The sequence below is a fragment of the Excalfactoria chinensis genome, chromosome 6, assembly GCF_039878825.1.
Source record: "Excalfactoria chinensis isolate bCotChi1 chromosome 6, bCotChi1.hap2, whole genome shotgun sequence".
NCBI classification, from domain to species: Eukaryota; Metazoa; Chordata; class Aves; order Galliformes; family Phasianidae; genus Excalfactoria; species Excalfactoria chinensis.
The window spans coordinates 22902715-23046893 of record NC_092830.1 but is presented as its reverse complement, the minus strand read 5'-3'; the positions used below and the strand labels follow the sequence as shown (position 1 = coordinate 23046893).

The 144179-nt window shown below is 39.8% G+C and overlaps 2 protein-coding genes and 2 long non-coding RNA genes across 5 annotated transcripts; all 4 read right to left on the bottom strand.

The window, feature by feature from the left end:
• Window positions 1-6840: 6840 nt before the first annotated feature.
• HECTD2 (HECT domain E3 ubiquitin protein ligase 2) lies at window positions 6841-41410 on the bottom strand. Its single transcript, XM_072340672.1, has 21 exons — window positions 40941-41410; window positions 35956-36085; window positions 30608-30746; window positions 28458-28560; window positions 27663-27752; window positions 27015-27079; window positions 25825-25870; window positions 24642-24751; window positions 23099-23247; window positions 21586-21709; window positions 19091-19187; window positions 18125-18232; window positions 17488-17620; window positions 15607-15695; window positions 14053-14211; window positions 13687-13761; window positions 12590-12677; window positions 12225-12331; window positions 10935-11050; window positions 10107-10250; window positions 6841-9303 (listed from the first exon to the last, which is right to left on the bottom strand). The coding sequence occupies exons 1-21, from the start codon at window positions 41139-41141 to the stop codon at window positions 9183-9185; spliced, it is 2394 nt and encodes a 797-aa protein (XP_072196773.1). The 5' UTR covers window positions 41142-41410; the 3' UTR covers window positions 6841-9182.
• A 441-nt stretch (window positions 41411-41851) lies between these two features.
• LOC140254290 (uncharacterized) lies at window positions 41852-46882 on the bottom strand. Its single transcript, XR_011904133.1, has 3 exons — window positions 46702-46882; window positions 45852-45925; window positions 41852-42888 (listed from the first exon to the last, which is right to left on the bottom strand). It is a non-coding gene; the product is annotated as an uncharacterized lncRNA (long non-coding RNA).
• A 5045-nt stretch (window positions 46883-51927) lies between these two features.
• Window positions 51928-55458, bottom strand: LOC140254291 (uncharacterized). The gene is made up of 3 exons (XR_011904134.1): window positions 55162-55458; window positions 52639-52764; window positions 51928-52126 (listed from the first exon to the last, which is right to left on the bottom strand). It is a non-coding gene; the product is annotated as an uncharacterized lncRNA (long non-coding RNA).
• A 26877-nt stretch (window positions 55459-82335) lies between these two features.
• On the bottom strand, window positions 82336-107180 carry PCGF5 (polycomb group ring finger 5). Of its 2 annotated transcripts, XM_072339997.1 has the most exons (10): window positions 107045-107180; window positions 106280-106589; window positions 97950-98046; window positions 93162-93217; window positions 92980-93039; window positions 91698-91846; window positions 90995-91093; window positions 89577-89666; window positions 87722-87781; window positions 84619-85471 (listed from the first exon to the last, which is right to left on the bottom strand). In XM_072339997.1, exons 2-10 carry the CDS (start codon window positions 106389-106391, stop codon window positions 85424-85426), a joined length of 771 nt encoding a protein of 256 aa, XP_072196098.1. In that variant the 5' UTR covers window positions 106392-106589; window positions 107045-107180; the 3' UTR covers window positions 84619-85423. The 2 variants fall into 2 exon arrangements, with proteins under 2 accessions (XP_072196099.1, XP_072196098.1); XM_072339998.1 differs by lacking the exon at window positions 87722-87781 and having other exon boundaries at window positions 82336-85471.
• Between the last annotated feature and the right edge of the window lie 36999 nt (window positions 107181-144179).

The following is a 144179-nucleotide window of genomic DNA, read 5'->3' as shown; positions in this document are numbered from 1 at the left end:
AAATTACATTTATAAATCTCTCCGTATGTTATAGAAGCAGAAATTTTCAAGTGCCTTAAATTACACTTCTTCACACAAAATTGCTACGGATGGGACGCTGATTGAAATACTGAAAAGAGGTAGTAAATTATTGGCAATAAAGTCTCTTGTTCTCACACAAGAAATTGTTTGCAAATCAACTGGGCATCAAGAAATAAATTCCACACCTGATGGGAAAGGCAATGGTGTCTGGGATATTGAAAGTTCCCATCTTGTTCTGTCCAGATTGTGGGTCAGCCCCTGACCTTCCCAGAGAAAAGGTAGTTTGCCTGGAGAAAATCATTACTTTAATGGTTCAGAGGCCAGACAAGGCCTTGTCTGGGGTTTAGGTTGCTATATAAGCAGCTAAACACAGCTGGAAGAATATTAGATTGACATTACAAAGAACACATGTCATTTTCTGAGTCCAGTAATAAGAAAGAAATTGATGCTAGGTAATATCTGGAACAATTTACCATGATGACTTTTACAGCATTCCCTGTATTTTCAGCCAGCAATATCTTCCTAGCTCATTGTTTTTCTTATTTTTGCACATTGCTCAGCAGGATTTCACACCGAGACATGAAGAATGACGGTACTTATTAGAGTTATCACAATTTGCATAATGATTTCCCATTTCCAACCTCCTCCTGCCCTCTGCTTAGGTTACACCTCTTCCAAGCAAAGGAGAAGGCTTCAGGCAGGACCCCTGAGCACAGTAAGTATTTTGGTTTAGCCAATTAGACAATTTTTATAAAACAAAGATAGAGATAAAATCCAGCTAAAAGCGCAGCATACGTAGCTTTATTTCCCTGAGATGAGGGAAGAGAAGGCTCTGATTTACTCTAAAGCAGAAAGAAAGCTTGTGTTCCATTTGAACACATTTAACCCACAGCAAGACCTCAAACACCATTCACAACAGTGAGAGATCAGAGCTGGCTTTGACTTCTTCATTTCTCTTACCTTCAATGTGAGAGGCCCAGGATTCCTCTGTCCAATGAAGACCCTGGATTTAGGAGCTCATGGTCTACAGGCAATCCAAGTTCAAGTTCTGCCCTCAGGAAACTTGAATGCCAGTTTCCCCATCACCAGCACATGCCACAGCCACTTGAGTGTTGAATGGACAGGCATGGCACCACTCTCTCTTCTCTTCACAAATCATGCTGTGGAAGGATATTAGTTGATATTAAAAATTCAGTTCTACCAGTAACTTTGTAACACAACCTGACAATCTCTGGTAGATTCTGAAAGTATCAGGAAGAACTGACATAGTTTTGAATAGCTTTAAGTATATTAAACACTACAGATAGAATGTATGGATAATCTCTTTATCAAATATATTTTCTGATGTACATTCATATATTTTGCAGAAAAAAATAGACATTTGCTAAGATGAAGTAGCTGCTGCTGGCTGCACCTAATACTAAAGGTAAGGACTGGTAACAAACTACAACACTGTCCTTTAGTTCTTGTCTTCTAGTTTGCTTCAACCGAAGCCATTCTGTGCTTGCGAACATGACCAACAAACATACCAACCAACACAAATAAATCCAACACACACTCACAAACTCCACCAAAAAACAAAAACAGTAACAAAGAAACAAACAAAACAACCAACACCAAAATGAAATAAAGTTTTGTTTTGTTTTGTTTTTCATTGTATTCAAGTTGCCAACATATATTTCTGTTTTCTGTGGCTCTTTCTTCACAAGTCACCTATCTGAAAAAGCAGCAGATAGAGGAAAGAATTCAGACCACTGCAGCTGGAATATTTGGTATTGTCTGATGTAAGTAGCAGTAATTCCAGAGCAAAAAGCTAAAAAGCACTTGAAAAGCACAAGTAAAGAGCTGCAGCCTCTTTGGACTGGCAGCCAGCTCAATTAATCCCTGGCATGGTGTTGCTGAGCACACCACCAGATCCCATGGCAGCCTAGGTAGTGTCTGGTATGGCAGTAGGCTGTGCCATGGCTGAACAAGCACCAAGCTGCACTGAAATCAGCCTCAGATAAAAAAAAGCAATCAAACGATCATTTTAGACAGACTTGAGGCATACTGTTAACACTTCAGCTTTCTAAATCTTGTCAAATGTTACTGGGGTGGGATTCCTTGTGGTTCAAACAAGCCAAGCTTTTTTTCTCATAATGGAATTCAACTCTTCCATTTCAATCTGGATACTGAAAATCCAAAAGCACGTGAAACCCATCACCAGAAGATGATATGTAAGCAAGGGATATGAAAAGATGAATAGGAACACAAGCAAACATCTGCAAGTAATTTAAGTTAATCACAAGAAAGAGGAATGACGGGTTAAATAATGACTTAATGACTGGTCTGGAACTCAAAGAGTTACCCCACAAGAATTCTTCTCAAAGTCTCAGAAACAAGAGGTGAAGAACAGTGCCCCTACTCATTCCTTTGACACTTCTCTGAACTTTTCTTCTTTGACAAAAAATAAAAAATAATAAAAAAAACCAACCTCCCAAAAACAGGCAAAGACATTTACAAGACTGAGTATTCCTCATTAATATGAGAATCACTCTGAATTATGAAAATATACTGCAAATAGAGAATTGACATTATAGGTAGTGAGGATAAGGACTGAGAAGAGAACAGCCACATAACTCACGTACAGAAGTGACAACTCTGTTCTTAAAAGTCTGTTAAATTACCCCATGTGATAAAAAAGAACCAAGTGAAACCTGAGTTCCAGACAAAAAAAAAAAAAAACGGAACTGAAATACGTCACAAATAGCCCAAAGGGACTGATACTGTAACTAGGGAAGTTCAAAGTGAAAGCTTCAATTCCTTTTTCATTGTACGATTGCATCTCTGCTGTATTATGAAAGACAGTAGATCTTGAAGACAGCAATGGCAGCAGCAGTGTGAAAAGAACATGGGTTGTTGCTGTAAGTGATGACAGAAGGAATTAGCCAGGAATTGGTTCTGCTGTATGGAAGTAGTAATTTCTTCTTCACAGTACACCTACAAGTAGGGAAAATTCTGCTGAACGCATGATTAAGTATAGCATCTGTGCTTATGGCATATAATTAATAACCTCTGCAAATAAAGTCAGCAACAAATAAATTGAGAGAAGAGAAAGGATAAATTAAGTATACGTTAGCACTGTAAGAAATAGATCTGATGCAAGAGTTGGTGCCTCGGATGGGGAAGGGAAAACCATTAATTTAATTTCTTCTTTAGAAAGAAGTATGATATGAAAAATGACACAAGCAATTGCAATGTCAGATTCACAAACACAGTGTATATGAAGTGCAAGCCTTGCAAACTTCTACAAATGAAATGAACCCCCAAATAAAGTTTGTGCATGATGGAGGAAAAAAATCAAGCAAAGCTCAGAAAAATCCAGTAATATCAGCTTAGTTTAAAACATTACTCTTATTGCATCCTTCATATTTGGTTACTGGCAATGCCAATGCCAAATCCATTGAACGAGGATGAGGATACACTGCTTTAAGCATAGCTGAGCTGATGCTGTCCAACAGCTTTGATCATAGGATGATAATTAACTTTTAAAAGGAGCACAGGAAAATAAATCCTTGTCTTCTAAACTCATTTTATTCCAGTTTTGGTCCTGTGCCTGAGATGTTGACCAAGAGTAAAGATGACAAAAAAGAATTCACTGTTTGAACTGAAGAATTTATGGATATTGAATATTTCAGTGTAAGAAATACATTTTAAAACTCTGTAGGCATATGAAGGCCATTGCCAATGGAAATCAGGTGAGCATGGGTTATGAGATGATCAATAGAACAAATGCAAACAGCCTCTCAGAAATTCAAACACAGCTTTATCATAATACCCTGGGAGATTGCACTCCCCACCTGGCAACTACTGGAGCAAAGTAATGATTAACGTGAAATCCTTTCCATAGATTTAGAGTAATCTCCAGTAGCACATGCTACTCTAAGCAGAATTTTCACCTTCTAGAATGCTCAACTTGAGATAGAAGCTTAATGCATTCAAATCAATACACAGAGATACGCTACTGAATAGATTCTGAGCCCTGAAACAAAACCACCCAAACCAAAATGCAATTAGGTTGTTCATAAGCAACACGCCCAAACTGAAATTATTACCTTAAAAGCTTCAGTTTGCATGAATATCAAATGCTTCCAGTGCTTGGGAAAGCTTTTCTTTCACTGCAAAACAATTACCACACAAGTTAGAGTTCTGAGGGAACAGTGAGGCAGAACACTGTATTGATGTCAGTGTAAGCAGACAGTTCTGTAAAGCGTGATGCATTTGTGCACGTGGAAAAGTCCTCCCTCCCTCTTTTGGCTTTTACTTTATTATTTATTTCAAAATTACCTTTGTTTTGTTTTTCCTCCCAGCCAACTTCCTCTCTATTCTTAATAGAGCAGCCATAGAAATTCTCTGAAGTTCTCTCAAAGCCAGTAAAGGGCTACAAAGAAATGTGCCTCAAAATGTGTGAAATGACTTTCTAGGAAAAAATCCTATCAGCATTAAGAAATAAACTAACCTGTCTGAAATTTAACATGCTAATCAGCTTGTTGGAAAAGCAAAAAATATACTCTTATCTTTATGAAATGTACTCTTATTTTTATGATGGCTTGATAGAAATACAGATTCATTTAAGAAAGAAGGTCACTGATCATTTAAAATTGGAAGATAACTGGCTTCTCCCAACTATTTCTATTTCCTCTTGTGAAAATCATAGAGAAGTTTGAGGCTGTGCTTGCTTTCTTATGTAATATACTCTAATTTTCAGAGGTAGTGTTTACCTCCTGTAATCAGTTCTGGCTTGCGTGAACTTATCCCACCCTTCCAGATTTATTGAACAACTACTCCACCTTCTCTTCAGAGACACAGTCTCCCCATCTTCATTGATCTCAGAGTTCTGTCCTAAGCAGGCTGTTCCAAAAGCAATGCCTCATATTTTTTTTCCATAGAAGCTACAGTTGATAGATACAAAGACCACAGTTACACCATTTGATAGAGCAAATTCTCAGCGACAAAAGGCTCTTTTTCAACATAGTCACCACCACTAGTTCTGCATTTTTGCCAGTGATGAACCAGAGTTGCATGCCATGCTCATGAACATCTGCACCAACAGAGGTGACCCACTGTCTCTGTCACCACCTCTGAAACATACCACCCACTGCCTCACTGTGCTCACATCCATTGTTTGGGCTCCGTATTCAGTAAGCACCAATGAGTGCCATTTTTTCCTGCATGGAAGAATTCAGCGACACATCTTTGTCTCACACGTGCTTCTATGTCATTTGCCATTGTGTCAAACTGCCCCTCTGCTCCCACCCATCACATGCCAACATGTAATGGAACAGATTCAGGAAGGTTCATCTCTACTGCCATACCACCAACATCCACCTCTGACATCACGGGCCAACATAATAAGCTAGGAGGCACTATTTTCAGAGCAGTCCTCAAATGTAGTTTGTAGAACAAACTACTTTTGAACCAAGTATCTACTGTATGGTTATGAATGCAACCACTCCAGGAAAAAAAAAATAAAAATCAAATCACACTATAATAGCCCTTTGCTGTTCCTGTTCCCTTGTGATGTTTTAAGTAATGCCGTTGGGGTTTAAAGATCCTAATAAGAATTTAATTAAAAATTTGAAACATGAACATCTCCAAGGGCCTATTTTCCCCTCATTAATTTAACAACAAAGTGTACCTGAATATGAATTCAAACATTTTTAACACACACAAGTAAGGCATCTGCAGCAGTCCAAGCAATTGTTATTGCTCTGAATGCTATGAAACTTTAGAAGTAGAAAGAATTTCAGCATATACACTAACAATGATTCTGAGGGAAAAAAATCAAACTAGAATAGAAAACTAATTTCTTTTTCCTCTCAATCAAATATCTTGGAAGGGATATGGGTGCTGCAGCAGGAAAAACAAATACTCTTACATTATTGCTCCTTATGACATGAAAGTGACCTCTAAGGGAGCTGTGAGATCTTTCAGTGTTTTTAGGGGAGGATTCTGAAATAATATTAAATACCTCTGTGAGAAACAACAATACAGGATTTGTTTTTGAAGCAAGTCAGCCAGTATCATCACCAATTACAATTAATGAGAAAGAACCTCATTATTTTTGGCAAAAAAAAAAAAAAAAAAAAAAAAAAAAAAGCAGGAAAAAACAAACACCACCAAAAAAAGGAAATATACCATTATGGTTCTAAGCCGCAACACCATCCAACACCTATTTGGAATAAGACAAAGCAAGCTAAGCCTTATAACCTCTTTCTAAACATCAGCCCTGAGGCTATCTGTTCCCAGTGTAAAGTCTCTTATCTATCCCAATATGCATTAGAGAGTTTTCATGGAAGGAGAAGGTACTTTCAAGAGCCAGCCTGGGATATTAGCAGCTTATTTCTCTCATCCATTTTCATTTACTAATTTGTATCTGCCGATTTTGTTTATCTGGAAAGACTAGTGACAAATGTATATGAAGAAAAGTTACATTTTCAAAAATGATTTTCTGAAGAATATTTATATTTCTTATCTAAAATGTCTAATCTTAGTTAAGGGGAAAGTCTGACATCTCATTAAGTGATTTTGATCCTCCTCTTTACTGCCATCTGTAGGTAACTCAAAGGAGATGAGCAGCAAGTTTAAATCTGGTCATATGTCAGTCCCATGATGGGGACCTGCAGAGATGGGCAAGCACGCTGTCCTTGCTCCCTGTCCTTCCTGATTTAAACATTCCTGAAGAAAGACAAAAAGAGAAAAGCAGAGCTGTAGATCATGCTTTCAATCCCATTATGATACATTCTAAAATCTGAAATCAAACTAATAAGACCAGGAATTGAAATATTTGATTTAATGACTGCACAATTTTAATACATAAAAATAGATACTTAAGAATGAACAAGTTTGTACAAACCAGATTTCTTTTGTATGTTACAAAACAATGATGGAGAATTAAAAAATAAAAGTTACTGGATTACAGGCAAGGCAAAAGAATGAAAAAAACAGGGAGGAAAAGTTCTAAAATGATCAGAGGTTTGTTTCATAAATACAGTGCAATGCTTTCATTTAACAAATACAAAAGGGTACTATTTATCAACATCAGGAAATATATAAAATGTTATTGAATGACCATCTTATCTAAAAACCAATGCAAATACAATAGCTTTTTTAGAATTCTGAGGTAATATTACACAGTAAAATCAAAAAAGCATTAATAAATATAACTAAACCCAAGGCAAAGTGCAATTCAGTGAAAATAAAATAAAGCTTTTATTTTAACAGTAATAGATAAATAGTTATTAAAAGTGGGCTCCAGCCATAAAAAAATACTTTGGCTAATTCGCCGTGTTTTCAGATAAACTGTATAGATATTTATTCACAAGCCGACATTCCATAAGCCCAGTTCTGTAAAGAAGGGAAAGGGAGGGGGGTGTTTGCAGCAGTGAGTGTTTCATCTGTTTCTTCATGTGAAATATTGTAAATTCAAATATATTTTAACTCTCCATTCAAGAGCTACAATGTAAAATGCATGAGTTTGAAGAGCTGCTTTTAAATTGCTCTGCGCTAACACAGCTTTGTCCCAAGCTGAAGTCAATAGAAATTTTAATATCAATTTTGAGTAAAGCACAACCAACAGTGCCAAATATCGTAAGAGCCTCTACTATTTATCTCTCCTTCAATAAAACTGTAAAATCATCAGTAACTTCTCTAGGAAAGAGAATAAAGTTCACACTTAGCTGCTGAGGAAACCACGCTACAGCTCTGAAACTACAAATTAGGAAGATTAATTTGTAGATCATGTGAAACTCTGTTGGTTGTAGAAGAAAAAAAGCACTCTTACTACAAATAAATAATTGAGCACAGACATAACAAGCTATTTAAGCATCCAGCTCCCAGCAAAAGTCAAATGGGAAGACTGACAAATTGGATGCCTAAATATTTTGAAAGATCTGGGCCTCGTTCAAATGAAAGAAAGATCCATAGAACACACAGTAGCTATTGATATTATAAAGATTTCTATACTGCATGCTGATAAATTCTTTCAATGTAATGAATAAAACTTAGACTTTACAATTACACCTGCATTTTAGAACCAGTATCTTCTCCAGCTCCTAATTTACTAGTTCAGAACACTCGCACCAAGAATTGTTTTCATGTAGCTGTGAAGTGAAAACCACAGAACACTGCATTTAAACATTTAAAGACTAACATTTAAAGATCAAATGCTGGCCTTCAGGCTAAGGAGATCTTCAACATTCTTCCGTTATTGCATTCACTTAGCTTACTTGATATTTTCATAACATTTCCTGACAAATCAGTTTTCCATGTGTTGCAGATTTCATTATTTTCCTGAAATATTTGAACTTATGTGGAATTTACATTAAATATCTGGCTTTGCTTACCATGACATTAGAGTAGATATGATTAGTTGCCATCAGTTTCATAGAACAAAATGGAGAAGTCGCTTAGTACCTTTAGCTAGCCTTGACTCCCTCATGGTGAATACAGTACCTTTTAACATTCTCTGTACAGTCGATGTGGCTGATTTGAAAAAGCCAAATATAGAACATTTAATACCTCTTATTAATAAAAAATATTTTTAGCAGTAAATGGCACTATCAAAACTTATTTGTTCACAGGCAGTTATTTACATGCTTCTTACACAGCCTGTTTAACTGAGAAGGAAACCAGAATATTAAAACTGCATACATTTTATAAAGACTAAAATTCCTATTTGCTGTTGGAAAAAATATGGCTACATGCTGTAAGTTATATATTTTCTACTATTTATATTAATGGAAAACATACCATCACTGGGACTAGCTAATGAAGAAATATTCTGTATACTGTTTCCCAGATGGATACACACGATGTAAAGTAATTACAATTGAAGATAAAGTGCTATTGAGAGATAAAAAGGGAAACAACATATAGCTTACAAAATTTTCTTCATCAGGTTTCTTTTACCAAATAGGTTAGTTTCCAGTATGAAGAAAATTACTTTCTGTGACAAAGCAAGCAGTGAATGTATTGCCGTTAAGAACCACACACTTAATACTGAATTTAAAAATATGTATGTTGGATAAGACTTGCACAGTACAGAGACAACAAAAAGCTTAAAGGCACAATTAGAGAAGAGTGAGTGCTACATAACAATGCTGTTTTTGAAGTATTTTGCTTTATTCTAGGCCAAACCCTTCTGCATTTGAAATTCCAATGATCAACTTTTGCTTCAACTCTTTCTTGTTCTTATAAGGAGGGAGACAGAGCTGGTTGAAACAGGTATGGGCCACGGGCAACCTAAAAGAGAAATAAAACCAATCTCTTGTTTAATAATACAACAGAAGCAGGGCACTGTGATCTGCCAATGTATTTTTATTTAAACAATATTTAAGTAAGAAACCGTGTAAAAGAAACATCACAAATAGCACTACTCATATGCACCTCAGGTACTTGGATGAAATTTGCCTGCCTCTTCCTCCCCAGCTTTCTTTCTCTGCCTCTTTTAAGTTGTAAACATATGGACCTGGGGTTTTCAAAGTCCAAGTAACCACGAGACTTCAAAATTAGTCTTTTTCTATATAAAATCTGAGTATAATCAGAATTCTCCACATAAGGGAGGAAGCTCAGACACAGAGCGCATACAAACAAATCTAGATGAACCACAGTTACTCTAAGGACAGAAATCAGAAAGTTTTTTCTGGTATAATACATCCTTGTGGACATATGTCTCTGGCAAGAACGCTGAGGAGCTGAGTGAAGCCCTGGAAAAAGACCAGTTCACAAGCTCTGGTATGGGACAGCAGCATTCTAAGTTTTAAGTGTCTTCTGAAAGTTGAGATCTGAATGTTGTCACTTAGGAATAATTAAACGGTTTCTTTGAATTTCAGGTCTCAAAACGCAAACACTGACTAAAAACTTGAATCTAACATAATAGATTTATGCAATCAATACATTTAATAACATTTTGAAGATAAATTAATGAACCTTGTGCATTAGTTTGCTCTTCTTTAAGAAGGCATTCAAAAACAACAATCAACTCATAGAATATAATCAAAAAACAAAAAATGGAAAAAATCCACCAACAGCAGAAGACTACTTACCAATTAGTGGATGTTTCACTCTTTGAAATCTTGAAATTCAAATCAGCCATACCTCCCACAGGTACTCTATCACTTCCTGTAGCAAAGTGCAGTAACTTTTTTTGAAGGTCAAGAGAAAATCCAAGTACAACATCCCAGAAGTATCTGTGTTCAGGGGCAGGAGAAGAAAATGGTTTATGGTGCAATATCCTGACAAAGATGTGTTAGGATATAATATAACAGAAAGTATATGATGAATTGACACTAATTAGAAATTATTTAATGTATTACATAGCATGTTAGTAGTACCCTAATATTCAAGGTTAAAAAAATCCTCAAGGACTTGAAAAGCACCACGTTTCATGAATATTATAATAGCATATTGGCAAATGATGCCCAAATCTATTCTATTAAAGAAATAAATAAAACTGCTTCATATGAAGTAGAATTGATGAAAAATGAAATTGAATGAGAACATTTTTGTAAGACTGGATAACAAAACTAAAGACTCAGATTTCACTTTTGGGGATTTTAAGCTTCTTTAAAACAAACGAAAACAAAAAAAACAAACAACAACACGAAGAAACCTCATGTCTTCATTTCCAACTAATTACATAATCTTAAAAGTTCATTCTAGCAACACAGTACATCTTTAAGGCTTTCTTCCTATTTATACAGACTCTGTTTTGTTGTGTCTAAAAAAGTAATTTAACAGCATTTGCATTATTTGGAAATAAGCTTTTTCAAACATCAATAATTTATGATCCACTTTCAGATAACAGATTATTCCAACAACCTACCATGCTATGCTGATTTTAAAGTTTAGAAAGAACAAACCATTAAGCTTACCGTATAGTAACATCAGTTTTCTGGTAGCCCTCATATTGGGTACTTCGCTGTAAGGCAGACATATCCAGCTCAGGACTACCACAAACAAGAATTTCTACTTCTTCAGGACGAAGCAGCTGCCAGAAGTTTAATACAGAAATTTATTTCCATTAAAGATAAGAAATAATGCTATTAGAATCAGATTCTTTGCATGATTGAAAATTTGAAAGAATATACAATATACAAGAATATACAATACAATTTGTAAGTTAAATGCATACATATTTTGATAGAAAAAAAAAAATGCTTCAATTGAAATTGGAGGAATCTTTTGTTACGTTATATAATACAAAACAAAATTAAGGGATAACAAATTTTCCTTTTGTTCTTCACTTCCTTTTCATTCCTAAGTTTATTACAGTAACTTGTCTTCCAATTAGATTACAATGAGATCATGAAGAAAATAAAGTTTTACACCTGGCATTCAGAAGGAGTATCTTGACTTTATTTTAAACAATCTCCATTACACTTGCATTGAAAATCCAGATGTAATCAGCAGCAGCTGACAGAGCTTACTTCGTTGTACTTACTGCTGTGCAAAGCACATAATAATGAATCATGTTTTGCAATCACTAAGCATACTACAGTAAAACCTACTTCTTATTCATTTACTACATCATCTTTTAAATGCCTGAAAATAATTCATTACACTTCAATGGATTATCATTCTTGCTGAAACTTCCCTGCAGTAAATCACATTCCACTTCACTGAAAGTCTGCCATACTTGTTTAACTTCATAGGAATGTGAAAATTCTCATGAAAATTGTAAGTGCTGCTTCTTTCTCTTCTTACTGCAGAAGGAACAACGTAAAACACAAAATAAAAAAATAAAATCCAAAAGCCAAATACGACTGAATATACAACAACATTTAACCTCAGCCTCATTGAAAAGTTCTTTCTGCAAAAAGTAATGTGATTCTCAGAGAATTCACCCAATACACTCTGACATATTTTTCTCTGATGCTCACAACTGTAGTAAGTGCAGAAAAGTTCTGTAAACCACACATGAGAGCTTTTGAATTGCCCTTAAATACGTACTGATCAACATAATGTGGAGCTTTATTTACTTGTAGTATTCCATTAAAAGCAGGTATCAGCTGATTGCCTACTTAATTCTCCTTTTCAGCTATACCCATTGACTGAGTCTTTATCAATCCTAGAGCGTGAGGTACCAGTTGAGGTACTAAGTTATATAATTTAGGATATGATCACACATTTGAAACAGAAGTGATATTTTCTCTCATTCTTACCAGTAATGCATATGAAGCACAGACACTGTGAAATCCATAATAGAAAGCTGCAAATTGTTTGTAGATTGATTTATTAAGAAGAAAATCAACATAAAGTTGTACATATTCTAAAAAAGAGAAAAAACAATTTTGTTAGATCGTAATAATTTAAGCAGCCATTTGTAGTGCTCTTCAAAATTGCACTGAACTAAAAAAAAAAAAAGAATGCCCTTTGTTTTATATACTATTAAATTGTTAGGCATACTAGAAAGGACTACAGGAATTTAGTTTTCATACTTTCTTATGCAAAACTAACGTTCATAATAAGTGAAAAATTGGTAAGCTTTATACTGCCAAATGTGAGTAGCTAACATGTATTGAAGTACCTTTCCTATTTTGATTGGTGACAGGAATTTTATCCCCATTTGGCTTTAGGTTGTAAGATTTTATAACACCAAATTCTTCCTGAAAAACCTGGAGAAAGAAAGAACTGAAGTTCAGTACTTTAAGCATTCAAATGTTTGTAAATTACAAAGCTTGTATGTCTTTCTTCTCTCTCTTAAACACGTTTTAATCCTGTGGTGGTTTGTTGTTGTTTTTTTTTGTTTTGTTTTGTTTTTAGTTAAGTACTAAAGTTTTCAACAAAGTGCTTAAGAAAATCTGTATTCAAAGTAGAAAAATTGTCCCCATTAATCAGCGACCTACCAAACTGCAGGCTGTGGATTCAAAATCCAAATTTAAAAGAATACATTTCTAAGAACAACTTAGGAGTATAAAATATAATTAAGGTGTTTCTTCCATTGTAGCTCTCTAGGAACTCAAAAACAGCTACTTTACAAAAGTTCTCACATAGTTGCATAATAACGAAATAAAAAGCCAAGGCAAAAAAAAAAAGTCAATACAAGTCCAACACGAGTTCCTAAACTGGCATGAAATTTTACTAAATAACATGCACCCTAAAACAATGAATAACTGAAAAAGCCCTTCTCAGCTGAATAGAAATACAGTCATTTCATACATATACAGGTCTGGCAAAACTATTGAGCAAGCAAGTATAGGCTATGAGAGATTGCCTGGAAAAAGCATAGAAATTGGCAGGAGTAAGCTCTGTCTAGAACTTGAGTTAGACAGAAAAGGCATTATTTTGCAGCCAGATTAATTCCACAAAAGCAGATCACTGACTGCAAAGTCAACATTAGAACAAACAAAGAACTGTAATGGTACCAGTAGTTGGGTATGGGTGCCTGGCAGTCAATGCTCACATCCACTTACACCGTCAAGGAACAACAGCTTAAAGTCCCATAATGAAGCCAGTCTCTACCCACCCCAAGCACTAGACTGATTCTTGAAGCAAGCTTTAATGCTCGCGAAGGTATCTTACAAACAAAAACCAATCATATGGTAATAGACCACTCCACTGCAGAAACATTGGTAAAATTACTGAACTAGTTTGAGAATCACTTATAGTTGAGTACTTAATGACCTGAAAGGTGGAGTAAAAGTCCTCTTCAACATTGCCTTCATAGGACAGAAGTTCACTCAGTCCGTGGGCTAATTCCTACAATACAAATACAACCTCTTAGGAAACAAAGCAAACTGATGTACTTTGCAAGCATGTGCCAAAATTACTCTTTATAAAATAACCTGGAAAAAGCTGCACATTCAAAGTGAGTATGTAGAAAAACGCACAAAAACAAAATACATGGAGAGGTTACATTTTCAACAGAAAAAGACAGACTATATCAATTGGTGATAAAGAGTCATTCTGAAACAGTCTATAATTCAAGTATTTATTACAAACAGAACAGGTTCTAAACAGGCAATTTAGCCTCTAAAGCTTAATACTTACAGGCATTATCTGAAATAGGTCATCTAATGTGACGTCACAGATGCCCACAAGTGTGTTATGATCACAGGGAACAATAGGAGGACTCAAAAGTTTCTTGTAACAACAAGGTGGGAAACGAATATCCAAGGTGATGCTATTATAGACAGCAAGGCCCATAAGCTATACGTATCAAATATTAAGGACAAAATCCGCATATATTTATCACAGTTCACATTTTAAGTAACTTCTTTAAAACGTGGTAAAGAAACTGAAGAAATGGAAGTTATTTAAATTTTCTTGGACAGATGTTACTTTAAACCACAATTTTGTAATAGTGTTAAGTAGTAGCTAAAATGGTCAAATGAGGCATGTTGCCAAAACACTTGAAAATCTTTATCACTTTCTCTACAAGCGTTTCCTGAAGAAACTGTTCCAACATACTGTTATGAAAAAACTTTCTGTTCTGCTTCTTAAAAGAGAAATACAGATGTGTACATCTTTAATAATAAAAAACAAATAATCTAGAGAGTTATCAATATAGAAATTTTTCTTTGAAATGCATTTAAAAGCGTAGTGACAAACCTGCACTGGCACTACAGCTAATCAGCTAGCGCACTGAAGTGTACCTGGTGACACACTGTAATTCCAGAATTTGGGTCAAGTGGGGACAGGAAGAGAGTAGGCTACCGCTCTTGTTTAAAAAAGTCTGCATATACTACAAACAGATCCCTCCTCTTAGACTTGTGTTTGTTAGTACCAGGTTTGCTATTACAGCCTTCTGTACTCATGTTAATTAGTACTGAATAGCTTAAGTTTTATGCACTGCACTTCATTTTTTTTATTTCATAGCAGGTACTCTATCCTCAGCAAGTCATTGCATACAGCCATCAAGGACTGGCCATGATAAATGAGAAAATGTCACCCATGCCCCTGTGATATTTAAAGAAGGCATAAAAACAAAAAATGACAATTATCTGAATGAACAGGTCATAGTAAAAACGTGAAATTATTATAAAAGAAATAGAAGAATCTGGTTCACGATTCAGCTTCCTATTAGTAAAATGGAGGCATCACCCACCACCTCATCTTAGTGAAGTTACAGGACTATATCAGCATTAACTGTTTGTCTGAGGACTCTAAATTAGCACAACAGAAGACCTAGGAACAATTTCATGCTCATGTGGAAAACACCTGGTTTAAAACAAAACAAAACCAGCAGAAGGTCACATATGTCCCAGTAGGAACTTAAAAGATTAACGAACCCAGGGACAATTATAGCTACTGAATGAAAGCCTGAAGTGAAGAACATAAAAATAATTACAACTTATACACAATAAAGTTGCGCATGTAATCTTATTTCCACTATTTTCTGACTGTAAAATGTACCATGTACCCATAACAACCTTTTTCTTCCTACTTTTTCTTTAGTCTACTTGCTTAAACGTCATTTTTTATACATTTAAAATGGAACACATTTGTATGTATGTCAGAATGAGTTCTGATCAGACCTTCATGTCTTTATCCCTGTAATCAAATCACTGCTTCTTTAGCACTGTCATGAGGACAAAAGGATACAGCTCCAACTAGTCGGAATTCCGAATAGTTATCGCACTTAAAGCTGCTGAACCAATGGCAGTGAGAGTCCTTGTGGTATGTGAACATGCCTGCAGAAGAGAAAAGCTGCACTTCAAAAAGACTTATCCACGTGCCTCATAATCTGTGCGATCAGAAATGTAACTGACCAACTAATTACCCTGCTGCAGTCAATCTCTTGTAATAGCAGATGACAATCATAAAAAGTGTTGGCATGAATCCCACGACATAGACGCCACAAACTTTAACATCTTAGAATTGAAACCTGTGAAATTTTATCTTGCAAATACACGAGCATCAAAGGGTATGCTTCATAGTTACCTATCCAAAAAGTATACTAAAGTAATTTCAAAAAGCCACACCACAAATACCCTAAAAGCACCACCCACTGGTCTAAATTACAAGCTATATCCCATCAAAATCAAAACTATAAACTAGCTTGACTGATATTTGCTTTAGATACAGGTTGTTCTGTTTTAAAGAGTAAAAGAAAGCAAAAACCCACACAAAAGCTTTAAGATACCCAGGCAAGAAGCAGCTCTCAGACAAAAAAAGACAGTGCAGTCGAGGTTAAGAGTGCACTAACAGCTTCTGACAAGCATCATTGATAACTTAAAATAACAACAGCAGACTATACAGTCCCCCCCCAGGGGATGCGAACACTTCTGAATTAAAGAATTTACATTTCAAAAAGAGGAAGCCTGCCAAAGCTGGTGAAAACTCTCAAATGTTTTCAAACTCATCAGTTACCAAGTTCTACTGACAACATATTTTTATTAACAGAATTGTCAAACTTACAGAATTATTCTCTCTCCACAAAAAGCCCTTTTCACTAGAGTAAGAACTTTAGGCAAATAATGATTTCAGCACATTTGAGCAGCTACTTCTGAGCCTTTAGAAGGAGGCCAATAAACAATCAAGCACCACGCATTTGAGGGACACAAACACTTCCAAAGACACACAAGCTCCTGGATTCTATCAACGACTATCAGAGGTGTTATGCTGAAGCCCCTGGAAATCAATGTTTCTAAATTTAAGTCAGCTTGGGAACACTTTAACACATTATAACATTAGTAATGTACCCATACGGAGCTGAGGAAAGCTGACTCATTTGTAAAAAATTAGTGTGGGGAAAAAAAAATCACCCAGTTCCACCTACAACAACATACAAGTACATTAAACTGCTGCTTTAAGAACATTCATTCATGTCTTTTGACTTCCTATTTACACAAAAACTCTCTCCCCCCTCTCCCTTGGGCCTGCAAATACTTATCTTACTCTATAAAAGAGTTGATGTTCTTCTCGCATTTGTCCAGATGTAAATCAAGACCCTGTCTCTGGATACAGCTGGAAACACTAACATAGCAGATATACCAGAGGAAAAAACTTCAAGAAAATATGAACTGCTACTCTTGAATCCACTCTCCCTTAGTACCCAGTATGCCCACTGGCATACTAACAAACCAAAAATGAGTCTCTGATAACTGAAATAATACTTAGTATGATTAAAGTCCTAAAAAGTTGAATCTCAGTTCCACAACTTTGAGTTGATTAGAGCTTTGTTCACCCTCTAATTTTGTTTTACAAGCAAAATGGAATTTCATTTTTTCAGCCATACTTGAACCTCCTTGTCCAAAGCCAAGATCTTGCCAGCTTTTCAGTACTTTTCACATTCTTCTCTTATTCCAAAAGCTCTTCTCATACTCATGACATAAAATTTTAACCTGCCTGCTTTCACTTTTTTTATCAGTTAGTAAATGACCAGCCTAGTATTGGAATAATGAATAATTCTTACCCATCAGTGTTTTAGTAATTTAAAATCAACACATTTTCAAGTTGTACTTAACATTCATACAGACTCACCGTAGTCTGGGTGAAAAATCTGGCGAATGAGAAGAAGAAACCATTCTTTTGTCAGGCCACCCATATCAAGACCAGCTTCTCCTACAAATGTGACTTTTAACTTCTTTTTCAAATCTGCTCTCTTCCTTGTGAGCTATCATAAAATATGAAGGGGGGAAAAAACAGAGGAGATTTAACATACTACCAGTATTTCTATCCATAGAGAACATGCTACTCTTGCTTTGTTTAAACTAGTAACTTGCATCACAAACTCTAGATGGCCAGTCTCTATTTGTGCTCCTATCATGGATCTGTATCCTTCAGTTTGATACTCATGCACTGTACTCATAGTACAAAAATTGCAAACAATCTCCCCCACTCCCCAACCCCCCCCACACACCCCATATAGTATCCAAACACATTTTCATTATGGGCTTAGTTATGGAACAGTTTAAGGACAGAAAATAAAGTTCTGGTTTTTTTTTAAATCTATTTTAGCAGCACTCCTACTGTGATGTGGTAATTCAGTTTCTTTTGTTTTGAATTACATAGCTATATTTCCTGTCTTAGCACAGGAAGATTTAAACATGACTGAAACTGATTTTTAAGTGCAATGACAATTTTGCAGCAACACACAATTTAATTTCATTTTTGATACCTCATCAAGTGAATCACTAACAAGGTGTGTCCTCCTCACTTTCACATTTAGGAACAACATATTCATGTCAGGTTTCTGTCTGCGAGAGACTTTATCCACAAGGCTTTGCTATTTGAATGAAAAAGAAACATGCTTGTAACAATTTCATTAAAAAAAACAAAGTGCCACACTTGTTAAACACAAGAAGTGCTTATCATCTTGCATTATAGACATTATCTTAATAAGACAGGTGTATGAATACATTCTAAGAGGTAAAAAGCAATGCAATCTCTTTTCTAGTGCAAACAACATTCACATAATGTAAAACTATCATGATACTTAAGTATGGCAAACATTTAAACTCCCTAAGTAGTTGAAAAGATTACTTAGCTATTTACAAGATACATCTCACAAGCCAGGGAGGGAGATGTGGTGCTGCCACTACTGATTAAACCAGTAATTGTTAACACCTGATGAAAGTTACCACCTAGACAGGCAGACAAAGCCTCTTTCAACATGTAAGAGGTTTCAATACCTCACCTGCACCTTGTGAACATACAGCTGTGTCTTGGTCTTCCATAACCCATATTCACAGAATAAAATAGGAAACAGACCAAAGTTCTTGGGGAATTTTTCTTCAAATTAAATCACTAACTTAGCATCATGGTTTCTTATCAAACCCAGTATATTAGGTTAGTCCCTCCAAAAGAAAAATGAACCAAAAGAAAGCCAACAACACATTTACAGCAACCCCTTTCCCCAACAATGACATTTAAAAGCATCTTAAAACTGAGCATATTAAAATGAAAATGCCTGAGAAGATCTAGCAAGGACCTTTGTGGACTACTACTAGTAAAACGGCTCACTTTCCCCCCCCCCCCCCCCAGATTAAAACTTGTGATGAAAGGCTGTATGGAATATTTAGCTAAGAAAAATTTTTAAAATGTCAATTGATTAGACAAACCCATTTATCACTAAATGACTTACCCGTGCAATACTTATCATTTGTTGTTCTGAATCCCTTTGAATAATAACTTTTTTCGCTGCTATAGAGATAATAAATGGGTATTGACAGAAAGAAAACCTGAATGATGAGAAAAAAAAAGACAAAACATTCCACTTTTAGAGACTGGCATAGTATTTGCTTTTTAAGAAAATATGAATCAATTTTTACCTTATCATTCAGTATTGTGGATTCATATATACATACTATGTCCTGGGCTGAAAAGGACCACAATGATCACCCAGTTCCAACCCCTTGCTATGTGCAGAGTCGCCAACCATCAGACCAAGCTGCCCAGAGCCACATCCAGCCTGGCCTTGAATGCCTCCAGGGATGGGGCACCCACAACCTCCTTGGGCAACCTGTTCCAGTGAGTCACCACCCTCTGTGTAAAAAACTTAGTCCTAATATCTAACCTAAACCTCCCCTGTCTGAGTTTAAGACCATTCCCCCTCACCCCCTCAGCCACAATGAGGTCTCCCCAAAGCCTTCTCTTCTCCAAGCTAAACAAACCTAATTCTCTCAAGCTTTCTCCATAGGCTAGATGCTCCAGCCCTCTGATCATCTCAGTGGTCCTCCTCTGGACTCATTCCAAGAGCTCTGCATCCTTCCTGTACTGTGGGCCCCAGTTCTGGGTACAGTACTGCTGATGGGGCCTCACAAGAGCTTAGCAGAGGAGACAATCACTTCTAATTTAAAATAATATAGAAGTAGCTGCTGGGTTGGTTTTTTGTTTTGTTTTTTCATGCATAAATAATGAATTAGAACTCAAACCATTTCATTAGAAATGCTACTAGGAATTCTACTTAGTAGTGATAAACATTCGGAATAAAATTCTTGAATTGTTAATCAGTAGGTCTAATAAAAAGCAGCCTCCACTTACAAATGTTAAGAAGTAACTTCTGCTTTAAATATTAAATCCTAATGGCTACAATGAATTAAGTAAAGTGAGAATATTCTATTAAAAACAAGCTGGGTAGTTATTTCAGCGTAGCACTCTTAGGTATACAGCAGATGTAAGCTTGGCTTATTTGTGTCTCCAGTTTCCAAAGGCACTGATTTTCTTCAGGTCCTTCTGATTTAACTGAGGGCTACAAGTGCTCAGGACTTCCAGATCACGTGACAGCTGTATTCTACCAAAGTCAAATAGTACTAAGAATTCTTAAAGTTTTCTGAAATCATCAGGATAAAAGACTTTTTTTTGCCACTTGTTGCTCTATTGAGTCTTTTGCTGAGTAGCTCACACATTGCCTAACAAGTTCACACTGAGATATTTGGAGCTTGAGACTCTGTGGTGCACCTTGACTTCAGACTGTGTGTGCACAGAACACTGTCTGTGAGGAGTTCTGTATTCCAATGTCTTGAGGAAACAAAAGAAAATGGAAAAAGAGATTCTCAGTTGTTCTGCTGAAAATCCAAATACAGAATGTTTTAACAAGAAGTTGGAAGAACTACGTATTCAGAAATATTTCATATGAAAGGTAAACCAGAACATCTTCATACTCATCCTTCTTAATTCTAAGCATACAGTCTTGACTACGATTCTTTTTTTTTTTTTTTTTTTTTTTTAATAGAACAACATAGATTTAGAAGATGTAAAATTGGAAAAAAAGAAAAGTAGTCGTAACACAGTACAAGAGCTTCCTTTAAACATAATACAGCTCTTCTGCACTACTTCCAAAACTATTCATCATACAAAATTTGTTTTGATATATACTGAATTTCCAGCATCCCAGCCAACTGAAAAGAAGCAGGTGGAAATCTCACAGCTCTCTTACAAGCTTGGATGTGGGTACCAAAGCAACTAGATGGTGTCCATGTAATAAATACATAAATAACTCTGAAGCTCAGCAGTACAGAGCAGTATACAGATTCCAGCACTTTGACTGACACTACACAAAGCCTGATGTGCATTTACTGCTGTCAAAGCTATTTTTTCCTCTCCTTTACAAGTAGATCTTAAAACTTAACAAAGATTTAAGGCCTATTTCTTCACATTTCTAGATGATACTTCTGGCTGCCCTGAACCTGTTAAGACTTAAAGACTAAAGTTTCATGTAACATAAATAAGCACAGCTGATATCACTGGAACAAATAGTCAGGCCCACATACACACAGCACATTTATCGACCATACTTAAGTGTTAAGTATGCATACAACACTTCCTATGAATGTGTCAGAAGTTAAAATATGTTTGTAATAACATACAATTAATAAACAGACACTGCAGAATCTATCCTAGTAAACAATCAACCCATGTTATTATGAATATTCTACATCTTTTCTCCAGCTTGCAAAGGTAGAATTAGATTTATTACAGTCAACCTCATATCCATGCAGTTTCATCTTTCAAATGCAGTTTTTAATACCGCTATATTTACATGGATAAGGCACATAATACCATACACACAAGTATGTATGTATATGTGGTGCTTTCACATACTACATATGTGGAAAGAAACAACCAAGCTTTGCTTACCTGTGAGAATTTCCATAACATTGCCAGTTATGATATTCTTCCATAAGATCAATATGATCAAGAGTAGAATTATAGAAATCCGTGTATGAAATAATAGGAGGGCTAATCAGACTATTTGCAGCATCTACAAAGGAAAAAAAAGAAAGTCTTTCAAGGTGCTCCTTGGATGGGGTACACGCATGCTTTCGAAGCATTGGGAGCAACACTGAAAGAAAAGAAACTAAGACAAATGGGCTACTAGTAACTTGGCTTCAGTCTTAAACACAGCACTGCAAGTATGACACTACGCTTAATGAGAACATATTGATAGCTGTAAAAGCAGACATTTCCAAGATCAGTCTGATTATCATAAGAGAAATGTGATACACTGTATGTTATTTCTAACCTCATGATCAGCTTCTCTATGGCATCTGAATCTAGCCCACCTACTGACACACACAAAGACAAAGAATGCTGCATTCTGCTGAAATCATATCTGCTGATATAATATATGCATGCTTTCCACATAATATCTGATTGAATTTGATGTCTATTTGCAAAAAGGATGGAAGTGGAGAAGCACAACAAATGACATTTTTCCTCATCTGACTATTACATCACAAGTACAAAAATTTACTACTCAACAAATGAAGAAAGCTAATTCACACTTAAAATAGCCTCGCTATGCAAAATTCAAGTAACACATAACTAAGTTTCCTATAAATAATTTAATTTTGATCATTCAGGCAGGAAACGGTGTATTTTGAATCACTATTGTTGTTGTTATTACAGGAAAATGATGCCACAGCAATTATCATTTACAAAAAAGTGAGTATGAGGGCTTGTTAATAGATGCCTTTGCCTTTTAAACTTTGGCACTCTTTTCTATTGTAGTTCACACTGTGTCAACACCAACATCCAACTTTCCACCTTGAAAAGGAGAGGTATAAAACCCAGACAGTAACCAGAGAACGGTCATCAATGGCTCAATGTCCAGATGGAGATCAGTGCGCCTCAGGGGTCAGTACTGGGACCAGTGCTCTTTAACATCTTCATCAATAACATCAGCAGTGGGATTGGATGCACCCTCAGCAGGTTTGCATTTGCAGATGATCAAGCTGCATGGTGCAGTTGACACATGCAAGAGATAGGATGCCATCCAGAAAGACCTGGACAGGCTGAGCAATGGGCACAGGTGAACCTCACAGGGCTCAACAAACTTGCACCTGGGTTGTGATAACCTCCAGTAAGAGTACAAGCAGAGGAATGTAAGGACAGAGCACAGCCCTGACGAAAAGGACCTACAGGTAGTGGTGGATGGTAAGTTGGACGTGAATCAGCAATGTGCTCTCACAGCCAAACGTATCCCAGGCTGCATTAAATAAAAAGTGTAGCCAGCAGGGTGAGGAGGATGATCAAGCCTCTCTGCTGAGACTTCACCTGGAATACTACACCAAAAGACATACACAGATAGACATACACATACGTATTCGTATACATGCACATGAATACACAATTTAAAGAAGAAACCTACTGAATAATGCCAGGACTTTGGTTGCTGATGGAATCCACCAGGCACATTTCACCATTGGTGGAAACTCTTCAGGTTTTGCAGGAAACAGGCGTAAAGAAATAAATTGCAGCAACCTGTCCACTACCTGATTGAATCTCCTCTGTGAGATCCTAAAACAAACGTTGCAATTACTCTCATGTGATGATCACTGCCCACAACAAAGCCTATATTATTAGATTTCAATGTTATGTTCTGAAGAACATGCTTTATCGAAATAAAATTCCAAACAGAAAGTTTGCAGAGGCATACTTTGAAATACTGGCATGCAGTAATACTCTTCAGTGCATCATTTAAACATTGTTTTTTTGTTCATTTCTGTAATTTCAAAAAACTTTACAAAAGAATTAACACTTATTCTACACAAAAGTAAATAAATCATTCCTTCACAATGCATTCTGGGTAAGAAAAGACTCTTAATTCTTGGCTTTGAGAAGCTTAGTCCTCTTAGTTTCAACACTGAAAAATATTTCATAAACTTGTGACAAATGCACATGTAATGTTACATGCTGCGCTACTTCCAGAACACAGCAAAAACCTTACAGATATGCACAGATATAAGCAGGTGTATCAAAAAATCATTTTGTAAACAAAGGCTGTTCTCTTCAATTGTTTCAGATTTCTAATAGATGTTCTAAGAATATCAATGTGCTTTTTGCATTCTTAACCAAGACGGTTCATCTGGTTTGTGAACATTGATCAAATGAAATATGAAATCACCAAAACTTTAAGCAAATCTGGACATATTTCAGGGGGAATGAGTAAAAATACATGCATACCACTTTCAGCCTTGCAGAGAATAAAATCCGTAATTAGCAGATTCCCCAGAAGGTAAGGGAAATGTAAATACAGACAATTATATTTATTTATTTTTCAACTCTAGACTGAACCTTTTGCACAGTCATTACAGGGAAGGTAACATACATAATAAATTTAAAAGCCACTCTTTGGGCAGTTACCTCCAAATGGCCAATGGCTGGGTGCTATCATTTAAATTTAATGACTTCACCATACTTTGTAACCACCTGTATTACACTATGAGCAAGGACTTGATTTAATTTGTGGTTTTCACATAGCACAGGAAAGCTATTGTATCTTTTGGAAAAAATACAAGAGAAAACTTCATAGAAAGGAAGATCATAAAGATGTTTGTATTAATAATACAATCTAAGCATGTATCTAAAACATGTACATTCATAATTATTTTTTCCTTAAGTTACATAAAAATAACTTACACAAGTCATTTTGCAATCAAAGCTTTTTGCATAAAGACAATAACTTTTATACATTTTATATATAATTTGCATCTATAAATCAGTATCACTTAGTGGACTATGTCCAAATGTACTTTGAAAACAACAAAAACAATCTCTGCAGTTGATACAGTTAACTTCCATATAATTTATATATCATATAAAACAGACAACATCAATGGAATTACAGTAACAATTGTAATCCTAAAAATTGAATTTTTACTTTTTTTAAACTTTTTTATTTTATGTTTTACTTTTTAGACCAGTGCACTAGGAAATGATGGTCAGCTTCTGTTAAGGCTGCTATCTGTCTTAGCAAGTGAGCATAGATGACATAAGTAGAAGTGTTACTAAATTGAGGATTCTGAAAAAGATTAAAAAAATGCGTTAGGTTAATAAACTGTATAAAGGGAAAGAAGTCATTAGGACTGTTTCTAATGTTTGTTTTTGCCAACACAGTTATGTAGGACAATTACGCTGTGACAGTGGTAAAACTATAAAAAAATTATTTGCAACTTCTATTTAAGTGAAAAATACATCATATAAATTCTATATTGTAAAACTATGTGGGTTTGGTTTTTGTGTGCATGTGTTTTGAAAGAAAGTCCAAAGGTAACAAAGGCAGCATTCAACATATTACTTCTGGATTATCTTTTACCGTACAGCACAAATTACACTCCTCTGCACAATGAGCTAAAGATTTCAGTAATAAAGATTCTCTTTTCTTTCCACACAATCCAAAAGTATTTTCCCTCTTACACATGAGTTCAAATTCCCACTTTTCAGAAGTATTTACTTCACATAACTCACAGCTAATACACCCACCCCAAAGAAGACTACCATCTCCAGAAATTATATAACTACCTGATCTTTTCAAGTAGCAACAGACTGATCTCTCATGTGAAGTGGTGTTATCTACACACGCACAACTCGAAGGGAAAATTTGCTATGAATGCAAATCAATTTTAGTAGGAAATTTCACTGGTTAACACAGACAAATCAGACAATGCAGTCAATAGCCTGATGTAGAATAGTAATAGACTGCTGGATAAACTGCAACACTAGAAAAAATTACAGTAACACATACTGAAACTTTCTGGAAAGATCAGCGTTGCAGCACCTCAATAAAGGAAATCTGGCAAGAATTTGGAAATATGAACTCACGGAGACATTAGCTCTTTCAGCATAGTGCTAGGAAACAATTGCATGTCTAATGCTTCTTAGTTCATACTTTTAACTTACACAACCTTTACCCATTAGCTATCTGTCATTAAGTCATGCATGCCCTATGATTCTTCCAAATGTTAATATATTCTTATAACAGGAAATTAAATGTGAATGTTTTCAGTTATACTATCTTATTTGTATAGTTATACTGGTTTATAGATTAGGAATTGTGCAGACATATACTTAATTAAAATACTGCATTTTTCTTACCTGTAGAAGTATACAGTATGCTCTAAGATCATCTTTTGTCCGTGGTCTATGAATGAATGAAATAGTAAGTGGAAACATCATATAATTATATATTATAATTATATATTATATATCATATAATTATATATTATAATTATATAATTATATTATATATATATATATATTATATATATGTACACACACACATATATACATACATACACCTATATGATCATATATATATATCTCACACACTAGGATTTAGCTTTGTTTTGTCAATATGGGTTGAATACCATATTCAGGAGCTTCACTGTTCCCAAGAATTGAAAAGGACACTTGAAGACCCAGTCTTTTGAATACTGACTCCTCTTTAAAGGCAGCTACTTGTTTTAGCATCTGCCTTTCACGGTACAACAGAAGAAAGAAAGATAAAAAATAAATTGAAGTTGAAGAGCAGATGTTCCAAAGGGGTACTCCATGCTATTATCACTGGTAACACTCCAGAAGAGTTTGTTTGCCCCACCTACAGTATTTCTTCCTACAATTCCCCACACATTTCTATCACTTCAGCCTCTGTGTTTCCTCCTGTTTTTAAAGTCCTCAAGGACTTAACATACCCACAAAAATGCATGTAGCAACAGCACAAAAAAGGCAGGCAGCGTGGAGAAAGGAATAGCTAAAGGCTGGGTCACTGATGAGTCATTACAAAGACCTGTCTCCTCCTATATACTTTTTGAATCAAACCAAGCATTCCCACTTCTATTCTTGCTAAAACCTTGTCCCTCCCCATGCTTCCCAGCTAACCCTTTCTCCATTCTGTACTGCCCTTCTAGTGCTGCTGCCACACACTAACGATATAGCAAAATGAACTTCAGGTCAAGGTATTATCTAGGCTAAAGCATGTCAGCTGGGGCAGGGTGAACACTTTTTACTCTAACTTAATTAGTTCACCTTACAGCAGAGATGCCTAAAAGACAGCCCTGGGGTTTATATGGCAAAGTCTGCCTCTCAGAGGTTCAGTGTCATCTTACAGAGCTCGGGTATATTTTGGCAGATTTGCCTGCCAAAAGGAGACAAGCTCTTATGAGTGAAGTAAGATAGGTCAAAACAGTGTCCTTGTTTTCTAAAACAATAAAATAAAAAACAAGAAGTATATCAGTTGGAAGTAAGTGTTGAAACAGCACTAATGCTATAATACTAGTTATATTTACCCTTTCCATTCTTGTAGCAGACCATTAATTATTCCCTTTAGGACTGACTTTTGAACATCTTGAGGCTATGGAAAAAGAAAATCACACATTTGATCAAATTGTACATACTCTATAAAAGATACTGTACAAAAAAAGCAAGTTTGTTTTTCTTGTAATTCAAGCCAGTTATAAAGTCTTTGACTACAGTGCTGAGCTCCTCTGTACCTTCTTCCCAAGTCTATTAGGTGAGGCTTAGAGCTGAATTTTTTGTGCCTTTCAAAACTTTAAAAATCAATTCAATATAATTCCTGTTCTGAATTTATTACGCACAGTATTTACTTTTTGCAACCCTAGTCCTCACATTTTCTTTATTTCCCATTATTCAGTGTCCCATCAATTATGTCTTATCTTTCAAACAGCCCTTGAGATCTACCACAGTATGAACTGCATAACTACTAACAAAAATTTCCTCATCTTTTACTAGAGTGGTTTTCATGACTCTATGGCAATTCTCAAGGGATCATTTTAAGCGTGTTTTGAGAAATTCTTCAGAAATTGTACCCATATCAAAATTTTTTCTTAGATAAATTGCTTCTTTGAAAATTTCTTTGCTGAAGTTTGTTACAATGTTACCAAACTTGAACTCTACTTCTACTGTCTTCTACTTACAGTATTTAATAAGGCATCATAGACAACATTCACAAATTTTGCATTGATTCCAGAGTCCTCAGTTGTATTAAATGGAGAATTGACATCTACCTGCAAGTTAGATAATCACAGATGAAACATTTTGGTTTTCAAATATTTTGAATGTCTTTAAAAATTAAATATCTAACAGTAGATTAAAATGAAACACATGCACATAACTATTTGTTTTCCTTATCAGAACATAAGAATCTAAGTCACTTGCATTAGTATGTGAAAGATGAAACTAAAGCATACTAATATTGTACATTGGCAGCTATTCTATTTTAAAATCTAAGGGGGTATCAAATAATGAACGACACAAAGCACTGAATGTTCATCCCATCTTTGCCACAGACCCCTCATGAGAAAAGAACAAAGTTGTATGTGTTCAATATTCATTAAGTAACCAAAAGTTTATGGGTTATTTTTATCTAAGTTACCTAAGGGCCAGAGAAGAACTTTATTTCTTGAGTTACCTGGGCCTCTTTATTAGCTGCATATGCTTGAATCTTTTTAAACTGAAGTTTCCATAGAAAGTACTTCATGCACTCATAGTGTCAGAAAGCAAACGAAACACAGGACTTTTAAAGCTTCACATTTGCTTGAAATATACTTACATAAACTGGAATGAATAGATCAATGCCATAACAGATCACCTACTAAAGATGGTTAAGATGATCTTAGTGGGTTTGAGTAGCCAGCCTTTAACTGAAGGTTCTTTAAATGCTTTGAAAATTCAAATCACTCTAACTACTGAATAATATTAGAGTTTTTCACCTTAAACACAGCATTTATCTCCAGGAAAGAATCAAATGTTGTAGAATAAAAATCATGTACAGCCTTCCAATCTCCTGATGATTTTGCCTTTTCTATATCATCCCTAGAAACGTATTAAAAGACAGATAAGTATAATATCAGTACCTTCCTAACATCTTCCTTGTCATTGTACAATCGTGGTATTACAAGAGAACAAAAGCAAAGTTTGTGTTTGATACATCTGAGCAATGCCTCTTATTCAAAATGTTAATTCACAGTGTCACAGTTCAGTACATTAAGGCAAATCATTAGCAAAACAGAATCATGCTGAAGAAACACTAACATGATAAAACTTCTAAGTTTTACTTAATTTAATAAGTACATACACTGCTCTTAAAGTAGTCAATTTCATTACCACTGTACTAAATTATCTCCTTTTTCTTTTTTAATTAATCTCTGTACACATCTGACTGTACACATTTTTTAACAAAATCTGTATTTACCCTTGAAGTCCTTTTAAAGAACAAATTCAAAGTAATAATATGAAGAAATCAATGGGACACTAAAAATACTTCTTGAAAGAATGAAACTCTTAATAACTTCATCACAAGACGGCACTCAATAGATATAAAATATGAATGTGGAAAAATGACAGCTCTTCAGAACACCTGAATGCCAGCAAAGGATTTTCCACCAAGTAAACACACTGACCAATAAACCAGCATTCCTACTCTTCACTGAATGCACAAAATTTCAGACATTAAAAAGAGCAATGAAAAGTCTATGATCACATGCCTCCTAGAGCAACTGTGATTCTTTTTTTTTTCTCCATCTGTTTGAAAAACAGAAGAATCAGGCTTCTCCTTAGGAACACATTTCCCCATTTCCTAGCTAAGATTATCCTACCAGTACAACACCAAAGAATATTACAGTATCACAAAGCTGCTTTGTAGGTGCTAATGTCAAACAACAAACAAACAAAAAGAAACACTCTGCCCATCAGTGTAGGCATGTTCTCAAAAGCAGGCAGAAGCCCCTAGTGCAGATACTTTGTGCCACTGTTTTATTCATTAAGTTACACCATCTCTGCAAGTGAAAGCATTGATTCCATAATTTTGGTGCACACTGCTATGTTAGCTAGAAAATAGATGTACTCTCTCTTCCCTTACATCCAAAACAAACCAAGCAAAACCAGCTAAATTAGTGGTGCAGTCCTGACATCAGGAAGTGAGGTTATATTAGTTAAAAACAGTTCTGTTGGTTTCCCTGGGGACTTCTGTAAGCCTAACTAAGCCAACCAAGCAGCTTCTGCTGCACTGCATGACATTGCTGGAAGAAAGCAAACAGAGATACAGTTTTGACTAAGGGTCTGTACTGAAATGGAAAGTGCAACAATGTTATTTCTGCTCATTCTAATCTCCTTTTAGCTAAATCACAGTTACAGAATAATAGCATCAGTACTGTCTGCACAGACTCTTAAAACTCTTCTTATTTAGACAAAAAAATATTACTTCCCATAGAGAGGTGCTTAAATAGCTTACACATACACTGCTTAAAATACTGGGCACAAAAACAATGATACATGAATAAAAAGTTTTTGCCATAAAGTTAATACTGAAAATAAACACTTTTCTAAACATAATGCATAAATCACGGTCATCTAATTTTTATTTATTTATTTATTTTTAAATCAAGTTAGAACATGTTGTCCACACAGTTATCCCTCCAGGCCCTTCAATACAATGTTACAAATTTAGATGCCTGATGTGTATTGTTTTGAAGAAGACTAAAAAATGCTCAGTACCTACAAGGACAGGATACACCATAGCCAGCAGTTCCAAAAAAATATTTAGCATTGAAAGGTATTTTAACCAACGTACAGTAAGCCACACGTATTTGTTCTAAAGCCTAACATCTACCCAATGTTAGAAACAGGATTTTCAATTATTTCTTGACCAGAACAGCAAGCATACGCTAGAGAAATTCTTTTGATAATTCTCACAGCAACAAAGTTATTCACTGCACCACTTCAGCCAAGCTAATGACTTCTGCTACTAGACAGTCTTCTGGACTTACTCCCTCAAGATGAACAAAAAAAAAATCAAGTGCACCAATCAGAATCAAAGTCCAAAGAAATAAAGTACACTTTTAGGAACAGCAACAAAACTTACTGAAAGTCTTCCACAGTTTTGGTTCGGATGGGGAGGGAAGGCTCAGGAGGGACCGGTGCCTTGAGTTCTTGGGGCAGCGTATCTATAGAGATGCGCTGTTTTTGTCTAACATCGAGGCAAATAGGTGGTAGGTCTCTCACTTATTAAAAAAATAAAAATAAAATAGCAAAGAATAATAAATACAAGACAATTATATACATAACAGTTAGCAAGCAAAACCCAAATGTTGAGGAACTGGAGAAGAAAAATAAAAACTCACATTGGTTGATTATATTTCATTAAAGCCCAGCTCATCCAAGTACTTTTCCTACCATATGCTCAGCCCAGACAGGAAGGAAATTTTCATTAATTGAAGTGAAATAAAATCATATACAAACCCCCTCTATCTTGAGTCTGTAATGATATCTTTGTCAACAAAGTGCTCCCGCTGCCAAGGGGCTTCTCCCAACCAGCCCCTCTGCCTCCTGCCTGAGGCTTTCAAAAAGAAGGAAGTCTTTAATACCATATAAATGAACTGCTGGACCACATGGCAAAAAAATTATTTGTCCATTACCAAAACAAAGAAAATCACACCAGATTTTTCACAACTGAGTTGTTAGCAGATTGATAAAAACAAACAAACAAACAAACAAACAAACCTGAAGCAACTGATCGGTGGTATTCCAACTGACTATTAGAGAAAACAGCAAAATATTGTACTCAGAGGAGACAGACTAGCATTACCTCTAGTGCTACAGCAACAGCACATCTGTAAGATGGAATGATACAAAGATGGTAACAGATATTCAAAAGGTTATTTATGAAGAAAAACTCACCAATATGGATGCCTTTGCTAGGAAATGCTGAGGCAATCTCCACTGGGGAGCAATCTCAAAGAGAGATGCTGCCTTAGTGGTGGTCAGCCCTTAAATAAGGTCTAGAGGAGGTGGAGTCAAGCTCCATCCCTTCCGGGAGCACAGCTAAATTACTCTCACCTGTGCTCCCACAGTTGACCTGACACTTGCCTCAGCTGATAAATCAGAGGTTCAGGCTGCGATTACCAATTTCCCATACAACATGATACAAGGAAACTCAAGTTGATACGTAGTTTCATTTTCAGTTGAGTGGTGCAGAATTTTCATTTGTAGATACAGATGCTTGACATTCTGAAGCCAAGCACCTTCTGAAGTCAGACAATGAATGTGCCTGTTCCAAACATTACATCCACCTGAGTCTATGAGGAACTCCAGGCACACAAGTCAAAACACAAAACCGAAAATCAAAAGGAACATTTTCTGTGTGAAAGCCAAACTGAGCAGCCCACGACTGACAACTACTAACCAAGAACAGCAGCACTGCCATCCCATTTGACTCAACAGTAACACACAAAATGCAACAGTAGCGTTTCCAACATCTATGAAAAGCCTGAAACTTAACACTGAAGCCCAATCATTTCCTTTCAAAAAAGGACAAGTTTTCTATAGTCATACATTATTTTAGCTAGAGCTGACTGTGAATCACCTACAACTTCCTGAAATAATTTTTGCAATAAATTAAATGAGCTGTGCAAGTCTTCCGCCTTTTACAGAATCACTGCTGAAACAGTAGTACATTTAAACATTTCTACTCGACAAACGTAGTTGCCTAATACCAAATTAACAATACTAAAGTTAATATAGAAACACTTTAATGAGGTCCTTCTCTTCTATTCCTTATTTAATTTTATCTGAAAACTCTGTACACGGTTTACATGGCAATGTTTTGAAAGGAATGGGAGAGGCAGAGGCAGACTCTGTGAGAAGAGCCCTGTACTTCCCTTACGTCCATGTTCAGGCAGATCCAGGACAGACCCACTGTTGGCCAAAGTTGTGCTCCAACAGCAAAGCTGGCTGTACTCCAGATGCACAGCAGTTCCCAGCAGCCCAGAAGAGGCTCATGGGCACCACACAGAGTAGATCCCCACAAGCAGCCTGGACGAGGCCACAGCGCACAGAGAGCCCTGACCGGAGCAGGGCCCAGGCTAGAACTGCAGCCTGTGATACAGAGCAGCACTTGGAGAGTGGCAGCCTGTGGGAAATGCCCACAGTGCTGCAGCTTATGAATGGTTCTATCCTACTGGAGCAGAGAAATAGCATAAAGAAAGAGTAGAAACAAAGTGTAATGAATCGATCACAGCTTCTATCCCCCATCCCTCTGCACTGCTGTGTGGGAGGAGGCAGAGACTTGAGTTTGAAATTGAGGCTGGGAAGAAGGGGAGGTGGAAAAAAAAAAGGTGTTTTGGGTTATGTTTCTCACGATCCTTCTCCATTTTTAATTGGTAAAAAAATTTAATCCTTCCCAAGTCAATCTTGTTTTGCCTATGACAACAGTTTTAAATGAGCTCCCTGTCCTTACACTGACCCACAAGCTTTTTCACTTTATTTTCTCCTCATTTGCTTGAGCAGGCAGAGTAAATGCTTGATGGGCACCCAGCAGTCAGCCAAGGCCAAACCACAATAAACACAAAAAACAGATTGGGATATCGCATACACAAACACCCATTTTAATTCCAGTGTCTTCTCAAATATCCTTACTTGTGCTTTTCTATGCTTTTTTTTCCCCCCAGTGTGACTTACACTGCATATTTTAAAAGCATTTATATGAGTTAAGTCAAACATATTGAACCAAAATTCCCTTAGAATTGTCTAAGAATCCTCTAAGTCTTTTCTCTATAATTCCAAGAGTTTCTGTTAGGTTGAGTTTTGTTTGCTTGCTTTTCTCCTTCTAGATTGATCAGGTCTTTTGGGTTTGTTTTTTTTCTTGAATGAACTAACTAAACTAAAAGTAATATCACTACTCTACCACCTGTTCCATTTATCACAGCAGGGAAATATATACTAGTAACATCCCCAAAGCCCCAAAGCACAAAGGAGATTCTTTTCCCTCATGCTAATAGCAGGGAAACCACCAATGTCATTCAGCTCAGCTCACATTCATCACACCAGAGCTGTTCTCAGTCCCGAGCATGGCTTTAATTACAGCTGCTGGACTCTGTCACTCTCACAGATGAAATTTAAGACTATTTAAAGAAAAGTAGTAACACAACAACAGCAGTGGACACATACTAAGCCAATTCAAGCCAAGGTGCCTAGCAATCCCACTGTGTAAGTGCTGTGCTATTACAGATGGGCTGACTTACAAGAAATTAAGACTATGCTTTTTTCTCCAAGAAAGATAAGTCATTTTAATTTAACTCTCATTGTGTTTGCTTAGTTTTTGAATGGATTAAACATTGAATTGCAAACAGCTGAATACACCAAGAAGAGGAAAATATTCCCTGCATCTGCAGAAGAGACAGCTGCTGACAGAAGCCATTTCTTATTCCAGTAACTGTGGCTGCAGGTGCTAAGCCTTGTAAACTGCACTCTGACAGCGATGCAATTAGCTTTGAAAGATGTTGCTTAAGTTAGAAATACTAAAACCGTGTTTTAATAAGACATTTAATAATTACTGTCGATGTTAGAATGTTTTACCATAATTCCAGTTTATTTGTAAATAGATTTAGTTGCCTGACATTCAAAAACATTTATTAAGATCCATCAATTTAATTCCATTGAGGACAAACTTTAAACTTTAATGTGCTGAATTGACAAACAGTAGCAATCCACTATTACAAGACAAGAACTGGTAATCATTTCTGGCTGCTTGCCTAGTTATGTTACATAAAAGACTCAGCACTGTATGGCTGCTTAGGAAACTATCAAAAATCAATGAAGAATATCTTGTTGATACAAAGGAAAATTGACTACTACACAAATCTAGGGTGAATTAATCTAAAATAGAAGGTATTTTCAGTGACCAACACAGCAACCAGCAGATTTTTCTAGTAGTTAAGAATTTTCTGAGTAGTTCATGCAAACAAGTCTTATTCACAATTGTAACATCAAAACACTAGAAAAATCTAGTTCACATACAGATTCCTCAGAACTTGTAACAAGTCTTGCAATGCAACAATCATCTGGTGTAAAAAAACCCTATCTCTGTGGCAGCTATCTAACAAACATCAGCCCAGCTTTCATAACTTCACTTCATAAACACTTATTTTTCGCTGTAAGAAATGAATATTATTCTAACTCAGGCTTAAAGTACTATAACATGTGCATACATCCAGATGTAGAGAGCAGATGCATAGAGATGTACAAAAAAGACAAAAAAAATCCCTAACCAAACATCACTCATGAATCCTAGATTACCAATAGAAGCATTCCAAACTGTAAGGGTTATTTCAGTGTTCATTTTTTTCCCCACCATGGAATACAAACATATGTCCTTAAATAATCTTGAGTGGACCTTGGACTGTTAGACAAAATAATCTATTTTCAAACGGGCAGGTTATCCTGATCCTGAAATTAGCAGAATGCCTGCTCAATTTTACATATTGAGCTCTCAATTTCAAGAACATATCTGTAAGTGTAATAAATATTGCCATACATTAGGATAGTGAAACAGAATAATTCAGTACTACTGTAACAGTAATTATAACCAAGATTACAGCATGTGCAGAAAGATCTCAGGGCACTTCAAGACAGACCAGTTGAGTTCAGTATTCTTGTCACTTACAAGACAGCTACACAGAACGCAAACATGACAAATGCTTGTACAGCCTTTTATCAAAAGTCTGAAATTACTGGAACTGAATAACTTATTTCCCTCAAAAAACACTTCAACAGTGAAATACCTTTGCTTTTAAAAATATCAGGTCCCACTACAATGTCACCTCATCAGGCTCTGTGATCCTAATTCACCAGACTGAACACACAGCTCCATGTGATATCTTTGCATTGATCATCTTTACCTCATCACAGCACAACAATATACCTTGTCACCTATGAAGTTCTTCAGAACATACCATTCTTTGCCTATAAGTTTTATATCATGTTATCACCAGCCTTCATCTTCACTGAAGAACAGCAACTCTTCCAACACAGAAGCGTTGTGCATGTCTCATTACTGCCATACTGCAGATTCAGTTAGAAAAATCTCTATGAAGTTTAACAATTTCTAGAGAAATGTGCTACTTGACTGCAGTTAGACAAACAGTATCTGGAAATGCTGTTCTGAACCTGTAACTTTCACATTGCAGATGATTATTTCATTCCCCAGGTCTGTTAGTCGTTCTTTTCCCACTCATCTCTATGACACAACCTCTACTGAGGATGGACAACCATACTGATTTACTGATTTACTGACTAAACAATGTAAAGCACACCATAACCTAATGAAACCTAGATTTCTGAGTTTCTTGGCACTAGTGCAACAGAAATGTTGGTGGAACACTCAGCACCTTCTTAAACTGATGACTAAGTAACATAAGGCTTTTATTCTCTTACCATTTTTGATGCTTGGTATAACAAGTTGTGTGGGTGAATTTCTGTTTCCGGTGCCTTCTTTCTTTTGGTTGATAGTTGTGATGAAACTGCTGAAAGTAGAAAACTGATTTTTTGCTCCTCTTTCCAATCCCTGTAATTAAGATGACAGCATGCTATAAAAGGATAGTACATTTCTAAGTAATTCTATCTTTCTCACTGCAGCCAGCTCAGTTTAAACAGATGTAAGTGTCACACATTCCTTTTTCAAAGGAAATCTCATACAGTGAAGAAGTTTAGACAAACTTCCCCAGACTTGAGATACAGAGACAAAAGTTCTATGCAGACACCCAATTAATCAAATTTAACTATTGACTACCTGATAAAAACACCTGATTCAAAGTTCTAAGCACCAGCTGTCACTGAAGAAATGCTATCCAACAAACAACATCCATTTAACACAGTGCTAAAAAATCTGCTTAGTATCTGCAACTCCTGCCACAAGACAGTCTGCTTGAGCTTTTGCTAAGACATGCTGGGTGCTGCTGTGTTTTAAGAGTGAACAGAAGTGAAGTAACACAAGAGACTTTTAAGTGATTGCGACAATCAACCTGTTTAACACCAAGTGCCAGTAGTCATTACGTGAATAGACAGGATTCTTTACGTTTAGATCTAGTCATTTACTTCAAAGAATTTGCAACACACATGGAAGGTAGAGGGCTTGTCCAAAACAAGGCACATGGTAGAACCTTTCTTATGTATCTCAGCTCCAAGTCATCAGCTGACATCCAGTAAAGTAGAGCTACTCAAAAAAAACCAAACACAATCTTCTTGCACATCATTATTTTCAGCCTCATTTAAAGAGCCTAAACACGCATTGATAAACATAAAGATTCATTTGATCATTATGTGGTATATGTACTCTAAGTGACAAAAATATATTCATGCAGATCAAAACTGCAATTCTACAAAGTAGAACAGAAATGGCAGAACAGTTCACATGTATTTTAAAAAGCCATACATTTCCCTTTCCTCTTTAAAGAAATGAATTTTGACTAAGACATGCAGCCAGAGCTCTGAGGAAAGTACTTCACTTCCACCACAACATCCTGAAACACCACCAGGAGGGTAATAACGCAGCCCATAAACCTGCCATGCTGTGGTGTGTGCACATTGGTACACTGCCAGGAATTTTACATAGCTGCAAAACGAGCTATTTTTCCATGGCATATAACTCAGCAAATTACAAATCTGAGCAATCAGCAGGATCTCAGGCATAAAAAAAATAATAAAATAAAGTAAAATAGAAACTTTCAGTTTCTAGCTCCAAATTCCTCATATGCAACAAACATACAAACATAAAATGTAATTACCACCATTTTCACATTACCTGTTTTTAAACTATTATTCTATAAACTTTAAAATATCATTAAGATAGTTCTTAAAACTTACCTGGCATGTGACTGGAAAAGCCTCGACCCTGAATAAGCAAGCAAGATGTGACTGCATGAGAAAGGACTTTTTAAACAAATCCAGATCTGAGGTTAATCTGCTGGGTCACAAAACGTATGCTCTAGGTAGAAAACCTTCTGGATTTTGGATTAGTCCAAATATGATTAGTAGGGAATAAGTAGATAATAATAACAGAGCTCTTATGAAGCAGGCTATTGTGACAGCCGTTTTGACTGACATAACCTTCCCTCAGCTCTCTAGGTTTTACTCCAGCCCCACCATTGCAATAACACAGTTCAGAAAGTTACGTTAAAAGGATTTTCTTAATGCCAGCATCCCAAGAAGCAATCAGAAAATAACAGACCTCACATGCACTATTCAGCTCCATCATCCTACTCCAAGAGCAGTTCCAACAGCATTAAACAAACAATTTGGATAAAAGCTTTACTGGAAAGCCCTGGAGGAATACTGGGGAGCTACATGCTCATTAAAGACTATCGCTGACATCTCCTGGGAGAGTAATGTAGGACAAGCATGCAGCACTGTGCCATATTTATAAAACTCTGTAGGAGGTCAGCGAGTCTCTAGAGCCTAAGACACTGCACACACACTGCCATCAGACAACTGAACCCCTACGTAAGGAACGAGAATGCTCAGAGGAAGTAAGTGGATCAAAGTGATCTTTATTCCTCCTTTTTAGGAGCACAGTAATAACTCACAACACCACTAGGTTCTTAGTGGAATTTTTCAAAAGCTTCAAGTCTGTCATGAGGCCAGAGAGATACTAGTCTTTTACCTTATAAATTCACGTTTTTCATCACTGAAATTAAAACAGATGGTGAAAACAAGTCAAGGTGCCTGTGAAGAGTGGGTACAGAGTGCCTTAGGATAGCAAAGACCATCTAGAAAAGTTTCTTGAACTCCTTGTTCTTCAGCTCTAACTTAGCTCACTCACCCTACACACGTGGAGGGTAAAGGCCAATGAAGAGCATAAGGTTTTCTTCCCTGCACAAGAAAACACAGAGGGCACTTATATTACTGGCAGCTGCCAGTGCAACAGCCTGCTCAAGAAGTGAAATTTTCCCTTCCTCTTATATCTTGAAAGGTGTAACATAGGAATGGTTTTGCCTTCAGAAACCTCCACTTGCTCCTGCTTACAAGAGAGCAAGCTTTTAAAATTTCCACAGGTTTCTTTTCAGAAACTGACATCCAAGCCTTATGCACTGTTCAACCTAGAAGAAAAACCGTGGTGTGCTGCAGGAGTACATTAGTTTATTCATGGAGTACTTTAATCTCCACAAAAAGCAAAAGGAAAACACCCCCAAAGGTTATCCTCTTTCAATAACTCTACATGGTCCTCAGCTGGAAATGAAAGACACTACCAGCAGTCACACAAACACTTGATTACAGCTTGACAGCTTGCTCCAGATGTGGCATCTTTCACACATGCTCATTTAAGAGAAAGGATACTACTGTTTTCTATTGACTTCCTCAAATCCTGACCTTTTCCACAACTACTGTGGAGAACGGAAACTGTTTAAAAGACATGTCACGCCTTCATGCTGCTTTCTAGGAAGCTTTAGTCATGGCATATCAGTTGCACAGTCAATGGTGTGTCTTGAACACATCGAAGAAAATGTCAGTTACACAAATAACTTGGGGAGGTGTTCTGAGCAAGGACATCTGAGGCTCGCTCATCACACAGAGTCTAGGTAAGTCATCATACAATGGCTGTCAACTGAGAAATATTAGGCAGAGAAAATGAGACAATTTATGTCATCTGAAATATCTTCATGTTTACGACAGGCATTTGTTTCCAAAGGAAATAAATTTCAATGAAAAAGATAACAAGGGAATTAAGTATTTTTTAAGACAATAATTTCCCCCTTCCATCACCATATCAAATTACAAACTTTTCTACAGCTAAATGAGAAAGAAGGAAGGAGAAAATGTCTATCTTAAAAAGTGCTTGAGAGGATTTGATTGAGTGGTGCTCATTTTTTATGTTCAAGCTGAACATTTACAACAAAAACTTTTACTGAAATCACGCTATTTCAAATATCTTCACAACATACTCCTCAGATCCTGAAATAGGACGTTTAGGTTGATCAGCACAAGGGCTAAGCACACCAAACATCCACTATCTTCTTTTCTGCAGCTCAGAAAGATTTTGTAAAAGCATATCTCCTATTTGGTACATCTGGATCAAAGACTGCATTCTATGGCACACAGAGAAATCCAAGGCTACAGAAAGACCTATTACATCTCCCCCCCAAACTCTCCCTCTGTATCACGCTATTATGACCCATATGCATCTCTGTAAACTCAGAATCCCACGTGCATCTGACAGCGCGTGCCAGACCTGAGCTCTGCAGCAGCCAGCTCAGCCCACAGGCAGCAGCTCAGAGATGCACACAGGACATCCAGCTGCAAACAAGATTTCTTCCCTCATTCATTAGGGCAGAGTAAATTCTACATGGCAGACTAGCTGCACACATTTCTCATTCCCTAAGCTAAGCCTGACACATTTTAGAGCATCACTGGCATCTTTATTCTAAGGACTGCTGCTTGCCAGTCATTTCAGTGTCAGAAATTGATGTTTTCAGAGGTGTAGATCACTCCTGGGTACTTGTTCATCACAGACTTCTCCCAAATCCCTATTTGAATCACAACAACAAACACATTCTCCCAAATTCTGACAGATTTGCAAAGCTGAGAGCCTTTCAGAAGATTGGAACATCGTAGGCAAAACACAAATTGGCAGAATTGCTCAAAGGAGTTTGCAGTTTGCCTACAATCACTTGGTTTAACATTACAATTATTTCATGACAGTCATAACCACTAGACACTCAATCACTTAGACTCAAATTATATATAAGGGTAATTTCTAGCTAATCAGATACTTCTCAGAACCATTCAATTAAGTCTCACAACCGTGTTACGATGGGATGGGTGACGTTCTGGGGTGGGACTGAAGTCACAGCTTTCACGTGGAGCTACAGACAATGAGCTACTCACGCCAGGAAAAAACGTATGTTTCATAACACTGGGCAGCCAGCAGAAAGTAACTCATAGCTCGAAGAAGACTGAATATCTCGAATGAGGTTTCCAAAATGGAATTATCCCGGCAAAGAAGCTCACAGCTTTTTTTCCTACCTGTGTTAAATAATTAATTCAACACAAGGTAGAAAACGGAAAAGACCACGTAACGAAAAGTTAAAAACACTGAGGCGTTTTCCAGGAGGTTCTCTCGCCGTAAGTGCATGAAAAGCGGACACTCCCACCCCACAACCTTCCCGAGCAGCGCTGCGGAGCCCGAGCCATGACTAACCCGGGAGAAGAGCGCTGTAAAACGCTATAGAACTATACGCAGACGGAGCGTTTCTAGCTTCGTTATGTCACTGCTGACAGACACCGGCGTTATTTTTAAGAAACTTGACTGAAAGCCGCCCAGCGGCGCAGAGCACGGAAGGAGCCGCTCACGGCGCCCCGCAGAGCCGAGCGGAACGACCCCGACCCGCCCTGCCCCGCCGGGCCACGACCTACCCCCGACCTACCCCGGCCGCCGCACCGCACGCCGCCGGGATGGGCGGCAGCTTGTCTCGCTCCTTCTCTCCTTCCTCCTCATCTTCCTCATCCTCGCCGTCCTCCTCGGCCTCCGGCGGAGCCGCGCTGCCCTGCTCCTGTTCCTGCTCCAGCTCGGCGCCGGGAGGCAGGCCAGCGGGAGCCGTGGCCGCGGGTGGGCTCTGCAGCGACATGGTCCCGCTGCCCTCGCGGCAGCCCTCTCGCCCCTGCCGGCTCCCGGACCCCGTGCCCCTCCCGCCCGCTGCCGCCGCTGCCGAGGAGCCCCGCTGGCACCTCCGGCGCCGCCGCGCCGCTGTAATGCAGCAGAGGAGCTGCTCCCGGGCGCCCGGACACCCCCGCACGGCGGGGCGGAGCGCTGCCCTGCCGTCCTCACCGCGGCCCGGCGAGGAGGGGCAGTGCGGGACGGAGCGGCGCGGAGGCGGCGGGACCCGCTGCCCCGGCGCCGTAAAATTACACCGCCGCGCCACCTACAGCCCGCGGGCAGGCGGAGGGGCCGCCGGCGCTGCCGCCATGTTGTTTATAGGCGCCTCGTAGAAACGCGCTTGGCGACCGGGGGAGCCGCGCGAGGGCAGAGGAGGACACGGCTACGGAAACGCCGTAGTGCAGGAAAAGGCGCGGGGCCGGGCACGCGGCGCCGGCCGTACGGGAATCGGGTCTGATACGGCGGACTGCGCAGCCGCCCTGCAAGGGGTTCTGCTGGCAGGGGCAGGAGGTGCTGCCTGGCAAATAGATGAGCAGCAAACGAAACTATGGATAAGGGACTTCGGGGTGGGCACCAGTGTGGCACTCCCACTCCTCCTCAACACTTGAGTGGTGGTGCAGGTTGTATTTTTGCAATCAGTGTTTCCACAAGGTAACACTGTCGCAGTTTCAAATTGCGCTCTTTAATGAGTAAAACACATAAATTAAGTATGAAAGGGTTCTCTCTGTATTTCATTGGCAAAGCCAGAGTAAGACAGGGCTCTCCTGGTGATGGTGGGTCTGCCCTTTGCTTGGTTTGAGCCCTGGAGTGTTGTGAACTGCTCAGTGCCTCTGTAATGAAGCCAGGAACTGCTGAAGCTATGCTGTACAGAAATAATAATAATAAATAATAATAAAAAATCATCCTCACGATACATGAACTGGTTGTAATGCAACATCCAGACCAGACGTAATGCAATGTTTGTCTGAGCACTGGAGGCAGTTGGTTTGGTAGAAGGAGGCCTTGAAGCTTCCCTGATGTGAGAGGGTTCTCAGAGCTGTGCACACTGAGCAACAAAACACTGAAGTCCTTCACACCCCTCTAGCTGCCAACTGAAGCTTCCAGCCCGCTCTTAATTTTATCTAAAGACTTCCCTTCGCAGCACTGTGATCCCAGGTGCGTGAATAGTTGTGTACTGTTTGAAGCAAGCCATCAAGATGGTTTCTCAATTGGAGGTAAACCACGCGATAGTTTTCCTCAGCGCTGGAATTACACAAGTAGCTCCTGCAGGTTGAAGCAGTGGTAAAGATCTCTGTAAGCTGCACAAAAGCAAGTGCATAATAGGTACTGCGGCAGTAATCTAACACATTGAAAAATGCTTTCCCTTTCTGAAGGAACTGGCAGACCTAACGTATATTAGGTTTCATTAAGGAGCCCCTTTGTCTCCTTACCGTGTTAAATTTGAAATTTCCAAGAAGTTCACTTCTCACTGTGCTTGCTTCCTAGTAGCTCTCGGTGGTTGGCATGAGTAAGTGGCCCACCACAGTTAAACAAAGCACCCCAGACACTCACTTATCTTTCTCCTTTCCTTGCCAAGAAATAACATAATGATAGTAATTGCAACAACTTCAGTACAAGCAGCTATACACCCAGTGGTAGTCCTCAACTGGAAGTAATTGGCACAGCTGTTCTGTGGAGCCATGCCAACTGGAAACATGGGAGGATCTGCTCCCTTGAGCCTGCAGAGGGGGGAAGAAGCAGAGAGAAATGGAAATGTAGCAAAGCAAGTATGCAAATGAATTAATAATGTGTTTTGTTTGTTTGTTTGTTTCCCATAGAGCTACAAAAGTCTGATTTTCAATAGCTTCAAAAATATTGAAATAGCCTTTTACTGGGATTATTTCACAAATAACTAATGCAGCACCAGAGCAAGACATCAATTTTCGCTGTCCACAAAATATTGAAAAATATCCTGTGCTATTTTAAGCTGCCACACTCTGTTGAACTAAACTAATTCAGGGGTAATTTTTTACTCATGATAATTATGAAAATAGGCAAAAATATTCTGCTAAAAATGTTTGTTCTTATTTTTGTAAGAGAGTAGAAAGACCACATACTGAAGGCAAATGCGTTTTCCCACTTAGAATAGAGGAAGCACACATCTGTTGCCTAGGGCTTGTAATTGAAAGTATTTAAGTACATATATTCACAGTCCAGGAAGCTACCATGGATGGGAGAGATGTGTCTATGCCGGCTTTAAATTTGCAAGCATGGATGGATGCTAGCTGACTGCAGCAGTGCCATGTGTAATGAGGCAATGCCTATAACCATGCAATCAGCCGTAGCCAAAGTGATAAACAAGGGTAGTGGGCGATGGAGCAGTCAGAAAACAGAACATTTTGTTTACTAGCAGACAAGATTTGTGAGATACACAACATCCATAACTTTGCAAAACTAAACAGAGATATGTAACTCCTGCTTAAAACTGCAAATTTGTTGGCCTTGAAACCTAGACAAAGTTCCATGCCCAGTTAGTACCTTTAGCATGAAAGTGTTTGCAAGACATTTGTTTGCATCAGCTTTAGTATTTCCAGTTCTTTGTTTGAGGTCAATGTTGTTTTGGCTTAGCTCAGTGGTACCTTTTTAATCCTCAACATTCTCTTTTATCCTTCCAGAGACCATTTATTTGCTTTTTAGAATGTCACGTGAGTGGCTTAAAAATCTTAAATCAGGTGGTGCCATCTCCTTCACAGCATTTTGATTTAAGGCAGGGTTCAGTCACAAACTGTTCCTCATGCCAAAAATGTGCTGCCTGAGCCTACACATTCACCCTGGTTCCTGGATGAGTTTGCAGCCTGTGCTGGACCCCATGCTGGCATGCTCCACTGCTGGCTCAGATAAGCATATATAAACTACAGTAACTCCCCTGAATGACTATGTGAGGGATACAGGCAGTGCATGACCCTGAATGTACTTTCTTGATAGGAGAAAAATATCACCTTAGCAGCGAGTCCCTTCAAGCTGGAGATGGTTCTGTCAACTTTCTCTAGAATTATCCTCAAACATATTTATCCTATCCAAAAAGTTTGTGTTGTCGGGAAGGGAAAAAAGTCAACTGCACATCTCTGCGTAGTGACGTGGCCAGGCACAGACAGTGACAGGAATGACAGATGGAAACAAACCAACTGCTAACATTTGTTCACAAATGATTAGTAAATTCTTACAAGTAATAGATATGCTCACAGAGACTGGCATTTGGGAATGATACACACATACACAAAGTTAAATTTCCTGGCTAGTATTTTCATGACAAATAATTGAGTGTACCTGGTCACGTCTTCCTATACAGTCTGAATTCAAAATTTAACCATAGCCAAATCCAGCTCGTTTAATGCAGGAACATTAGTGGTGGTTTTTGCCAACTATGGTGTTGCTTTGCTGGTTTTTTTTTTTGTTGCTGTTTGTTAAGATGGCCCTCAAATGCTTTACCAGTGTTTGTAGATCTCTGAGGCAAGCTGTTATTTCAGGAATTGAAATGGCCTTTTATCCTTTAGAAAGGATGGGCTGAGCTCATGTTCGGTTAGTGATACACTCTCATCACACAGCTGTACTGTGCCTTTTTATTTGGCAGTACTTTTACTTCCTCCTCGTACTCTGAAGATCTTACACTTTCTAGTACAAACATATTTGGACCCTTTAACAGATGTGTGCTTTATGAGATGGACCCTGAGTGGGCACAAGAGGAAGCATAGGAGGGTTGATGCATCAAAAGGGGAAGCAAAAGCTGGAGATAATCCATTTCTCTCTATGAGAGTAGGAGAGACATAAATGGTTGGGTGTTTTCCAACACAACAGGTTTTCAGCAAAACATTTCAGTTTCAACAGAAAGACCTGATTCATTGAAATGGAAATGTTTTACAAAAAAGCATCTTCTTCAGTGACCTTTTAGCAGAGCTCAGGCAGGATTCCATCAAAATCCACCTGTTATTCTGCCAACACAGTTGGAAGGTTCACCACACTTGCTGTGTGAATCGCATCAAAAACAGGGACTTCGTGTCTTCTGAACTCCTGACCTGCTTTGCCCTCCCGTGCCTCCTGCCCACATCACCAATAAGGCAAGATAGAAGGTCCCATCTGCCCCATACCTGTTTTGAGACTGCATGGCCTCAGCACTTGTGAGGAATGACCCCACTGTTGCATGACATCCCCTGGTGGCAGCCACCCACTTCCCTTCAAGTTAGACTAAGATAGAATTGTGATTTACAGAATCTGAATTCTGTAAATCTGAATTCTGTAAATCCATCTACCATTGCTGATAAGCTAGTTTGACTATGTTCGATATTCCTGCTAGAAGTAGGAATTTATGTCAAACTTGAATTTGTCTTAGTCAAGCTTTCCATCCCTGGATTACATGTTTCATCTGCAAGGTAAAAGATCTCCCTTTTCCAGGAGGACATATGCAGTATATACTCAAACTCTCCCCAGCTATGTCTGCATTGTTTCTCTTGTCACTAACATTAGGTGTACTGATCTATAGGTCTCTCTTACTCTTTGGTAATCCTCCAGTGTTTGGGGATACCCATTCTTAAAGTGTTTATAAACAGGAAACTGTGATGTATAGAACTCATCAGCTAATTCATCTGAGGTACTTACTTGCAAGTTACCCACCCATTGTTTTGTACTATCAGAAACTCAGTTTTACCTTCCTCTTCAGTAAATGGCAAACCTTTGATTGAAGATGCATCATCAGACAGGTTACATCCTGCTTGTGCATTCCTAGTACAGAGAAGAAAGAGCTAATAAGCAGTTCTGCCTTTTCAGCAACGTTACATTTTCATTTCAGGTTCCTTGACATTACTGCCTGGTGCGATACAGCATTTGTACCAGCAAACTGTAAAAGGCTCCTGGTCACTGGTGTCTAGGCAACAGCCGATTTTTTAGGTCACTGATTAACTCTTTTTGTTTTTGTCTACCAGTGTAAGCTGAATTTTAAATTACCCCTTGCCAGGGAACGGGACCTTTGGGCGGAAAGAAATAATTAGCCTTTGTTTTTAAAAACACTGTGGATATTTGAGTGATGTTCAGAGTGAGGTTATCTCCGATGGTAACATCAGAAAAAATGATGAGAGAAAATTTCACATAGTAACCACACGATTTTAATAAGGTTTTGAGTTTTTCTTTCCATAAAAATAAAAATAAAAATGGCATTAGTTGGGAATTGCTTTTGTCCTGAATACCATGTTCGATCTTAAAAATTCAGCCTTAGCTAACTTCACTTAACCTCCAAAGAGATGCAGTAGTGCCATGATCTTCCCCCAGGTGCTACAAGGGAAAACAGCAGAGGCTCAAAGACACACCATGCCCTTGTCACGTCCCACCTGGATTTGTTTATTATTATTATAGGATAGAGGCAGATATTAGATGCAGAATTTTAGCTTCTATTCAAAATTACATAAAGAGTGGTATGCCATGTTTAAGGGGAAAAGGTATACAACACTGATTAGAATTAAGATTTCTGCTCAGCGCAGCTTCGCAGATTTTGGCTTACTTACCCGACTAGGAAACTAGCTTGTCTCGCTTTAAAAAGAGAGACCGTTCTTGAGCTGAAGTGACAAAGGGAGATGTCGTTCACAACCCTGCAGCGCTCTCTCCCTCTGCGCTGGCAGAGCCGGCGCGGTGCCCGTGGCAGCAGCTCCCTCCAGCGCCCGCTCGGCGCTTCCCACCCCGCCTGCCCCGCTCCGCACGGGGATTTACTGAGATGTTTTGAGTTTGCGCTTCGAAAATAGGAAGTCTGGGATTAGATCACGTGTGCAATAATTAGCGCATTTTGGGAACTAATGGTACCTGTGTCGCTTGCCCTGTCAATCTCGTACGTTAGTGTCGGCAGGATTAAGAGCTGGATGCCTGAAGGCTGTTGAGAATTTCGCACCTAAAGATGCCTTATCTAATGTTCCCTTTGTCATGTCTAAACGTCTCGTTGCGTTTCCCATTTCTTAAAAAGACAACGACTAATTATTCTACATGAGAGAAGTCTGAGCAGCATGCAGAGGTATTGCCTTGCGCAGGGAGGAAAGGCCTGACAGCTGCAGCAGTGAGTGCAATCAGAGGGCAGGGGCAGTGCCCGTGCCCTCACCCACTGGAAGGCATTGTTGTTGCTCTCGAACCTGCTACTTTCCTGCCTTTCTTTTCTAGCTGCTCTGTAAGGGAGGCCAGCCTTGCTTTTCATCTGTTGTTACAAATCTACCAGAACCCAAAGCAGAGGGGTACCCTCTCCTCCAGGATGGTGGAAGGGCTTTTCCTGCAGTGGAGTACACCCCAAGGATGTTTCTCCCCAAATCCTATTCCTCACATTCAACTGCAGCCATGTGTGAATCCACCTGTGGCTGTACCTCACAGCAGCCTTCAGGATGCATCCTCAGGCAACCAGTACTTGTTTCTTCCTAAACAGTTTCTATTCTTGTAAACCTCCTTTTCGAATTAAAGCACAATAAAGTCTTATCGGTGGGCATGGAACAAATAGGATGATGCTAATACAACTGAATATCATAAAGAAACGGTATTTAACTCCAGTGGTAGAAATTTATAAAAGCCAAACGTTGGTCCAGATAATAGAACTGATGTATCTGACTTCTTCCCAAGTAGTACTCTTTTAAGAAATATTTCCCTGCTTCCCCTTTGTGTTTTTCCTGCACTTGTTCTCCTTCAAAAATAAATCTTCCAGCATTTTCACAATGATCTTCTCCTCTACATAATCTTGTGGACCCCCACTGGGTCTATAAACCCTCACTGAATGGAGTCCCCAAGACACACAGCAAAGCAGTAGAGAATCCTGGCACCACAAACACTTTTCATGATGAATATGAGATATTGGAACTAACAGCTATGCCAGGTCCCTGTATAAACCATTACAAGTCTTGAAACTGAAATCTGTCTCCCAAAAATAAATCTGAAAGCTTTTTTTCTCGACTAGCTTCATCTCAGCATTGTTAGCCAGTGCTGGTGTGAGCAGAACATCACTTTCCTTATAAGTCTGCGTGATGGATGGGGCTCATCTCACTATTCCGTCCTGCACTGCTCCCTCTGACCTCTCTAGGAAAAGAAATGAGCAGAGGAGGGGTCCTGCAGAGCTTGCTTTGAGCCTTTGCAGAGTGGAAGAGGCAGACAAGGAGATGGGAGTAGACCTGCCCTGTGTTGAAAAGCCTGTAGAGGGGCTGTGCATATAGCACTGTCTCCCATATTTTCAGCTGATAATACAGAATTTGCTGATACTGAATACAGAGGCATCTGATTTGCTGGAGATCACAGCTAGAGTACAGACTCCTTCCCAAGACAGCAGCACCAAGTTATAATGTCATTTGTAATCAGCCAAGTTGCTCTATTTATAATAACCTTTCAGGTGACCCAATCACATACTTGGCGCAGTACTTCTAAAGAAGGAGATTGCTTTCTGTCTTTCCAGTGTATGAAGTAGTGTGCTATATAAATACTGCAGCTTAATTACCATCTATTTGGAATGTCAGTTAGGATCAGGTACTGTTTATAAACTCCTGATATTTCACAGTTTTTAATCGAGGATCGCTCAAATTTTCATCAAGCTGAAACTTGGCATGTAAGCTGTCAGCACAGATGCTTGGTTTATTCCCCAAATAGAGTGTGTTAAAGTTTTTAAAGGTGTGGAATGCCTTATTTATGCAGTGGTTGCAGATGTTTTAGTCACTTTTAACTAATGCAGAAGCTTACTGTATCACCTCCTTCCCTCCCTCCCCCGTTCTCCAACAGTACAGTTCTTATCAGTGAAGAATAAGAAGTAATAATCCCAGGGCAGCATCCCCTAGCAACATTCATTAGTAACACTTGTTTCAGGTGAAATAGAACTATCCTAATGGATTCACCAGAAGTGAGGAAGAGAGGGAGAACTCCTCAAGTGGACATAACATCACCCCCAAATAATGACATATTGCTGACAAAACCCTACTGCTACCAATTAGGTAAGGAAGAGCTTTATCTCCCAGAGATAACTGTGACCAATGACTTCTTTATTCTACCCCTCTTGGAGAGGAATACTCCATCTGTTTGTAAAGCAAAGAGAATTTATGGAAGGAAGATAATGTTACAGACAAATATGTTTTAAGTTTAGATCTCTTCACTCCTTGGAATTCAACTAGCTTCAAAAATGCATGAAGACAAGATTATACATTTGCTCATACATAATGTAATGTACTCACTGCTCACACTTTTTTGTTTTTTTCCTCTGAAGAATGACAGAATTTCAGCATTCATTGGGTATGCTCCTTTATAGAGGCATTCATCAATAATTACTTCATATTATGTTCAGTGATGTCAAAATAAACAGATAATGAAACTATGTCACTTGGCACTTAGTGGCCAAGATTTAGCAACACACACCTATGGTAATCATGACATGCAAATGTTTTAGGCCCTCCTGTCAGAATGAGGCAATATGAAGAACCTGAGTTGATTTCTTTGGTTTTCAGACAGCTGCAGGTAAGAACTAATTTGTGGCCACGTTTTGAAATTATACCAGCAGGAGCTTGCTTTTCCAACAAATACTCCAGTATGCTGTGGGGAAGGTCACACAGCTCATGTCATCATTTGATGGGAACCTTGTCAGCAGGTCTCCTCCCTTCCTGCTACTGCTCTCCTTGTGAAACAGCAAACACTTTCTGATCATTATGTGCTCTGTGAACTATTTCTGCAAAAGCTTATTTACAGAAAACTCAGGGATTCGCTTTCTTAATTCTACAGATCTGCAGGTTGATCCTAATCATATTTGTTTTAAAATTTTAATCCTCAGTGTCGTACAGATCTGAACTTGGCAATTAAAAACAAACTAACAAACAGAAAAAAACAACAGCAAGAAACCCAACAAAGCTCACAAGGGGTTCTTCTTTGTAACTCCTTTGCTTTTCAAAAGATAAATGAAAAATTAAGGATTGCCCTTTTTTCCTGAAGTTTTTCCTAGTGTTGGAGCTTTCAATGTCCTAAGAGTTTCTTCTGTAGCTGTCTTCAAGTGAGACAAATGCCTGGGCTTTTCTTTGTAAGTTATCCATGCTGGTGATAGCCAGCAGAGGCTGAAATGCCATGAAAGCTTCCAGATAGTAGAAGCAAATTCTGCTGTTGAAAGAAGCTGCCCATCCTTCCTTCCTCCCAGCTACTGGCTGTCATTCCACCACTTGCCTTCCCGTGTGTGTGCAGGTATGCCTTTCGCAATCACCTGGTTCTGCTACAATGAGGGAAAACCAAACAAGGGTAGTAGGTCATTCATGAAAAGATGTCCTGATACTGCAAGGACCAGCAGCAATGCCTGGGCCAAACAGTCCTTCTGTGTCTGTACTTCAAGCACCAATTCCAGGCTGGCATCATCCCCCACACTGGTGTAGGTGTTGTACAACAAGGGGCACCAAGGCTGACCCACAGGGGAGACTCGGACAGAGACCCCTTTGATCTGGGATTTGGAGTGTAAATCCACTTCTGGCACCTAGCTTTGCAGGAAGGGAATGCTCCCATGTTTTATATTGTGAGAACTGCTCAAAGAAAGTACAGTGAATATTTTTTGCTTGTGGTGTAATTTGACACATGATATGCCACAGCAAGTTTCTAGGGCAAAGAATGCTATCCTAGTATGTATCTGATATAATTAAGGATGTATGACTTAATTACCAGCAAATGGCAGCAGCCTGAAGTGATACCACTGGAGTGAGATACAACATTGTGGCTTTGCTTTCCATCTAGGGAATTGCAGTATGTGCTAAAAATACTGTTGAGCACATGGAAATACAGAGTGTTATCACATATGGAGGGGAAGAAGGAATGTCAGACCCATTAGAAGCAACCATAGAAGAGGGACAACTTAGCACTGAATGTCCTGAGGTAAGGCTTTTTAAGTTGCCAGCAAGATAAGATGGGACTTAATTGCCATTCTTTATCCCTCCCTCCATTTGTCCCTCCCAGGATGAGAAAGCAATCTGTTTGGAGGCTACTTATAAGTAAAAAAAGCATACAGGTAAGCATATGAACCATATTAAGTATCAGTTTTCTGCCACACATTTTCTCTCTGTAACTCCTTGGGGATGTTGTTTTGTTACAGAAAGTCTCATTTATTATTTAGCTGTATTTAAAGTCACTCATCTCTGGAGATACATGGAAGAGGATGCTGTTTGATATGGGAGGACTGTGGTGACTCTTGCTCCCCTGCAGCCTGTCATATGCCCTGGCTTTGCTGTCCCAACTCTGGGTGGCACACAATGACTGCAATTCAAGAGAGCAGCAGAAGAGAAAGGTGCTTCAGACAACCTTTTTAGAAGAAGTACCCATGACATTTTGTAAAATTCAGATTACAGAGGGCAGCATCTGCTGAATTGTTTAGATTTGTACATTCAGGTACTACAATCATATAATCAGAAGAGAGAGTTACTTGTGAAGGCCAATAAAGTAATAAATAAAATGTTCTGAATAAATAACTAACTAACCAATGTGATGAGATTTCAGCCTTGGAGAGCTAGCGAGCTAATTCCTGCCCATTTTACTCATGTGAGTAGTTTCATTAAGAGCAAACTGCTTCTTAGTAAATTGCTAGTTATAATAAAACAATTAAACTTGTTTTAGTTTTTCTTGTTCCACATTTTTATAATTCTAGTCATAACCATTAAAACTTGTACTTTTATACTCCCTTGTTGCAAAATGCTCTTCACATCACACTGCTAAACTGCTCAGTTTCCTTCTTCTGTAGGACTCTGAGTTTAGCACTTGCAGAATAGAGCACATGTAAATACATCCAGAACAGGTGCACGAGAGGGACGATGCAACTGTTCATTCTGCCTGCAGGAGGTACACGGTGCTGCAGAACTACGAGGTTGGTGGATCCAGAAAGTGGGACCCAGTGAATTCCATATCAAAATGTTGTCAGTATCTGATGCACACAAGAGGTATGCTGAGCATCCAGAACTGCCTGTCCCGCTGAACATAACACCATGCAAAGACAGTAATCATTTATTTGCCATAAAAAAAACAGGTGTGTCTTATAAATGTATCTGAAAGGTGCAGCCCCTGAATTAACATACTGATAAAGGTTTTGTAACTTTAATAATTAATTTGGAAAAGTTGCCCTCCCTTTTCTTATCCCTTAAGTAGCAGTATTAATGTCATAGTGACTTCTGTCAAGTTGTTTTATTAACACTACCTTGTTTTTCTTTTTTAATTTGTCATTTTTATAACAATTCTCCATGCTACATAGAGAAAGGGGTGGCTTCAAATGTATTGGCCTTGAACAGCAAGTTTCTTTTAGAAGAGTTGTTTGTTTCTTTTCTTTGTACTATTCAGGAAGCAATTAAAGCCACTCAGGTGAATACTTAGCTAAAAAATCATGATCTTTGATATGCATGTGTGCAATACATACAAAAAATCTCTGAAAATGAGTTAGCAGAATGTTGTATGATGCTGCGGGTAACATTGTCCCTGGACAACCATACCTTTAGGAAGTGGATGGAAGTTGTTTGTCCTGCCCATGAGAGGTGATGCTCCAGAATACTCCTTCGTGCCTGTTCTACTCGGTGGCATTGATGAGAGGCAGACTGGCTCTGTGTGCAGTGTGACAGCTATGGAGAGAACAATTTCCCTTTACTTCCATTGTGTATGAAAGAGGAAAAGGAAGGTAAGAAAAACTGGCAATCTATATGATGCAGAAAACTCTAAATGAGTTTTCTAAATGCTAACAGTTGGAAATAAGGAAATAGGCTGCTCAGAGATCTGAAGAAAGAGTTTGCCAGGAAGATAAGAAAGGGGAACTTCCTGTTCCTGATTTCCAAAATATGAAGTCCTTGTTCTATATTTTCTTACAATATGGTGGGAAATTCTCCAGGAAACTAAAGGCAGTTTAGTGAGTCTGAAGTGTTTAATCTTTACTTCTTGCATGCTTGATGAACAGTTATGGAAACCTCTTGGATAGTCCTATAGCTGGAATCTCTGGATTAAGGAGGGAAATGTGGTCTGTCTTAAGGCTGAATGCAGTCCTGCCAAAGTTTTTCATTGTACACTGTGGTGCTGTTCTGCAGCCTGTTACACAGCACTTCTGTCTCTAGTGCAGATTTTTCACAGAGGGCTATGTCTGAGCATCTGTGGGTCACAGCAAACACCCCAGACTGAAAAGGTCTTTTGAGTCGGTGTACTGCATCAAGTCCTGATGCATTCTGAAGCTCCTACATCTTTCCACAATGCAAGTAAAAATTATGGATGGTAACATATTGTGGAACAACTGAAAGCACAGATCAAGGACACAAGACATTCTTATCCCTGTAGTTTTCCATTTGCTCATGTTACAGTGACTGTCCGTTTCTATAGCTTGTTCCTGTCTGGTGAGCAAAGCACTCACTGTGTTGCACACGGGGCTCATGTGAGCTCAGCTCACATGAGAAGGCAGATTCCAGAGGGCAAGTTGAATTGTACCACTGTGCCCTTTAGTTTCTGTGGTATAAATCTAGACCCAATTAATTTAAACAGTTCTGCCTAAAAATCAGTGGCATAGTAGAGTTTTTTGCTGAAAGGCGGTTGAAAAGGGAGATAAAAAGTTAGTGATATGAAGTGAAGCCAAACTGTAAATGGCGTGAACCTTGTTGTCCTTTTCAGAGTAAAATTAAATGTATGCAACCTAATTTAAAAAGACAAGATGCTTTTGAAATATAACATCTCATTTTAGTAAGAAGTCTCACTGAAAATCTTTTCAGCTACCAAACAGACATTTGGATGACATTGCCTGGCAGCTTGCTACAACACAGAACAAAGGGAATTTCTTCCAACATTGCCACAGTATGAAGGCTTTTTAAATTTATATTGAGATCTCATTACTATAAAGCCGTCAGTTGAGAAGAATTTCTCATGTTTTAGGTGGTAACAAATCTTCCAGAACAGCTCTAACCAACACTTGGGTCAGTCTTGCTAGTTTACGTCTTAATATCTCAGAATACTGATTGCTGGAATGAGAGAAAAGACTTAGGTATAAATTTCAGACATTTCCTTCTGAGTTTTGGTCAGCTTCTTTGCAAGAGAAATGTGAAGGGAATAATCGATAACCCAAACATGGCAAGCTGCAGCTCAAAGCTTTAAGTTAAAAAAGAAAGCAAAACCAAAACAACACTTTCTTCTCCTCTCCCCCTCTTTTTTTTTTTTTTTTTTTTTTTTTTTTTTTTTCCAACCAAGTGTTCGACAGACTTTGTGAGAAGCCTTGGAACAATTTCCTTTTTTGACACTTCTAATTTAAATGACTTACTAGAAATGAATATTTCATGGCAAATCAGTACTCTGCTCTTTAAAGCTTCTTCTCTTTAGTGCTAATTATTTCAACAAGGACCTATACTAAAGGCAAATCCTGTCACTTCTCTAGATTGTCTGCATTTACATTATAAGACTAGCTTCATGCAACAGTTAAAGTTCTTACATCTGGTGCTTCCTCATTTTTACTTTTTAGGAACTCCCACTTAAAGAAGTGACATAGTTTGAAGTGACCCAGCATTTGGAAACTCTGTATTTAACCAGCTATGGCACATCAGTTGAAAAAAAAAGAACAAAAAGAAAAAGAAAAACAAAAACAACAACAACAAACAAAAAAACCCACAAAAATAAAAACCAAGACTACTAAAATTTAATCCTTATCTTTTTCACTCTTGAAGCTGAAGCCAACTCTGATTTCTGTACCAGCAATTCCAAAAGGCAGTATGTAAAAAGTCATCTTTAACCCTCAAGGTCAGTTTGAAATTGTGTATTGACTAAGAAAGACAGCACAGGCTGTTTAGACACCTGTAAGTGTGGAGATAAGAAACTTAGTTTCTGCTAGACTCCACTACTCTTGTCTGAATAACAACAAAATCAAGAAAAGCTGCTAGCTGTAATAATTTCACAATCTCATGGGGCCCGGATGTAATAAAACAACCTTCTAACACAACACTCACGTGGAGGCTGTCATTTGATCATATGGAAGGCCGGGAATCTTTTCCACATACCTTGACCAAGGTCAAGACAACTCCATGTACAGCCAGATCTTCATAGCCAATGTTGTCAGTGTTTCAGATGTACTTTTGGAAGCTCTTGCCACAGTCCCTTAATATGTTGTGCGCATTGAGGAAAATGTGTAAAGCAAAGCCCATGCTCTTCATCTCACCCTTTGCAGCTCCTTCTTATTCATCTGGTCACACTGAACATTCAGCAGACAATTTCTCATGAGCTGAAACTAGGAAAGAGTCCTCCTGAGTCCTGGCTTCTGCCTGTCCCTCACAGATTAGCTGAGCATCCAGGTGGACCCTCGCATTTGGAACCTGAATAATGAAAGCAGATGTGAATGTCCTACTCTGTAGGCTCTGCAGTTACACAGCACAGAGGCTCACCTGTCCCTTGCTGGTATAACCCTCCAGGTGAGAGCATTAAGTGTGTAGGGCTGCTCTCTAATTTGCTGGAATAGCAAAAAGTAAGCAACAAACAGTATAAGCAACAATATTAATAATCTCTGCACTCATGTCATGAGCAGCCTGAAGCTGAGAAAACACCTCAAAGGAAGAAAAAGCTGGAATTTCATATTTCCAATCTTTGTCCTTTAATCTCTGAGCTGAATACTCAATATCAATTTTGTCATTTTTAAATTGCTGTTCACAGGAACCTGACTTCAGTGCTTCAGATAATCCAGACAGCTTTTCCCCCAGTAGCCACACATAGCCTTTACAGAGCACCACTATGCTTTCTTACTGAGAGCTGGAGGGCTTTGCTTGCTCTGAGCTTTGCATGCTCTTACCACTTCCCACAGCCAATCTCCCAGGTGCCTGGCATCTTTATTCCCAGTAATCAGGCATATGATACAATTCAATTCAAGTTTTATGAAGTGCGGCTTTCTGTAAGGATGGAGTTATCATCACAAAACAAATGTTGTTTATTATCAGACTCTACAGATTTTGACAAGTTTATTACTTTTAGATGTGGAACTTCAACTCCCATTCATTGGCTATTATAAAAGTGATTATGGCCTCTTAAGCACTTAATAAAAATGATGAAACAACAAACTAACTGAAATGAAAGGAAATGCTGTAGGATCAGCTCTGCATTTAAAATGAGCTTTTACTGTATTATTTAGCAAACACAAGGGTAAATGCTTGTCAGATGGTTCCTTTGAAAGAGTAGAACAAGTAGGACAATTAGGGGGGAAATGATATGTTTAGGATTAAGTCTTTTAAAGGAAAATCCCTTATAATACTGTAGCTGAAAACAAACAAAGCATAATGTTTTCCATTTTTCTATAAAGGATATTGCAACAATTCCTGCAGCAAAACTGAGATGGGATCTGCAAACTCAGATTTGGAACTCTCTGTGGTGTGTTCTAACTTGTTGTGGTGTGGTTCTAAGTATGAAGAGTTCTGTTGTGCACAGATGATCACAGAGTCACAGAATTGTAGGGGCTGGAAGGCACATCTAAAGGTAAAGTCCAACTGACCTGCCAAAGCAGGCTCCCTACAGCAGGATGCACAGGTAGGCATCCAGCTGGGTCTTGAGTATCTCCAGAGGAGACTCCACAACCTCCCTGAGTAGCCTGTTCCAGTGCTCCATCACCCTCACTGTAAAGAAGTTATTTCACAGTGAGGTGCAAACTTCCTATGCTCCATTTTATGTCCATTTCCCATCGTCCTGTCCCCACAGACAACTGTGAAATGATGATCTTCAAGTGCAAAAGATCACTGCTCTATTTTGCATGATGAAACGTTTCCAGTAGTTTTATGGCATTCAACAGCACTGTTTATAAACAAAGGCCGGATTGAACTGTCTGCATTCACAGCTACTTAGCTTTTATCCTCAGCCCTTCTCATTTTTTTCCTCATTTTTATCCCTCTTGTGACCATATAAACTACATGAGCAATTGTGCTTCTGTCAGGCTGGTGACCCTGCTGGAACTGCCAGAATCAAACCAGGCTGATAAATCTTAGTTTGGTAGCTGCTGCCAGACATAACAAGGACATTCACTGATGTCAGTGAAGCTCCCTGCGAAGCGAGGTGCCTCTCAATGGGAATAAATGTATCTCACGTTGTTCTGCTTGCTAGCAGTTTGAAAGTCAGGGGAGCAACAGCCAACAACTATTAAGAAGTCTTTTCGAGTGGTTAAACACTTATTATAAATACTTACATTAATTAGGCAAAGACTAAGTCAATTAAAATGATTCTTCACATGAAAGCTAAATCACAACAATGAAAAAAATCACATATTCCAACAGAAAATCCATCAGTATTTACCTCCTTCTGGTAATACAGTCATAGTTTAGGCTAAGCTCATCATAAAACTTAAATGAACTGGAAAAAAGAACATTCTGTTTTGCAAATGTTAAAAACAATTGACTATGATGTAAAGTTCTCCACTGGCCCTGGCAGGAAGTCTTTGTTCCTTTAACTCCTATGTATACACTTCTTAATCTTTTGTAATGGGGGCTTAAAAAGACATTAATTTGGCTTAGTTTGCATGGGAATGATGCGATCTACAGTGTAGTGTTTGAAAAAGATTGTCTGCAAGGTTGTACTGTGTGACTGCAGCACTTAGATCTGTCAGAAATCTGAAACACACTGTCACTCTGGGAAAGGCTGCAACAGGGAAGGAAAGTGAGGTGATGCAGGTCCCTAAGCTGCAGCTCTGGAGTCCTATGGCATGTGGCCAGGTCTGCGGGCAGACCCAGAGCACACCAGCTTTCTCCATTAGCAGAAATCCCAGAACAGATCTGATATAGAGCAACAATAATTCTCACTTCAATTGTGCTGCTTAGCAAATAAGCTTGCTTAAATAATTTTTCTTGAATAGTGTTCTAAACTAAAATAATTCTCGCTTCAGAGGAACTAGAATAGGGGAATATCCTAAATGCATGAACAACTGATAAGACGAAGAAAGTGACTTCCACGTGTATGTGATTATTATAAATATGACTTCTCTTTTAAAAAGAGTGCTGTTAACAAATGCATAATCCAGTTTATTAACTGAATTGTCTGAATTACAGTTTGAGTATAAGATACACATGGTGGAAATTACCATACTTCACAACTGTTAGGCCTTTAAAAAGCCTAGTTCGTATGTTTTCCCTGTAGGAATTGGAGTCTTTTTAGCTTGCCCCACTAGTAGATTTTCAGAAGCATCTTTTCAGAACATCTATGCAATTCTGACCCCTGAATTATCACAGCAGGGCAGACCTATGGTCTGTCACTTGCATGAGTTGAGGTAGCAGTTGCAAAGATAGATTTATTTCTTGATATAATTTATTTTTAACATGAGCTTTCAGATAAAAGCTTCTCTACTCAGAGTTAAGAGAAAAGATCCTTTTGGGCAGCAGTAGCTGGCATTTAAGGCACTTGTAGGATGGTTGGCCAAGTTCTTGCTCTGTTGCTTGGTTCAAGGACTGCAGCCTTGTTGGTGTATAACCCCTGAGCACAAACTGGCCATTTTGGAACAAGCCTCTCAGAGTGTCAGGAGGAGAAAGCTCCCACACTATAAAACTGACAATTCAGTGCTTCATGTGGTCTGTGCTGGGATGTCCTAGTTGGAGGAGAGGGAGTAAGACAGATCCTGTGGAAAGGACCAGCACAGGCCTGAACCAGAGCACCACACTGAACCTAAACAAATGACTATTGTTGCAGAATTTGGACAGAAGGCTGGCAAAATCAGCCAGAGTCAATTCAAAGATAATCTTCATGTGATGTCCCACTTCCCCAAGTCAAGGCAAAGCATGTTAATCCATCACTGGCACTAATCCAGCACTGGGTTAGGACATCAGAAGGACTCAAGCAGAAAAATAAAATAAATAAAAAATATAAATGGCTGATACTACTAATTATGATAGACAGAATGCAATCTTGAATTCACGAACTTCCCAAACTACCAAAAGATGTATCAGGAAAATCATAGAATCATAAACATTGGAAAATACCTCTAGGATCATCAAGTCCAACCATCGGCCCAGAAAGAATGCACACTACAGGTACTGCAGCTGAATCATACTTCTGATATCAGGTCTGGCAAGCTTCAAGCTAATAACTGAGAGCAGAACAACCACCCATCTGTCCAGCCACAGAGTGAAACCTTTCTGTTCACTTCACTTAGGTACGAAGTGGGGCAGCGACAAGACTGTTTAAAGTAAGGCAAGGGAAATTCAGATTAGATATTAGGAAGAAGTTTTTCACACAGAGGGTGATGCACTGGAACAGGTTGCTCAGGGAGGTTGATGATGCCCCATCCCTGGAGGCATTCAAGGCCTTGCTGGATGTGGCTCTGGGTAGCTTGGTCTCATAGTTGGTGACCCTGCACATAGTTAAAACTGGATGATCACTGTTGTCCTTTTCATCCCAGGACATTCTATGATTCTATGATTCCCAAGGCCTTTTGATGCTGCAGGATATTGGAGAAAGACTTGTTGTACAGCCAGATTTGTGCTGAACAACTCATTTGCCATGGACAGAAACTTGGGATCCAAATCTCCCCTAGGCATACGGTAACTGCCAACACATCTACCAATGACAAGAGATAGTGTTCTGCAGATGTTATTGGAGCAATAAATTTGGGGTATTGCTAATCCTGTCCTGGAATAACTAACACCCAAGAAGGAGAAAACTAGGCCATACCTCTCCGAAAATATCATGTGACCCAGAAAACCAGTAAAGCATGACAACAGACATAAACAACCACGCAAATAAACCTCTGCATCTGATTGACTCCAATATCAGTGGCTCATGGTTAAAGTGGTTGGAAAAGCACGAAGATATAATGTCAAGTATAATGCTAAAGGAACTAACCCTGGCCTCAGTCGGAATTCTCAGGTGGCCTCTCCATGACTAGGAAGCTCTACATACTTCAACCCAAAATAACTGCATTTACAGGCATGAAGGAACACCCTGTGAAGGAACTATGGCAGCTGTCTCCGCTCCTGTACAGCACAAGGATGGCTGTGCATCAGGTTAGCTCATCATGCTGCACTCTGGGCTTCAGTGGGAGTAGTAAGAAGCTACTTTCTGTGCAACACGTGGGCTAAAATTACACTGGGATCATGCCAGCCCCCACCTGCCCTGAGCCGGTCAGTAACAGGAAGATTTCTCCCTGTCTTATGTTACAACCTTCCTCTTGTTGCCAGAAAACTTCAGATTATTTTTGGGTTTGGTGTTGCTTCTAATATTACTTTTCAATAAAGTGAAATAAATTGTTGCTTGTGAAAGGGATGGAGTTAAAACTGAACCCATCATAAATCTTATAGAAAAAGCTATTCAAATGATATTAGATGGGAGGGTGATTTGTAAACTCTCTGAAGGACCTTAAAATACAACGTAAGGGGAGAGATGCCATCCAGTTACTCCTCTAGTCCTACTGGTATTCACAACTACACAAAGCAGCAACGTAGGAGGGATCAGAAAAGATGATAAGGAATAACGAGGGAAGGACCCAGGAAAGTGAGCATTTCTCTCTCTCTCTCTCTACTTCATTTCAATCTACAAAGCCAAAGATTGCTTTCATTTCTGCAGAAAAATGAGGAAAGTCCTGCTCTGTTCAGTTTCAAAGTGTGATCTTCTCATACCAGTGAGCTGCTTAGGCAAGCAGAACATTTCAGATAAATCTTTCTAAGTGGCTTTCCCCCCCCTTTTCTGTAGGGCTCAAGAAATGGTTGAGATATTTCTTGGAAAAAAAATAGCTGATCTTCTGCTATGCCTCTGTGTTTGTGGCTGTTAATTGGTGACAGTGATTAAAAATTATTGCCTTGTAAATTGTTTTCATTACCAGACTAGTTCATGGGTTGGAAGGAGGCAAAGGTAAACAGGGCCATGGCGTGCAGTGCATTTCTCAGGTTGGCAGCCAGCACTAGCACTATTGCTGCTATTTCTTCCTTCCTGTGAAGGCTGTGCATGGAGCAGCACTCTGCAGCGGGACTGGAAGCATGCAACTCATGCCATGGCATCTCTAAAGCACTGGCACAGCAATAGTTCCTTGTGTTCTCATCTTTGCTGCATGCTAGGCTGAGCCTGGAGCCAAAGGGTGGCTTTATGGCCTGCTGGGTAGATCAGCAGGACATCGTGACTAGGGTTTCACAGCAAGCTCTATCAGGCTTCTCGTGGCAGTAGTTCTGGCATAACTTTCACTCAAATTAATGGAAACAAAACCAGATACTGACTGATAGAAACAAATCCCCCAAACTGTAATTTCTAAAACTTATTCTTTGATACAGCTCACGCACAGCTCCATGGAAGCCATGAGGAGGTCTGCTAAATCCTTTACAAGGCTGAAGGTGGCACACAGCAAAGGAAAGACACTTCAGAGAGGGCCTGCTATGACAGTTTCTACATCATTCAAACTTCAGTAACCATTGGACATCTGTTTGACTATAGCCACAGCCTGTTGTTTTCAGACCTCCAAGCACAGACATTCTCAAACTGAAACAGTTTTCCAACCAAGACTACGGGAGGGGGGGGGCTTAAAAAAGAAAAAAAGGTCACACATCCGTTATATAATTAAGGTAATTAAGGGAAAACCACAGTGAGAAAGTCCTAACAGATACTTCACTTTTCTACAAAAGCTCCAAGGAAAGAAGAGCAGATGATCAAGTACAGTACACAGCAAGAAACAATCTTTAAGAGGAATGAAATGTTACATTACTTTCAAGGGTACCCTAAGCAGATGTGACCATAAAAATAGCCGTAAGTATCTTGTGGTACCGGAAGCAGAATTTTGCTACAGTGTTGAAACAATTGCTATAAATACTTTGTATCAGAGAAATGACTTCTATGTTGCTAATAAAAACATGTACTCAGAGACAGCACACTTTCCAGGTCAGCATTACATTTCACCCCAAATTTCCCCTTTTTTCACATGCCCTGAACATTTCTTTCTTGCTGGAGTCTGGAATCCTTGAAAGAGAAGGTAGTCAGGTTCTACACGAGTCTAATAGTCTAAACTTGCCCAGTTGTTGGGTTTTTTTTTGCAAAATGAGACCAAAGAGTTCAATGTTTTACAGGACAACACCTCTGCTTCAGGCTTTCTTTCAGCTTCTGTTAACAAAAGGTGCAGATCTTTCGTGAGAGGCACTGCAGGTCCCAGTATATATAACAGAAAGCATCAAACAGATGCAGTCTGCGGACTTCATGTATTACTCATTTAGGAACAGTTGAAAAGTCTAATGCTTAAAAAAAAACTTCAGCATGTTATGGCAAGGCAACCAAGGAAAAAAAATAAAAAAATTAAAAAAAATTAAAAAATATGCATTCTCTCAGGAATCTGCCCAAGGAGGTTATGGGAGTAACTTCATCTCCCTTTGGCACTGGTGAAAATCTGCAGCCGGAAGTATTGCAGAATGCCCCTGGGGAAACTTACAGAAACAAAAGCCATGAAGTTAAAAGAAGCTATAGATAAGAGAACTGATATAGATCCTTCAGAGAAATGAATCTCCTGTTAGGTGAAAAGTCTAGAAGAAGGGAGTTTTCCTCCTGGAATTAACAACTTATTGCAGAAAAAGAAATAAAACACTACAGCAGTGATGGGTTCCCCAGAGAGATTCTTGGGACTTCTCACTTGGAAAAGGAGCGAGAGGAATTTTCCCTGTGCTGATAGTTTTTGTTTGTTTGTTTTGTTTAAGTTATGGCTGCAGTGGTAATTAAGGAAACAGAAAGAACTCCTAAGCCACATGGGGGTGTAATCAGGGTGCTGTGACCGACCCCTCTTTTACAATTTGTATAAGATGTGCAAGACTCCACAACTCACCCACCTCACCACTGATGGATCCCAGTGCTGCTCACACCACGATGCCATGAAAGCCCATGCTTCCTGCTGGGAAGATCCAGTCCCAGCAGATGTAGTCAGACAACATTCAAAGGATTTGTGTGGTCTGGAGTCTGACTTATTTTTCTAAAAGCTGGAGTTACCTCGCTGTCTATAGAGGAACATTTTTAGCTTTTTGTCTAAGTATTCAGTGCAGACTGCATTGGAAGAAAGAAGCAGATATGTGCTAATCAAAAATTTCAATGTCCACTACCTTATGTAAGTACTTCTGCAGCATCACTAAATCCTCAGAGATGGACTGATCCAGGTAGCATTGACAATAATTGCCTAATAGCACTACAACAACTCCTCAGGAAGATCCCACATTAAAAATCCCCTGCTAAGGAGGGAAGAAACTCAGGCAGAAATTCTCCTTCCTACACCCAAATCTTCAGGATGTCATGTGGACCTGAGCACGTGAAGAATACAGCTTTCACCCACAGATGGCGATGAACACAATCTATGTCTTCAGAAAAATAGAAAACTACATATTTAGACTCAAAGAAATGCCAGCATATACCCTGAGGAAAGGAGATCTGTGTTGTGTTGAAACAGAATAATCAATTTGGCACGAAAAAGCTAAGAGTCAGATTGGTATAACATCTCATCTGTCTGCTCACCAGGCTCCTGTGCAGCACAGAAAAGTGCAGACTCCGACAAGAGCACTGCCTCATCCTAAAAAGGCAGAGCTGTCTGCTGGCGACATAGTCTGGATGCTTTCTATATGAACTAATGCAAACCATCAGGAGAGCTGCTTCTGTGCAGCTGAGGAGCCCTATCAGCTTTCCATCAATAACAAAGTATGGTCATCCTTACAGAAATATTTGTGCCAGGTTGCACATAAATGCTGTGCTCATAGGCATGCAGTATGAAAATCTCATGTTACAAGAAAAGGCACTTACCAATGTCCTGGGTTCCCCTCAACAACTCCTTTGACTGGAAAGCACAGGGAAAAAAACACAGTCATCATACCTGAATAGCAAGCATTATTTCTGCTCAGGGAATATGAAGTTATTGCAAATATTTGATTTATTTTTGCCACTGCAGTAAAATGTTTCTGCTTTATAGTTTGACTTGTCAGGACTTCCCTTTGTTTAGATTTAACTTGATACGACTGAATCCTTTAGAAATAATAGATGTGCTTTGGAAAAGAAGCCACAGCACAGAAGGGCACCTATCCTAACAACCATACCTCTGCCTACTGCTGAGAGGAGATGTCAGGGTATCTGCTGAGGGAGGAGCTGTGGCTCACTTGCTTTGAAGAAATCTCTTTATTTCTTGATATATTTATAACATTCATATCCACTACTTTAATGTGTTTCAGACAGAGCCAGATCTCCCAGATGACGTCAAGAGGAGCAGCTGAAAACAGGCCAATAACAATTTTTAGGTTTTAAAGCAGGCTCTGTGGCTGTACAGGAAGGAGGAGATTTCATGTTACAAGCACAAATAAGAAGAAAGCCATTTACAAGAAAAACTCAGTAAATCATGTCCAAATTATCCATGTTTTGCTGTAGCTCTTATATTTTGTTGCCAAAATCAGGATCCTTCCCGCAGCAAGACTTCCATCTGAATATTTGGAGATTTCCTTGATTAAGGTTCACAAGTCAGGTTTACTCCTTATTTTTGTTTTGGTCTATCTGCATTTCTGTTTTCATCTATCTGTGGGCTTTTTGCATTCAATCAGAAATACCCAACATTGTAAAATAAAAATGAACTTTCAGCCGATCTACATCTTACTGTTTTGTTTCAAGAAATATAACCACCCCCCATGCAAAACACAGTGACATTTAGAACTTGTGCTGAGGGTTATGTTAAAGCAGTGGGTGAGCATTTCCTATGGCCTGCAATAATCAAATGGGGGCTCCACTGGCTCTTAATCCCTCCCCATACCCTTCTCCCCCTCCTCCCAGGTTGCTTCCTGGAACAAAGTATTAGCGGCTGGAAAGAAAACAACAACCTGTGGTGAGGGAAGGAGAATGTGCTGCAGTGCTCCCAGGTGAATAGCACTGCAGCTGAAGATTCTGATTAAACAGTGATGTTTATCTGTGAGCAGAAGAAAGCCTGAGCTCATTCAGCTCAGTTTTTATGACATGGTTTATTTTTGTTTATCATTGCTGGGGTTCCCTACAGTTTGTTTGCAATTAACTTTCAGTTCAGAGGATATACTTTCCATTTATCATCAGTTATTCAGGAAATGATGGCCCAGACACTCACGTGCAGAAAGGACCCCCTCCTACAAACCTGCCAGTTCCTCTAAGCAGCTCATTCAATAGCAAAGTTTTGCAAAAACACAAGATACACAAGAGATTAATCAGACCATGCACAAGTATACCTCTATAGCTAATGAAACAGAAAAAAGGACGAAATTTTTCAACTTGGCTTTGTGCAACTTAATTCAGCTGTAGATATCCCTGTTCATTGCAGAGGAGCTAGACCAGATGGCATTAAATTGGCCCTTCAAACTCAAACAATTCTATGAACCTACAATTCTTACAGATACTTTAAATATGTTCTAATAATGTACAGCCAGCCAGTTCACTCAGGCCTGCCATCTCCTACAGATAGGCCTTTTGCCTGCCACCAAACCACATGCCTCAAACTCATTCACCTCCCTGTCTCACACAGACAAGGAGGAAAGCTGACACATCTGCATAATGCATGACAGAAATTGTCAGCTGTGACAACCTCTGCATTTTTCTCCTTTGGGTAAAGAATTTCACTACCCTGCACCAGTATCTGTCAGCACACAGGAACAGTTGTGAAGTACCTTAATGTAGCTACACAGCCCTACATCCTAGAGCTGAGCAAGCAACTCATTTAGTAACCCAAATCTGAAGTGTTGTTTTTTTTGTTTGTTTTTTTTCCTCATCTTGAAGAAGTACTTCATCGTAGTCACAAGGTTTGCACACTTTTTCTATCATCCACAGAAAACCCAGTGAGTCACAGTTCTCACTCTTGGGTGAAAGAAATTAGAAAGCACTAGAAAACAGAAGTACAAGAAAAGCCTCCTTAAAACCCAGATTTATTTATTTTCCTTAGCTGGACAAGCCATAGGAAAAAATATTTCCTTTTCCTCTTTGTTGCTTGCATTCTCCAGGCATGCTCAGGGTCCAGACTGTGGTTTGGAAGGATCTCAGTCATATTGAACATCACTTGTAATGAGGGATTTACTGGACTGAATGCTCTTATTCTGCAGTTCTCTTAAAGAGAAAAGCAGTTGTCTTATTTCACTTCTTTCCTTACTCACTGAAGTTTCTATCTGCTCTCCCCATGGCACTCCAACAAGACAATGCTAAGACCAGTCCCAAGCAATGATTCTGAGTATGTATTTCAACATTGTTCTGGTTAATTAACTTGTCAGACAGCAATCCAGAAGCAGTTATCAGGTCCTTTGGGTACTCTGCATATTTTATCTTTGCTGTATCTGTAGCTATAACCATAGCTGTGATAAGAATGCTGAGATTCATGTTTTTAAACCTTGCTCTTCTCTTGCCAATTCTAACTTACATTTCAGCTTCTTCTCTTTGGCTCCAGAGGCAAAGAAAACAGGAATCAGCGATGGGAATGCCTGCCAATGCCGCTGGAGCAAGCCAGCGCTGATCCCTCTTCCAGTAACATGTCCTGGCTAAGTGTGTCTGGGCTAAAAAGTCACTGCAGCTGAACTTACACATCCCCAAAAGCAGCTGGTATCAGGAGGTACTAAAATTCAGTACTGCCTCTAGAAGTTTCTTGAAGAGACAGCCTTTAGATTAGTGGAGTAACTGGAAGAGAGCTGTTAGGGTCTGTGTAATGAGGGAATTCAGACTAACTGATCTGAAAGAAACATAAAAGGATAGGAGACAACACCAAAAAGGATATGGACAAGACTCAGGTACCTGATTCCAGACTCTCCTTTCTTGGATGCATTCTAGCTCTGGAGAAAAATCTGACAGACACCCACTTTCTCCACTGCAGTGCCCTGAGCTGCACTGCTTTAGATGTCCAGAAAAGTCACAGCTTGGTCAGAGAAGGAGCTCAGCCTCCAGCCTGCTTTGCTCGCAGAGCAGGACTTGAGCTCAACCAGGAGGAACCAGTCTCACTGCTCTTGGCTTCCAGGTCTCAGAGGTGCAGACAGATGTCAGAGTGGCTGTTCAGGGAAGACCTGAGAGCTTCCTGACCTGACAGCACTCACCATGCTCAGGGAACTCCAGTGTAAGCAGGGAGCCACAGTTATAACCTCTGCTGCCAGAAACAGTCACACGTATTACTGATCAAGTGCCAAACACAACTCATCTTGGGGGCAGGAACCACAGTTCAGAGCTCCCCTCTTCCTCCTCAGTGCCCTAAGCATTAGCCCACAGCCATACAGCTTTTTGTTTCTTCTATTCATGCTTCCTCTCCTTCTAATTAATTTTGGCTTGGTGGCATGCATTCAAAAGGAGAGGGAAGGGTGTTCTTCAAGGATAAGCTGTTGCCTTGAAAATAGGACACGTAGATTTGAATTATCTCAGGCTGAGCAGGGAACTGAATGCAAATCCCTGCTTTCTCTGCCAGCACTGTACCCACCTCTTGTTGTGGGAAAGGCACATACTGAGTGCTCCCAGAAAGGTTCCTTGCAGGAATGGGTCCTGCAGGACAGTTTCTTCCTGGGGCCTGATGCCTTCAGCAAGACATTTTACTCAGGTAATTACCCTGCAGCCTCTGCTGAGCATCTAGACTCTGCATGGCTCTTTACTCACAGTTTCTGATAGCTATTCAAAAGCATTAGAAAATAAAAGTCAGTGATAACACCCAGAATTCAGTATTGTAACAGTGCTTCCAGGACTGAGCTCAAACATACAAGTTCTAAGCTGACCTTAGGGTTTGGGTGAAGCAGTCTCACAGCTGGTGGTCTTTTGGGGGAAGGACAAGTGCTTTTCTGTAAGGTAGTATGATACAAAGATGGTAACAGATATTCAGAAGGTTATTTATAAGGAAAGACTCACGGATATGGATGCCTTCACTGGGAAATGCTGAGGCAATCTCCACCAGGAAGCAATCTCCAAGAGATGCTGCCTTAGTGGTGGTCAGCCCGTAAATTAGGTCCAGAGGAGGTGGAGTCAAGCTCCACCCCTTCTGGGAGCACAGCTATATTACTCTCACTTGTGCTCCCACAGCTGACCCAATACTTGCCTCAGCTGATTAATCAGAGGTTCAGGCTGGGATTACCAATTTCCCATACACTTTCCTTCACAACTATTGCCTAAGCATTGTTAGCAACAGACCCGAGTTACTCAGAGCTAGTCAAAGCACAAGCTTCACAAGGTCATCTCTGGGCATGATCTTCGTGAAAAAATTCAAACAGATGTTCATAAGCTGGGCTTACTTCTCCAGCTGTAAGGGTATTAAAAAACAACAGGAAGCTCCTGAGGCTTCTGCTGATCCAGGCACCCACAGTAGATGCCCAGAGAAAGAAACTCACCCAGTCCTTGAAGCCCTACTGTCCTGTGTGCAAAGGAAATATATATATATGTAATATATATATATTTCAAAAGATTTATATATATATGCTATATTGCATAACATCGATTTAGTACAAACAACTATATGTATTCTCACGTCAGCTTTCCCTATATTTGAGTAAAGTCAAGTTTACCAAAATAACCCATCCTAGCTATAAAAGTAAGCAAATGTCCAAAAGCCAAGCCTTGTGTTTTGCTACATTTCAGTTAATTTACACTAACAGGATTTTTTAAAATTCAATATATAACATCACTGCCCTGCAGTAATTCTTCACAGTATGGTACAGTTCACTACCTTATTTTTCTTCTTGGCCCACAGTGAATAATCCAGCATTGCATGTTTCATAGTCTGAGTCATATAAATGTTGCAATTGATTACACAGAGGCACTGGAATAGTGTCTCATTTTGCTTGTTTCAAGTTCCACTGAAATTTGCTGATACATTTACAATTCCCATGAAACTCAAAAGCTTTTTATTTTTCCCACCCACTGTCAGAACAGAGACTCAGAGAAGGCAACACGTGCTCAGAAATGGCAAGAATGCTGAAAATCCCAGATACTGTCTAAGAAGTGAGTGTGAGATGAGTACTGCTTAAGCTGGCCTTCCTCTAGTGGGGCACAGGTACCAAAAGCACGTGGGCACGCTGCTAATTCTCAGCACACTGCAACCTCTGTGACAGTCACTATTCCTGGCGAAGGCAATATCTACTTCAAATTCTGAATATGCTGCCCATAGGAAACTGTTATTGGAAGGCTTTAAGACCTTCTAAGATTTTGGTCCATTTAAATAATTGTGCTACACACAGTAGTGCAGACCTTCATCCCTCTGTAAGTACTGTGCAAACCTTTCACGCAATACATATTTGTCTTCCCTCCTTCTGCAAGCCTCTGAGTGCTTAAATGGGAGCTCTGGGGCAGACCTACAGAGACAACGGAGCAGCCTCTCCAGCTCTCTCATTAGTCCTCCTACATGACCAGGACTGAGAAGGATTTTCTGCACAGTATGTTCTTCCTCCCTAATCTCACAAGGCGAATTCAAACACATCCAATTAAGACATAGAGGAAGCTTTAGCTAGAAGGAAATAACCTAATTTGTATTTCACTGGGACATGAGGGTGATACATCCATCCTTATTAAAGTAAACAGAACAAGGATATAACAACACTCTGCAGTCCAGGACCAGAACACAGCCCCTACTGCAAATTAAGGGTTTAAATATTATTTTTATGAGGATTATCTTTAAAGGAGCACCACAACCCTCACTGGCCAGATCTAACACCCTCTGACACAGAGTTGTATTTCTGACTTGTTTTGTCCATGTGACAACCCTGTCCCCCCGTAAAGGGCCACCCCACGTGTGTCCCATTACACTTTTCTGTAGTACAGCTTACTTTCTGTGTTTCACACCTTATATACCTGTTGGTATTACTGGCAACACAGTCCTTCAACGGCACTCTGATCAACTGCTTTCCTGTAGTAACCTTTGAGAGTTACATCTTTGAAAAGTTACACAGCAGAACTACCGCGGCCCCTCCACACCTCCCTGCCACAGGTCTCTGCACAGTCAAGCCCACCATGCTACCACAGACTCTGTCCTCCATGGGGCATCACACACCAGCCTGGTCTGAGCTGTCTGGGGTTTAGCTCCTCTTGTACCTCAAGCAGTGTCTCCATCCAATGCACTGCCATCTCCCAGCAGTCTCTCCAAACCACACTGACACTGAACCAGACAAGGTCAAAACATTCCTTCAGGAACAGGAAGAATGCAGGAGAACACAAACACCCACAGTCTGGTGGAGTCTGCTCTGGGATCTGCAGGGCCAACTACCAGAATGAGTCTGGAAAATATCCTCTACAACTGCTCACCATGAACTTGAATGGTCAGTGTTGTCAAAGCTGCTGAAGAGGTGGCAGCTTTGGCTGCTCAGGTGGGCTGCCTGAAGTCCAAGTATTTGTCTGGGAGATGTTTCATTTTGGCTTTGAGGGCCTGAACAGCCTTACATGCCTTCATGCCTTTTTTTCTAGGAAAAAGTAGGTAAGAGTAGATAAGGGATAGAGCTGCAAGACCTTACATACCCAGCACAGCAGACACTTGAGAACCCATTAATAGCTTACAGGTGGACAATTCTCCTACTGAAAAAAATGCACTTAAATAAAGGTTAAAACTTAACAAGGCCAGTGCCAGCTTTTTTTTAATAGGTCTTTCCAGTTCAAAATCACACAAAGTTCCTGCTAGGGTCATTTTAGTTTGGCACCTCCATGTCAGCATCTTTCCCCTTTTCTTACTGTGATTCTGCTCTTCCCTGCTGGAGATAAACCGGGGGATCTGCATGCTATTTTCTCACTGACTCATTTTCCAAATACGGCCATTTAGCACATCTTATTTCTGCAGGCAGCCATCCCCTTCAGATCCATCATAAAGAAAATTAATCAATCAATAAAGTTAATTCTCACTCCCCCCATGGCAGCCACCCACCCCAGCAGATGTTCAGAAACAGACTACAACAAAGCTGGAAACACGCTCAGATCCAAACATCACTTGCAAAAGTTATCTCGCAGTTAACACTGAAATTGATACTTTATCTACAGCAGAGAACAATGCAGAGAGCGAGACCATGTTCTGTGTTCTTAATTAGCTAACCAAAACATTAATAAGCAGCACCAATGAGTCCACTCTCACTATGCTTACAGTCAGCCCACTTCTGCTCTAAATACTGTGGGACAGAGGAACTCATCTCACCATGCCTCTTCCCATAGGAGGTCCTCTATGGAAGGGGAGCACAGTCTGGTGTGGGGATGCTAAAGAGAAGCTGTGGCTGCATTGCTGCATCTTCCAGAGAAGTCAGCACCAATATGTCAGGAAAAGTTATTAACCTAAGCAGGCATTCACTGAGATTGGAGGCACAGGGAGAAGAGGCAAAAACCCTTCATTATGGAGGAAGGGGCTCCACGCACAAAACAAACCTCATAGAATGAATGAAACACAGTACCAGTGAAGAGCACTCCTGCTTGAAGAATGCAGAGCAGAGAACTGGGACCTCAGATGTGGTGCAAGATGGGGGTTCTCTGCCCCTCCCATGCACAGGAAAGGGCCTTTCCAGGTAGCAGGAGTTGCCTGTGCAGGATGTGAGGATGCCCCTGGCTCTGCCACTCTGCTAGCAGGAAAGGAGTAACTGAGGCCCACAACTTCATATTCAGACAGAGCCTCACAACTGTGCCTACCTGTGACTGGTGATTTAGCAGCAATTTCCATCCTTGCAGAGACAACTGGCACCAGGAGAGCCTGTTTCAAAGAAATTAACTGCTGTAAGTTTGAGCAGAGCTGTTGCTGCAAAGAGCACTAAGATATATATATATATATATATTTTTGACACAGAAAGATCTTCTGGAGAAGCCAGCACCTGGCTTGTTAGGAGATCCAACTTGAGAGGATAGAAACAGGTAACGCAGCGCTGCTGGCTTCTCAGATGGACTGGTGGTATGCACAGCAAACAGAATAGGCACTGTTGCAGGTAAATTACCTACTAAAACTTATGACTTCATAAAACTATTGTCTTCCACTGCTTGAGCAGAATTGATAACAAAAGATGGTGAGCAAAGTCCTACAATTTCAGTGTCTGTGATGTATCACATCTAAAGAGCTTAAAACATGGATGTCCATCTTGTGCCTAACAAAAGCTCCTGAAAACGACTGCCAGTTTTCATTCTGATTACTGCTGGCTGGCAGAGCATCAGGGCAATTTACTGAGGATTTTCTATATAATTGCCTAGCACAATTGCTAGCAAAAGAGCCCAGTGCCAACCACATCACCTGTTGAAAATAACAGATCCTGGAGATTAAGGATGTGTTTAGAAATCTTTACCACATAAGAGAGCTGGAGGAACTGAGTACTGCTTGGTATGCCAGCTCTCCTGGTGCTGGAGCTGAGCTATTTAACTAACGCCAAGCCCCTAAAGGTCAGGGCTGATGACAGACCGCACACAGATGGGGCTTTCAACCTTAGCATAACTCCCAGCAGCTGTCTCCTGCATTTAAGGCTAGTTTTTACCTTACCACTGTAATGGCATTATTTACAGTTCAAAATTCTCTCTTCCTCACATCTGAACCCAAGAACAGCTGCTCCATGCTGATCATTAAGAGCAGTAAGTTCTGTTCTAACAGCTCAGCACTCAAGTGCTGGCTTGGCACAGGAAAAAGGCCAGATATTAACGAACACAGGAAACATCTCCAAAACCATTAATAAGTTGTTTTTTAAAAGACAAAACAAAACAAAAACCCCCAAACTCCTTTTCCCTTGGCTCCTAATCTGATGCACAATTCAGTGAGTTATATTTTAAACCTCTTGTAGTTCTTCCCATTCAATAAGGTGCTTTCTAGTTACAGAAGCCCCCTCCTTTGCCGCTGTTGCATTTGTAGCCTCCCCATGCTATGGAGGGGCTATCGCTGTTGAGAAAGGATCTCCACTGTCTGACCCTCCAGTATTGCTTTTTTCTTGCTGTTGACTTTATAAAAATAAATAAATGCCTGGGGCTTTTGGGAAATTGTCAAAAAGTAATTTTTCTTTCAATGCACAGCAGAAACTCTCCATATACAGTCCTCCCGTGACCAGAGCCCTGGGTGTGGGTGACAGCTCCATGTGCTTCTGGAGAACCACAGAAGAGCTTCTCTCCCAGCTTCTTAAGGTAGACTCCTGTTTTCTCTGTGTCCTGCTCTTGCGCTCGGGCCTTGCACACATCCACACTGCTCTGCAGACAGCAGTCAGCTGTCTGCCACTCCCCGTTTCCCCTCACCATCACTTTGGCATCTGGCACTGCTGGCTTGCTCACGTACCCATAGAAGTCAGGGGAAATACTCCTGCCTTCTCTTTGTGATTTTGTAGAAGCACAACTGGAGCATCCAAGTGCTGCTTGGAAGGGACCCGTGATGCTTTGAGCATTCTTAATTCAACCTTCATGTGTCATCACTCAACCAAACTGGATTTCTCCTCTTTTTCTAAATATTACTGATGCATGAAGAGATACAGATTCAATTAAGCCTCAGCTCCTCAAATTAAAAATGTGGATGTGCCTCTTAGCCTGATGCATCAGAGGTGTTCATACCTGTGGGCTTTCACATACATGTATAATTGATCCTTTAGTGTAGTGAAAAAACCACATATGACTTAGAGAGTAAATGGAAACAACCACCAGCCTCTGTGGGACTACATTTAGATAAGTTCTCTTAGCAGCAGGCTGCAACCCAGTGTGCTTTTCTCCTGGGACACAGTATCTTTTCTAAGAAGTTATTAATAGTATGAAGCACTATCCAGTGCTTACTTTCTCACAGCAGTGTTTTATTTATATTCACAACTGTGCACCCCTTACAGCATTGTTTTCCACAGCCTCCACCCCCAAAGAAGTGGTTGCTGTGTGGGCAGATAAAAGCAGAGCAGACATAGCAGCCCCACAGCAGGTGCCTTCCCTTTCCATCACCTCCTTCCCACGGCACTTCCCAATGAGAACTGAAGTTGGTTCATTGTCTACCACTGGCAGAAAATAACATTTTATCCTTTGTAGTGTGATTTCCTGAAATAAGGTGTATCGTTATTTATGGCTGTATTAACAAATTTGCACAGCCTGTCACCTTGACAACACCTTTGTATCAACTCTATGAATAAATAGTCCAATTGGATGGGTAATGCTTTGAAGAAGCACGTTCATCCTCTCGAAGTATTAGCAGAGAGATCTTCAATAAAGCAGTTATTCAAAAACTGAAGAACAAGTCACCTATCACTTACACGAAGCAGATGAGCAATGTTCTTCCATTCAGTTATCAGGAACTCTTAAGACACCTTTTCATTCAGGAGCGATGTTCTGGCAATTGGCAGAATGTGGCAAAGGGGAGGCTGGCTGGAGGCTGACTGGAGGCTGCATGCATCCAAAGGGAACACACTGGAAGTGCACCTCCATTTTAATTTTTCAGTGCAACAGATTCAAACGCATTCCAGAACTCAGAAAATGAATGCTGCCCAGATAGACAATTCTGAATGCTGTGGCAGAGATAATATATGGAACTATTTAATTTATGTGGTATGAAACCAGATGTAATCTACATACACTGCTGCAGAGTAGGTTTTGCAATAAATAGTGGTAAATCCATTTTACCAGCTTTCTAGCACTGAACACCAGAAAAAGTGTTATTTTTTGTAATGCCAGCTTTTCCATCAAGGCCAGGCAATCTGTTCACATGAACCTGGTTTTCAAGTTACTATGCTGAATTTTGTGACTCCTGGGAAATCAGGTAAGCAGCCCCTTGTATCACAAGTAACTCATTTATGAGAATGATTCTTGCACTATCCATCTCAGAAGAGACCATTTGATCAGCTGCTCAAAGGCACTTTCCTGCTGGGAACTCTTCCTGAGCAGTAAGGTGGTTTAAAAACTCAGCATCAGAAACCAGTAAAGCACGGGACAACAGCAAACTTCCTGGGAGCACTTTGTCAGAGCTTCAGGGGTCTTGGTGTTGGGTACAGCACAAGAACATGGAGACGAGCATACAGAGCACTCTATGCCTGGATCCCCTTTAGTACTTCAGAGGGAGGAGCATGAGAATAAAATATTCTAAGAAGTAATAAAGACAAAAATCTTACAATTTGGGAAAAAACCTGAACAGAAATGGCAAAGAAAGAACACAGGCCAGTAGATGTACTGCAGCACCAAACTCTGTGCAGGCTGCAGCCAGGAAGTCTGCAGAGGCATCAGCACACACATTATGCATCTTCAATCAACAGGGGATAGAATTTAATCCAAGAAATTTAAAATCTCCCTTTAGCTGGCATAAAGCAGATTTCTTATCAATAGCTTTATCGTCATCGTTATTTTGCGTACCTATAAAGGCAATCACTGTGTACTGCTGAAAAGGAGGAAACCTCACCTGTAAATAGAAAAGATGGACAGAGTGTTTCTGAGTCTAAGAACGTTTTCCTGTGTTGGCTTAATGGGACAGACGCCAATGCTTTTTTATGAATTATGAATGCAGCAGTCTTCTTTCCAAATGAAGATGCTGGAAGTCTGCCACTGGAACGAGGTGCTCGCATTACGTACTGCCAGCAAATTTCTGTTTCTTTAATGAAAACCTGATACTAAATCACTTCTCTCTTGACAAACTTGCCTATAATGATGTCACACAGCATATTGTCTTCTAAAATAAAACAACAGAATATCAGGATATAAGACGATTTGAATCCCAACTCCGTTAACACAGAATTCATGCTCTCCAGCCCTGATGTAAATAGCTGTTTGAACACCACCTACCTGCAGCTCTAGCTCCAGGAAGGACTTACAGAGCTCTCCTTCAATAAACCACAGGCAGGACAGGTAACTGATCATACATTTGTTACTAGTCCTGTGTTTTTTCTGTAATTCTCCTCTTCTTTGTGTGCCTCCGGTGGCGCAGCGGTAGAATTCCCGTTTGCAACACCAGGGGACCCGGGTTCGAATCCCCTCCTGTGGAGCAGGGGGTAGAAGTGCCGCTCTGCTACACAGAGGGCTCGAATCCCGGGAGTTGGACTCGATGATCTCTAAGGTCCCTTCCAACTTGCACAATACTATGATACTATGATGAAACCAGGAAAACCTTTAAAATAACTTTATCAACTTTTTTTTTTTTCTTTTTTTTTCTTTTTCTGCTCTGCACTTCTGTGAGTTGACAGCACACTTCCACGAGGAAGATATAAAGCCAGCAAAAAGTTTTAATTGAAGTATTATAAGAAAATTAGAGAAAAGTCAGATAAAACCAGAGATCTTTTATTGCACAAAATAAATTATATAGAAACAATGCAACAAAACAACTCTTATTGTAGGCTGCACAACAGATGTCACAACATGGATATATTTATTGCTTTGAGAAAGGAGCAATTCAGTGCTAGTAAGCAGATTAGTTATACTTCTTGCTCATCTAGATTTTTCATAAAATTAATCCAACTGGGCTAGAGGCATTTTGCAGCACATGCACCATACCAAACTGTAATTTGTTGTCAGCAGTTATAAAGGTGCTGTGAACATTCTTGATATTAGCATGAAGCACTCGATTTAACATCGCTGGTACTGAACCTTATTGGTAGGTAGATCACTAGAAATATTACAGATAAATTATATTTAATACACAAGATTCCAAAAGGTCCATTTACACAGTTTGCACAAGCTACTGCTCTGAAATATACCTTGTTAACACACGTGGAGATGCATCTTCTAACAGGCACATGTCACTCTGCACCAAGAGGAACTGCGGCACCCAAGATGGAACTTAGCACTGACACTCCCTTTACCACAGTGCAGAACTGCTCACTACTACTAACTCACTTACAGACTTCTCTTCTCTTTTTTCCCACATGATGACCACCCAGTTTCTGATGTTTTTAGTGCAGATGTAAACAATATTCATTTGGTGAATTAAATTTCACTGGGTGAAATTTACAGTGCTCTAAAATCCTTTGAACCCAACCTATTTGTCTCTTTAAGAGACACAAGATTGCAATACATGCATTCGTAGCTCACATGGATTGAAGTTTTCAAACGCTACTTTGCAGAACCTGAGATGTTGACCCCCACTGAATTCATATATAGCTTAATAAAAATGATAAAACACACAATATCCAAATATTAAAAAACATCAGAAGCTGACCACTGACAGGTCTTTGAGAAACATGCATGTTAATGAGATGGTGGCACAGCCAATGTTTGTTGTGAGTGACATTCTCTGCTTATTTCAGAATTCGCAAGTATTTACTCAACTGAGTTTATAACACTGTATCTACTGCTAGTGCAGGCTATTAGATCTACAGTATCAGATGTCGAACAAGACACCAATGAAAGGAAACTCGGTGAGGAAGAGGGACCTCTGGGCCACACAGAATTTAAATAGATAAGGATGAAGTTTCAATGGTCTTTACAACATAACAAGAAATTAATTACTCTGAATTCAAGAAAAATACCATTAGTACAAGTGCTCCAGCGATGCAGTCATACTCCATGCATGTACCTGGCTTAGCTTCCTCCAGCGGAAAGTTACTGAACATGACTAATCTGGTATGTTTTATTGTCTGGAGGAACCGCACTTCAAATGCTATCCGTAAATGCAAATATATTTACATATAAATCTTTGTAGGTTTACCTAAAATGCAAATGAATTCCAAATACGCCCTAAAAACATCCATTAAACACAAACACCACAAAAAATTGTTAGCATTTTTATAATCATTATGAAGTAGTAATGATGTACAGCAGAATGAAGCTAATATCAAAGATGAACAGCACCACCAACCTAAGTTTTGCAGTCGGGTTTCTGATTGGACAGAAAATGTAATGGCATAGTCAGACACGCTGCATTCCATTAAGGTAAGAAATGCATTTAGCCCAGCTGTACTAACTACACAGCTTCACACAGGATAAACATTCCATAAATCAACAGAAAACGCATCTGAGCACAAAAAATAAAACATACATAAGTGATTCTCTAAGCAGCATTTTGTATTTTTTTTCTTCAAAACATTAACATAGACAGATATCGGACCGATTAAATATCTACAAGTGCTTTTCCTTTACAAAAATACATATATTTTTAATAGTAGGATAGACTGTCATTAACAATGACCTGTGTTTTTTTTTCACTTCAATTTGAATGATTTATAAGCTAAGTTTTACAACCACAAAAAGGTTTATTTGTAATATGATGTTACCACTTTTGACAAAAAGCTTTGAACAGTTTATATTTTAAAACAGATTAGCAACATAACATCACAATATGTTCTATGAGCTCCTAAGTACTGTGAGGGCTGTAACATTAAAAACTGATAGCTACTGATCAAATGCAAGGAAGCATTAGAACATTATTACTGCTCACCATAGGCTCCTTTCTTATCGTAACTTGGATTACGGCTTATATAAGGACACTTAGTCCCCCATCCCAATAAAATTCCATTCAGACCAACGCAACTCAGCAGCCTGGAACATCCAACCATTCCGGCTCTGCATTAATTAAAATGAGGAAAAAGGGGGGGAAAAAGGTTTTTTTCCTCTCAACAGTTAAGTCTGTAATAAGGGAAAAAAATGAGATGCTGCTTCATGCTTACTCTAATAAGTTTGTATTTGAGGAAAAACAACTATCAGTACGTTTTTAGATCAGAATGTTTCAGAGCCAGCTAAATAATTAAATTGCTCTGTTACTTTCCAGTTTAGCTAATCACTATCCTTGAAAAGAAAATGAAGGTATTCAGATTACTTTAATCTGACTTGCTCTGCACAAATAAAATAACTGACGACTTGGCTGACCAAAGGTCTCACACTGAGTACCACAATGCCGTTTGCTAAAAAAATATGTATAAAAATCTGTAAAACAACATTAGTATCTTATCATCATCCTCCATGTTTGTCCTTTCCACCCTCCAAAACACCACTGAACTACAGGTAGAAAACCCCAAAGTAGCCTGGTGAATACTTTGTGCTTCAGAAGGTTCATGGGACTGACAGCACACTGAAGTGTCAGTTCACAGGCCAGGTATAGCTGACACATCAATAACACAAGCCTTCATGCTCCTCTTTTCCAATGTTAGCTACACCCACAGAGCCTCCCGCGCTGCGCCAGCTCAACCTGTGCGCTAACCCCGCTTGTGTTGGCTGCTTTGTGCTGTTCTGAGTCTGCTGGGACTGTGGTGTGGCACATCCCCAGGCAGGGAGCTCTGCTCTGCCAGCCCCAGGGCTAACCCTCACCACTGCAATGCAGGTATGTGGCACTGCCTTACTCACACCAGTATCTGGGTGGCTTACCTTTGGTGTTAAGTCCCTTGAAACTACTAGGCAATTGGATTATCCATAAAAATAGTTTATTTCTCCTTTTTTTCTTTTCTTTTTCTTTTTTAATGAACAAACTAAGTATCTGACAGCAAAGAATTTTGTATCAATCAGTACGTTATATTTTTCAGAAAGAAGGGAGCATGTTTCACTTTACCGCATCAAAATTCATGAAACAACAGCAAGAACGCCTATTTACTCAATATGCTATAATAGAAAACACAATTTGAGGAGTAGAATACCATCAGAAAATACGTGCCTTGCACTTTGATAATAAACATCTTTATTACAACTTCATTTGTAGCACACATCTCAGTATGTCAACTAGCAGCACAAATGAGTCACTGTTGCAGCACTTTATCATATAGCAATCGCCTTCCACTCACTCTTATAAAGAATGCACAGTAACTGCTCCCGTCCATCTCACCCTGTTAGCTGTCACATTAGTAACCCTGTCAGAAGTATTTGATAAAAATAGATGTAAAATTCACTTCAAAGAAAATTATGTGTAATAGTTTAGATGAACATGCAAATTCCAACCAATGCCTCTCTTTGGTTAAAATTAATGTAACTGCAGAATATTATACTTTCAGATGTATTTAACTCCTGAACATCTCATCCATCCCGAGCCTAGAGAAGCAGGTTCTGGTTCCCTACAAGTACAACAGGTAGGCAGGACCTTCCCATCAGCTTATAAAACTGTTCCATTCTGCTGCCACACCCCACAACTGCACAGATCTACATCTCTTACCAGAGAATGGAACAACTTCCCTACGCAGCTGCATTAGCAAGCCACCTGAATTCAGAAGATTCATGGCACATACCTGGGGTAGAAGGATCTCCATTAGGAATCCCTTACTAAATCGCCAGTTCTGGAACCTGTTGTTCTTACCTGATCCACAGACAGCATAGTAGTGGGAAGAGAAACCTCAACAGGTAGATCTGATCATGAAGAAAAAATGCTATCATTATAAGATAAACATCCAGGGGCAGTCCTACATAAGGATGTCTCAACTGAGGTCTGAAGGCCAGATTTCCCATATGCCATAAAAGTGGTGGTAAGCAAGACGGTGGAAGCTTTCACTTTTCCTTTAGTGTGGATCAAAGCTCATGTCTTGGAATCCATCCTGGAACATGCTCCAGTAGATGGCAATCCTTCCTCAAACAGGTATCTCTAGCTGAACACCACATGGAAGCATTACCTTATTCAGACTGGCTATGAAGGGCTCAAAATGCAGAACTGCGAAAACCTCACTGAAATCCAGCAGAGACAAACTTAATCCCAAAAGAAAATATGAATTTCTTTGGCATTAAGCACTAGCTTTCTAATATCACAGTGGCACCTGGTTCTACCTTGTTCTAAGACATGCAGTGTCACCTACTGCTTCTCAGAGCTAGGAAACAGATGCTCTGGAGCATTTTTGGACTTGACTAAAGCATGACCATAAACTTTCTGTCCTAGCAGTCAGCAGTTTGGTACCTCTACTGCAAAAGGAAGACTCTGTCACACAGTCTAGGATTGTTTTGCTTTGCTTTCATCTGCAAACTCTTTTACAAGAAAGTCCCAGGTTTTTATGAGAATCTCCACCCTGTTCAGTCTTATCTATTAAAGGATTCTTACATGGGAAGACCAAAAGACTTGCAGAATGTAACTGTGAAAGGATACTCCACGTGTTCTTCCAGATCATTAGGGGCTGTACCTACGTGAATGTCCCTCTGCAAGGACAGATGAATTACCACATTATTCTTCTGCAACTATTCACTTCCTGGAACATACTTAATTCTTACCTCTTCTAAGCAAATATAGACAAGTATGATTATGTATTTGACCGGTAAGTGATGTAGCCCCTCAGCCTGCTTGTTTTGCTATGTAAGACTGGTTTTGAACAATTACCTGTTCTGCAGAATTTCTATCAGACATAGTACCTGGCAGAGCTGGAGGCTATTCCTTCTGTTGCAAACAAAAGGAACAACACAATTCAGAGATCGGTTCAGTGAAAGGACTATAAACACTGGTACATTTTGTTATTTCAGAAAGCAGCAGAGAAGGAAAAATTCTTTTCTTCTCTAACAAAGTCATGCCTAACAACTGCACATAGAAGGGAAGAGATGGAAACTCTGGACCATTGCTTTGTCTTCAGTGGAGAAGAGCCTAGCTTACACCTAAAGGGAATGTGATCATTCTCTTTCCACCTATAGATTTACTGGAAATGCTTTTGATAACTGCAGAAGAGAAAAGTAGAATCAAACCTTGGGAGCCTAGGAGAAAAAAAAGGTTCAGAATTCAAGGTCACCTCAGAGAGAAAATGAAGTAATTTCAATATGGAAGTATTCTTTTCACATAGTTTCTACTGAGATAGACAATCTGAAATGGAAAAAAAAAAACAAAAAACAATATGTATTTTTCTGCTTTTTTCATGTGAGAGAAGATTTCTCAATACGGAGCGATCATGAAATATTCTTGCTGAAGATATTAAGACCATTGATAAGATAGAGAAGCAAAGATTACCCCAACAAATACAAACAATGGGTTTAAAAGATATTCTGTGTTAATAATCAGGCACTTTATATAATATTTTCAGTAAAGTCAAAATATCACTTTAGAACTTTTCTTTGCATAACAGCTGCAAGCCAGCTAAGTATGCACAACACTCATTGCACCCTGCTAGGACCCAAATCCCAGAAGCACTCATGAGCAGTTAACTACTGTAGTGATGAGTCACTTAAGAATATTATAGCAATCTTATTTGGCATTTCATCCAAACAAATGTCTTTTATAGCACTAGGCTCTCAAGTACATGCAATGTAGTAATGCATGATGGACGATGCATTTCTTGATTACTGAATTCCCTACTGTTGGAGATTTTATAGGACCTCACCTGTAAATTTTAGCTTACAGTCTTGCTGGACAAACGCAGCATATATCAATGTCCAATGAAAAGTTGCTTAAAACTTTCATTAATAAGTTGTCCCAGAGTGAAAAGCAGATACATTTTTTCACTTTCAGGGAAATAAAGCACCAAATGTGCTAACTATGAGATCGGAAGGTTAGCCAGTAGTGTGGATATTTATTTATTTATTTTCAGCAAGTGTGACTGTATACAGTAATCTGCTCAGTGATGGAATATGGTTTAGTTTTAATGGAATGCTTCATACTTATTCCACTTACTCCATCTTTGGCACATAGGAATCTGTATGTGCAATCTTGTGGACCTATGCTGTCCAGATATCTTTAATTGGCACAAAGGAATCAAATATGCCTAGATGTAGATACATGGCACATACATACCATAGAGAAGAGAAAAAATTCCTGTAAGAAAGGCAAAGCCTGTGTTATACAAGCTGCCCAGTTAAGATATGTATTTCACTGGTACTTTGCTGCTACAAAAACTATTAAACTAGACCAGCAGTCAGGAGCTTTGCCATCAACTCAGAAATGCATTAATTGTAGGTAGCTGCCTAGATTATACACATTTAAAAGCATTTAAAGGCATAATTCTCAGCTGGGAACATTGAATCAGGCATGTCTGTAATTTCCATGCTTAAAATGAAGATTTGCCTTCTGTAAACTAGCTTGAAGTTTCTTTCAAAAATACCATAAATCGCCAGTATCCAATTCCAATCAACACAACCTCACAGCCCTCTGAGCTTTGACTACAGAAAGTCATCAGACTGTCAAATCTTCTGTTGGGGTGTCATTTAAAAGCCACAATGACACAGTCTAAATTTCAAGGGTCCTGTTAGCTGGATGCAAACTTCTGTGTAAGGTAACCAAAAATGGATTAAAATTAATGTGCTGGTTTGTCTGTTTTTTTTCCCCACCAAATCTGTTCAAATTCATCAAACCAGCAAAAGCTGAGAAAAAAGGGTCCCCTGAATCAAGCAGAAGTTATGCATACAAGTCCTACTGCTAGCTCTGTGATGAAACGGAACAGGCATTTTATGTTAAGTGAATCTACAGTGAAAATTCTGGTATAAAAACACATGAAATATATAAAAATTGTAAGGTGTCATTTGCATGTGCATGTCAATATTTACAAATTATATCTATTTCTACCATACAAAACAATTGTATATAACAAAGATAGCAATGACTTGCACTTAGAATGAATGCTCTGATCTGATAAGCTGCTCCACGCACACAGATGAGCAGGGCCCTCCCGACACGGAGTGTGGGGCTGTTCTGGCGAAGCAGCACGTCAGAGCTCAGGTGGGCAAAAAGATGACTGCTTCCTGCAGCCCGCAGGTGCACCTGTTCCCATTACAGCATGGGCAAAAGAACGCCTATGCCAATCGGCACGTTATGCCTGCAGAACGGAGCAGCAGCTTCCTTAACGTTTTGCTTCCCCAGGCTCACTGGCATCTGCACAATATGTGCAACCTTGACCTGCAATGGCAGGTTTCCTAAACAGACTGCTACTGACAGCATTGCTATTTCGGCATGTTGTATGGGCTTTGGAGTGCATTGGCGGGACTTAACCCAATAATATAAGGATTCTTCAAGTCATCAATGTTAGAAGTCCTGCAAGTAGTAAAGGGACCAGATTTAATCCACAACATGCGTGTTTCTCCTACAAAACATAATGTACGCAAATACACATTTACAAAGAAGTTACAGCCTTGTTTCCACCTTTTATACTTGATCCCATGGTAGTCAAGACGGAATTTTCACTTTGTCCTACCCAAGTACGATTAGAGTAGTTTCTGAAACACTAGTTTGGTTCCTTTCTGATGTATGCAGAAGGCCTAAGGACACAAATAGCTATCTACAATACTAGCGGGTGTGCACTGAAAATAATTATATAACGGTACTGAACACAGTTATCTCCACAGCTTTTGAAGTAAAGAGCTAATTTGACTTGTAAGCAGAGCAAGACAACGGAAGACTACAGAAAACATGCGCATTACTATGCTCTCTGCAACATTACCAGAAACCTCAATAAACATTCTATACCAGAACCATGACGCTTGCAGTACCTAAGGCAACAATCACTCTTTTATCCAGCACTACCAGGTCTCAGGAAAAAATAAAAAATGACCTGAAGAATTATTCTGGTCAGACTGCTTATCTTCAGTATTGCCTTGCCTCTAATTTTATGGAAATAATTGTATGATGAGGCTGCAACTAGTGAAACATTTCTACAATGAATTCTATGCTCCAGATACTCTCAAGAGAGATGTATAATACAACTAAAGCTATATGTTAGTTTTTTCTTAAGCTTATTATATACCTTTACCCAATCTTAAAAGGAAGTGCTTACCACAAAATGCAGTAACTATGTGTAGATTCTGCCTTGACTGTAACCTCCACAATGAAATTTATCTCACAGACAGATTGTTTTAACTTCATTTCTATAAAAGTTTTATTAGAAGAAACATTACCTGACTAGAAGCCATTTTCCAAAGAAAAGCCATATCCCAAATTCCAACCTTTAGGGTAGTCATAAAAAAAAGTGCAATCACGAAGGCTGCAATGCTTTTAAGCAATATTTGTAGAATCTATTTAGACAATTTAAAATTCCTTTTTTGAATTATCACGTTCTACACTCTTGTTAAGGGTATACTGCAAAAGGACCGTTGCACACTCATGAGTGAGCTATACCTGGACCCATAAGAAGCTTATCAAGAAAAAGGTAGTGGCCCAACCACCACTTCTCTAAATATATCTTCTATACAAAATATTTTCAAGGTATAATCCTTAGCTATTTGTACAGTACTCTATGATTTAAACAACAATATTCAGTAAAATAGTAAGCGTGTGAAACTGCAACACCACATGGAATGAGCGCTCTGCCATTTTGCTAGTGTGATCAATACGAGGACCAGAAGAATTTTCTAACACGCAAGCAAAAATATTCCAGAGTTTTTGAATCTTGTCTGTACACTTCATGATTTGGCTATGACTTGCAGCACACTTGTAAAATTCACAAATATCTTATGCACGTTTCAGTAGCAGAATGGCACTTGGCTTACTCTAATAGAAACAACAAAGATGCAGTCGACAATTTTAAGAAAGACAATGTCCTTATTTGCATGCTGAAAATCTGGTTGTGGCCCCCTAATCCAGGCACATCCATTCATTGTGCAATCTGTCGATGGGTAAACAAATAGTGCAGGGTTCATCACAATGGGATTTGGCCCTTTGGTCTAACCGAAGTCAATTCTAGGTCGATACTGAAGTACCATAGGGTAAGACTATAAACAAAAGCAAGAGAAAAACAACAACAAAGACAAGAACAACATGAAGATATGATTCATTAAAAATACAAAGGAAATGCTATTAAAGTTTACCTTAAGAGCAGCAAGAGCTTATTCCTCAAACACATACACAGAGCTATTTAAAATATAAATAAAATGATTGCAACATACAGTTCAACAACTCCATCGCTGTACTTCAAAGCCATATCTTATTTCTAAATCAGCTATCATTATTTGTTACGAACATCAAATTCTTATATCTGACATATATTTAGTGACTTTTATGTTTTATGACAAACATGTTGGATTATTCAAAAAACTTTTATTGGTGTTGCTATGACTAAGAATAAGCAATTTTTAACTTTTATGCTATGTAAAATAAGGTCCATTTACAGATGATGTAGTTTGATTTTTAAATGTGTAGAGATTCCCATAGGCATGGTAGTAGTTAGCACTAGTTAAATGGGAGTTAGGTTCCTTTGGTATTAAATAATAAGTAACGAAAGAATCAGATAAAACTGCTGTCAACGGATGTACTGAAAAATGAAGGCTAATGTTTTCCCCTCCCTGAAATCCAAACTCATCAACTTCATAATTAATGATAAATATTCAATAGTTATTATTGGGGGGGGGAAGAAAAAAAAAAAAAAAGCAAACAATCTAATGGAATCCCTGAATTGGCCACAGCTGTTATGGTATGGAAGGTAACAGAGGGCTTCCAGAATGTACTGTGGAATATCTGAGCACCTGTTACCAGCAGTTCTGATAACATCTCATCAGATAACATCTCATGGAAATTGGATGGGCCTCCACCATGGAGCATGGCTAGTTTAAGCCTTGATTTTTCCCAATTTGGAAAAAAACGATAAAAAAGTGCATCTTTCAAATGCAAGACAGATGAACTTAAGGTAGCAAGAAAGAAAGAGATCACTGCAGAGACCTTCACAGCTTAACAAATTTTTTGTGTTAGGGTAGAAATGATCAGCAGAACTAAAAGTGACCATAGCTGCTGGTGATTTACAAACTGGAGCGCAGAGAAATCAAAACATAAAAACAGAGATATTGGACGGCAGCAAGAGCATTTAGGAAGAGAAGACAGGGAGCACCATGCGTAGTCTGCATGAGCAATTAACAAATGTATTTGGAGACCACATTACTTGGTCCCTCATTTTTTCACACAGGATATGACTATATCATTTAAGTACTATTTCACTTGTTCCTTTTTCAGAACAAATATTTTGATTCTATAAATTGTTATCTTATAGCACTCAGTTCTAACTCGAAGTCCATACAGGCAGAGACAAAGCAGTTGCCTCACTGAATAATGCATCGTGCAAACCCGTATGGCTAAGTGTTTTTGCAAGACTGAATGCTACTTTGAACAACTACAAACCAACAGACAAAATGTACAGACAAAAATGTAACAGGTTGGAGTGAATCTAATTACTCAAGTAATGACTTGAGTCACAGTTGAGTGATCAACAGATCACTTCCATCCCTAGTGAGAGCAACCCTCAATCATTATTTTTTTGCTGAAGAAAAATTATTACTTCAGACTTTCAAAGTAATTTTTAGAAGGAAGCTCAATTGAAAATTATCAATGAGAAAACCAAAATACTGTTCACTGTCCCTAGAGGTGCTTAAGAAATGTGCAGATGTGGTACTGAGGGACATGGTTTAGTGGGCGCTATTGGCAGCAGCTGGATGGTTGGTCTAGATGACCTTAAGAGGTCTTTTCCAACCTTAATGATTTTCTTATACATACTGAAAAAGATTAAAACTGATGAATGACATTTAGGAATCAACTTCAATTTGCAATTTCTCTACTTGTTTAAAAACAAAACACAAACTGTCATAAAGATACAAAACCACCAATACAGCCTCTTTTGTTTCACTCCCTTCAGTTTTGGTCTTTTGTCAGTGGTTGCCCAATGCTACTTATTAGAAAGATGAGATAGGAAGGTAGATAACCTTTCCGGAATGATGCAGCTATCAGTCTAAAGAATGAAACAAGATAACTGGCCTAGCCAAAGATAAAAGAAGTCTTATATTTTATGCCTACAAAACCTGGTAATCTGAAAAGGTTCTATTAATTTAATTAAGCTTTCTCTGAATGAATGAAAATACTTGCTCATGGTATTTTTGCACTTTGTAGGGAGGTATCATAAAAATACCAGTTTGGATTATAACTGTGGTGTTTATAGGACCTTACCGACTGCAATATGTACAGTCGTGAGTGCCTCTTACCTGAAAAAAAGTGCCATCCTGTGAGTAGACTTGCGAAGATGAGCAGTTCTGACACCGAAACTGCGAAGGAGACGATTTACTGATCAGATAAGAGGCATCCACAGCTGGACATAGACATTTATCTTTCCTTCTTTAAAAACTCAGTTGTAAAGTTTAAAATTTACTTGTTTAAAACAAGAAAGACTTCTCCAATGAATAAATGGATGTTTCACTTCACTACTCTACCTCTTGTAAGGTCCAGAGGTGTGCCAGTAAAAGCTGGTGGTGAAAAGTATCAAAGAAAAATAAAGGATTTACTTGATCTTCATCCAAAGGAAGAGAATTAATTAGCACTGCAATTACTGTTATTTTAAAAGATTCAAAACAGTGACAGAAAACAAAATTAGAGAAGCCCAGATGTTACTGGATTTATCACCAGCACAATACAATTTTTACAAGTTTTAGTCTGTCATCTCTGACTTCAGGAGAATTACTTAAAAGCTACACAAAAGAAAAGATGAACACATAGCTGAGTGTACCATGTATATAAACAGAACTTACAAATCTAAGCAAGAGCTGTCAACCCTTCTACTCATTCAAGGTTAAAACGACAACTCTGAGATTTTTAATAACTTTTAACCAGTACAAATAGTGTCCCTTTTGTCAAGATGACAGTTACTGCTGCTTACAAACCACTGCAAGGACCAAAGGTCCATTTGTAGGCAGAGGTTGCAGGATTAATTTTATGAAAAGAATTCCTTTATCACTTAAGTTGTTGCCTCTAAATTTCCTACTAGTAGAGCCAATGGCATGGCAAACAGACACTGCTGCTTTCAAGGTACTCACTGGTGCAACTCTGAGGTTGCAATAACCATCAAATTCCAGTGCGATACTACTTTCAAATTTAACTAATAGTTGCCCATAACTTCCTTAATTCCTATAAAATGCATCTTTATTTTTATCACATAAGCTAAAACTAAGAAACTTGTAAATTCTTAATTCCATAGTGTGCTTAATCCTGTCTTCTCTGTCCATTTCCCACTGCATTTTATTAATAAATTAATAAATTCTGTTAACAGCTTAAACTTATCACTCCTCCAATATAACCTCCACTGGTAGTGGCAGGCAACAAACTTGCTCATAGCATCAAGCAATAAGAAGCAAAGAGCAACCGACAGGCAGATGTAAACAAATGGATACATTTAGAAAACAAGAGAAGAAACAGAGATATGAGTCCTAACAAAAGCTACTAGATATACATAACAATGTAAGGGCTACTAAATTAAACAAAAGCATACCTGAAAGAAAAGTCTTCAAGTAAGTGAAATATCACAGTTCTAAAATGCACAATAACAAAAAGCCATCTAGCTGGATTACCTGGTTGTTAGTCCTTGTTACACAGCACAGCTAAAAAACATGGGTGTAGTACTCACTGAAACAACCATAAGCCAATCAGATTGCTTCAGTAATTAGCCAGAGTTACAGTTTATTACTGACAGAAAAAAACAGATTCTAAATAAAGAACTGCTGGATGCAGGTTCATAAATATTGTGACGTAAAATGACACTAAAAGGAAACCTGCAGCAAACGAGTGAAGTGTGCAGGTTTTCAGACAGCTTACTTAAAATTCTAAGCAGACCTTTCATGCAAACTTTGCATGCCTTTCAGTTTTAAGCTTCAGAATCTACACAATACACTCGCTGCAGGGTTTCCACTCATTAGATTCTTTTTCACTTAATAAATCCAGAAAACATGCAAAACACATTTTTAAGAATGGGTCTATTTGAAGGGTCACAGAAGATATTTTGTACAAATCTGTGAAAGCATATAATAAATATCCCCAAATAGCACTTATTAATAGTAGAACAGCATTTACATTTTCGCCTCTTAGTCTCCATCTTGTCATATAGATGAATTCCATAGTGTGATCCTTTCCCATGATTTCTCCGTTGCATAGTACATCCAGCTTAAAATACAACAGAACAAATGGTAAGACAGACTGATGTAAAAATCAATGACTAAATGAACTTTTAAGAGCATCTCTGAGAACTAACCCCGGAACTTCTCTTACTATAAAAAGTTTAATAAATAGAACATACTGACAATGGGCTATTTCATACTGTAGCGTGCCAATTTACTTTTTCACTTCTTTGTTTTCAGTGAAGTTTTGGTCAGGAAGAAAATGTACTAAACTAAGTAGGAAATTATCAGTAGACAAAACTTGTCCATATTTACCAAAACTACACAGTGTTTCTGTAAACAAGTTGTAAATGTCAGCTTTAAAAAGTAAATTATGAATTAACTTTAAATGTTTTAGTTGAAAAATAACTCTAATTACAAGGAAAATGCATGTGTACAGACATGTTTCTTCATTATATGGAAGAACTAGAAGCATAAGAAAAAACAAGTACTTCTCTTACTGTGAAAGGTATTACAGCATCCACTGAAAATCTATTTCTATTCTTTCATTACAATTGCCATAATGCTTTCCTACTTCCAAGAGGAAAAAAACATCAGAAACTTGTAAGTAAGCAGGCACCACATAATTCATGACCTTAAGATGTCAGAGATTGATTAAATCAATGTAAAACAAAATGGCTGGTTGGAACATGATAATACTGAGACAACTCTGCAATAACCTGTGCACCTGATCTTACTCAGCCCTACTTCTGACCAAAGCTGCAATGCTGCTACTCATTAAAGGAAGCCTAATGCGTGAAACCACTGAGTTCTGTATGAGAAATGGCTGAAGTCAAAACTCCTGTATCCCTGGGAAGAAGGAAAGTTGATGCAGGAGTTTCAGGCTCCCTATCTTAACCCTACATCACAACTTCTGCCACATCAGAAAGTTCCCTCAGAAAACAGTTCTGGACAACATCAAATCACTCACAGAGAAAAGACACGTCTCTTCCTCTATTAAATTCTGGAAATGGTATATTTAAAAATAGAACAAAAAAAAACAAAAAGAAAAAAAAAATAAAAAAAAAAACAACCAACCAAACAAACAAAAAAACCCAACACATTAAAAATAGCATCTTCCTTTCAAAAAATTCAAATACTATTTTTTGTCACTTCTTTCTAAGGACTGGATTCTTATTACAACTGTATGAGGTGCACCATTAGCAACTTCTAGTCATTATGATAAAAAAGGACTCCTCACTTAAGGGCAGAAAATACACATTAGAATATTGAAGAATACTTAGTGTAAACTCACGGGTATGTATGGTCAGTTTCATCAAAAAAATACCACTTTGCAATGAGATAAAAACAAAAGCAATGCTCTTCCAAATGTACCTCATAAGAACTTGGAAGCTTTAATTTTAAGCTGAGAAACTTTTTGATAGTTCCCACGGTCACTCGAGTAGAGCAGCGGATAAATTTCTTCATTAAACCCTAAAGTGACAACAGAAGAGAAAAACATGTTAGAAATTACAGAACCATGCCTTCTCATTTTTCATTAAATAGCATGTAAGCATTTTCCATTCCAAAGACAGCTGTAAGAAATCTTCTTTCCAATCAGTAACCATTTTTACTACTCTCTCTTCTAACACATACTAGCATTGTAACTTCATTCCTGTTCACTTCTTTACAAGATTTGGATTCCAGCCATTCAGCACACAACATACATGAGAAGTAGTTTCATGATGACATGTTAAGACAACTATCCTGAAAGTGTGAAACAGCTCTCTCACAATTAACTTTTAAAGCAACTCCCTGTTATGCCATCATGTGCTGTATAAAGCAGTTACATACCATTGAGGATGGAAGATATTAGAGCTACAAAAAAATAAAATAGAATAAAATAAAATCCACAATAACCAATAGATATTGCTATGAAATCCTTTTAAAATTCCAAGATGCACTGAAACACCACAAACAAAAGAGACTAACTAAAGGATGGAATTAAAACAGGTCAGTGTTGTCCCACTAAAATGTATTGCTATAGAAAGATTTAGCTCCAACAACAATAACACCACAGATTATCATTATTACTCACTTTTACTACATTGTCTCCTGACTGCCCATTGTTGCGTAAACAGTCGAGGCAGATAGCAATCTGTGGGTCACTCCTGTGATAGTCTTTATCCTCTTCATTTTCATCGCACTCCTCATCGACTTTGGGTTTATCAGTTTTGGGACTTTCTTCTGTAGAATACGAAGATTATTATTTAAGTGTGAAACAATTAAAAGTCACATTACCAACAAACACTTATTTGAAGTAATACTTAATATTCAAGAGCATACTTTCTTTCAAATTAACTCTGCAATTTTATTTTTGTGTATTCTTAAGTTGATCAATTACAACCTATGAAAACAAAGTTTTACTACAGGTATTTTGAAGTAAAATGCACAACAGATTCCTATGTGATAGGAAATGATGCGCCCCAAAAGTTAAACCTGCCTACTGTTGTTTGCATCCACTGATTTTTAAAGGCTGCAACTGTGAACGGATCAAATGCAACCCCACACTAAGATGTGGCCGTTCACTTTCAGAAAACACTGCTTGTAAATGTACTGTGGAACAACTAATCTCAGCACCTGTAACATGCATAATTAACACTTATTAACTGTCTGCTGTAATAACAGCAGAGACAAGTTCCTGAAACATTACTGTGAAGTAAAGCAAGGGAGCCTGTCAAATGATAATTTAAAAGCCCATATCATGTAGGCTATAGTATCAAAACCCTGATATAAAATCAAAGGGGCTTTAGAAACAGTTAGGTGTCCTCCTCACTTGGCAGCTCAATAAGCACTCAAAGTTCATGGGTCAACTACCAAAAAAAATTAAAAAGAACGAAAAAAGAAAAAGCATTTTGGAATCTACATAAAACCATTGTTTAGCATGTGTGGAAAATTGTTTTACTACTTGTCGTAACTGATTCTTGACAACCTCCTACTTAACAGCTGGTCAAACTCAGTAACATAAAATAATCTGTAAAAAAGGCTCAAGCAGTTCTATGTTTTACTCTCTGTAATATGAAGAAAATTAAAAATTCAAGTGGAAAATAACACAAATGATGACTGAGTGCTTAGGGAAATGCAAGCAAAAATAATGGTAGAAGAGCTAGCACTGTAAATCAACTGGTTAAAAGGTGAGCGGTACTAAAGTAAAGTCCAGATGACACTTAGAAAGATTTTTAAGAGTTTGCATGTTATCTTTGAATTTATAGCAATAAAGCACATGCATGAACATTTGAAGAATTGGGGCTTAACGAAGAGCTGTGACATTACCAAACACATATGTGAGGGAGGGAAAAAAATACAAAATAAGTCATCACCTTGCCCATTTTCTTGAGGTTTATTTTTCTTCCAAAACTCAGTCTCCCGCTGCAGCTCCTCTAGTTAACACCAGAAAACAGTAATATGAATTTGTAAATCAGAACTACCAACATAGCATTAGAAACAGTCAAATTCCCTCCGTCAACCCAAGCAAGTACCCAAAACCAAATCAGAAACTTACGCTCTCGAAGTCCAGGCACCAGCTTAAATATAATTTCCTCTAAGGTGTTATCCAGCCTTTCAAGGGGAGAAAATATATTTCACTTTAAGTAGAAACTTGCATTTAAAATATTTTTAGCCATTAAACAATAAATACATTTTTAACAGAAAAATGAATTGCATATTTCTGGTAAATAATATATCATGGAAAAAACAGCTGATTTTAGCTTGAGAGGAAAACATGCATTAAAGATTAACCCAATTACCGCTCAAATGGATTTCTTCTAGAAATTACCAAGAAATTCACTTTCTAGCAGATAAAAGTAAAGGAAAGGGAAAAAACATTCCAGCAAGTTCTTGCTGTTTTTGTGTTACACTGAACCAATTATGCTGTCGAAGAGAAAAAACTGGAAAAGTAGTATCAAATCTTAAAGGCTGAGTGATGCATAACAAGCATGGGAACTATAAGCCCCATTATCGTATTAATTTTAATAAGTGTAGACATCCCTTGTAATACATTTAATGAGAGTTGAACACATTTCCTACTCACAATAACACATACAAACCACTCTGAGCAGGATAAAGAAGCCCACGCAGCATCCACTCTGCTCTGGCCCAAAACCACAATGCAGTAACTTCCTTTGGTACATTTGTAATTGCCCTGATTTGTCTTCTCCATAACAATATATATCTGTAACCTCTCTCTCTATATTCTTATATTTGTGTATGTATATATATGTATGTGTACATACAATTAATAATACACTCTAGGTCTGCTGCAAAGCACATGACAATTCACCACCTCCTGTCTGCTGGAAGTGGCAAAGTAAGAAGATGACCCGAAGATTTTACAGCTGAGGAACACTAAGAAGCATTTTAGTAGATGGCAATTCACTTCTTAGAATAAATACACCAGCATTCCAGCTTCTCTTCTCTGCATTATTTGCATTTGCAATTGAAACTAACCATAAACTACTGGAATAAACCTAGGAAATTATAAAAATATTCTCAATTTCAGGTGCATCCAACCATGTTCCTATCCTCCAAGCCTATGGGAAGTCAAAAAGTGATTTCCAAAATGAAATTACTTGACCTAACTCGGAAGTTGCTCAGTCATTTAGTACGATACTTCCTGCTGAGGCCACACTGAGAACTGTTTATGTTTTAGACGCCTCTTCGCACCCCCACATCTTCCAACCATCAAAACAGGCTGTCTGGCAAGAAGAATCAAGCATTTATGCTAGCTTTGAATAGTTCCCATCTCTCCCACCTTCTATAATACTAAATGAGTTTTAAGAACAAAGTTACTCTCTGATAACTGTTAATTATCTGAAGTGAAGCAAATGAAGGCATCAGTCAGGAAAACTTGCATCCAAGCAAGCTTGCTAAGAAGCATGCCTTTATAGTACAATCAACCCAAACACTACTGAACATCAGTAACAAGGAATTCTTTTAAATTTGGAAGGTGAATCCCAGAAATTAATATTCCTCCTGTATTTTCAGTTTGGAGTTCAATGCTGAATTTCAGACTCAGCCTTTTAGTTTCAACAGCCTTTCAGTACTGTCAACTTAAAGATACATCTAAATAACTCAGCTATGAAGTTATTCAAAATTGAGTTTATAAAAGAGTTTATAAAGGATATCTCAGAGATCTCAGATAAAAATACTACTAGGGTATTCAGAGTCATTTCTCAGAAACTTGCTGCGTTCCTGAGCAATGATGGGGCTGGTCTGTAAGTCAAAGTATAATGTTACACAGGCATCATCCAAAGAAGATAGTGTCATCACCCTACTCATGTGCTCTTCCCATTACTAGTTTATCAGATGCTTAGAACTGTTTCACAAAATGCAACCAGCAAACAAGAATTACATTCAGTTTTCTGGCAAATGGATCCAGTTAGTTACTCTAGCAGTTTCAGTAAATAACTGCAAATAAAATAGGTCTTCCCTCATTTCTGGCTTGTGAGCTTAACTTATCTTACCCTTCTAGCCTGTCCTGTTTAAAGCATGTTACTAGACACCTACTAGACATTTACTAAAATATCTTTTCATCTCACCTGTAATAGTCCTGTCAGAATAAAAGATGTACTCCTAGAACGTTTCTGTTTCCAGTGTATTAGCAGCCTTATAAACTCTGTATAGCATATCCTGTTACTGCAAAGTGCTCCTGATGCCGATAGGAGATTTGAAAATCAGAAAAATACTCGTGGTAAACATCTACACAAACCCTTTCAGCCCCACCTCTCCAAAAACATTTGGTTGACACAGACTTCAGCTAATAGCACCACTTAGAGTTGCTGGATTTACTGTTTCTCACCTACTGTCTTGGTATCTATCTGAAACACACACATCTCTTGAGAATGTGCACACAGACATCCATCATAAAAATCAAAGCAAAATACAGCAAATTCAAGCTAACACCAGTAAATTAGGAAATAATACCACCTCTAGCAAACTCCAGGTGTAAATATTTATTTTATCACTGACACAACAGTACTTCTTCCTGAGTTCACAACAGTGTTACAAACTACATAAATCTCAAAGAAAAACTGGACCCTCTGGATGTTTTGTTGCTGGTGGTGGTTTTTTTGTTTGTTTTTAAATTGTACAAAAGACAAAAGGCAGCTGTGAGAAGGAGGCAATGCTTCCTTAGGACCAATCAGTAATATCAAATTATGATTTTAAGCACTGGAATGAGACACAGAGGATAGCCCTGACCAAGCATACAGTGATTAGTTTTATTCATTTTCATTGCAGTCATTTTATTGACCAGGAAACAGCTAGTTTCCTTTTTACTGCTTTGGTTTCTCTGGGATCCTCTGAAGATCTCGCTCATTCAATTTTTTTTTTCAGCTAAAAAAAAAATAAATCTCCAAGAGATTCCATGAAAAATAAATAAAGCATCAGATCTCATAAGCATGATCATGCTGTCACTTTCTCTGACTCTCCCAGTGTCTGGCCAGTTAAGTTTGTTATTTGAATAATCCAAATTCCAGGCCTCCAAAAAAATCATGTGAAAGATCAACTAAAGAATATCTCTCCTAAAACCTGTTGGATCATATTGGGTGACACTGATGTATATGACAGAAACAAAGTATAACATGTACAAAAATTGTCCCTATAAAGATATTCTGAGAATTAAGAGTCCAAAGAAAACAGATCAAGAGAGTAAAAACAGCTCCTTTTATACAATTAGTAAATACTTATTCATGAGTTGTTTGACCTAATATGTTCCCTGATGAATAGGCAGTACTTGCTTTTCTCAGCTAATTCTGACCCAAGATGTTTACCTTCAGATATTATTCACATGCAGTAGTCCCATGCAATCACAGCTAATTCATTGTTGTTTCTGTAGCTCAACAGGGACCTTCTAGGCAAGCAAATCCAAGCCAGAAGATCCCAGCGTGCTGCAATGGAGTGCTCTCACAACAACTTCCAGAAACGCTCATAGCAAAGCAAAAGCTCAAACTTACAAGGACAATACTCTGTCCCTAGCAGTGAACCCACGTTTGTGGGAAGTGCACTTCAGCACTTTTATTTATTCACAAACAATTATCATTATGCATGTAGCAGGACAGTAATATGTTATAACTAGCAAAAAGGTGAAGAGTTTAAATCCCTTCTAAGGTCTGCAATAACATTTTTTAATGATTGCTGTGGTTATCAAACATCAAGAGAAAAGTGAATGCTGAATAGAAACCCAGCTAACATCTTTTTGAATCTACTTCCTTAAATATGACTAGAACAAACAAAAATCTCCCTTTCATAGAATCTTGGGTTGGAAGGGACCCCAAAGATCATCAAGCTCCAACCCCCCTGCGGCAGGCAGGGCCACCAACCTCCATATCTAATACCAGATTAGGCTGCCCAGAGCCCCACCCAACCTGGCTCTGATGTACTTTTATTACTTCAAAATCTGTCAGTCTGCCTTCATAGCCCTGTACTGATATCCCATCGTCTTTCTTGCAAGACTTCCTCACATGTTAAACTCTAGCTTAACACATGTGTGGACTTCCTGCACAGACACTGTGGAAAGCAGATAAATCAGTAAACTTGAGAAAAGCAGGGAGTGGGCTGGAAGGAGGTGGGACAAGGCTGGTGGCTTCATCACTTTAGGAAAATATGAAGTTTTACTTGTAATGACATTTCTTGATTTCTCTAGGATAACTATCACTTGGCATTTCTACATATTGTAATAACCTACACAAATTGTCCTAACAATTATTTTTCTTGAAATTCTGCATTCTCTTTTGGTGATGTGATATTGAAACAAACTTTCAAGAATGGTCATTTACAGTGTCAAAACCATATTGGATGCTTCCCCGGACTGATCAGCAGATGACAATGAAGACAAGTATAACCCTTGGAAAACATTCAGTTGTTTGCATGACCCTTTTTATGCAATGCTGGCAGAACAAAAAGGTTGCATGCAGTTTGAAAACCACTAAATTGTTGAGAAGAGGAAGAAGGGAAAAAAAGACCATTAATAAAGTTCCTAATCATGTAGAGCATAAAAGGTTTCTGCTTCATTTCTTTGTTTAATAGAGGCTTTAACATATTTTAATTTGTACCCAAGCTTTGCTGCGATTTTTCTTTGTCTTTCCTCCTTATATTTATGTATTTATAAAATTCCAGTCTGCTACAAGATGAAAAACTGACAGAATCTCTGGTCAAACACAGTTGACTCATTTTACAAACAGGCAAAAAAAAAATAATTCCATTTCAAAACAATGATATTTAGAGCTTTTCGTTTGGTTCTTTTAATTTTTGTGCCCTTTCACATCAGCACTGTTGTACAACGTCATCTTACCTTAACATTTCTAGTGGGTTGGTCTCATGCACTTGGTTGCCACACCTGGGACAGTCATTGCTGTCTTCGAAGTGCTGAACAATGCAAGTCTTACAAACTGAGGGACAAAAAAGAAAGAAAAAGAACTTAGGCCAAGATGTATTCCTTGAACACAACCTAATGATGCCAGCTAACTAAGCTAACCACTTCATGTATCGCAGATGAAGGAGTATTATTTTAAAGCACTAATTGCTTTACACTTTTTTTCCTCAAAGCCATAGCCAGCTCTGCAAGCTCTTTTTAAGAGAAAAGTTCACAGAATCTCTACACTGATTCAAAGCAGCATTGCTTGCCTTTGGACAGAAATTACAGAAAATACTTAATACTTGAATGTTTTCATGAAAAAAAAAACCACAGAGTCATGGCCACGAAAAACTCAGAGCAACAACCTTAATTTAAAATCCAACAAAATGAAATCAAACTAAAGAAGGTGCTGCATTACTGCTGCTTTCATATGGTTAATTGCAGTCTGTAGATTTTGCTGCCATTATTAAGAAAATGTAACTGGAGCTCATGAGAACAAATGCATCTGCTATTATTAATGCATTATAACACTCAGGATGGAGATAATCTCTATATTCTGTTTATTATCACTTAAAGTGAAATGAGAGCTGCGAACTCATCAGCAAATGGGCTAAAAAAAATAAATGGACTGCTGCAACTGCAATATGTTTTCTGCTGAAACACTGATTTCTTTCATCAGTTACCTAAAGAACTAACATCACCACTCAAGCAAACTCATAAGTTCTAATTATATGACAGTCTTTAAGAACAACCTTGCTGGGTTTTGTTGTTTGTTTGTTTAAAGCAAATGTCATCTAGTGTGCTCAGTCTGTACTTATCTGCCTTAGAATGCCCAGAAAAGTTATTACACATCAGCTGACTCTGATAATGAAATGATATTACATGTCAGCTGAGTCTGTGTAGGCGCAGGTTTTTCCAAAGTGGTTTCAGACACTGACTGAAAGGCATGAACTTCATAGCTTTGGTTGCGCGGCTCAGCCTGGCTCCTGGCACTCTCCCCAAGTGAAAGAGCTCCAGCAGAGCTGCATACAGGGTAGATCACTGATGATCTGGTAAAAGGAGTCCAGAAAGCCCCTATGTGCTGCCAACCAAGTCTAGTGAGTGAGGCACTGCACAGCCCTGTGCAGACAGGGACCTCCAAACAGAGATGTACAAGAGCACAGTTCAGCCCTTAAGACACGAGTGCATTTCTTCTTAAACCAAAAGTGTGAAGTATTTAGCACTGGCATACAGATGAAGGAACTTGTAACCACAGATCTCTCCTTATATCACAGACTTTTTGATATTTGTTAAATTACTGCACCTAATTGATTTTTGCACATGTTGCCTAACACCTCCAAAGGGCAAGAAATCTATTACAGAACGTTGAGTGTGATGTTCTGCACCAACAAGATTTATTTACTTTTTCTATATGCTTTTTGTATCTAATAGCCTGAAAAACACACCACATTGCCTCTCACCTGCAGCTGGATAGCAGGGTGCTTGATCCCCTGAGGTCAACCAAGCGACACAGGTAGCAGTCAAAGTCAGTGACGAAGCAGCAACACTTTCCCTAAGTCACACTTTTTGAACAAGACATAATGCACTGCAAAAACATACATCGGGGCACAAACAGAAGCCTAAGTGTCCAGATCTGAATTACTTGCAAATAGCTGACACCATTTGAGTTTGTATAACATACACAGACAGATTGTCATTAGTTGGCCAAACAACATAACCCAATACCCTCCAAAAACCTTCTTGCCCACCTTTAAATGAGAGTTACTATAATTTTACTTTTCTGATATTTTGAGTAGTACTAAAGATTGCCCCCCCAGAAATGGCTCCAGAACATGGAAAGTCATTTGAATTGGAAAAAGAAACAAAAAATAAGCATCACTCAATAATGCTGATGAATACAAATTCTGATATATTGTTCAGGAGAAAGGTAGGATGAAATGTGCTTGTCTTTCTGAAACAGGGACTTCCAGCACAAAGTCATTATTTCATCTTGCTACAATTGAGCAAGCAGAAACAAGCCTACCACTAAAAAGGCCTGTTCTGAACAACTAATGGGAAAAGAGAAAGAGTACACAGTGTGGCATAAAACTTAATGGAGAAGGCTCATTAATTAATAGTAACGTGCACTGTGTTCCCTATAGAAAAGTGAGAAAAATTTCAAACACAGGACTGTGTGGAGACATTTATATTATGCAAGAGTTTTTAGAGAAGACAGACTAGAAAATGAAATATTGCCAGAACTGCAGTAATAAACATTGCTGAAAACTAGAGCTTTCCTGCTCACTAACAAAGGAGGTGCCTTCTTCCTAATAATAATAATACAAAATTCAGGAGATTTTGAGTGCATGATTCTTACAGAATTAGTGAAGCAAACAAACCAAAGCAAATACATGTAGATAATAGGTCTAGGGATGAAGTCAAAGGTCTAAAGAAGATGAGCCCATTAAGCCTCAAATTAAAGATAATAAAAAGTCTGAAACAAAAGTCCTTATGATAAGAATTTCACAGATTATTTGAATGAGAATCTAAGTAGCCTTACTTAGCCCAGCTTTCACAGGGAATCTGAAACATGCTATTGTCAACAAAGCTCTTCAAATGCAGCATGTGGTATCTCAATCATAGCACCTATACTGTGTTGAAGACAGAGGTTATATTCTGCCTTGGACAGGAGCAGATGTACCAGCTATTGGCAGGAGATGACAATCCTGATGTCATCCTTAACCTGACACAAGGTTAAGACTCGTCTGCTATCCCAGAAATTCCATTAATTGGTGAATTTCAATTTAAACATTTGTTAAAAGCTGAGAAGCTGGTATGATGATGAAATCATTAATCCTAACACAGTCATAAATAATGGCCACATGGAAATTCAACCGAAAGTCACTGTGGTAAGTAACATGAGGGTTTGGTTTATTCTAGACCTCTTCTGACTTGATTTCACAGAAACTGAGCTAGAGATAACTCTGTTTCAATGGAGAACAGCAAGTGAGAAAATTTCTGTTCTGTTATTCCTCGTTGAACATTTTCTGAGAGAAGATAACAGCCTTGAAAGCCACATGGGTCCAAGGAAGACACTAATAATCAATAAGAGCTCAGTGTCCAGTGTGAGAGGTCTTGGAGTAGAATACACACTGACACAACATCATCGAGAACTATGAATTGTAAGCGAAACGTACATGGATGTATTCCCTACCCCGAACAAAGATAAAGAGCTGGACCAAGTATTTGTGCAGCCAACACAGATCATGAGGTCATCTTGTACCATAAAAAAACCATGACACTGAAACTGTAAATCAATACTCTCATAATCTAAAACAAAGTTGTTGTTTTTTCCCCTTGTGTAAAACCATGGTGCTAGGAGGACTTCCCTGACAAAAACCAAATGTGATTTACTGATAGCAATGTAGTCAAAAATATATACAAATTCTAGCACTCACAAATAATGAACTGATAGGCGGTACTCCTAGTAGGAGGAGGATAATCAACCAGTAATTTCAGTTATGATAGGTAAAATTTTCCTCTTCTTAACTGTCACTTTGAAGCTTCAGAGAATGGGTTGGAATCTAAGTGCTGGATGAAAAAGGCAAAGAAAAAGGGGACTCATTAAATAAAATTAAAATATAGATATATTTAATTCACAACTTCAGGGAAAAAAAAGAAAGACCTTTAACACTTCTAGTTCAGATTAACAAAATGAAGTGGTTTCCACTTGCTTTATGGTAGGTTACAGTGATGGTGAATAGGCAGAAGAAAGCAGTTTAACCAACATCTGCGCATCTGAAGAATTTTGAGGTTCATGCAGTGAAATGAGGATCTGTATTTCCTGACTATACACTGACAGTTCAGATGAGCCATAATAAAACTTAAACTCAAAAAAGATGATTCATTACAACTGATAAAAGTATTTGTGTGACATATGCTAATTGACTGGCAACCATAACATACTACACAATGCTGCATTTCCCAATACAGAGCTATCTAGTTTACACATTCTTTTAGATCTTTGTACCTAGCTGCAAAATACACATACAAGTGTCAGGACTGTACTATATGTCATCTTACACTAACAAAGAGGCAACGCCTGGTGCACCCATGGAAACTGTTTACTGAGAAGAGGGTATCTTTAAAATATTGATCACCAAGGAACCTAAATGAAGTTATATACTGCATTTTTCTTCTAAATATCCCACAAGAAAAAGTTTAATTAGTTAAATATGGGATAAATTCCTTGTTAGAATTGTTTGAATTCTTCCAAGAATGTCCTTTCTCAAATTTAAGCACTTCAGCCAGGGAGGAAAGGAAGAATGCAGTATACATACAGCTAGTGGAATATCAAACTCATCCCAGTGATGGCACAGACACGTAACAAGTACTTAATTAGCTGCCTTAAAAATGCATTAAAAGCACTTACTTTCAGGAAAGTCTCTGCACAAAACCGGGACAAAAACCTTTAATATACTTAACTGCCCTTCTCAGAAATAAGACACATGAGACTTCTGTGCTATTAATTACAGTTATCAGACACAGTGAGGTGGGTTTCCTTCTGTTAGAAAGCAGAGAGCATTGACCAAGAAAGCTTGCTTGGTTTGAAATCTCTTTCAAGGTAAGACAGACCTGCTAAGCTGCTCCATGCAATTTACTGGAGCTGCGGCAGGACAAGGAGCACAGAAGTAGCTCAGCTTGCTTGTCTGAGGGTGGGAAGCTTTGCTGCAGTAAAGTTCATTTGGGAACTCCTGGTGAGAGCACTAGGTTTTTTGGAGCATACAGCAATACCTGAAAAACACTAAAATTTACATGGAAATTTTCACCTCTGGATGTTTTCCAGATTGAAGGGTATTTCCACAGTTCCTAGATTGTACTGGTTGACAATTTATCAACGGAAATGCTAGAGTGGCCAGGTAGGAGTAATGCATCACTTTATCTCCTCCTCATAAACAGTGAAAACCTGGTGAGGAATGCAGCCATGGGTGGCAGTTTGCCTTGCAGCGACAAGACAACTGAACTCAGGATTCTGAGGAAGGCTGCAAAGTTAAACAGCAGCTAGGATTCAGAACCTCAGGAAATGTTTGAAAACTTCAGCATCTTCAAGCACCTTCCAGTCTGAATTCCCAAGGAGGCTGTCATTAGAAAGAGAAGTACCCAGGAGGGCTGGCTGTTTTTTAAATTAAATTAATTTAGATGTCAAGAGCTAAGCAGCCTACTGTATAGGGAATTTTGTCAGAACTGCCTGGGACACAAGAACTGCTTGGTGCATAAGCTTCACAATTAATATGCAAAAAGAGAACATATTAGAAATGGAATCAAGGATGGGAAACAAAAGAACATAAAATCACTGCTCGGGCGCTTAGGGATCAAATCAGGAAGGCCAAAGCACGGCCAGAGCTAAAGCTAATGAGAGACTTAGAGGGGACTCTGCAAGTAGGCCAGTGGCTGTATGAAGCTCATAGAAAACATGGGCCAGCCAATGAATGAAGAAGACAATTCAGGAATAGGTAACATCAAAGGTCTGAAGTCCTCAATATCTTTTTTGCCTTCAGAGGCAGAGGCTGAAATCAGATGTCCAAGTGCACCAGAATGATTTAGGAAGGAAAGGGATGACCAGAAGCCAGGAAGCAGCAGGATAGGGCCTACTTACAAAAACTGGATGCATTCAAATCTATGGACTAGGTAGGATTCATTATGCTGAAAGCTACCTTTCTAATGACAGTGGTTACAGCAGATGTCTGCCTGATTGAAAATGGGCAGCATGCTATGCTCAGCCTTAAGAAGGACAAGAAGGATGGCTGGGGCAACTACAGCTAAACAGCCTCCCCTAACTCCCAGGAAAGACAACAGAACATGTCATGTCCCTTGGAATCAATGTCCTACTATTAGAGGAAAAAAAGGCAACCAGGAATAGTCAACGTAGATTTATCAAAAGAAATGAAGAGGCGAGTTTGTAGAAAAATGCATTATTCTTCCGGTGCTGTAAGCATTTCCTTCCCAACAAATGCAGGAAAATTCATACCATTGATGCCTATGCTGTATTTAATCTTTCTAGTAAATAGTGAAACAGTGGAGCTCAGTTGCCTGTCCAACATCCACAAAAACCTCATCAGAAACACTACTTTTAAAAAGGCACACATTTCTCAACACAGAACTTCACTACTTAACATTTTTCAGTAAATACAGATGTTAATTAACCACTAACTGGTTTGATTACTGTTCATCACATTAGTTACTATGATTGCCAGAGCACATCTATGTCAATATACACTTGCCATCTTTTCCATAGAAATAAACCACATTCCCAACATCTCAAGAGTTTTTCTTGCTTCTTAAACTGTTCATATCTGCAGATTTGAATCACTTGTACAGTTCTGAACTACAGCAATGAGCAGCACAAAACAAGCACCAAAGGAGAGTTAAAGTTATTACAATCTGTGGTAACTGTTTGGCTGTGGCTGAAAAATCATGTCTACATGTCAAAAATAAATAAATAAATAAATAATTCTAAAAGGCTGAAGTGTAAATTAATTCCTCACAGTACGCTCCGGGATTCTGCAACATACCTATCACCTCTTCCTCTACAGGCATAAGGCTTCCCTATCAACATTTGAAGCTTTTTAAAATCTTTTCCAGCACCGTAAGCATCATATATTGGCAAGTAACCACTACCAAGATTCAACACCTCCTTTGTTGCATGTCTATTTAGTGATCTAAACACAGGACAGCTTTTGAAAGAGGAGACCTGTGGACCTACCTGGAAGCTCAGAGAGCTTCACTCACACTAACCGGCTGCAGAATCGGGGGGTAGGCACTAACAGCGCTGTCTCAGTGAACAGAGTGAATAAAAGCAGCAGATGCTCCTGAGAGAAAACGCTCCTTCTGCCATTATTGTTTTGTAATGGGAATGAAAGTAAATAAGCAAATAGTTTATCTGAACAGAAAAATTCTGTAATAAAAACAAGGTGGTTTTTTGTTGTTTTTTTATTTTTGGAATCGGAGACGATTTCAGATGCAACACCTTTGCTTCATCCCAACTTTTTAAAAGTTACTACTGTTCATTAAACTTCAGCCATTAAAAATACTGACAATAAAAAGATTACCTAATGCTGGAAGTTTTCCATTTTCTTTAAAAGGAAAGATTAACAGTAACAGCTAATATACCTCTCTCCCATTTCATTTCAAAATGCTATCGGGGTGCTCTTAACTTTTTTCCTCCTGCAGTTAAGTTGTTCACCAAAGAACCCAAACCAGAAGAGTTGTATAACCCCTAGCTGATACTAGACTTGGGAAAAATCTGTTCAAAATTATTTTTCCTCAGAAAGTAAGTTAATAATAAGAATAATGTAGTGGTAAACAGTGATGTCTCTGCACTACAAACAACACATAGGAATGACAGGTTTTAGCTATTTATGTGTTTGATATTCTGGTGACCAGAACATACAAGGCTTTGGCTTAGTAACAACATAGCATCAAAAGTAAGGATGGGGAAATGCTAGGACATGGCTTGGAACTGGTCTTTACTATCGGTTTTAAAAGGGGAAGATTACCAGAAAATACACAGTTCCTCTAACTCTTTTCTGGAGAATTCCAATTTTTACTTGGAAATACTCCAAATTGTCAAGGAGGTCCAAGAAAGCTATTTTATATTCAAGAATATATTTAAAAAACTTAAGCGTGCAAGCAATTCCACTGGGCCTGAAAGGATCACTGATACATCCAGCATCATTCATACACAAATGTTTTAGAAACACTGGGAGCAGAAGACAACCTGAATAATCTCTTCTGAGTCAGTTTCAAAGAGACCTACTCCCTAAGTAAGCATTCTGCCAACTTTCAACTACTTCTACTCACTGTGCCGTGGAGGGCACTACAGAGTTAGGTGAGTTAGGCCCAACCCAAGTTGCTGCATGCACTGTGGTACACGAACAGCTGCACTGCTTCAGTTTCAAAGCGGTGCAGCTCCATCATCAGGGTACCACACCCCATCAGTAGTCTGGTTCTGAGCAGGCTGCGGTGACACACGTGTGCGCTGTACCCAGCACCACCGCCCTGCTCAAGGGGGAGGAAAGGGGCATCCTTACCCTATCAGATGCTGAGGAGAGCATCCACAGCCTCGGGGGTACCCAAGTGGCAGGGAGGTACACCCTATCAGAAATAACAGAGCAATCCACGCAGCACACCACCAGTAGACAAAGAACTGCATGGAGGTCCAAGGAGACATCAGCTGAAACTTGCAGGGGTGCCACTTACAAAGGACAGATGTGCTGCAAGGTACTTACAGGTGTGGAGGCACTCCGTGACGGTGGTGGGCTTGATGAGATAACCTTTGCAGATGTAACAGGTGATATGAGGATTGAAATCTTTCACCAAGTGCTTCCTCTGAGCAGCCATTCGTGGGGCAGGACAGGCTGCCGGAGTGCCGGGGGGTCAGGGAGCGGATCCGCGAGGTGATGCTGCCGGCCGTTCAGGAGAGCTGCGGCGCCGCTCTGCGCAGCGGGACTTTTCCAGGCATTTGCTCGCGGTGCGGGAGCTCTCAGATGGCCGTGGCTCGTACCTCCCGCCGCGGCGTCAGGCGAGCCATCTCGGGACCTACAACACACGTGGAGGCAGAGCCGCGTGAGCCGGCAGTGCGGGCCGACGCCCGCTGACACGCGTCGCCATCGGCCTGCCGGGCGCGCGGGTCGCCGTTTATGTAACCGTGGCGGTCGCTCTCCCAGCCGAGTCCCGGCCCGCCCCGCCGCCCTCCCGGGGCTCCGGCCGCCGCGGGGTGACAGGTGCAGCTCCCGCCCGCCCCGCCGGGGCCCGCGGCCGTCTCGCCGCCCGCCCGGCCCCGAGGAGGCACGACGCGCTCCGCAGGCCTCGCCGGGCCCCCGCGGGGAGGAGCCGTGCCCTTCCTGCCTCCCCCCTCAGTGCCCCCCCCCCCCCCCCATCTCCTCCCCGCGGCTCTCCGGACGGGGCGGCCCGGCTGCGGGCGAGCTCTCCTCGCTCAGCCCGAACTCCCGTCCCGTCCCGCCCGAGGCGCCCCTCCCCGACCCCCGCCGTACCTGGCGGCGCCCCGCGGCCTCGGGCGGACAGCCGCCCAGCGAAAGAGAAAGGGAAACGGCGTGCGCCACCCGCCCCCTCCGAGCGCTCCCTCCCTCCTTCCCTCCCCGCCGGCTGCCGCGGCCGGTCCCAGGGCGGGCGGGACGGGCGCGCAGGCGCTGCTCCTCGGCCGAGCCCTGCTGCGCCACCGCCCGCAGCGCCGCGCCGGGAGCCGCTTGCAGCCCCGAACGGCCCCGCGGGCAGTGGGGGCCATAGGTAAGCACCGCAACGGGCAGCGAGCGGAGCGGCAGCGCGGCTCTCGACTCGGCGGCACCTGGCTGCCCTGCTCCGGCCCTTGCAGCTTTCCTAAAGGTCCTTAAGGCAGCCTCGGCTTCTGCCCGTGAGAAAGTGACGATTCGAACCCTTTCCCTTCGCCTTCCGCCTTCCCTCTCTCGAACTTTCACGGAGAAACAGTGAAGCGCCGGACCAAGTTAGGCCCGCCGCCCGAGAGCGGACAGACGTGTGCCCCCCACCACTAACCAGCTAAGCACGCGTGGAAGCTGTCTCCGTGCTCAAACCCGCCTGCTTTATGCACCCTGCTCCTAGGAGCGCTCCGACATCAGGGAATTCTTCAAAAACCAAAGTGGCCTTAAAGGTCTTTTTCTATTGCGATAGCTCTAGAAAATGTTAATGCTCGTTCTAACGCTAAAGACAACAATACATGGAGGCATTTCCCCTATTAGCTGAGACGCCCTAGCCCTGCCTGACATCGAGCCTGTGCCATCCTGCAGCGGGACGCTCCGTTCGGTCCCCTCCCTTCGGTTCTTGGCCCGGGTCGTGCCCTCCAGCGCCCACCTGCCAGGCCAGACTGAGGCCAGGAAGGTGTTCTCATTAATGTTTCGGTGCCGCGGTAAATGCGCGACCAAGCCGGCAGCACTGACATGAAATGAAGGCATCGAGGGTGTTCCTGTTTGAAAGTTGAAACTGTGCAAAGCCCTGTCCTAAAGGTGGAAAGATCACGTAAGTGAAGACTGCTCCTTTGAAAGCACAGCTTGTGAAGCATGTTACTAGGGGAGAATATAAATTCTTCTTCATGTAAACATTTTACTTAGCAAAAGGGAATATTTTAGTCAGCAGTTGCATTCTGGCAGTTTAGCAGAAGTTGACAATTTCAGAATGAGCATGAGCAACCCAGCTTGGACTACATGCACATTTATAACAAACATCTGCCAGTGCTCTCCTGACTGTTTCAGCATGACTGTGGCCAGTAGGACTTACTTTAAAAATAAGCTGGATTCTAAGTTTGAGATTTCAAAACGTGTTTTTATCAAATCTCACTACTGGGGGGCGGGGAGGGGCGAGGGAGAAGAAAAAAAGAAAAAAAAGAAAAAAGAAAAAAAGACTTTTCTAAACAAATTTATCAGCAAGGCTTATGTTTGTACAATAACGGATACACAATGTTCTATCCAGGCACACTAAAAACACAGTCCTGTCTCTAATCTGTCATGCAGCCCATACAGCAGTAACTGCAGCAGTCGAGGTGCTGGGAGATGTGCCCCATTGGCATGGATTCCCACACACCATTCCAAAATGGCACCAGTCACATCCCAGGCAGAGGGCAAATGACACACTCTTATTCCATCTCTCTAAAATTTAGGAGGTCAGCCCTGCTGGTACCAGGCTGTATTTTACGAGGTGCTGAGTGCTTTTAACTCTGAAAACAAGGCTGAGGCACTTAGCACCTTTCAAGACCACAGCATAAAGCAGAAATGAGAAGCACTGTGAAAGAAGCTCTTATTTCATTATGTGAGGAAAGTAGTGCAACAAAAAGCTTTAGATACTTGTTCCTACTTTACATTGGGAGGAAAGAAAACACATTAATAAATGCTTATGAATTTATTGTTATTTCAAAAGTAGTTAACTCCCAACATTGCATCTACCAGGTGCAGTAAAAGCACTGAGCCATGGAACTGATGTGAGCACCTGGATTTACTTAGTGCAGTTAGAAGGTAACAGTGCAGTGTTTGAATCAAAGTGGTCTCAGGTTAAGAGAGAAACAAAATAAATGGAGCTAGTTCTGGTCAATATGTATTGTTTATTTACAGTAGCAAGTGTGCTACACAGCACACTACAGCCCTCAACACAGTGATGAAAATACAGCTCTTGTTTCCTGTGTGTCTTAAACCTGACTGTTGACTGACTTGTACTCACTGTCCTCTATCACAGTAATTACTTATATACATAAATCTATTAAGCCCTTCTTTACATACACACACACACAAAAAAAAAAAGGTTTCTGTCTAAGCATTATTGAAGAAGAGTGGTTTATTGAAAGCCCTGAACAACTGCTGAATCATCCCAATGCAAAACAAAGTAATTCTTTACGTTTGATATGAATAAAGCACATATTTAAAAGAACACACAAGAACTTGAGAACTCCGGGCACTTCATTATTTTTACTCATTAACGCAACTCCGACATTTTCGAGAATTATCTCCACATTTGATGGGAATTTTTTAAGACTTTCAAAACTTGAAAACATCACAGAATTGCTCAGCTTAGAAGAGATGTAGGGCAAGTAGGGCCAGCTACCGACAGCTGTTCAGGGCTATATCCAGCCAGATTTTGAGTTTCCCCACAGGCAGAAACTCCACAGTCTCTTGGGGTGACCTATTGCAGTGTCTGACCACTCTCTTCTAAAAGTGTTCTCTTGTGTTCGGATGGAATATCAGGTGCCCTATCAGTGAGGGCAACAAAGAACAGTTTGACTTGCTCATCTTCGTTCCCTCCAATATTTATACCTGTTGTTAAGATATCTTCTCTTCACCTTCTCTTCACCAGGGGGTGCAGGCCTAGTGCTCTCAGCCTCTCCTCATACAAAAGTTGCTCCAGCCCATTACTCATCTTTGTGGCCCTGTGCTGGACTCTTCCCATATCTTCTTTGTACTGAAGAGCCTGTGTCTGGACACACCACTCCAGATATGCTCTCACAAATGCTGAGCATAGAGGAAGGATCATCTTTCTTGACCTGCTGGCAGCTTAAGTGAAATCACCATGTTTACTTAGGTATGAAAAACATATCTAATTTACTGGCATTATTTTGGTTTCCAAAGCAATTCTTCCATCTAGTTTGGAGTCTTGCATAATGCAAAACAGTATTTTTTTTCCCCACACATAACTGAGTTTTGGTGACAAAATGCAGAGGGGAGTTTGCTTTGTATCCCTAGAGACTGCAACAGCAGGAAGGACATTAGATGTGCATCCATTTGTTTAAGCACCCAGTTGCAAAGCAGTGATCTGAGATGGGGTTAGAAACTTCTAGCAACTGAAATACTGGTGGTATCCTTAATCTCTCCTGGTTTTGTCTTATGGCAGACTACAGTTTCAGTGGACTTTGATCTCCTATACATCGTCTTAGTTTCCTACAGGATACTGAAAAAATGTTTTGTGGCTTGTGGTATGCTCTGTAGAGTGAAATGGAGGAGGCATTATTTCGCAGTTGTGGGAAACCACAGAATGACCAAAGTAGTCCTTTATAATCTTATGTTTCATATAAACTCACAGCAATTCTGTGTAAAGTTGAGGCAAGTAAAGGTAACCCCATTTTGATAACAGCTTTCAATTTGAAATGACCCACTTCATCTCCTCTTCAAAAAGCTATTGTTTAGTATTGTGTGTGCAAAAAGCCTCACTCCTTCTGCTGCAGAAGTACTGTACTTGAACAGAAAGTCAACTATGTCTATATTTCATATTCAGGCCCCGATTCTACAAACACAACCGCTTATGCTTTACCATGCATGCCCATGGTCCGCACAAGACTGCAATCCAGCTCATTCAAACAGGTGATTATTCATATGCATCAACCTTAGCACCAAAGTCCACACAGCAGTGTATGTACACAGTGCTCATCTTCTCATATTTTTCAAAGATGTATAAAATGAACAGAGCACACCATTCTTTACCGATGTTTTTTGCCTCAGTTCTGTTTCTAATCTGAACTGCTACAGTTCCTGTAGTCACTGACAAACACTCTGGATTCTAAGAGCTGAGATTGATCTCGGATATAATACTTCACCTTCAGGTTGCTAACAGCTTTTGTATTATTTAACTGTACCCATTCATTAAAAAAAATGAAATCCTTATTTTCAGGATTTTTCACTATTAGTAATGTTTTAAGCTGCCTATTAAATGCACTTCATAAAAGTTTTCTAATGCAGAAGATACCATACAACAGTCTGAATGCTCTGCATTACTACAACCTGTTAACACTTTGCTCAGTTTTTCAGATGTGATTGCTCAGTGTTGTGGTAAGTTAAGCTTCTAGAGGCCTAAAGCTAGGAGTTCTCATCTATCAATTTACATGGCAAATCTCACTCCATTCCCTAATCTTAAATCCTTGGTAGGCTTTTAAGAATAAAAGGCATAATACTCTTAAAATGATTTGCCTTTATCACAAATGCATAGATGGGAATATGAATTTTTGACAAGGTATCAGGCTTATGGGAACTTGTTGATACACAACACATCTTGCTCCTATCATCATCGTGCTGTCTATTTAATAATTCACATTTAAATACAAGACCTTAGTTGCCACTGCTCAGTAGGAATAAAATTAAGGAGATTTACATTTTCCCACTGAGAAATCTGGAATGCTGTCTAGCGTATTACCCTTGTGTCTTTTAAACTTGTCAGAAATGCCTGTGCCATCATAACCCTCTGTCAGTCAGGAACTAAAATATGTATGTTGAGGCTACATCTTCTACTAAGCAGCAACTTACCCAAATCACAAGAGAAACCATTGTTACAAAAGACATCAAAAAGAGGTACCTTCAAACAGAGACTGCCAATTTACACTTGTATCCAGCATATTTTAAATCTGTTCTACAGTTTTCTTCATTTTGCTGTTCTACCACATCATTTTCACCTGTTTATGGCTTTCATCCTACAAAGTGCTTGAAGAACCAGTAAGATGATTAAAGGATTGGAACATCTGTTATTCGAGGAGGGGCTGAGGAATCTGAGATTCTTCAGCCTTGCTCAGGGGTGAACTTATTAATGTGTGTAAATACCTGAGGGGAGAAGTAAATAAGATGAAATAAGAGACTTCATTGACCAATGACAGAACAAGAGGCAGTGGACACAAATTGAAACAAGGAAACCCTACTTATACAAAATTGTTTTTTTGTTTTTTGTTTTTTTTTTCCTGCTGTAAAGGTGAACAAACACTGGAATTGTTTGCCCAGTGAGGCTCTGGAATTTCCATCCTTGAAGGCTTCTAACACTACTGACAAGGTCCTGAGCAGTCAGCTCTAGCTGATATGCTATGGCACACAGGCGCTGGGATGGACAGTCTCTTGAACTGCCTCCCAACTTCCCTTCCAAGCCTGTCTCTGATTCTGTGAGGTATCCTGGCCTTGAGATTTTAGAACAACTTACATTTAAAGATGTTTGTGTATCCACCACAAATCTTGAAGCTTATTCTACCTCTCTGCACTTCTGAAAATTGTACTTACATTTTTGGGAGAATTTTCAAATATTATGAGGACAAAATTCTGAATATAAAACTCCCCTGATTCCCCACAAATAAAAGCTGCAGGCATTCTTGGCTTCCACAGTTAACAGAAAATTTATGTCTACATCTAGATGCTCCTCCTGATGTCTTACATTGAGTTGTGAGAATATCATTTCACTAGACAATCCATTCTGAAAATGCACAATAATAAACTGACATTTGCAGATTGCACAAGAGAATTTTATTCCAGAAGCCCCTATACCTTGATGATACTCATGAAGGGCAAAGCCATGGTATTAGTATTCAACAAACTATAGCTGTGTTCTACTCATCCCGACAAACATTTGAAACAATTTGCAGATAAAAATTAAAACAATTGAGGCTAAAAGTCCCAAACGACTTATAGTAAAACACACTATAATAGATATTGCAATGATATCATAAATCCACCATTCTAAACACACTAGTTTATTCTAATCTCCAATTTTAAAGAAAACAGTACCTTCACTAAGGACAGGAATGCTCTATCAGCATATCTGTAAACAAGATCACCTGAGGCATAAGTTTAGCAATAGTCATATACTCATTATAGGCTACTTACTGTAATCCAGGACCATAGATAGACACTTAAAAAGCATTTAGGAACACTGGCTGTTCCCTGTGAAGTAATAACTGAGAACAAGTAGCTAGGAGCAGCCCTGTTACCATTAGTGGGCCCAGCACAATTCAGAGCCCCCAGACCTCTCAGTACCTGCCTTCTACACTAAAGCAGAGCAAAGACATTAAGCTTGTAGGTGGTGAATGTATGCTACAGACTACCTGAAGAGAAAGAAAAGAGTAGATGGGATCCTCATCAGATAACTGGAAGAAATCACATTTGCATGCACTGCTCCTCATGCAGGACTGTGACCAAACCAGCATCTGCTCAGAGAGCAATGCAGCTGGGGGCACAAGCAACCCAGGAGGCTTCCACAGAGCATTGACAAATCCTTTCTGCCAAAAATAACGAAGAGATGCTTTGCTGGACCTGATTCTTACAGAGAAGAACTGTGTGGGGCTGTGAAGGCTCGGGACAGCTTTAGCTGCAGCCATGCTTAGATGGTGAAGCTGAGATTGTGAGAGATGGGAGTAAGGCAGTGATGCTGCTCAAGGCAACATTATCTATTAAGGATAATAGGTATCTGAAACTGATCCTGGGGACTGGAAGAAAGCAAATGTCATCCATCCTTGAAGGGCAAGAAAGAGGATCCTGAGAACACAGACTGGTCAGTCTCACCTCAATCACGGGGTAAGGTGAGAATGCAAATAGTCCTAAACAGGAAGGAAAACAGGGTAATGGATTAGCCAGCACAGGTTTGTTAATGGTAAAATGACTTGATCAGACCAAGAGCCTTCTATGAGGAGATGACTAGCTTGGTGGATAAAGGGACATCATCTTGGCTTTAATGAACTTTTCAGCACCAACTGTATGAACTAGATAAAGAAAAAGGTAGACTGAAACCTGGTAGAGCTGCCAATCTCAAAAGGCTGATGTATGAATGCCTGCCATATCTCCACCCCTTCTCAGTATGGATCTTTCTATCCTCCCATACTGTACTTTCATGAGGGACTAATATCATAGCCATGAGACAAGAGCTCAGCATTCATCACAGTACATACCACTGATACAACAAAAACTCATCTGGAATTACTGATATTGACCTGGGAAAAATACAGCCATAGTGATCAAATAACCTGTAAAGCATATGGTTTATCAAAGTGGAAGAAATTTCTTAAAATAATAAAAAAAAAAAAGCACAGATTCATCATATGTAGTCATATTTCACACAGGGAGCTTACTATATGTAAAGTTGCATAAGAATAAATTATGCAGGGAAGACTAAAAGCCCTGTGTCTGTGATTCTATGTGTCCCTGCACTTCAGTTTTTTCTTCATCAACTTAATTTTACCTCCAGCCTAAGGGTAACTGAGCCTGTGCCAAGCTCCAATATGAGTGTGTGTCCCTGTTGTATCAAAGCTCTTTATAGGGATACACTCAAGCATGCACTATCTCTGTAACCTTGACCTTCATGTCAACTACTGGACCCCTGAGATCTGTTCTGGTTAGCACCACAAGGTAAAACAGACAAGCACCACCAGGTGTTCCGAAAAATCATCACAGACCAGTAGGATTCTATCACTCCTCAGCTCTGAATCTGTTTCCATTTGCTCCATAATATGTCTAAAAACTTAAATTATAAAGCAGCTGCTGTATATGCTAAATAATTTAAGGACACATTTATCCTTAGAGTAAGCTTCCTAGACTACTGTGTAAAAGTACACAGTCCTGATCCAAAAGGTGATAAAAATAAAACAAATCTTAGAAAGGAAAGAGCAGATCTACTTTTTTGATCTCTCTAGCTTCAACAACTATGGAAGCAAACACAAAGAACATCTATCAGCACAACCTAGTCACACAAGGGTTCAGAGCAAGCTGGGTACCATTTACTGTAATACCTGATATTGTTTTTATTGTTATTTAACAAACACTGCTTGATATACTCAGTACAAATATATCCATTCAGCAGATACAGCAAACACACCTTCAGCTGCAGTGGAAACATTCCCTTTGAGAGTCCACCTGTTCTAAAGAGTCTGCAGTCTAGCTGCATGAAGAAAAGAATACATTACTGAGCCTGCTTTACAGAAAGAGTGAAATATTCTTGCTGCTTTCCTAAGAAACTGCTGACACCAAGCACACAGACAGATATGACTGCCTAGGAATTAAACTTCCAACTTTCAAGTTTCAATACATTGTGTTAATCACAACATTATTCTTCATCTGAATGTTCATGATGTGGATTTAAACTAGGCACCTAATCTCTGAGGTGAGGGATTTTATTTTGCATAAAATAGTTATACTGAGCACTAAACCTACACATCTTCTCATACTGCTGTTGCTACTAGATCCTGAAAATGATTAATCAAGTTATCTGCAGTTACTTTTAAAAACAGGATCAGTAAGGAATTGAAAGGTAAGTCTCCAATCTTCTGAATGTGGAGGGCATGTGAAACATTTTACAAGAAAAAAAACTGAAAGATAAAAGCTGGCTTGGGCAGAATTTCATGTATCATCCAATACCTTATCCAGGTTGTGTATTTATACATATGATTTTATACACCTGCAAAATGGTAATGAAACAGAACATTGCTTTGATTAAATTTTTGCTTTAAGTTTTAGGCAGAATTAATGACCACTTAAGATGACAAAGCATCAGTCCCTTCAACTCATCTTTCTTTTTCTTATTAACAAACAACCAATGAATGAAAGTGAATATTGCTATTTACACAGCCCAATCCCATACAATGCTGAAACAACTTCCTGGAACAAGTTATTTTTATGTCTCTATGATGTAATTAAATGTACTTCTACCAGCGTTGTGATGAAGAAGTTGTTGGGCAATATACATCTAGTATTGATAGACTGCTTTACAGCTATGAATTCATTATTAAAAAGGAAATAAAAATGCACAGTTAGGCTCATTTCCAAAGCAGCAGTTAAACAGTAGCAGGAAAAGGAATACTGCCTCGCTGTATATTTGTAATTAACTGAAAATACTTCTGGTGCCAAATAAAAGAATGCTATTACAGATTCAAGCACACATACATATTATACTCTGCAGCTAGGTTATAGATAACATTTTCATCACTGCACTCTGTGCAGCATAGCTAGAAGTGTACTTACAGTCTGGAGATGCCTAATCTTATTCTACAAGTACCACAACCTCTCAGAAACTGGGAGGGAAGATGTGACACACAGGACACCACCAATCCACAGTGCATTAGTAAATGAGCAGACAAGTATTGTTCCTTTTAACTCCTGTAAGATTTCCTACACTACATTATCTAATAAAAATGTTCTGGAAGCACATGGCACAGTTAAGAACTGAGGTGATCCTCTGCTCTATTACAGCTCTTAGTTTGAAAGCCATAGAGATTGCATTTGAATCCTGCAGCTGTCACGTTATCTTTGAGCATATAGTTAGGTTGTGATGAACGCTGCATATGGAAAAATGCTCATTTCAATACACCGCATTTCCATCAATTTTTCTAGATTCCACCTAACACCTTTCAACAACAGGATATTTACATGCTAAGTAACTCCTTCCTTGCCTTCTACAATACCTCAATACTTCATAAGCACCCAAGTGAACTCCAGTTCACATTCCACTTACGACATGTGAGAGCAGGTATAAGAATAACGTTTTCACACAAGATTCAGACATTGTTCTGGAAGGAAAACTGCTTAAATGAGGGATGCTGGACTGCTTACAACCCTACAGATTCCATGTCAACAAAAATAACAGGCACCTGTTTGCTCTATTCCCAACTGAGCGCTGTTAGTAAACCTACACAACTCTTAGGAGATTCCAGTCCCCCCCAGAAAAACAACCAACCCAGTTTCACTTGATACAGTTGCCAAACATGATTTTTCAGATCTCATTTCTCTATGAAAGAAATATATTATGTTAGACATCAGTAGGTAGAAGCAGAACATCTGCAAGACTCCTGCACAAAAAAAAAAAAAATGTGCACAACTGTACATATAGTTTGTTTTCTACACTTAGCAATTTAAGTAGAAATTTGTGTCCAAGGTAAACAAATTCTTATTTTTTTTAATTCATTCAAGTCTTGAGTGGATAGACCACTTAAACATGTTTAAGAGAATTCAGCCACAGTATTAAACATCATAAAGAGCATTACAAATCTAATTTTTTTAAACTAAAGATGGGTAGGCTGAGATTAGATATAAGGAAGACATCCTTCACATGAACATGGGGAGGCACTGACACAAGTTGCCCACAGAATGCCCCATACTTGTAGGCATCCAAGGCCAGGTTGGATGGGGTCCTGACCCAGAACAAGGTGTTTCTGCCCACTGAAGGAGTTAGAACCAGATGGTTCTTAAGGTCCCTTCCAATCCAAACTACTCAGATTCTATGATTACTTGCAAAATAAATAAAAGACTTAAGTCAGACTTTCTTCTTTAAGAAGAAAACTCTTACAGAAAGCTGATCTTGAACCATTCTGCACCCTAGCTAGTTTGCTTTTATCAGTTGGTAAAACAACACATTTTTTATATGTTTATTTTTTAAGAGTATAAAATATAAACAGAGAAGGGTTTAATATAGAACAAATGGGGAACAGTATTTTTTACACAAAACCAGACAGCCAAGCACATATCTAACAAATACGTTATATAAATACAATGCATAGCTCCTCCATGTATCCAAAGAAAATCTTTTGCAGGGCTTCAGGAGTATCTGCTGCTTTACTTTCCATACACTTTTTGATTACTATCAACCATAAAAGGATAGAAAAACTCATTTAAAATTTAAATGAGCAAGTAATTCAAGGGGCCATGTCACACCCTTATAAATTGATGACAAATTAAACTAGATAGGCTATTTCTGAAAGTGCCTCATCTGTTTAATAGCACCTTACAACCTTCTCAATGCACCTCTTACTGGATTCTGCTTTTATTGAAATAGCAATCTGAATCCTGGGGAGTGTTCAAGTAACCATATTCAGAATATTCTCTGCTAGGGTTGTGTACAGTTAACTAAATGCTGCAGTAAAGACTGACTGTGCAACCTTTACTGTAACGCATACCAAGTCAAAAAAGACCCCTGAGAGCATCTAATTTGAGATACAAACAAACGCACAAAGAAATCAACATTGGACTTTGATGTATTCATCTCCATGTGAAGTTCAACAGACCCCTTGGGTTATATCATTCTCCATTTCCAAGATTATCAGCACTGAGGAATCCACCACAATAATTCCTAGTTTCAAATAATAGAAATAAACCAACCCTTAATTGTGTCTCTTACTACCTCACTCACTGGGATACAGTCATTTGACTGTTCATACTTCAGGACTGAACTGTTTTTTAATATCAGTTACTTTCTCTCAAATGTTTCTATTTAGTAAACAAAACAAAAATACAAAAGGATAATTTGCTTAGTGCCTAGAAGTGTCACCTTAGATTTACTTTTACTAAGCTGAACTGATTGTGTGCACAGTCTTATGTGATAAAGCATGTGTCCTGAGCCCCATATCATTCTTTTAACTTTTCCATAGAATCTTTTCAAGTTTTCAGCATCTTCCTCAAATCTGAATTGCCAGAACCAAGTTCAGTATCTGAGCAGTGATCACACCACTTAGAACCACAGAAGCACTGTAAGTGATCAACTCCTTGATTTTTCCCTCTGCTCATTGATCCATTACTACCTTTGTTCTTTTGTCATTCCTTGACATCGGTGGATTAATATATAGTGGCCCTTCAAAACTCTTTCAGAAGTCTGTCCTTTGTGCAAAAAGAATAAGGCACTCTGCAAGTAGAACCCACAAATATTTTATTCATATATGATTTCTCTTTTGCTCTTTTCCTATTCCTCTATTTTTTATTTTAGATCTTTCAAGAGATCTGGAACACATACATAGAAATCTGTTAGACTTGTATTTAAATTCCTCTATGGGATACTTAATTATATTCAGATAGATTATATTGATTTTAAAATTATTCCCAAGTTTATTGTGTTGTTGTTGTTCTTTTTTTTCTCCCTGTTGCCTCTCTCATGACATCTAAGCACCACATAATTATTTCTACATTGGTAGGTTATCAGGGTCTACCTCCTATACACATTCTCTTGCTTCCACCTCCTTCATGATGCTTTGATTCGCGGTTAAGTTGTACTCCAGCATTTGACTAAAATATTGCAATGGAATCATGATTACTACAATGTGTCAATATTTTTAAGGTATATCTTCATTTCTCCTGATGCATGTGTCCCTATTGAATGCATTATGTCACTCGTTAAACCAGTGAGTTCTCCTCTCTTTGCTCTCTGTCTGTCATTTTGGTTACCCTGCACACAGAAGTAACAAACCTCTAGCTCCAGCATTTGAAACCAGCTAAAAAACAGTACTTAGCAATAATGAGAACAGAACCTGAATTTCAGCTCAAAAATGGGTGTTTTTATGTAACAGCAGCTAGAATACAGGCCTAGAAGGCATACATTGCAACCTTCCAGTCAACTCTGTTGCAGAGAGAAAACTTTGGAAACTGTAGCACTAAGTCCACCTACACAAGATACAGAAGAACTAAGCTACTTCTCTAGGATTCAGTGCCTGAAAACAACAACCAAGTACTAGAAAGTTTTCATTGCTATTTTTTCTTCTTACCTATAAGATACTTCAACTTTTAGATAAAGCATGAAAAATACCACGGTGGATATCTTGTACAACAGAGCAAGAACGATGCTAGTCTGAAACCATTTAAACTTAGCTTTTCTAGTAAGAAGTAATTGTTGCCTGGCCAGCACTAGCTCAGTGGAACTATTTTACATGCTCCATATTAAGTGAGGTTTGTCTTTCAGGGAAATGATCTGAATTCCAAGGAAAATATTTAGAACTTCATACCAGAACTCATACTCCATACGCTGGTTCACAGTCCTCCTGTGACTTTTTAGTCTACTCAAATTTCTTCTTACTCTGAAGTCTATCTTCTTCCTTGAGTTCCGGTTTGTTCCTTGTACTTGTGAGATGAACAAGGACAAGCACAATAAAACAAACAGACTAAATGCTGGATACAAAACTGCCAACTCGGAAATACAGGTGTTATAGAGAAAAGTACCAGGTTAAGCCATCAAATCAAAAAGATTGCAAACGTTCATACCAACAGCAATCTCAGCCCCCGCCCCTCCCCCTCTTCCTGAAAATATTTAGCACCTACTTGCTTAGAGGAAAACACTTTCGATAAAGACACTTAAGTCATTAAGCCCAGTAGTCCCTGGGACAGACAATTAAGCAGCATACACTGCGATGCAGTTCACTTCTGCAAGAATCTTCTATCTATACTAATCCTTCGGGTTAGTATCATGCAAACACCTGATCTACTGCCTTTCCTCTAGAGAAGGAAAAAAGTTTATCCATCTCCTCCTGCATCTATGCATGATCCAGAGAAGAGTACAAGCTGCTAAAGCAACTATTCCATAATACAGATCTCACTCCTTTTTAGCAGCACTTGAAAGGGCTTTGGCTCTGCACTGGTTCTGGGTATACTAGACTGTTTCTGGTACATGGTGAAAAAGGACAGAAACTTTGCAGTCAGTAATTAGATATCTCTGCAATGTTTAGCTCTATAGCTCACATGGAATCACTGCATCCATATTTGGTGGATTTTAACGCATACAGAACTGTTGACTTCCAAGTTAGTGTTGCCCACATTAACATCACAAAACAAGCACTGATGGAGTACCAGGCTTTTTAGCCACTGCTTAAGATGTGCAGCCTGCAGAATACATAGATAGAAGTGATCGATTAAAAGAAAAGTTGCTATTGCTTAGCAGCTAAATTAGCATATGGGAAGACTCTTTCTGTTACACTCTTCTTAAATACTTGCCTGAATACTCATGATCACTGATGCCAAAATATTACCACTCACTTTTAGAGCAGTGCAGCACTGAGTTGCCTGACTTCCCCCAATTACAGAAAATTCCAGCAGTACAGGCTCCCAACACATTTTCCAGCACACGATGCTCAGCTATGCTTATGCTATTCTTGGTGGTAGGAAAGCATAGGAATCAACATTTATCTGTCAGTTGCTACTTCTGGGGAGTGATTAGGATTATCTCTGTGAACACAGTAAATCTCACTCCCTCCAATAAGCACTACCAGTGCCATGCCACTCAGTAAGGTATAGAGGTATAGAGGAAAGGCTCTACAGTTTCCAGCTTTAAGCACTGTGGGTTTTCAGCACACAGTTACATTAGTTCTTCCCTACATTCTGCCTGTTTCTTCCCACAGATACCATGTTCAGACCTCATCCATGAGATCACTGTCACCACTCTCCAAGCTACAGCTTGTTTCTTTAATGAAGTCTTTTATTGACTCTTGTTTGAGGGACAAGAATGGCTGAGTGCTGCCTCAGCATAGCGAGATCTGTCTGTTCTGTAAGCTGGCTGGAAACTGCCGTGGTGTTACCATGGCACTGAGCCACAGCTAGCACTACCTTGATGCTCCTGACCACAGGCAGGGATGGATCTCCCTTCTCCTTGAAGCTCAGGTAGCAGGAGCTCTCAGCCACTAAAATCCCACAGATGTACCAACACAGATTTACTCTGAGGAATAATACAGAAACTTTGTACATCCAAACAGTATTCCCAAGTACTTTATGGAATATATATATATATATATATATATATATATATATATATATATATATATTAAAAAATGGTACCTGCATGACTAGCACCCCTCCCTGAACTTATTTGTCTATTACATTCCTTTGTCTAAATAGATAGTCTTTGGGCAATCACTTACGTGTCTCCATGAAAGCTGAGTCCCATGGCTAGGTGGAGCCTTCTAAGACTGATGTAACTTGAGCAAAAAAAATACAGACTCCAGAGCTCCAAAGTAAAATCTGTTCCAACAAATAGTTGTTGAACATGCAAGATGGGCAGAAACTAGTGATCCAAGGTGGCATTTAGATTCCCTAAGCAGGATATAATTCTTCATCTTCCTGCCTTAGTCTGAGCACATTCTGTATTCTTCTGCAGACAAATCCAACTGATAAGTCTCCAATTCATTCCATAAATACTTAATGCTGGTACCATGAACAAGAGGGTGCTGCAGAAATAACTTTCATAGAACAGAACTTACAAGTACAGTAACAGATAAGCTATGGTCAATAGCCTAAACTACGAAGCATCCTAATTTTAGTCCTTCAGTCTTAAAATAGTTACATTAGAACCACCCAATTTTTACATTTGGCAGCCTGCTATGCTCAAAACACAGAAATTCCACTGCAGTTGGTACAGCTCCACACTGTTGGTTAGCAGCAGCTTGACTTCCACACCCAAACGCACATCACATGTGCAAATAAAGAGGATCAACTCAAAACAATAAGGCTTCAAAGGAAGAGATGTTCTTCGCCTATTTTTTGATACCAGAGAATAAAATGAGGCTTAAGAAGTTTGCTCCCTCTTTGCCTTAGACCCCAACCCCATCTATTTATTCGACCTCCATCTTCACATTTCCCTGTACCCAGATACCCTGGTAGTTACCACCTTCCTCTACCGTCTGATATTTGCAAACAGATACCACTTGCATTTTTCACCCCACTGCAGAGCTGTTACCTCTTCGTCCTTCACGATAGATGTACCCCAGCACACAGCTGATTTCTTCCTTTTCAATATCTGTATCAAAGTGCACATTGAGATTTGAGGATGAACAATGACAAGGAAAGTTCCACTCCTGCTTGTCTGTAGGTGCGTTTGGAACATACAGCTGCCAAACTCTTCCCAAAACATACACAACCTCAGTTTTTGTTTGTTTGTTTGTTTGTTTTTCCAAAGGCTCATACTTTGATCAAACTCTGCTCTATTTTCACAGGCAGTCACCCCTTAATTAAGGTCTAAATGAGGTGCAGCCAGGATCCAGCCCTTCCGGTCAAACAGCTGAATTGCCTTCACCTGTACTCCCAGGTTTGAGTCCTTTCCCCCCCTCTTTCACCTGTGCTCCCAGACAGTTCTTTCCCCAGGTGTTCCATCAGTGGTTCAGGCCATGACTCAACAGTTTCTGTACAGTGATATATCAAAAGCCTTATGATTGAAAGCTGAAGAACATTGGTTTGATTAAGCAGCCCTTCAAAATCACTTTGTAAGCAGGGAAATTCTACAGCCAGAATCAACCAAGAGTACCTAATCAAAATACCATTTATATCACATAAAGGCTCTTTTGTCTCTGCAGCAACCACTGATGATTCTTCAAAGAAGTAAATAACAATTTTATAAAACTGTGAAAGAAAAATCTTTAAATTCATTCAATCCACACATTGGCTATTAAGAGCTGATCTTCCACATAAGGAACTGTTTTCATAATGAAAATAATCAAAAGCCTGGTGTAAGGTAGTATGATACAAAGATGGTAACAGATATTCAGAAGGTTATTTATAAGGAAAGACTCACCAACATGGATGCCTTCACTGGGAAATGCTGAGGCAATCTCCACTGGGGAGCAATCTCCAAGAGATGCTGCCTTAGTGGTGGTCAGCCCTTTAAGGTCTAGAGGAGGTGGAGTCAAGCTTTTGTGGCCGAGAAGATTCATCTGTCTGTCAGATCTGATCAGTAGCAACTAGTATTCAGAACTATCTTCAGAATATTTAATGTTTGGAATGTTTGGATTCTGTTACCGTAATATGCTTTGTTAGTGAACAAAGATTCCAACAGATACAACACAATGCAAAAAAAAAAAAAAAAAAAAAGTCGCTCGTGAGAAACTTAAACAGATAATCCAAACACATTCCACATATTCCACATCCCAAGGGGAAGTGATAGTTTCTCTGAACATGGACTGTAATAAACTAATAAACAAGCCATCCAATCCAAAGCAAATTAATCAGGCAATGATATTTTACCAGTGCTGTTAAAAAGAGGAACCAGAACTAGGAAGCACAATGGGAAGTCTTCTGCTACTGAAAGGGAATCCAGTGTCTCTACAAACAGTTTTACATACAGCTTCAGATTCAGGAAATTAATAGCTTGGTTTAGGTCATGTAATTACTATTACATTGTATTATTATGTCAATGGCTGGTAAGGAGACTGAGTGTTAACATTTGGAGAGCTTCTTTTACAACTCAAGCCTTGCAATTGATCAAGGCCAGCAAGTGCTGTCATTGTAGTAACAAAGCTATGAGAGAAATTATCACCATACAAACACTTTTAATCTGCAGGTACCTCCTTTATGCATCACAAATTCAGACAGTGTGAAAAAATGCAGCGATTAGAAGAAAGCCAAGACTGGAAACTGAGACTACTACATAACAGCATCTTTTTCATGGGTTAGGACACTCAGTGGGAACTGCAAAACAATTGGGGAACAAGACACATCGCAGCCTACGTTCCTGACTTGAAATTGTTTTACTTCCATGATTTATCCTCACTTTCATATGACTGAAAACAAAAATGAAATCTCTGTAGACAGACGGAAACATAAAAATTAATGCAACCGTGCCTTCCTATATTTATCTTATCTCTATGAGTACATACTGAAATACATGGATTTCTTATATGATGGCATAAACTTTAAAAAATGCAAATGTTAATGCATATGAAAATGTTCTATTTTATAATTCTAAAAACAAATCTTGGATATTCTGCTTCTGCAAATTAGTTTGTCAGCTGCAACCACTGTCTGATAAAAAGTCAAAAAATCACCAGTGATCCTACAACAACAAGATCATAGCTGTTGCAAATGGACCTGGGTATTTTTTTGTTGTTGTTGTTTAGTTTGGTAATATGGAATTCATCGGTCCTGGCTGGGACTGCTGCAGAGCAATGATACTAGTTCTGAAAATGTATTCAATGGACAGTCATGCTTCCAAAGATCACCATTAAGAAAAATGAATGTAAATGCATGAGTTAACCCTACACTGCAAACCCATATATTCCCTATACTCTGATGCACTGCCAATGTGAAATCACCCTTCTAATTACAAGTTGAAGGTAATTTGGCGTAACATCATCTACTTATAACCATATTACTTGGTACATCATGGAAGAAGTCAGCTGTAGCAAACTCACCTATCTGTATGTTCAGCATAAATAACCTCCAATTCCTCACCTTTGCAAAGGGAAGCTCAGGTGTGTAAAGAACTGTGTGATTCCAAGTCCACAGCTGGACCAACTTTTACTTGTAGCACTGTGGGGTGTTTTGGCTACAAAGGAAAATCACATTTTTTATTTTTAAGGAAGGTCTGGAAGATAATATAAAAAGATTGGGTAAATAAACTACAACCAATCTGTGCCTTACAGAAGGTCATCATTAGGACTCTTTTCATTCCCTTCACATTCCTATGAGATTTTTCCTGCTGAACTATGTTAAAACAATACTGAAGTTTTATTACTCCTAGGACTTGTTTTTGCTTTTGATGGCATTCATGGGCTCCTTCACATGAGCTTCACAATAGTCACAGAAATGTGAGTTTAGATCTGTTGTTCTCTTTCACCTGTACTGTTGTCTACTCAGTCTTATTTTACTCACAGTGGTGGTCACTGGAAAAATGTTCTATGAAAACTGTAAAACTTTTTAAAAACTGTTGGTTTGTTCATTTTTGCTGCACACCGAGAAAGAAATACAATAGTGATTCAGGCAAAAGCATCTAAAGCAGACAGTATTCTTATTATTTCCATTGAGACTGGAAGCCAAATCAACCAGGACACCAAAGTGCTGAAATTTTTACCAACACAGCAGGAATGACAAAGTGTTCCCCAAAGTCACAGTACAAAAACTGAGCAGCAACAGGTGAACCAAACAAATGTGCAGGGCAGAGTTGGGAAGACAGGAGTGAGAAAAAGGATGCAAGCAATTCTATGGCAATTACATACTCTGACCCTCCCTGCTGGTATCAGATTTTACTCTCTGATTCAGCTGTCTGCTATCCATACTGAGCCACAGATTTTTCCGAGAAGTAGGTAATTGCCAGAAAGTTGCCAGAAACAATGCATCTTTGTCAGAAAATAATTTTGTAAAGCTGCCATCAATAATATGCATAGAATGAATCATACCAATGAATCAGGATAAAAACACAGTTTCACCACTTAAGTCCCACCACTGTTTCTCTGTGCATCTACAGTAGTGACATACTGTGCAGAAGGAGTTCTTATTGATAAGAATTTGCTTTTAGTAGAAATGCTATGACAGTGATGTAGCTCTCCTCATCCTAGAAAAGCCAGCACTGGCACATTGGGGGGGTCACTAAGAACACCCCATTTGCAGTGTTGGATAGTGTAGAAACACACTCATGAAGAACGAGAGCCTTCAGTAGCCCCTGCTCAGTGCCTTCATAACATACCCTTTACAACAGCAAGAGCAACCCCAGCCACCAGGGTAGGCTCAGTGTGACCCACTGCAACCAACCGCAGCCTGGTGCCTCCTCCTATTAGCAGAAGTACCTCATCGAGGTGAAGATCCTCCCAACACCTTTTCCTCTCTTGGACAGAAAAACTTATTTTCATTAGGTCTTTTATGAAAATAAGATGGTTACTAAAACTAACAGCAAACTGGCAGGCTGGTTTTTAATTTCAGCCAAACCTAAAAACATACAAAATAATGAAAAACAGAGGAAGAAAATTCTTCCCCAACAGGAAATAAATGACTGATGAGCAGTAGCAAATGACCAGATTGGCCAGATGTTAGGAAATTTGCTGAGACATAGATGAATTCAGCTATTAATATGGGACAAATGGTTTCAGTTTTAGGTAACCAGCCAGATTTATGCATTTCACATGCGAGAACTAACAGTGGCAGCTGTTGAGACCAGAGTGGTCAAGTAACACAACATATCCTTCATTCCAGAAGCGCCCCACATTAGGCAGAGGACAATTTTTATTTTATAAACAACAATTAAGATGGAGTGGGTATCAGTGTTGTTTCCCACATGTGCTGATGCATCTTTCATGCAGCCTGGTCACTGCCTGTGCCATACCTGCTCTGCTCTCTGCCAACCTCAGCCTCTGTCAAAGCTGTACTTTTCATGGCACTACACTTACTGGGAAAAAAAAAAAAACACCATGAGAAAACCACAGTAATCAGAGAAATAAGCTCTCCTGTAAGAAATAGCCAAGGCACTATCATTCATTGTGCAAGAACAGAGCAGCTACAGCTCCAGTAACAAAGTGAAATTAAGAGATATAGCCTTGTTGTAGGGTCAACTTTTTCTCAACTCAGTAATTTTCTTGGCATTTTAAAACCCTACTTGAATTTAGTAATAGAAATTAAACCTCTTCAACTGCAACAAACATTTCAAATTAAGGATTTGGAGAGCAAAGCACCCCCAGGCAGATGTGTACTTGGCACCAGGTTTGCACTAGGAAGCTGAAGAAAAGATTCTGTTTTTCAACACCAGCAGTATGTCATAGAATCACAGACTCACAGAATGGTTTGGGTTGGAGGGGACCTTTCAGATCTTCGCATTTCAACCCCTTGCTGTAGGCAGGGACACCTCCTTCCAGGCCAGGTTGCTCACAGCCCCATCCAGCCTGGCCTTGGATGCTTCCAGTGAGGTTCACTCACAGGGCAACCTGTTCCAGTGTCTCACCATCCTCACAGTAAAGAATTTCTTTCTAATATCCAATCTAAATCTACCCTCTTGCAGTTTAAAACTTTTTCTTATACCATAGTTATTAAAATCATGTCATACACCTTAGTTCAAAACTTTGTGTGAGAAGCTGTATCTATCTAGAGAAAACCTTTAAAGCTTAAACTGCAGAGAGCAAAGCACCTAATTCATTTATTTATTTCTTATTATTATTTTTATTTTTAAATTACTTTATTTCTTTATTTTGCACTGGGACATTAACCATTCATCTCCAGACAAGAGAGCTGGAAGGAGAGCCCATAAAAGTGCAGCAGCATCAGCCTTTCAGTGCACAAAATCTGCAAAGCAGGTGTATCACAGACCATTTACTTAGCAAAGTGTCATTCATTTCAAATAAACACTGTATATCCCAATGTAACAAAACTTTGTATCCCAGGATGCAAAGTGCAGACACTCCCCTTTGTGCTGCATCGCCCTCCGCTGTTCCCAAGGTTTCTGCCGGTCAGCCCGAACAGTGGCACCATGCAGAAGCAACCCTCAAGCAATCTGTTTTACCTCAATTCATTTGCACTCTGTGGGCTAGAATTTTTCACCTCTACTTTTAAGCCCATGGTGCACACAGAGCAGTGTGCTGCATTCAGCTGGGCTCTATCTGCGGGGCACACAACGTGCTACAGACACCATAGGTTTGTTCCTCTTCATAAGGAAATCAGATAAAAAAGGTCGACTGCTGACTGACTGCTGATGTGAATGCCCAAATTGAATGCCATTGGCTCCCATCTGTTGGTTTGGCCACCCCGCAGACCAGCAGTGAGTCTGGCTGCACACAGCCTTAATGTGGGTGAGCACAGAGCCTTCTGGCTGCAGGGAGCTGCAAACCACGCCACGAGTGCTGAAGAAACAGTTCTGCTACACTCAGATGCTCCAACTCTGGAATGAACAAATGCCACAACACTGTTTGTCGAGGGCCAATGCACCCAGATCAAACCAAACCAGCAACATGCCCTTTTTCCCAACAGCAACAAATACCAACCCATTCCAAGGCTGATTCATTTACCTGTTCGGATTATGGCTGATGGTACAGAATACACAGCTAGGTAAAGGATCCCTGATGCCCAAGGCAACATACAGGCCTAGCAGCAAGATGCTCAATGATCCTCACATGCTTTTATACTTTGAAACCACCTGTCTGTGAAGCTCCTCCTCCCCTCTGCAACCAGTGCCTTCACTTCTGCACCTGGGCAGGTATACCAAGAGAGCAAAGAGGAGTGAATCTCAGCAAACCCAAGCACTGCCTCTGTACACGGAGAGATAAACGTGTCAAAGAAAGCGGGAAATGGAAATTCAACTCCGGAATCAAGTCAGGGTTGAAAGAAAAGCTATATATAGAGCCAGCCTTAATCTCATTTGAACAGCAACAGGCAGGAGGATCGGGAACGGGATTCCATCTAGGTGCAAATCCAACGTGTTTGTTAAACAAACGGCTTTCATTTGTTTTCCAAATACCTTTTTACACTACTGCAGACCAAGTATTTTTGCTTAACAAAACGAAACAAAACAAATCCCAGACTGAAAAGACCCGGCTTCTGTCTCTGACTTTGGGCTACGGACACGGTGCAGGTGTTTCCAGGTATTTGTTTTGGTGGTGGTGGGCTTTGGTGTGTTTGCTTGTTTAAATCCGAACTGAACTTCATTTCGATTAGCGCAGTTCCTCAAAGCCCCTCAGCAGCACCCTCGGCGGACTCGGTGCAGAACGAGGGCCGCCCGGCGCAGCCGACGCGGGGTGCTCGGTGTCCCCGGGGCGCGGCACAGCCCCGTGGCTCCCGCACGGCTCCGGGAACTCCGCGCCCCCATCCGCAGCGACCGCGCTGCTCCCCCCGCGCGTGTGCACGAGATGATTCACCCGCGTTTATTCCATGGAAGCGATGATTCATTCAGCCGGCTCCGGATCGCGCTAACGCACCGCGCACAGCACGGATGGAAAAACCAAGTTCTTAAACTTTGCGACGCTCCAACGTTTATTTCTTTTACACCGGAGCGGGAGGAACGACGGAGCCCGCCGGGCGGAGCCCCGCGTCGCCGCACGTGGGGTGGGGGCGGAGGGCCGGGCCGGGCCCGGTACCTGCGGGGACCGGCGGCTCCGCTCCCTCCGCGGTGACATCTTACATAACGCGGAGCGCCGCGCCGCCGCCGCGCGTCACCCGGGGACGGTGCCCGGCACGACGGGCGCTCCGGATCCCCGCGCGCCGCAACAACCCCGGCGGCACCGCCGTCCCCTCGGGAGCCCCGCGCTCGGAGAAAGTTACTCGGCGGCCGCGGCGCGAGCTCGGCGTCACGTCCCACAACTAGTTACGACACGGGATCCCGCCGCTCCCGCCCCGCCCGCCGGGCCCTTACCTTCCCCTGCGCGGCACCGCGGGTGCGTGCGGAGCGGGGAGCGGTGCGTGCGGCAGCGCGGGCGGCGCCGGCGGAGGGCGGGCGGGGGCGGGGAGGGCGCTCGTGGCGGTTGGGCGGCGGGAGCGCGCGCCTCGCCGGAGCTGTCGGGCGGCGGGGGAGGCTGCGGGGCGGCGCGGGGAGCGGGCGGGGGGCGGAGGAGTTTCCCGGGGTTGTTTACGCATCGCCGCCCCGCTCGGTGCACGCACATCGTTCTCTGATTGGACACAAACTGGGGCGCGGCCCGGCGCGGGCGCGGGCACACCGACGGCGCGCGGAGCCGCTCGGGCAGCCCCCGCCGGGCCGCGCCGCGGTACGGATACGGGCACGGCTACCAGTCCCGCCGCCGCCGCCCCCGACGCCGCCCGGCGCGACTCTGCGCACGCGCGGCGCTCTGGCGGGGGCTCCGGCGGCGCATGCGTTCCTGCGGCCGCGCATGTCTGCGAGGGCGGCGGGCGGCGCTCCGTTGGTTCCCTTTGCGACCGCTGCGTGCGCGACCGGGTGGGTGCGGGTGGAGGTGGGAGCCGATCGTTGCTCTGGAGGCGGCGGCTGCTCCCCGTCCCAAGCAGCGGGCGCGGGGCTGCCCCGTTGTCCCGGCAGGTGTTCTCGAGAGGTGCGGGGCTCGGCCGCCCGCTGAGACGCAGCTCCGGGCTGCGAAAGCGCTGGATGTTTTCTGCTCAGCTGGTTCTTTCCGCGTAATGGGCTGTAACTCGGTTTATCCGCGGTAATTTCTGGTGAGATGCTTATTTTAACGCAGAGTGTGTAAGAACTCTATGACATCACTCGCGCTCATTAATTCTAATTCAGCAGCTTCTCACCGTTACATCCCACGGTCGCCAGTAACAATAAACAAAATACCAAAACACAAAATATATGCCATGAGAGCTCTTTGCAGCAGGATTCCCCACCAGGCACTACAGGAGTTCCCCTGACTCATCCGTAAGTCAGTAACCTCCCATCAACTTCCTCTGAAATTTAGCGATACAGCACTCGGCTTCTGCCTGCTGTGACAGAACCACCGCTGAGCCGCCTCCCGTGTCAGGTCTGGGCTGCAGCCCCCTCACTCAGCAGCGGTCGCACTGTGGATGGGCAGTGGCTGCAAGGCACCTGCCTGCAAGTCTGACTTGTGCTCCTGAGCAGTTCTGAAGGGTTTACTGTTCTCTTAAGCACGCTTAACTGGTATTTCCAAATGATGGAACGCCTCTCCTGCAAGGATTCCCTTTTACTGAGAGAGCTGGGGCTGTGCAGCCTGGGAAAGAGAAGGCTCCGGGGAGACCCGAGAGCAAACTTTCAGAATCTAACAGGGGGCTGTAAGAAGGAGAGGAACAGATTCTTTAGCAGGGTTTGTTGTGACAGGACAAGAGGAAATGATTTCAAACTGAAAGGGGGGATTTAGATTGGATATACAGAAGGATTTGTTTATGCTAAAGGCAGTGAGTCGCTGGAACAGTTTGTCCAAAAAGGCGGTGGATGCCCCATCCCTGGAGACATCCAAGGTCAGGCTGGAGGGGGCTGTAGGTGTCCCCATTCATTGCAGGGGAGTTGGACTAGATGGCCTTTTATGGTCCCTTCCATCTCAAAGATTTTATGGTTTGTTTTCCTTCCCTTCAGGCCTGGAAGCACTGTCCAGGTTGTCTCCATTTAAGATGCTTTAGTGTCATCTGACTGGGTCACAACAACACATTTATTTAGACACCAATGTGCACTGTCAGGAACTGGGTATTTTAAGGATTTGTTGGCCAGACCAGTGTTCATCTTGACTGTCAGGTCAGCTGTTGGTTATAATTGGATTTGTGATAATCAGCCAGATTTTTATCAGAACTGTACATTCAGCTCCTTTGAGTTTGTACTCAGTGGGTGCCACACAGCACACAGTGTTTTTAGAGACCGAAGAGAAACTTCACTGAAGATAAACCAAGACGTTCATACTTTAAGCAATTGCATCAGGTACAAAGAAAACTGAGACAGCTCTGAGTTGCTTTACCTGGGTCCTACCCTTAAAGTTTTCATTTTGCTGTTGTTGTTTCGTTTCTTCCAACTATAAGCTTTAACTTGCAAAAGAGAATCACAGAATCATTTGAATTGGAAGGGACTTTTAAAGGTCATCTAGAATTAAGTCTTGAAGTATGAAAGAACAGTTCCACAGAGATACATCACTTCTCACTGCAGCTGTTTATGTGAAAAAAAAAAAAAAAAAAAGACAAAGAACAAATACCTTCCTAGTCCTGTATTTGAAGACCCTCAAGCTCTCACACTGATTTTACTGGAAAATTAATACTTCATTAAAACACCTGAGATCCCTGTTTTTGGGAGCTGTGCCAGGGGAGGTTCTGGTTGGATATCAAGAAAAGGTTCTTCACAGGTTCTTCACTGGTCAGCCACTGCAGCAGGCACTCCAGAGCAGAGGTCACAGCCCCAAGGTGCTGGAGTTCAAGATGTAGGCCGAAACTGCTCTCAGTTATATGGTCTGATTTTTAGGTGGTCCTTTGTGGAGCCAGGTGTTGAACTCAATGATCCTTATAGGTCCCTTCCAACTCAGGATATTCTATGATTCTATGACAGCACCAAACAGTTACAACTACAGGGCTGTCTGCCACTGGCAAACAAATGATGCCTACACTCAAATGATGCCTACACTGGTGTCCTGGAAGAAACCCTACCAATAGATACAGCCATCCAAGCTATCGTCGAAGTTGTACCTACTGGTGTTGGTCTGGACATGGCAGGACATAGCTCAAATCATATCAGATATCTGTAATAAGACAGCAAAGAGGGCATGCTGTAACATCAATACAAAATAATTCAGTATTAAGGTTCATCTCTCTGAATATTCTGCCTACCTAAATGATGGTTTGGGGCTTCTTCACAACCATGAGGACCACAGATTTAAACATAAGTACATGCATGTAATACCTCCAAAGTAATACCTCCTATTTACTTCAGTGGAAGCTATAACTGATACAAAGAGCACAATGTCACAGATTATCTAGATTTACCTGTATCTGTGACAGGGCAGCTGCCCCGTAGGGCCTCCCCTCCCCTCCCGGGGCCCCGGAAAGGAAGGGAAAATAAAACAGTGGCAGCAATCTAAGGAGGAAAACTTATTTTACTAAATATGATATCGGAATACAATGATTGAGGCTAATTAATTGAACAAAACAAAGAGAGAGAGTCCCCGAAAACCGAGAGGCCTACTGTGAAGTCTAGGCGACACGGCAGGAATGCTTCTCACTCCCTGAGAGTCCGAGAGAGAGAGAGAGTTCCAGCCTGGGAGCGAGATTATAAATGTCCTCCTCCCGTGACTTATCTCTGGCCGCGGCGTCCTCTGGGATGTGTAGTTCTTCTCCGAGAGCTGAGCACCTGGGATGCTACTATTCTACGGAACTGGAGTATGGATGGTCTATACTGCACATGATGTTATGATGTGGAATATTGACAGCAGCACTACAAAACTATGACAACAATAACAGTACTTCATGGAGCAAGTTCTCAGCTACAAGATGGTATTTTTCAAAATGATCACCACCATTAGCTATGCATTTTTGCCAGCCATGAACAAAAGCCTGTATGCCACGCTCATGAACACCTGTACCAGCAGAGGTGACCCACTGTTGCCACTGCTGAAACTTACCACGTGCTGCCTCACTGTGCTCACATCCACTGTTTGGGCTCCGTAAGTATTCAGAAAGCATCAATGAATGTCAGCGGGCATCACTTTTTTTCCATATGAAGGAACTCAATGACACATCTTTACATCATACGCACTTCGGTGTCAGACTGCCCCTCTGCTGCCATCAGTCACACAACAATAAAATGTAATGGAATAAGGGTGGGCAGGTTCAACCTCTGCTGCCATACCACCACCATCTGTCTCTGACCTCATGGGATAATATAATAAAATAGCAGGACTTACTTTTGGAGCAGCTCTTGTACACATAAATGATATAATTGTAAATGTATATGAAAGCTTGTTTTTTCACATATTTGCCTTGTTCCTTGGAGACCCCAAAGGGCAGCAGACTAATAGACAAAACTATGACCTGGCACCTCTCGCTCTGTTTGTTGTAATGCAGGGTCTAAACTGGCCAAGCAGCTGTGAAAACCTCAACGACAGGTACCAGTTCTATTGTATGTTTTAGATGATACTGAATTTTTAGTGTAATAAACTTTCCCAGTAAAGTTTGCATATGGCAGAAGAGGTTTTATCTGGTTCAAGACTTAGTTTCCTAATTATATTTCTTTCACTTCTGCTGATGTTATTTCTAGCAGAGTGTGGAGCCTTAAACTACCCTGTGGGCCTCTGTGCTTGATCCGTAGGTGCTTCCTCAAAGCGATGACTTCTGTGGGCTATCAGTTGACTCTGTTCAGAACTCAGCCCCATCTCTTCTGGCACATCTTTGGAGAACTACTACAAGTGTGGTTTTCAACTGTAAGACTGTGGTTGAGAAATACTTCTAAAACCAAACCAAGTAAAAATCAAAGCATTCAACTTAGTTCTCTTGCTGCTACATTTAGAGTTGTATGATAACTTACAAGCCACTGGCAGATTCTGCCTGCCCAAGGAGCACACATAATTTCCACTGAAGGTCAAGCCATAACCTTTAGGTATATGTTTATCTTTCAGGTCCCTGGCAGTCAGGTCCCTGGCAGTCAGTTTCAGGCTTCATCTACATAAATATCACCAGATGCCCTCCCTGCCTCCTCAGGAACAATGCCAGGACCCATTTTTCCATTTCCAAAGCTTATACAGAATCTGCAACTCATGGTTTTGAAATACCTAATATTAATTACACAGCTTTCTTATGAGCTAGGACTCCTTGCCAGAGTGACTGATGAGTCCTCTCTCCTTTTACCCTGAGTGTGTGACTACTGAGCCCACTTGTTCAGCTGAGTACCAGGACACTCATAACCACTTCTGTTCAAAAACAGATCAACACCACTCCAAACATCTGGCAGGAGGAGCTGCCAGATGATCTCTCTGCTCTGTCAGCTGAGGTAGCTGCCTAATTACAAAGTTGGTACAGAGTGTACCACAGGAAAATGTAGGAGCTTACTTTCTCCTCAGGACGGAGCCATAGAGAACAGCGGATAAACAGCCTGTTTAATACTATTTATCAGTGCATTGTAAACATGTAAATGAATGACAAACATCTTTTAGGTGCCAGCCACCATCTGGCACTACAGACAAACATCTCCAGTGCTGGAGCACAGCGTAAGCACAGCTACAGCAACACCAGGGCCAGAGCCCAAACCGGCACCATGCGTTCCTGCAAGGAGGGCAGCCGCCTCCACTGGCCTACTGTGCTTCTTTGAGATAATCCATCTCCAGTCACCTCTTCCAGAAGCTTTCTCCATGTCCTTCCATTTCACTTTTTTGTTTTGCTTTAAATTACTGAACCATGCCCCACAGCTCAGTATTATTGTGAAACCTTTTGGTATTAAAGTCAGGGAAAGGGGTTTCCCAGCAGGAATTTGAATTTCATCATTTTATGCAATACGAACCAAGGTATAATTGCATAAGAGACTATTACAGCATGCCATTTTGTAGAAGGAATAAAGTACCTGTAAATGACTGTGGGCAATCTTCCTTCAGCACCGAGAAAGGTACAGATTGGTTGTGTCCTAATAGCGAGGCATTTTGTTTTATGCTAGGAAGTAAAGCTCATAGAGAATACTACAGCAGATTTTAATAGATGGAACTGTTAACATTCTCTTTGAGAGGGCTGGCAGGGCTTCAGCAGAGAAACAGATTGGACAAGACTGATTCCTGTGCTCAATAATCACAGCAGCTATTTCCAAGTTGTTTTCCCCTGTCAGTGATGCTACTCTTCTGAAGAGATTCAGGGCAGAGAACAGGCCAGGCAGACACTATTATGCTGCTGAAAGGAAAGGAGGATGGCAGAGCAAGGTCTCCAGGAATACTTTTTGTTTACCAATGCAGACACAGCCAATCTCCCCAGGTAGTCCACTGTTTACAAAACAACTCCCAAGTATACTGAGAGAAGCAGTAGTTAGTAGTGGCTGTTAACACACCTAAGCTGGACTTGGACTGCATATATACAGTTCTGTAGGATAATACCAAATGTGTACATGGTTGGGTATTTCCTGAATTGAGCCTTTTGTTTGTTTTATTATATAGATTTGAGTTAATGAAGGAAAGGAGTGTTGGATTTTTTATTGCTACAATCCCTAGAAATCTGTTTGGTTTTATTTCTAGAGTTTCTACTAAAAACAGCTGCAGTGGGCCTTGCTGACAGCATGAGCAGTAAGATAAGTTGCATCCACTCAAGTTGCTGTATTACACCAAATTTTAAATTAGAATTCAAAAATCCTTAAAGTCACAAGTGTTTCCTCTGCGATGTTTTGCCACAATCCTCACTGGGGCATCTGATCACATAGTAATAGAAGGACAAATGCCTTTAAAAGTTTTATTTATATGTCACTTAGAATATAGGAATAAAGATTTTTAAAAGGCAAAGAAAACAGTTGTGCTTGTGCAGTATTTCTATTCCATTTAGCCCAAGGACCTTGCTGAAAACAAACATGTTTAAGGGGGTTATATATTTAGAATGGGACAGTGGAGGTATCCATGTAGCTGACTAGAGCTGCGTATACTGTGGGTTTACTTTATGACAGGATCAGCAGTACAAGGAGGAATTGTATGGCAACTGAAGCCCACAAATAAAATATCCTCCTTGAATTTCTTTAAAAAGAAGCAGCTCCTAAGAATTCTTCCCACCGGATAATGCACAGAAGGATTGAAAACTTCTGTGAGAAGCAGCTTTTCTAATCATTAAGGATCAACACATTCCCTAGCAAATACTTAGGACGACACAGCATACATGATGTTGCAAGAAAAAACTATTTCTTAACACATACTTAAAATGTGACAAAACAGCATTTTGTTCTGACCCATGTCAGGAACATACTTTACACGCACATATTACATGTACCCAATGGCACCATCACTTGGACGCAGGAACATTCCTCAAAAGTTTCAATCCAGACAGCATAAAACCAATGGTTTTAATCCTGAATGACTCTCAAAGCCGTTATAAAAGTATATCTGAGCTTTCCAAACCGTTACTGTTGAAAGCTTGGATTGTTATTAGGCAATATATGTATTTTGAAAATGAGTCAGTGAAAGATTTGCTTATCAGGCAGTAGTGTACTGGTGCATTTTCTTGGCAAACACAGAAAAGACTTTCACCCACGAGATAAGGATGAAGAACTTGACAGACTGCTCCTTATACTTCTAATCAGGATGGTTACCAGGGTATTTTGCTTTATGAGATGCATAAAAATTCTCCCACTATGTGAAAATTTTCACACATTAAGACATGAAGAGTCTATAGTTGCAAATCCATGCAGAAAAACCATACCGTTTCCATAATTTGATCTGTCATATTCAAAACAGGTGCTGCAGTTCCATAATGGTACATTGAACATTATTTATTGTTATCTCATTTTATTTAATGAGATGCCTAGTCTCATTACTATCAGGTTCTGCTATTTACAGATGAATTTATAGCAAACTGAAAATGCCACATGACCAATGATTATTTCTCCTGAGCTCACTGTGCTCAGGATCCCTATCTCAGCAGCTGGGCCCCAGCTCCATGGCAAGCAATGAGAGTAATCACAGGTGGCTTTTATTTGTTCAGTGCAGTCAAGACAACATCTTGGGCTGCTATACTGAATTCTTCACAAAATTAAATATGCTGTCCTTTAATTAATTTTCAGCTTTCTATATAGAAAGCTGGCTTGAGTAGGGCTGCTAGGTAACCTCTTGTCAGGTAACTTCCAGCATCAAATCCAGCTGGAATTGTCACCAGATTCAAATGCTGTTAGGAGAGGGAAGCCAGAATATGAATGAACTCTGATTATAGGTCTTGTTTCCTGCAGAAACCGAGCTGATCTCCAGTTAGAACCAGCCTTCAGAAGGTCTCCTAAAGATAACCAAACTGTTTGCTATAATGCCAGTTTAAGTCTCAAGCTACATTTTCAGTATACTTATGATAGATGTTGTGGGTCTTCTATTTAAATTTGAAGTTTTGAATGTGAGCTGCGAGCAATCAAATTTACAGATGTCCTTAGTGACAAATCAGTGGGAGCGGGTGGACATCTAAACTTAACATTGAGTCTATTTTCACACAGACAAAACTGTAAATAGGCAGAATCCTTGAGATAAGCTGATGAAACTGAAAAACTTTACACCCCCAAATTTTATGTAATGGAAATTTCAAGATCTCATGTAAATCCCTGCCAAATTCAGGATCCATATGCACTGCTCTGATGTTGATTTGAATTTCGAATTTAATGTGTTACTTTTTCACTGTCTTATAGCATGTTTGATAAAGATATTCATAGTTGGAGAAAAGATGAAATAAGGAAGAGATGAAATGACAAAGAACAGCAGAGCTTGAGGAAAAACTGCAGAAAGAAGAATGTCAGGTGCTGGTGTAGGCAAAGGTCACAGCAGCACTGGCAGCACTGCCTGCCCTGGTAGCTGTGGGGCTGGGGGCAGTGGGAGGGTCCTCTGTGCTCTTAGGGGATTTCATTCACAAGCTCTGAAAGAGGGAAGTCAAGTAAATGAATACACAAACGGCACTTTTTCCACCTGATTGCCTGCAAGACCATGTGAATGAAAGCTGCCAGTAATGCTGAATGTCTCTCCAGGCTGGATGATTGTGCAATTATTGCCGCTTCCTTCTTCCTCCCTCTATGTTTAGCTTGTTGGGTTGTTTTTGTTTTTGTTGTTTTTGTTTGTTTGTTTTTTGCTACATTCACTTCAGCTCCATATGTACTTAATTACTGGTAGAAATCATTTACTTTAGACAGAGATCACAGAGAACCATTACAAAGAACTGTGAAGATCAACCAGAGGAAAAGAGAAGCCTTCATTATCTTTTAGAGACATTAATGGAAGACTAAACATAAACATGGGCACACAAACTATACACTGAATTGCACAGTGAGAAGCAGAGAAGTTGTTCACCGCAATTGATAGTCTCATACCCCTTTTGCGAGGCTGTAAATCAGACGTTTTGGAAAGACAAGAAGAAAGTGCACCATTTAAGTGCAAATCCACAGGTTCTCACATTATGAAGTGTTTCTTCCTTTAAAATCGTTCTATATATTTTCCCAAAATAGAAGGGAAGTAGTTTCGTAACTTTGAAACATTTTAAAAGTCCTCATGTTTATGAACTGAAAAAAATATCTGGTTCCCAACTCATTGTATTTCCTATCTGGATACTAATTTTCACAGTCCTATTGTTCCCACAAAAAAAGAAAAAAAATAGGCTCAGACTCCTTTACCCAGCAAGATCCACAGTGATCCTGCTCACTCTCCATCTACAAAAGCAGCTTCTTGGCCAGAGGGGACTGGGTGATGCAGCTCATATCTGTGTAGCACTTAGCCAGTCTGCAAGCTGACGGAGGCTGCTGATAGCTAAGGATGTTTGTTCTGAGACTGTCAGTCCACTACTAAACATTTCCCAGCTGCCAAAGAGATACCAAATAGGGATCTTTTTTTTTTAATTTCTCTGATACTCTGTTTTGTTGTTTTTTCTATTAGCAGTACACTCCATGTATCTAAAAGTTTGAAAACTTTTAGTATATTAGCTCTAGACAGTTTCAGTAAGCTCCAGCATCTTGCTTCCTTATCCCTCGATTCCTAAATAAGCTTCAGTCCAGCACACACCACCTGTAGCCTACACTTCTCCTTTTCAATTCTTGCAGCAGCTCCAAGTTTTGTCATCTTTACTGTCTACAAGGAAGGTGCCTTAGCTGCCTCATACTCTGTTCTCCATTCAGAGGAATACGGAACAAATGCTCTGTGCCAGCCTGTTGCACACCAGTTTAGTAGTCCAGAAAACAAAAAGGCTACTGATAGAAGCTTTTGAAAATTCAGCATTTTGTATTTAAAGTTATTCAGCTTTGCAGTAACGTGATGGTTCATTTTGCAGCTTGATGTCCAGAGACGTGTGGCTCTGGGTGTAGAGCAGTATCACTGAACTGTTCAGACACTTCAAGAATTCCAGTACAGAGCCCTTTGTAAGCTCCTGAGAAATTTCTTCCATGTATTGCAACAGGAGCTGTTAATAATACAAGCACCCCACTAACTTTGGCAGAACCCCTCACGCACCATGGCCTCTCCAAGAAGTCAAGCATTTTCAAAGATGTAAAATCACAGCAATGCAAATTGACAGTGACACATTTCTCTGGTGACCATGTATTTCTGTGCAACAACAAATCCTAAATGCTGTTTAGATAACTTCACTACCAGCAAAGCTGTGCTTCTGTGTTAAGGAAAGTGCTATTTGTATTAGAAAGAGAGAAGCCTTCAAAACTCACATGCCGACTTGGTGATACATTGTACCCATTTCCCTCCCATTTCCCAAAGCCTGCCACTGCTCTGTTTATTTTCTCTTTTAGGACTCCCAGTTGCTCCATTTTTTTTTTCAGATTTCCCTCCCCCAGGCCCTTGCTTTACCACTGGTTATTTATTGCCTATGTTTCTGTCCTGCAGCACCTTAGAGACCTTACACACTTACCCTCCAGGAAATCTGTCTCTTCCTGCATGACTGATGCCAAGAGCAGCAGGAGCTCCATTGCTGCCTGTGGGATACCCTGTGAAGCTACACACTCTGCCCACTGTGTGAGAGTTCCATTTTTTTCCTGGGGCTGAAGATGGCAGTGCAAACCTGCTCCTATTCCGTTCACTTAGAATGCCTTCATGGATTTTTGCCCGTTGCAGGAAAGCTGCGTTCCCAGCAGACGAGGCTGAAGGCTGCAGAACCAAACAGCTCTCCTGCTGAGAGCATCCCAGGGCCAGGGAGAACACTTGAGGACTTCCCACTCTTCCCTCTCCTACTGCACTTATATTCACATTGAGAATCAGATCCTTGCTCCTCAAAGCCAGCCAGGAAACACTCCTGTTAACAAAGCAGAAGGTAACAGGCTACAGGAACCACCAGTATCCTCTTATACATAGTCCTCAATTTAATATGAGCATCTGGTGGGTCCAGCATCATTCTCTGCTTGTATTTAACATCTGTGGAAGGTTTTAAGCGGTTTTGTAGACAACTCTTTGCAGGATATTCCTTTTCCAATTGCACATAAATGACATCTGAAGACAACTCGTGTATCTGGTCAGGCCTCAGTCTTCTAAGAATAAATCAACAAGATGCAAACTAATTCTCAACGACACATGTCATTGTGATGCAAATTTCTTTTCAGGCAGTATGACTTCCTTATTACCAAAAAATGGAAAGCTGTCCTCATGGAGAAGAATGAAAGTGATGCAACAGCAGTGAAGCAATCCTATGCAACACAGGCAAGAAGCTGTCATACTGCAGCTTGTTACTGGGTGCTGGCTGCCACCTGCAGCTGCTAGAAAAGCTAATGGTGCACTGTTGAGAAGCTGCTCACTGGTGCAGAATTCTTCCCTTCACCTGTGGCACCCTGGCAGCACTGTCAGGGGAAGGTAAGCTGTGAGGACAGCTGAGTGCCAGTTAGTGCTATTCTTCACAATTATCAGCTCTACACCACTGTCAGTCATTAAACAATGTTTTAAGAACTGTTGTTTCATCTTTGACTGTGACATGAAAATACATTCGTCATCTCAACATGAAACAACTAGTGGGTCCCCTCAGTCAGCCTCCTTCAGAGCTATCAGAACACTGGCCAGCTGAATGATGATTCCAGCAACAACAAAGTGCCAAAATGGTGATTTCGCTCAGTTTCATTTATGCAAAAATAAAGCAGAAAATTACCCCTGTCAAGAGAGAGCCAATGCGCAGAGGGCAACAAAGGAGTCTGTGTTTTTACCTTTGTTCATCTAGGAAGCACAGGGGGACGTTTTTAGAGTGCATTGTGGTCTGTCAAAAACCCTCGCTTAGTGTTTGAGTCACCACTGGGCCATGACCTGGAACGCCCACAACTTCGTTGTTGATTGAACTCCAGGAGAGGTGAAAAAGCTGTGTGCCACTGCAAGGGAAGAGGGACAGAGGAGCTCGCAGGCTGCTTTCCAAACAGATTTCCCAGAAATGGAGCAATTAGTGAGGTCTCCAGAAGTGCTTTTTGTGCACTTGTATTTGTTATGTCATAGTGTCAGCTAAAAGCTTAATGAATTATGAAATGCAGCATTTTTATGATTATTTCTTTGCATCTAATCCAGATATTTCAAAATACACAGCGTATTAGCACTGCTTGTACAGCATTTGGATTTAGCTTCCCCTTGACCAAGGTCACACACACAAACAGTTGTGAAGAAGGGAGCCTGTTTTGTTTGGATGCTGTCTGGGAGATGAGCTCAGTGCTAGCCGGCTGGGCATGAACTGCAAGTTGTACTTGGATACAGAATACATGTAGCATAGCTCCTTGTGTAGAAACTGGTGTGTCTGATGAAGGCTGAGAAGAGGCTTTCCCTAGTTAGGGCCACTCTCTCTCCTGTAACTGCCTCTTGAGTTTCATAGATTTGTAGGAATATAAGATTTTGGAAACTGCTGCTGTTCTCAAGCTCAGTTAAGATTGGCAGTGAGTTAATAAGCTGCCACAGCAGGACAGATGAGTACATGACCACAGGATTGCATAGGCCTTGTTCTCTTAGAAAACCAAAACAAAAATTCCCAGACCAACAAAAGGAAACTCCGGGGAAAGAAATGAGCAATTTATGCAATGTACTGACAACAGTTATAACCCACTGCCTAGCCCTATCCACAGCAAGCAAATCCGCACACATTCAGTTCTTGAGGCAAATATTGTTCACAGATTAAAAACATGTTAGTGACTCATCTACCACAACAGTTTCACTTTTTCATAAGACACTGCCAGCGGAATGAGCTTCCAGAGGATATGCTTTATCATCATTGTATCAATAAGGTAACAGAACACATTAAAAGATGCTATCCAGTGGATGACATTTCTCACTCTAGAATCAGAAAGACATCAGTAGTTGCCCATCTTAGTTCTTTCTCTTGCAAAAAACTGAAACAAAATCAGGTAGAAGTATTTCCATTGAGATAAATAATAGAATGAATATTCAGTCTCTTCAGAGACTTGGGTCTGATTTTACACTGTATTATTCATTAGAAACAGGACCAAGGCAGACTTTCCAAAAGCACACCTGTGGTTCTATAGAAGCTCTGATCTGAATATGCATGTCTGTAGGACACAGCCTCCCTTCAGTTCACACAGAGGCAATTGCTTAATTCAGCAAAGCTGCAGGCTGTGTGATGAGAATAAAGCTTACCTAATGGACCTGAGCAAACAAGAGACCTCTGGTAAAGAAATCCCACCCAGACACAACAGCTAGAGCAAGTCTTCCGTTCTAATGGCCCAGGTGAAGAGTGTCAGCACATAAGAAATTTATCTAATCATTGTTGTGTTTTTTCAAACCAGAACTTCTTCCAGTTGGTTTTACACATGAACCAGTTGGCTTACTCCACAAACTTGGAATTTTAGGCATAATGTAACATGACACACATTGTTCTGAACACAGTTGACAAACACCAGTAACAGTCTAGACTCACAGATGGTTTATGACTTTATGATGCTCTTACTGATGTGCTTGTTAGTAAAAGATCTCTATATGAATGCATTTCTTCAGATTTAACATTTTTCCTCTCCCTTCCAGAGGCTACTCATACTTCTCTCCTACCTTAGCTTCAGCTTTTTCCCAGTCTCCATTTTTTGCTTTAGGGAAGAGTTCTGCTTTGGAAAGATTTTTTCCTTTCATTGTCCTTTCTTTCCCCTCCCCATGAGCTGCTGGCAGTGTTTCAGAATCATAATGAGTTGGTGATCCTGGAGAGCTCAGCAATGAAGCCCAGGCAAGTCAGTGATGATGTTCTCTCTGGTAGCTTTGCTATACCAGTGATGTAAGAATAGCAGCATCCAGGCTGTACTGATGCAAGCCGTATGCTCATGCAGCTTGCTTCTTTATTAACTTGCTCATATTTCTAAGCAAATACATATTTTTATTGAATACTGTAAACAGAGACCTCATCCACAGGATAACTTAATTTTGTTCTAGGAACATTCATACTCAAATGAATAGAAGACAGAATT

Coding starts and splice junctions, on each gene's coding strand:
- HECTD2 (XM_072340672.1), bottom strand. CDS start 41,141: ATGTCGCTGCAGAGCCCACCCGCGGCCACGGCTCCCGCTGGCCTGCCT. Junction 30,747..35,955: donor TATACCAAGCATCAAAAATG/GTAAGAGAATAA, acceptor TTTTTTAATAAG/TGAGAGACCTACCACCTATT. Junction 27,080..27,662: donor ATGATGCCTTATTAAATACT/GTAAGTAGAAGA, acceptor CTTTTTCCATAG/CCTCAAGATGTTCAAAAGTC.
- PCGF5 (XM_072339997.1), bottom strand. CDS start 106,391: ATGGCTGCTCAGAGGAAGCACTTGGTGAAAGATTTCAATCCTCATATC. Junction 89,667..90,994: donor AGCTTCCAAGTTCTTATGAG/GTACATTTGGAA, acceptor TTGTATTTTAAG/CTGGATGTACTATGCAACGG. Junction 85,472..87,721: donor AGGATGGCACTTTTTTTCAG/GTAAGAGGCACT, acceptor TTTTGTTTATAG/TCTTACCCTATGGTACTTCA.